This window comes from Corylus avellana, chromosome ca5 (genome assembly GCF_901000735.1).
Source record: "Corylus avellana chromosome ca5, CavTom2PMs-1.0".
NCBI lineage: Eukaryota > Viridiplantae > Streptophyta > Magnoliopsida > Fagales > Betulaceae > Corylus > Corylus avellana.
In genome coordinates, this window is record NC_081545.1 from 36132697 (window position 1) to 36237708 (window position 105012).

The 105012-nt window shown below is 37.1% G+C and overlaps 20 protein-coding genes across 26 annotated transcripts in view; 9 read left to right on the forward strand and 11 right to left on the reverse strand.

The window, feature by feature from the left end:
• The first annotated feature begins 654 nt into the window (after nucleotides 1-654).
• Nucleotides 655-3430, forward strand: LOC132181197 (uncharacterized). The gene is made up of 6 exons (XM_059594308.1): nucleotides 655-956; nucleotides 2045-2143; nucleotides 2226-2334; nucleotides 2417-2488; nucleotides 2616-2621; nucleotides 3057-3430. Exons 1-6 carry the CDS (start codon nucleotides 781-783, stop codon nucleotides 3174-3176), a joined length of 582 nt encoding a protein of 193 aa, XP_059450291.1. The 5' UTR covers nucleotides 655-780; the 3' UTR covers nucleotides 3177-3430.
• A 522-nt stretch (nucleotides 3431-3952) lies between these two features.
• Nucleotides 3953-6093, reverse strand: LOC132181517 (GEM-like protein 5). Its single transcript, XM_059594769.1, has 3 exons — nucleotides 5569-6093; nucleotides 5209-5483; nucleotides 3953-4577 (listed from the first exon to the last, which is right to left on the reverse strand). Exons 1-3 carry the CDS (start codon nucleotides 5987-5989, stop codon nucleotides 4368-4370), a joined length of 906 nt encoding a protein of 301 aa, XP_059450752.1. The 5' UTR covers nucleotides 5990-6093; the 3' UTR covers nucleotides 3953-4367.
• Nucleotides 6094-7940: 1847 nt separating this feature from the next.
• Nucleotides 7941-9582, forward strand: LOC132182379 (protein CYSTEINE-RICH TRANSMEMBRANE MODULE 13). The gene is made up of 3 exons (XM_059595609.1): nucleotides 7941-8047; nucleotides 8162-8414; nucleotides 9263-9582. Exons 1-3 carry the CDS (start codon nucleotides 8005-8007, stop codon nucleotides 9315-9317), a joined length of 351 nt encoding a protein of 116 aa, XP_059451592.1. The 5' UTR covers nucleotides 7941-8004; the 3' UTR covers nucleotides 9318-9582.
• A 1072-nt stretch (nucleotides 9583-10654) lies between these two features.
• Nucleotides 10655-14247, reverse strand: LOC132180787 (protein AUXIN SIGNALING F-BOX 2-like). Its single transcript, XM_059593732.1, has 3 exons — nucleotides 13288-14247; nucleotides 11725-12220; nucleotides 10655-11645 (listed from the first exon to the last, which is right to left on the reverse strand). The coding sequence occupies exons 1-3, from the start codon at nucleotides 13737-13739 to the stop codon at nucleotides 10875-10877; spliced, it is 1719 nt and encodes a 572-aa protein (XP_059449715.1). The 5' UTR covers nucleotides 13740-14247; the 3' UTR covers nucleotides 10655-10874.
• Nucleotides 14248-25996: 11749 nt separating this feature from the next.
• LOC132182515 (uncharacterized) lies at nucleotides 25997-26876 on the reverse strand. The gene has a single exon (XM_059595782.1). It carries the CDS (start codon nucleotides 26775-26777, stop codon nucleotides 26187-26189), a length of 591 nt encoding a protein of 196 aa, XP_059451765.1. The 5' UTR covers nucleotides 26778-26876; the 3' UTR covers nucleotides 25997-26186.
• Nucleotides 26877-28383: 1507 nt separating this feature from the next.
• LOC132180309 (long chain base biosynthesis protein 2a-like) lies at nucleotides 28384-33333 on the forward strand. 2 transcript variants are annotated; one of them, XM_059593090.1, is made up of 12 exons: nucleotides 28385-28694; nucleotides 28765-28830; nucleotides 29399-29487; nucleotides 29646-29791; nucleotides 29883-30007; nucleotides 30102-30195; nucleotides 30585-30748; nucleotides 30869-31030; nucleotides 31698-31824; nucleotides 31942-32108; nucleotides 32210-32317; nucleotides 32964-33333. In XM_059593090.1, the coding sequence occupies exons 1-12, from the start codon at nucleotides 28569-28571 to the stop codon at nucleotides 33057-33059; spliced, it is 1470 nt and encodes a 489-aa protein (XP_059449073.1). In that variant the 5' UTR covers nucleotides 28385-28568; the 3' UTR covers nucleotides 33060-33333. The 2 variants fall into 2 exon arrangements, with proteins under 2 accessions (XP_059449074.1, XP_059449073.1); XM_059593091.1 differs by lacking the exon at nucleotides 30869-31030 and having other exon boundaries at nucleotides 28384-28694.
• A 2262-nt stretch (nucleotides 33334-35595) lies between these two features.
• On the forward strand, nucleotides 35596-38641 carry LOC132180311 (B3 domain-containing transcription factor FUS3). Its single transcript, XM_059593094.1, has 6 exons — nucleotides 35596-36123; nucleotides 37129-37218; nucleotides 37419-37519; nucleotides 37837-37883; nucleotides 37969-38045; nucleotides 38139-38641. The coding sequence occupies exons 1-6, from the start codon at nucleotides 35815-35817 to the stop codon at nucleotides 38436-38438; spliced, it is 924 nt and encodes a 307-aa protein (XP_059449077.1). The 5' UTR covers nucleotides 35596-35814; the 3' UTR covers nucleotides 38439-38641.
• An 895-nt stretch (nucleotides 38642-39536) lies between these two features.
• On the forward strand, nucleotides 39537-45590 carry LOC132180310 (V-type proton ATPase subunit C). 2 transcript variants are annotated; one of them, XM_059593093.1, is made up of 13 exons: nucleotides 39537-39718; nucleotides 40145-40196; nucleotides 41020-41270; nucleotides 41413-41481; nucleotides 41696-41823; nucleotides 41932-42031; nucleotides 43151-43218; nucleotides 43325-43466; nucleotides 43717-43833; nucleotides 44058-44183; nucleotides 44423-44486; nucleotides 44591-44670; nucleotides 45170-45258. In XM_059593093.1, the coding sequence occupies exons 2-12, from the start codon at nucleotides 40184-40186 to the stop codon at nucleotides 44620-44622; spliced, it is 1110 nt and encodes a 369-aa protein (XP_059449076.1). In that variant the 5' UTR covers nucleotides 39537-39718; nucleotides 40145-40183; the 3' UTR covers nucleotides 44623-44670; nucleotides 45170-45258. The 2 variants fall into 2 exon arrangements, with proteins under 2 accessions (XP_059449076.1, XP_059449075.1); XM_059593092.1 differs by having other exon boundaries at nucleotides 39542-39718; nucleotides 44423-44506; nucleotides 45170-45590.
• A 1102-nt stretch (nucleotides 45591-46692) lies between these two features.
• Nucleotides 46693-49946, reverse strand: LOC132182286 (mitochondrial phosphate carrier protein 3, mitochondrial). Its single transcript, XM_059595484.1, has 6 exons — nucleotides 49493-49946; nucleotides 48077-48438; nucleotides 47944-47987; nucleotides 47389-47603; nucleotides 47179-47303; nucleotides 46693-47088 (listed from the first exon to the last, which is right to left on the reverse strand). Exons 1-6 carry the CDS (start codon nucleotides 49811-49813, stop codon nucleotides 47025-47027), a joined length of 1131 nt encoding a protein of 376 aa, XP_059451467.1. The 5' UTR covers nucleotides 49814-49946; the 3' UTR covers nucleotides 46693-47024.
• A 1084-nt stretch (nucleotides 49947-51030) lies between these two features.
• Nucleotides 51031-53765, reverse strand: LOC132183018 (pentatricopeptide repeat-containing protein At3g26782, mitochondrial). Its single transcript, XM_059596406.1, has 2 exons — nucleotides 52787-53765; nucleotides 51031-52631 (listed from the first exon to the last, which is right to left on the reverse strand). Exons 1-2 carry the CDS (start codon nucleotides 53729-53731, stop codon nucleotides 51588-51590), a joined length of 1989 nt encoding a protein of 662 aa, XP_059452389.1. The 5' UTR covers nucleotides 53732-53765; the 3' UTR covers nucleotides 51031-51587.
• A 2593-nt stretch (nucleotides 53766-56358) lies between these two features.
• On the reverse strand, nucleotides 56359-60420 carry LOC132183021 (uncharacterized). Its single transcript, XM_059596411.1, has 2 exons — nucleotides 59448-60420; nucleotides 56359-57256 (listed from the first exon to the last, which is right to left on the reverse strand). The coding sequence occupies exons 1-2, from the start codon at nucleotides 59997-59999 to the stop codon at nucleotides 56561-56563; spliced, it is 1248 nt and encodes a 415-aa protein (XP_059452394.1). The 5' UTR covers nucleotides 60000-60420; the 3' UTR covers nucleotides 56359-56560.
• Nucleotides 60421-65132: 4712 nt separating this feature from the next.
• LOC132183024 (secoisolariciresinol dehydrogenase-like) lies at nucleotides 65133-68366 on the forward strand. Of its 2 annotated transcripts, none has more exons than XM_059596413.1 (3): nucleotides 65133-65407; nucleotides 65519-65596; nucleotides 67250-68366. In XM_059596413.1, the coding sequence occupies exons 1-3, from the start codon at nucleotides 65388-65390 to the stop codon at nucleotides 68055-68057; spliced, it is 906 nt and encodes a 301-aa protein (XP_059452396.1). In that variant the 5' UTR covers nucleotides 65133-65387; the 3' UTR covers nucleotides 68058-68366. The 2 variants fall into 2 exon arrangements, with proteins under 2 accessions (XP_059452396.1, XP_059452397.1); XM_059596414.1 differs by having other exon boundaries at nucleotides 67253-68366.
• Nucleotides 68367-68712: 346 nt separating this feature from the next.
• Nucleotides 68713-70229, reverse strand: LOC132183023 (agamous-like MADS-box protein AGL92). The gene has a single exon (XM_059596412.1). It carries the CDS (start codon nucleotides 69829-69831, stop codon nucleotides 68917-68919), a length of 915 nt encoding a protein of 304 aa, XP_059452395.1. The 5' UTR covers nucleotides 69832-70229; the 3' UTR covers nucleotides 68713-68916.
• A 6639-nt stretch (nucleotides 70230-76868) lies between these two features.
• LOC132183020 (transcription factor ICE1) lies at nucleotides 76869-81410 on the forward strand. The gene is made up of 4 exons (XM_059596410.1): nucleotides 76869-78282; nucleotides 78779-79003; nucleotides 79886-80056; nucleotides 81024-81410. The coding sequence occupies exons 1-4, from the start codon at nucleotides 77113-77115 to the stop codon at nucleotides 81105-81107; spliced, it is 1650 nt and encodes a 549-aa protein (XP_059452393.1). The 5' UTR covers nucleotides 76869-77112; the 3' UTR covers nucleotides 81108-81410.
• Nucleotides 81411-83665: 2255 nt separating this feature from the next.
• LOC132183019 (aspartokinase 2, chloroplastic) lies at nucleotides 83666-89364 on the forward strand. Of its 3 annotated transcripts, none has more exons than XM_059596408.1 (13): nucleotides 83666-83839; nucleotides 84040-84596; nucleotides 84687-84810; nucleotides 86146-86300; nucleotides 86491-86640; nucleotides 86774-86869; nucleotides 87277-87393; nucleotides 87798-87917; nucleotides 87996-88088; nucleotides 88172-88294; nucleotides 88539-88655; nucleotides 88911-88973; nucleotides 89109-89364. In XM_059596408.1, exons 2-13 carry the CDS (start codon nucleotides 84192-84194, stop codon nucleotides 89196-89198), a joined length of 1653 nt encoding a protein of 550 aa, XP_059452391.1. In that variant the 5' UTR covers nucleotides 83666-83839; nucleotides 84040-84191; the 3' UTR covers nucleotides 89199-89364. The 3 variants fall into 3 exon arrangements, with proteins under 3 accessions (XP_059452391.1, XP_059452390.1, XP_059452392.1); XM_059596407.1 differs by having other exon boundaries at nucleotides 84052-84596; XM_059596409.1 differs by having other exon boundaries at nucleotides 84052-84596; nucleotides 88172-88288.
• Nucleotides 89365-91492: 2128 nt separating this feature from the next.
• On the forward strand, nucleotides 91493-92356 carry LOC132183025 (protein PXR1-like). The gene has a single exon (XM_059596416.1). The coding sequence runs from the start codon at nucleotides 91612-91614 to the stop codon at nucleotides 92179-92181; it is 570 nt and encodes a 189-aa protein (XP_059452399.1). The 5' UTR covers nucleotides 91493-91611; the 3' UTR covers nucleotides 92182-92356.
• A 20-nt stretch (nucleotides 92357-92376) lies between these two features.
• Nucleotides 92377-95339, reverse strand: LOC132183017 (putative pentatricopeptide repeat-containing protein At2g01510). Of its 2 annotated transcripts, XM_059596405.1 has the most exons (2): nucleotides 94586-95339; nucleotides 92377-94456 (listed from the first exon to the last, which is right to left on the reverse strand). In XM_059596405.1, the coding sequence occupies exons 1-2, from the start codon at nucleotides 95100-95102 to the stop codon at nucleotides 92649-92651; spliced, it is 2325 nt and encodes a 774-aa protein (XP_059452388.1). In that variant the 5' UTR covers nucleotides 95103-95339; the 3' UTR covers nucleotides 92377-92648. The 2 variants fall into 2 exon arrangements, with proteins under 2 accessions (XP_059452388.1, XP_059452387.1); XM_059596404.1 differs by having other exon boundaries at nucleotides 92377-95339.
• Nucleotides 95340-95844: 505 nt separating this feature from the next.
• Nucleotides 95845-96814, reverse strand: LOC132181142 (light-regulated protein 1, chloroplastic). Its single transcript, XM_059594228.1, has 3 exons — nucleotides 96531-96814; nucleotides 96143-96301; nucleotides 95845-96056 (listed from the first exon to the last, which is right to left on the reverse strand). The coding sequence occupies exons 1-3, from the start codon at nucleotides 96719-96721 to the stop codon at nucleotides 95981-95983; spliced, it is 426 nt and encodes a 141-aa protein (XP_059450211.1). The 5' UTR covers nucleotides 96722-96814; the 3' UTR covers nucleotides 95845-95980.
• An 832-nt stretch (nucleotides 96815-97646) lies between these two features.
• Nucleotides 97647-101992, reverse strand: LOC132181141 (sialyltransferase-like protein 1). Its single transcript, XM_059594227.1, has 11 exons — nucleotides 101710-101992; nucleotides 101521-101597; nucleotides 100966-101052; nucleotides 100802-100879; nucleotides 100634-100725; nucleotides 100329-100530; nucleotides 99883-99973; nucleotides 99424-99482; nucleotides 98865-99013; nucleotides 98543-98624; nucleotides 97647-98426 (listed from the first exon to the last, which is right to left on the reverse strand). The coding sequence occupies exons 1-11, from the start codon at nucleotides 101834-101836 to the stop codon at nucleotides 98034-98036; spliced, it is 1437 nt and encodes a 478-aa protein (XP_059450210.1). The 5' UTR covers nucleotides 101837-101992; the 3' UTR covers nucleotides 97647-98033.
• Nucleotides 101993-102578: 586 nt separating this feature from the next.
• Nucleotides 102579-105012, reverse strand: part of LOC132181143 (uncharacterized) — a 6488-nt gene continuing 4054 nt past the window's right edge. Inside the window, exons 6-9 of the mRNA XM_059594229.1 lie at nucleotides 104304-104408; nucleotides 103687-103804; nucleotides 103124-103291; nucleotides 102579-102910 (exon numbers count right to left, since the gene is read on the reverse strand). Of these exons, the coding sequence (XP_059450212.1) occupies nucleotides 102756-102910; nucleotides 103124-103291; nucleotides 103687-103804; nucleotides 104304-104408 (546 nt within the window). The 3' untranslated portion in view covers nucleotides 102579-102755. The remainder of the gene's footprint in view (nucleotides 102911-103123; nucleotides 103292-103686; nucleotides 103805-104303; nucleotides 104409-105012) is intronic.

Sequence of the window (105012 nt, forward strand, 5' to 3'; positions counted from 1 at the left end):
CGAAAGTAAATAAACAACTTTCAGTGAAATGACCTGAGCATTAGAAGAATCTTTATAATTTGAAAATATGAAGCATTATTCTGACATACGAGATGATATTGAGAAAAGAGATTCGACGGCATAAGAAAACAAGTATATATATATATCCTAAAATTAAGCTTTTATCTCTATTAAAATTAGGCGGACCTCTCATCCATATATTGACCCAATAAAAAATATCGATTCCCAAGCAATTTGGAGCAGAAAAAAAGGTTTATATGGACGGTGGACTAAAGTGTATGACCACAAGGGAGATATGAGTAATTTTGAAAATATGACCAGGATCCGCATATTTTAGGTGGGCCTGATGGGAAAATTCGTTAGAAAGCATATATCTTACCCAAGTTTGACAGGGCTTGGGCCTATGCCTCTAAGCTGGGCAAAGCATTCTTCTTACCTAATCAAATAGAATGTCACATTATTTAAATAATGTTCATTTAAAATAAATAGTACAAATTGTGACAACATTCTTTTTTTTTTTTTAAAAAAAAAAGGATAGTTTTGGAGTGATTATTTGGCACCAAAAATGGGTGGTCAGGCCGCCTATAAAGGGTACTTCAGCTGAACAAAGTCTTTATAAAAGTGACACTAGGCCCCAATTAAGGCCCAGTCGTGGTAGGTGTAGCTATACTTAAAACACTGCCCTGGCCGAAACAAATATTTACAAAAAGTCTCCGTCTTCTACCCGGAACCCCCAGCAAGCTCCTGAATTCCCAATCGTATCCCCCAACCCATCCAACGATGGCTCGGCCAGCCCTGATCTTGGGTGCGGTGGCTCTGTTGCTGGTCTCGTGCGCGCTAGGCAGCGCAGTCGACATGCCCTTCATCTTGGCTCACAAGAAGGCCTCGCTCACGAGGCTCAAGTCCGGCGCCGAACGCGTCTCCGTCTCCATCGACATTTACAACCAAGGATCCTCGTACGTTTATTCCCAATCGATTTTACAGTCTCCGATTCAATTTTTAAATCTATTCAGATCTGGAGTTTTTGTGTGTGTTTTCTATGTATAGATCCAAAGTATATGTTTGCATGCGTTGTTTGATTGGTCTTATAATGGAATTGGTCGTTGAAAATTATCGATCTGATTGTGTTTATTTATTTATTTATTTTTGTTTCGTTTGGTTGCTTAGAAAATGAATCCAAGCAGAGAAATGGAATTTAAAATTTGAATCCTAATGATTTTCATGGTCGTATGAAATAAGAGGATACATCGTGATTGAGTTTTTATCTTGTTCCTTGTTCTCCTTCAATTTGATTAAGCGCCATTACCAATGAGCTCAACGAGTGAGAGGGAGCTGATTGTTTGGTGGAACCGAGTTGTAGTGCATGGGTGACATGTAGGGGAAGCGTGGGGATTGTGTTGTAGCCTGTGTTAATTGGTTGGTTGTGGAGGCATGGAGTAGAAGCTTATCGTTAGGAATTAGAATATGAAAGGATGTATCGGTGCTCATCCTGGAAGAGCGGCCTCGTCTTGCTTGCTTCTGGCGAAGCTTCTAGCACTAGATAATAGGCATTCTTGTATGGTAAGTATGCTACTTATTAGGCCGACCATTACATAGGAGCGATAGCCAAGCCAAGCCATAAAAAGGCGAGCAGCCCTTATAGCAATAGCAAACGGTGTAAGGTTGTGAGAATCAAACTCTTTTTTGTGATGCTTAATGAACTTCCCGAATTTTTCTTTTATGGGCAAGTGCACAATTTGATGGAAAGTTGGTTAATGGATGGAATTAAAGTGGTGAGATGTTGCAAGGATTCAGTTTAAATTCCACACACCCCACGGGGGGAGGAAAAAAAGAAGGAATTATAGGATTACCATCATTTGTTCTGGAATTCTTTTTGAATTTACATGCATCCAGTTTGAATTTTTGTGTCCTTTCCTACGATGTATTAACTGATAACTTGCATGTTGTGTACTTCTAGAAGTGTCTTCTGATTTATATGTTGTGTCCTTATATTAACTTCTTCAGCTATAAATCATTGTTTTTTTTTTTTTCTATTTGTTTCCAGCACCGCATATGATGTAAGTCTTACGGACGATAGCTGGTCTCAAGATGTGTTTGATGTTGTCAGTGGTAACACTTCAATATCATGGGAAAGGCTTGATGCGTAAGTGAAGCCTTTAGTAATGGCATTTTCTGTATATATATATATAATTTCATTTGGTAAATTCCAATTATGTGGTTTGCAGTAGCGGTCTTCTAACCCACTCTTTTGAGTTGGAGGCCAAAGTAAAAGGATTGTTCTATGCTTCCCCAGCTGTCATTACATTCCGCATTCCCACAAAGGCTGCTCTTCAGGTCTGCATCTGCAACATTGTTCAATTTTTTTTTTTTTTTGGGGGGGGGGGGTTTTTGATTTTCTGACTATTACTTATTTTAGGAAGCATACTCGACTCCAATCTTGCCTTTAGATGTCCTCGCAGATAGACCTCCTGAGAAGAAGTTTCTGTGGGTAAGTTTCTCCTGTAAATATCAGTTACATTCAGCTTTCTGATTTTGGAAAACCTTTGCCCTTGTTAACTAACACATTCCTTTGTTTTTGCCGGTATTTATATACACTTGGGGCTACATTTTTGCAGGCTAAGGTACGAATCATTCCTTTTATTGTCCCAACTGTCTAGATTTTGATAGTTACTTGGACATGCATCTGAATGTTCTAAAGTGAAATGCATTATTTATTGTGTGATGGGTCTGCATGTGGTGGGTATCTTGCCCCCATATCGAGCATTATAACCTTCCTTGACTATCATGGATGACGCAGACACTATGCTAACCTACAAGGAACTTTAGAGGTTAAGGAATTAGTGTGTTGATCAAAATGTGGGTGACTGATGCACTTTACCCATGTGTCCTGTTTTAGGATGTGTCTGCATCCGGTCCTGTCCTGTTTGCGTAGAACAGGACACAAGCAGCGGAACCTCCCTCGCATTACTTGCATTAGTCTTCTTTGGACTTGCAGAATTTGCTAGAATTTACATTACTTTTTTCTCACACACAAATTTCAAAATTTTCACTTGCAGAGGTTGCTGGCAAAATATGGGTCTCTAATTTCTGTGATATCCATTATCGTCCTGTTTGTGTACCTGGTCAGCACTCCATCGAAATCCGGTGGTGCCAAAGGAAGCAAGAAGAAGCGCTAAATGAGAGGTTACATTTTTATGGAATAGCTCTTGAGACTGGGGAATGCCCCTCTGTTGCCATTTTGTTTTTGTTTTTTTGCCTTTCTTTTCCTTTTCCTTCTTTTTGCCCGAGTTAGGACGTTTGTTGGGAACTTCTTAATGAACTAGAATGTGCAACATATAACTAATGCAGACTAGTATTTAACTTTTTCACAAGGACCACAGATGCCTAGCGATCATGGTCCGTAGGTTTTTGTTTTGTTTTGTTTATCATCTCTGCCTGATTTCCATTTGGCATGCTCAATTTCACCAGGACTACGTTCTAGCTAGCACCCTCTGCTTACAAATACTATAATCATGTTCCATAGTATAAGCAAAATAGCGGCACAGCCAAAGGGAGTTGGATTTTACCAAATTGTTACTTTATTTATGACCAATAATGACAACTCTGGTTTTTTTCTCTTTCGCGTCCGACAAGGATCCTCTTCCCTCTCTATTTCTTTTATGGTCAAGATAGTATTTTGTTGCATTACCATATCATTAAATGATGTGACTACATAAATTACCAAGTGACATCATATTATACCGTTAGATAGAATATGATAAAACGTTAACCATGATTCTTTTAGAAGAGAAATGTTAGATAATATAATTTTATTCAACAATATTGACATGACACTTCAAACCAACTATTGTATCTTTCTGTTATTTAACAAGAACTAGTCCAATGGTTAATTAAGAGCATTACATTAGGATTGTTGGATAAATGTTGAATAAAATTATAGTATCTAGCATTACTCAATTTAAAAATGGAGGTAAGCTTATTCCTTTGAGGTTGTAGTTCGGATTCAATGCATTCAGAGAAGAATTTGACAGCTAGAACCGCATGGTTCTTGGTGACACCAAAAAGGTGGTGGACTTTGAAGCACTTCAGATGACTTCTGCTGAAAATTCTTCTCAATAGTCTTATATAGATGGCTAACTGTCCAGCATAGGATATTTTTATCGAAAAAGAAATAAACCATGAAAATGGAGGCGTATCCTTATTGAAAAAATATTACAATCTATAGAATCAATGATTCAATGCTAGTATATTAAAGGAAAAAAAAAAATGTAGTACAAGAGAAAGAAAATCTTCCACGCTAGAGAAACAAAAAGGTTCGCGGCTTTGAAGAAAATTGAAGAATCCTGCAATACTAGTCGACTCTTCGGTTATGCAACTACTGGGTTTACTGCTATCCCAGGTGCAACAAAGCTGGAGATACTTTCTGAGAGATGTCTAGATGCTTTATCATAATTAACAAAGCCCATAAACCAAAAATCATGTCCATCAATCGTAACTATCTGGATGTACTTTTCTGCTGGAGTTTCCCTCATGATTACAGGATTGATGGTGCCAATCTTGCCCAAAGGTACCATAACCTGTTCCACAAGCCAGTCATCAATATATGTGGAAGAATGACGAATGGCAATTAACAATTTTTTTTTTGTCTAGTTACAAAATTAAGGATTCATTCCGTGCAATACATTCTCCTCTTGCATTGCAATGAGATAATTCATGTGAGAGGTTGTTCGAACTCTATCTGTTCAAACAAGTGATTCAGCACATTAAGCAAAGTGAAACTCAAACTGTCCAACACATCGCCAAGCAAGTAAAGCCCCACATCCTCTCACATATGGCAATGCAAAGTAGCCTATTGTACTTAGGAGCAGCAATTTGTATTCACGTATTAGGTTTGAGTCATATCAAGGCATAAGTATAAGATTATATAAGCTAATCATATTCCGAACCATTTAATTAAACATATCAAACCCCTAACCTTAACACGCTAATTTTGTGTTTGGTTTATCTTGAGTTTACGAGTCATGCAAAAATTTGTAACCCTAAATGTTTGTATGTCGGGTTTGAGTCATGTCAACACATAAGTATAAAATTAGACATGTTAACTATAATTTGACCCATTTGATTAAATGAGTCACACCTCGATCCTAATCTGCTAATTTTATATCGGGGTCGTTGATCGTCTAAAAAATAATGAAAATGAAAAGTTACCTTGTAGTAGCTCCAAGTCTCCTGGCCAGAAGGGGCAGTGAATGATAAGGGGCGGTCGCTGCAGAAAGCAACATGAGCATTGGAGAGGTAGAGAGTTCCGGCAACTGGTCCGGTTGCGGTTGAAAGGTAACATGCGAAGGTCTTCTTCAGCTTCTCGTTGGGATAGGTAGTGAATGTCTGCTTGTATAAAGCCTCAAACCCACCTCCTGTGATTGCCTTGGCCGTCAGGTTCATCTTCCCCCATGCAGCCTCAGATACAGACGAGTTAGTTCTCACTGCAGACAATCAACAATGTTATGGGAAATCATAAAGAGGATCAATTAAATTTATAAATCAAGCGTATATAAGAATTGAACATACGGTTGTGCCAGATGTTGTTGGCCATGGTTTCAGCCTTGTTGCCCCAAGAGTTGAATTTGTGGAGAATGGATTCCATCGGACTGTTGCTTGGCTTATCAACAGGATTGACCTGGAGGTAAGGGTGATGGTAGTCTTGTTGACCTTGATCGCCGGCGGCTGCACCAAATAGAGCCGCTTTCTTGTTGTCCGGATGGCTTGTGGGAACAGCAGGCTGCCCCATGATATGAGTCCCCGGCCATTTCTCGCCGCTGTCAATATTGTACGGAGGTGGAGACGAGGATGATGACGGAGCAAGCTCCTCATGAGATTGCTTTTCTTGTTTGTTGGGAGACGAGGAAAATGGTGATGCCATTGGTGATTCTTTGGGGGAGGATAAGGAGGGGTACAGAGGTGGTGATTCTTGGTTGCTGCTGCTCTTCATCTTTTGCGGGAATTTCTTGGTGCGAGTTTTTAGGGGGGGGTATTCTTGGTATTCAGCATTTGGATCAGACCGTCGTTTAATTTATAGGAGTTCTTCGGCGTGTGATGACTCATGGGGTTTTTCTAGAAGAGAAGATAATGTATAGTAAGATATCTTCGCTAAGAAAAGGAAGGAGCATATATAATTATATACGGCATGCGAAAGCGAAACGTTTGACTTGACCAATGAGCAACTCGGTTGCTTAACCGTGTTTTTCTCATAAAAGTCATTTTAGTAAGGCATACAGCAAGCCAGATGAAGGAGCTGGAACACCTAGGATTTCCAAGAATATTATAACATTTTTTTTCTTATATATATCACTCATCTGGTACTTCATTATATAACAATTATATGATATTATATACATTAGATCTATCCGTATAGATATCTGTCATCTTCATTCAAAAAGTCATATGCTTTGAAAAAAACTTGTACTACGTATTGATTAATCAAAAAGAAGAATCTATTTCAACCAATGTGTCTTAGGGTGGACAATTAGCTAGACCAGCAGGTGGGCACCTATAGCAAAACTAATTGCAAAAGGAGGGGAAATGAGCCACGTTAAAATTACTTTATGAGGAGGTTTGTTTGATATCTAAAAAATTGCTTAGGAACAGTGAATGTTAGGCCAAAAGGAGAAAAGTTTGGGTAGAGCCCGATCCAAGTGTTAGCTTGTTATTTTATGATTATATTGAATGTTATTAGGCTGTTCAAATTTATAGAGATTTAAACAACATAAGAGAAGAGAGTATCGAGCCCGCCTACCTCCATATACAACCTAAAATGTGGGATCTGCAACCTCCCTCCCTCTCTTTTAGGTTGCTAAATTTTTTTGTACAATTCAAGGAACCTAATACCAGGAGATGTGAATTCATAATGGACAATCAGCTCATGACTTGCTCCAATTGCAAATTGGTTTAGATTTGGGCTGTTGAAGTCTAGACAAGAAAATTAGACCAAAAAAATAATAATAATAACACTGGGCCCTCCTCTGGCTCACAGGCCCAAGGCCCACACACTAATGTCTCACAATCACTCAGATATTTTCGTGTTACGACGTAAATGTGCTCAGGCTGGCAATCGAAACAATTCTTAGGAAAGAGCGGACCGATTTATAAGAAAGGAAAATATTATTTAACATTTTCAAGTATTATTTTTTAGCATTATTTCTTTTTCTTTTTTTTTTGTTAAAAAAGCAAATGAACGGTGAATGTGTCATGTAAATAAGAATGTTGAAAGATTGACATTTTGAGAATACTAATTAATTAGCCGTATTTAAAATTATGTAAATTTATATTATGATGTGGCAGTAAGATGTAACACCGTTATGTCAACTAAAAAAAAAGTATTTATGCAAAATGAAAGAATTTATACTTTGCTCCACAAGGATGACCATATAGTCATCTTTAACCACTATCAACTGACCACTTTCTCACTCTCACATAACCTCAAGGGTGGCCACTCCGGCCGAGAACTTGCGGTCGACAATCAAATTTCTTAGAGTTAATGGTCGACCAATAGATTGAGAAAAAACTAATTGATGTGACATTGCAATGTGATTCTACCATAGGTAATAATTTGTGTTTGTATATTAATTGTGTTGAGGTATAAATATAAGACTATATAAATCAATCATAATCTAATTTATTTTATTAAACCAGTCATACTCATTAACCAAAACTTACAAATTTCATGTTAGGTTCGTGAATTCTGTAAAAAAAATTGTCAATCTTAAATGTTGTGTATCTTAAAGTTAATGCGTCAAATGTTGTGCGTAAAACTATACAAGGCCATGTATTTAATTAAACATGACAAAATTCTTTTAAGTTAACGTGTTAAACTAAGCACGCAAGGAAAGTGCGCAAAGCCCTTGTTCCGTGTAGATTTTATTACCACGAAATAACCAAAGGAAATAAATCATCGAAGCTCCTATAAAATTGTCGACCAAAAAATCCCCCCTTCTCTTGAGCCCGAAAATGAGTTACCAGAAAGCTCCCCAAGAACCCTACCCTCCCCCAGGTATATCCCATCACCTCCTTAATTTTGTGTATTTCAGTTCTTTTGACTTGAGTATTAGTCAATTCGTGTGAGTAATTTTTATATTGGTTGAAATCTATGTAACATGTAATGCAGGGTATGGATCTCCATATCCACCACCACAGGGGTACCCATCAGCGCCACCGTACGAAGGGTACCCGCCACCACCGCCACCTGGGTATCCGGGGTACCCTCCGCCGGCGCAGCAGGGTCCGCTGTACGAAGGGTACCAAGGGTACTTCGCACAAGGGTATCCGCCACCGCCACCACCCCAGCAATACCAGCACTACCACTACGAGCATCACCGTTACGACGATCAGACCGGTTGTGCCTCTTTCTTACAAGGCTGGTACGCCCCTTTGCTATCTCTCCCAATTGGGTTTTTCCATTTATGTTGATTTCTCTTACATGGGATTTGTGAGGAGATATTATCAGAAACTGAAAGACATGGGAATCTTTGAGGAATTGGAGTGAATTTGAATATATATGGCAAGTTTTCATGTCTAATGAACAACCTTGTTGGTGAGATAAACACGAAGATGTTAAATTCATGTGGGATTTTGTAATTGGGAAAATGAACAATGGTAGACACTCGAATTGTGTAGAAGCAATAATTTTTTTTTTTCCTTCAATTGGGACAAGATGACCAAGATTCTTCAATTTTTTGTAACCTCATGTATGGATGTTTGTTTGTCATGTGCAAGCATTGGAAATGGGTGTAAAACTGAAATTAGATTGTGAGATCGATTGTAGAGATATTTCAAAACTGTGAGGAATAACAACCCAGAAGTGTATTATTAGCTAAACCATAAACTGGTGCCTGATGAAACTTTTATATAGGATTTCTTTTTCTTTCTTTTTTTTCTTCATGAAAAGTGACTAAAAAGTGCCACAGGAAAAGAAGATTAATGGGTTAATGGAGTGTCTATCTGGTTTTGAAAGATTATTGCCAGTTACAATTCCAGCAAAATTACAACCATTCATATTCCTCCACCTGAATATGTGGTAAATCGGTAGTCATACCATACTTGTCCACTTGGATCATTGACATGAAGAGGCTTGATATTCTTCAATGCTTTTTATTTCTGCTTGTGAATTGCTGCTATACACATCTTTTGGAAAGATGTTAAAGCTTAATATTTATAGAAATTATGGTGTTTCATCTACAAATGAGTTTTTTTTGTTCTGCACGTGCAGTTTGGCTGCGCTTTGCTGCTGCTGTGTGTTGGAGGAGTGCTGCTTTTTTCTTTGATGACACAACAAATAAGTTATTTCTTAAGTTGGCTTGCACTTTGTTGTTGCTGAACCAATTGTTGGATTCTACATAATCTGTGTGGGGGATCTGGTAATTCTTTTTTCTTTATGCCTCTTATCTGGGTTTTAAGAGGTTCTATGATGTGGTTTCATCGGGTTCTATGCCCGTGTAATTTTATTTTATTACCTGGAATCTGTAAACAGGTGCTATCACAAGTAATATGGTTCTGATTCTAGTGTGATTACATATTCTTCTGATGTTTTATGTGAGCTTCAGTTATACTCCATTTAATCAGGTCTTCAATGCTTCTTTTGCATGTAATGCCTTTTATTATCTCCCTGGTCATATGGTTTGTAGTTTACCTCTCAAATAACTTGCTGCAAATTCACTGTTGGATGATTACTTGTTAATTTTCAGTAGCACATTCGAGCTAAAGAATCATCTTTTCAAGTTGAAAGAGTATTTAGGAAGTAACCACATTCTCAGGCACAAAGTTCTTCGTGTCCTCCCCCTTCTCTCTCTCTCTCTTCCCCTCTCTCATTTGTCCATATGAACTAAAGACTCTTGCTGCTAGAAATAGTCACAATTTCATATCCCTCTGGCATCTTTCTTCCTTTGTCATCTCTCCGCTGCAGCTGTATTTGCTCTCTTTATCAGAAACTCGGGACCTTTATCATGGAGGGAGGTTATTATTCTGCAGACGGGTGCCACTCTAACCTGGCAAAGAAAGAAGAAAAGACAGAAGGGCCCATACCATCCTCTCGACACAGCATGATAGGTTTTGCATTCAACTTCCCTCTAGCAATTGGCAAATAGTCTGCGATGTAAAACTAAAGCTGACTACCGTAATGTTTCCTTGACTAAATATATAGCTCTGGTTCTTTTAGCTTCACTTTCTTGACCAGAGGAATAGGAGCAAAGCTCTTCAAGCTGCTTGGAACTGTTTCCCTAACATGTGAGTTTTGAAGCCTAGCCAAAAAGCCTAATGAAAATGTTGTGTTTCAGAAACAATGAACGAAAACGAAGTCGTTATCAGCCATAAACCAAAGTTCTTTGACGTTTACAAGACACAATCAGAACCCAATGTATGACATTTAATGCTTGCAATTTTTAAAGTGACTTGCAAATTCGATATAAATTTAGTAATTAAATTGAGTTATAATTTATTTATATAATCTTATACTTATGTTTTAATACAATTTAAACTCATCACACAATAAAAATAAAATTTTACTAACAATACTTTTATTTATTGCATCTAATGAACGCCATTAAATGAGCAAAACCTATTAGATCCTCTCCATTTCCTAATTCCATGTGGCCAGAGATGGGAATTAAATTTGCCAACACTAACACAAATCTATTTATAATAAAGAAGTTACAAATAGCAAGTCTCTTCTTGTAAATAAAACAATAACAGAACACTAAACTCACCAAGGTGCTAGAATCCATTTATCAGAAGGTCTAAATAAAGTACAACTAGTTGATAAAAAAAAAAAGAGAGAAAAGAAAAGAAAATAAATGGCACAACCTAAAAAGACAGCCACAATGGACCTACAAAGTCCACACAAATTCAGGTGCATCTTTCCTTCGCCCGACCAGGGTTCGATAGAGGTACATCTTATCTACTCTTTCTCCATCCTCAGGCCCAACATCCATCTGATCATGTTCATTTATTATCTCCACATTAAGCCTTGCCATCTTCTTCGCAAGTATCTTGCAGCCTCCAAGGGTAACTTCACAGGACGACATCCAAAGGGATCGCATTGTTTCATACTTTCCCACGTCCGTTAGAAGTGCTGCGTTACCAAAGGGGCAATCCCTGATCTCAAGCTTGCGAAGCTTCTTGCAACCATTCAATACGTAGAGCATTCCCTTGTCACTGTCCCCAGCAAATGCAATCGAAAGCATTTCAAGCTGCTCAGCATACATTCCAATGTAAAGGAAAACCTGGTCAGTTAGAAGTCCCGCCATTGACAATCGCCGGAGCTGCTTGCATGACCGGACAATTGCCCCGAAGCCTTCATCTAATGGCTGCATGGTAATGGCATCGGGTTTTGTAGGATCGAGGATGCACAACCTGAAGCGGATAAAATTCGGACAGTTCTTGGCTACAGTTTCAAGAGCAGCATTCGTCATCTGCTGGCAGAAATACAGCAATGAATGAAGCTTTGGGCAACCACTGGATATAGCAACCAGGCCATTTTCTGTTACGGCAGCATGGCCAACCCCAAAGGGATCAGATGGGAAAACCCTCAATTCCTGCAACTCTTTACAAGTGGAAGCTACAACTTCTAGTCCCTTGTCTCCAATACAATCCAGTATCTGCAAGTAATTATGAGAACTGATGTCAGTCATTGATATAAAAGAAAAGATTAAATTGGACGAGGTTTAAAGATCTTACCCATAGGCGCTGAAGTTTCACACACTGGCGAATCAGCTTTACGAGATCAGAACCATGAATCCCAGCAGCATAGCTCAGGTTCAAGGTGGTCAGGTTCAAGCAAATAGGGTAAATGGATGGCAGGCAACGAGGAGCAACCTCCAAAAACCCTGATAAATTCCTAATTGATTTACAGTTCAGAATGGTAGCCTTCAGTTTATTGTAGGTCTCAGAATCAGGCTCATGGACAAAAGACCCTGTCCCTAAATCCACTAATTGAGGTGCTCGCATCAATATCTTTTGGAGCACCTCAAGAGGCACTGCACGGTTTAACTTCAAGCTCTTGAGATTAGGAGATCTTGCCACAAGTCTCTCAAGAGCTGCTAAATTAATTTCTCCTTTGAGGCATGCAAAATTCAGGGAGGTAAGTGAAGTGCAGCTCTCAGGAAAGTAACTAAGCCAGTGGCCACAAAGATCATCAATTTCATTCTCTTGAAGGTCCAACTCCCTAAGAAACCTGGATAAGAAACAGGACGATATAGGAAGTTAAAAGACAGTACTTTCTCAACCAACTCTCAACATAACCATTTATCTCATGCTCTATGTTATCATCAAGTCTATGTAACCTGCCTCTCATTGTCACCAGATTAGAGACAACAAATTCGGTCTCTCAGGAAAGTGCTGATAAATGAATGGTCCGGAGAAATGTCTCTTGGGATGATTTTTTGGTTTTGAGACTTCCATTGAAATATGTTCTCAAGTCTTGATGATCACACCAAGGGAGAGAAACACAATGATAACATAAAACAAAGATTTGTCTATCAATAATATTCAAGTCAACACTAGATCCAAGCAGAAAATACATGTAATGATGGATAAATTAGAAAGAGACCAGCTCAGTTAACCGTTTCCAGAAAGGACTCCCACCCATATGCATAGAAAAGTCCAAGCCGTTGTTTAATAATATATTACAAAGACGGAACACAGACTTCAATAGCTTTGAGATGAAGGAGACAAAGCTGAAACACCCAGACTTCAAATATCACAAATAACACAGCCAAAACATTCTATAACTCTTCAAACAACCCCTAGCCATATAACATTATCCATCAACTACGTAACAAGGTAACCATAAAAATAAACTCTACAAAACAAGAAACAACGTCCCGGATAACAAAGAAAAGATTCCCGTTCAGTCCAATAATAGGACTTTCAAGGCACAACGGACAAAGTAATATACAAAATCAGTAAGTGTCCTTGTAACTAGAGACAGTCAAAGAATCCCATTTATAACAATTCGAAATCCACACCCAAGTTAAAAAAAAAAAAAAAAAATTAGCAATAAGTAGAAAAAACTAGGCCAAATCACCAAAATAATACGCCAAAGACAACTTCAAAAAACAAAGTAAAATATAAAATCAGCAAGTATCCTTGTAACAAGAGACGGTCAAAGAACCCCATTTATAAAAATTCGAAATTCACATACCCAAGTCAAAAAAGCAAAAATAGAAAAAGCTAAAAGTCAAATCGCCAAAATAATACGCCGAAGAAAACTTGAGAAAACAAAACTTCAATCTTTCTTACCTACAGTTAGCAGCTATCGCTGCAAGGCCATCGGTGGTGAACCCTTCACAGCTAACAAGAACCAAAGACTTAAAATTCACGAAGGACTGCGAAAGAAGCTCGAGGCTCTCATCCGAAACCAGCATCCTCTTCAGCCTAAGCTCCTCCAACCCAATCCGACTCTTCGCAAAGGCTTCGATCCAAGGCTGTACATAGGCCCCCCAATCATGCGGCACCAGGTTGAAGTCAGCGAAATGAGGCTTCCCCTTCAAAGTCAGCGACTTGAGCCCCGGAAACCTCATGATCACTCTCTCGGGACTGATTGCATAGCAGTTTCCTATGAACACTCTCTCTCTACTGAATCTCTCTACTCTGTACCACAATTTGCACACCAGAGACACCGCGTTGCGGTCCCTGTGCGACGTTACGAAATCGAACACGTGCTCTAAAACCTCGTCCGGAAAATAATTCATCCTTGTTTAGCATCCAATCCAAAACCCAGAATTTTCCCGGAAAAAAAAATTACAAGTTTCCAGGAAAATAATAAAACAACTTCCCGGGAAAAAAAAAATGAAGGGATTTAGGTAGATCTTGCTGCAAATGAGCTGAGATCTACATGAAAGAGGCCAGATCTGAAGTGGGTAAAAAGAGAAATCTCTCACATAGCTTAGATCTGCAGAGAGAGAGAGAGAGAGAGAAAGAGAGGATAGGAAAAGAACTCAAATTTTCTCGAGAAAAAAAGTGGGAGAGAAAGGGAAAGAAAATGTTTTCTCAGTGATCATCTTTGAAATCAAATAAGCGATGATTACAGCAACATGAAAAAGAAAGAGAAACCGAAAAAACGTTGTAAAACAGATCAAAATTCAAAGATCTCAGAATCTGAAATTCCCATAAATAGAAATTTGTGATTCTGAAAACCCAGAGATAGAACCCAAACCCTCCTCTTACTCTCCCTCTCCCACTCTCTCTCGCTCCGCACACAGTCCCAAAAACTCACAAAGACCCTCGTGTTAAAGCTTAACTCAGAGTCAGAGGAACCACACAGAAAGCTTGAGCTAACTAACCATGGTTACTGATTTAACCCCGAGTACTTAATCGGGGTTTCCTTGGGGTTCCAGATCCAACGTCCAGTATTGACTCTATGGGAAACTAAGGGGAATCTCGACGGTCGAGTGGGTGAACATGCATGTGTCCTTATCACTGGTTTCGAAGACACCCCTCTCTGCCAAAGTCTTACTAAAGAGGTCAGTAATGGTCTGTCAGATAAATGACACTGGTTTTCAGCTGAAATTACCGAAAGTGCCAACTGAATAAGATTGCCTTATCCCTCTTTCTTCCGACTCTCGCGAGTACAAAAAACTCGCGGCATTTGACTGAGACATTTCCATGTGAGGTATCTAAATGCCCTATGCTGACAGCTGTTTGCCAATAAGAGCGAGTACACCCTATTTATTACTCTCGAGTTAAAACGTTTTTGGTAATAAAACATTGTTTGTCAGATTTTTTTTTTTTTTTCCCCCTTGTGGGATATGTGAATCGTGGCTCTTTTTAATGATTAGAAAATTTTGGGTAAGATAAGTTTTTCTTCCGATTAGCTTGGGAAGAAATTCCCTTCCATCATTTATTAAACTATATATCTTTTTTTTTTTTTTTTTTTTTCTTTTTGTTTTTTTAAGAGGAGTTACCTACACTTCCATCTTACTCTTGCTAGCTCTTTACCACTAAATGTGTTAGTAACACGTCATAAAAAAAAAAAAAAAAAAAAAAAAAGCCACCCATTTTCTGCTTGTTGGTACTCACTACCACCACACAAGAGTAGTAAGAGCGTCACCAGAAAAATAGGTAAATCTTTTATAATAGTTAAATTTAATTATTATTAGCATTTTTTTTTCTTTAGTAAAATAGTTATTTTGTAATTTTTTCTTTTAGTATGAATAGTAAATATGTTGATTAGCCTATTTATTATTTACACTATAAACTTTGTTTGTTATTATTTTTCTCTTTCCTTTATTTCTTTTAGTTCTCCCTTCTCTTTCTTTCACACTCTTTCTCACACAAAATAGTATTTAAAAAAAAAAAATAAAGCATAGAATAGAAAATATATTGGAGTCTGTATAAAAAAAAATGAGTAGCTAAACTAAAAAATTTGTACTTTTTCAATAGGTTATTTTGCCTAAGATGCTCTAAAACCACCAAATTAACACTAAATCTACTAAATTCATGCTAATTGACAACCATATTCGAGATATTCGAGATATTTAGTGGTTACGATTATTATGTCATTAAGTGCATTTTCATAACTTTCGTAACGCCTTTAAATGTTTGGAGGGTGGTCGGTTAGTCAGGCTACACAAATTTGTGTTGAACAAATATAGCAGAATCATGTCGAATGTCATATTAATAAATATTTAAGAGACTGATAGTACAATATCATACTATCATGTGAGAAAGTGTAGAAGATTAAGAGTGGTAATAGTAGGAGTGTCTATACTCTATGACATTTTTTTTATTTTTTGAATATCATTTCTACACAAATTTTTTTTAAAATGTATGGATCAATGTTAATATACAAGATATTGTCCTATAGCTATTAAAGAAAAAAACAAAAAGAGGAGGAGGCAAGGAAAAATGATTTCGACAAAATCTAAGACTGCTTTGAATGCATTCATAAAACCAAGTGTGAGAGTTACGGAATCATAAAGATGTTTTGTGGTACTCCATAAATGATGGATTCAGTATGTTATGGTGCACCGTACGATGCTCCTACAGTCCCACGTAATCGGTTGCATCACTCTCTGCTTTGCTCCTGCTCTCCTAATCAATCATGGCCGTACAGTTGGATGGAACACTTGCCTGATTGGCCAAAGAGGCTCACAGTCTCTGTGATGGGGAGGTTTGGAATAATGCACCAATGATGCTCGAATAGTTCGGTATGTTTATGTATGCTCAATGCTGTAATGGTTAGGATCCGCTTAACAGCTTTATATCCATCGAATCTCATGATGTTGCTTGCGTTTTTCAGATAACTCCAGTTTTGATTGGCTTCATCACTGATAAGTGACGCACATCTTATGCATACATATACACATCAAGAACTTTCACTTGGATTTGATTAGATTCCTAATTAGAATACCTCTCTCTGTCAGATTTCGCCCGTACTTAATTCAACCATAGACGATGCGAAATTCAGAGAACTCAACTTCTTTAAAGCAGATATGCAAGTCTTGCAAATTAGTGTCTGAATTACTAACAATTCAAAACGTCTAAGAGAAGAGAATCGTCTTCTCTCCTCGTTTAAGAAAACTCGAATTGTCTTTCAAATTTATTAGGTAAACAAACAAACGCCAAAATATACTTAACTTCGTGAGGTAGAACCTTTCAAAATCCCCCATTATATGCTATGAAAATTTGTCCTTTTTCTTATAGATAAACATAATGGATTTTGTATTTGAAATGTAACGGAACAACTAAGGTTAGTAATGTCGTTGTTTCCAACAACATTTTCACGAATCATAATAGTTTAAAATGACACGAATCTGGATAAAAATATAAAACTATTATGATTTTTATTTTTATTTTAAATTTCATATGTTGAAAAAATTTGAACTGAAATGGGAAAATACAGGAAGAAGAAAATGAAATCCAAGTTAATTAGTAAAGAATAGCATCATTCTTGAGTAACAAAAACTATTAAAAATGGGTCTTGGGCCTAACTCAACCTAAAAGCTAGCTTAAGAATTGAGGTTTCCCCTCACCTTATAAATGTTCAATCTCCTTAATAACCAGGCAATGTGGGACTTCCAACACGCCCCCTCACGTGTGGCGGGAGGACATCCAAGCCAACACGTGCGATAATGGGTGACGGTGGGCTACAGTCAATTAGCCTAGGCTCTGATCCTATATTAGAAATGGGTCTTGGACCTAACTCAACCTAAAAGCTAGCTAAAGAGTAGAAATTTTTCCTCACCTTATAAATGGTCAATCTCTTTAATACCCAGATAACGCGGGACTTCCAACAAAAACATCATATATTTTTTAAATGCTAAAAAATATTTTAAAAAAATGGTATTAAATTAAAAGAACAAAAAAGTAAGCAAATAACGAAGTGGGGCCTAACAACTTTTGCCCCTGATGTAACTAGTTGCACAAAAATCTCAAATTTCTGAGGCCAGAACGAAACCCTAAAAAGAAAATAATAATAATAATAATATAAAACTTTCAAATCTTTATTTTAGTCGGTTGGTCAACCTCATCTGATCACCTTCATTCACGATTGTCACTTAAATTCTTAAGAATCTATTGATAGAAATTTGGTGCTACCTGCTAGCTATATATATCTACAAGTACTTTCCTGAGATTTTTCTTTTATTATTATTTTTCTGAGTATTAGTGCATAGCCCACAAGGCAAAACGAATCCGGATGGCTAAAGATTATGGGTACTTTTAATCCCAAGTCCTAACACATTTAGTTTTAATTATAATCGCATTTAAGCTGAATTCAAGAGAAGTTTGGCTTGGATTTAATCTCAATTAAAATTTAACTTATTAAAATTAGGATACATGTCACAATCCTAACCAGTCTAATTTTAATTAGAATTGAACCCAAAAGTAAATTACCAACAACATTACCTACATCTACATGCATGTATATATGTATATAATGGACTCGATGTACTTAATTATATTCTCTTTTTCTTTTTCATTTTTTTTTTCTTTTTTTCTATTCATGGGCATTCAATTTTCTCATAAACCTGAATATCATTTGAGAAAATAACAAAAAGATAAAAAGAAAAAGAGAGATGTGGGTTGACAAGTATTGCTGCCGTATAAAATGATTATAGCCAATATATATATACCCATTAGTTTTAGAGTTTATCTTTGGGTTGCGTCATTCCTAATCATGGATCACTTTGACTCAATGTCATACGTTCATTTATCCACCATTTCCTCCAATAATATCTTGAACCAATGGCACCAATTCTCTCAACTTGTTGCTCCATCTCTCTACAGCTTATTTGCCAGTCAAAAATGTCAAATAAACAGTAATTTTGGCACTGTTTTTTTCCGTTGAAATTCATAATTAGTAACATCGTACATCGACAACAATTTGTTTATGGATGATCGATCAGTTCACTTATTTTTATCAAACTAATTAATTGTTTAAATTATTAATTATATAATAAACAACAAAATTATTAGAAAATCCGTCCTGATCCAATAACTTCAAAGTCCTTTGCATGTGCATGATCCATGATCATTGCAGCATAATTAATGTTATTTGTTCTTCGTCCTTTTGAATCAACCCCATGGATGACGCCCAAATTACGCCGTAGATTTAAATAGTTATGTAATTATGGACCAGTGCGCCTTCATATAACTAGCAATTATAGATTTGGATGTACAAATGCTTGCCCCCACCTGCCCTCAACACCCATGAGTAATTATGCTTGTCTCCATCCTTATCTTCAACTTTGTTATTAATTATTACCCTTTTCAATTAAAATTAAAATAAATAGCTGAGATTTTCTCATCCTAAAATAGACACTGTCTCTCTCTCTCTCTCTATATATATATATATATATATATATTTGCCACTAATCTCTAAATCCCGTTTTGTTTGAGCTATGATAAAGCAAGAGCCATTGAAGACTGTGTTTGGCCGCCAGCAGCATTTTTAGATAAAATGACTCTGTTAAAAAAAAAAAAAAAAAAAAAAAGCTTGTGGGGGTGGTCTCCAGACAGAAAGGAGCATCATTCTCTGATCCGGTCTAGGCCAAAATCAGATTAGTCTGATGAGCCAAAAGAAAGAACAAAAGAATTGAAGCATATATATATATATATATATTATATAATGGTGTAGGTTGTAGGCTGGTGGAGAAATGGGCAATAGCTATAGAGATGTTTTGGACATTTCTGAGGTGTGAGGATGAGATGAATAGGGTTTTCTCACCTAGGCGTGTTCTCTGGGATTCCCTTGACTCACTCAACTGACAATGTTAGGCTTATATGAAATATTTTGTCATTTTCTTTACTTCTTCTATCCATCAATTATTCCAAATCAGTGTCCCCACTTTCCTGCTAATTTCTCCACCTATATGCATCAACTTTTTTTTTTTCTTCTTCTTTTCCCTGTGGGGAAGAAAAATTTGGTGCCAAAATAACTAAAAAAGAAAATAAAAGGATTGATTGAGTGGAGCATTAGGATTACCGTTAAATCACCACTTAGTTACTATTTTAAGAAGACTATCTTTCTCATGTGTTAGCTTAAACTTTTTCGTAATACATAAAATATTTAACTGGAATAGACAATGATTTGCAGAGTCGATATTCAAATTTAGAATATTTTGTTTTGATACATGTTAAATCGCCACTTATTTCAAAAGCTTAAGCTGATAAAAATAAACGAATTTATTCATTTAATTACTATTTTAACAACTATAATGATTGAACTCTCACCAAAAGAAGTAAGATTCTCTACTATAGCGGTTACTTTAATTGCAATGTAATTCAAACGATTCATAGAGAGAAGGTTGCAAAATCTACCTATTCGGAACAGCTTTTTAAAGTGCAAGGATCTATCTGTTTAACTCCACTCCAATTGTAAAGATCCAATCCCTGGAAAAAATTAGGAACCAGTCAACCCCGACAGCCATGTTTTGTGGCATTGGCTAAAAGCATAACATTCAATCAACTTCAGTTCAGAAAGTGTAAAACCTCCTCTGGATAAGAGCCTTCTCTACCAAACGTTAATGGCGAAGGCATATATCATCAAAGTTCTTTAAAAAGGGGATAGGGATGTTGAAAGAAATGACATTTTTTTCTTTTCTTTTGGCATAGTTTGTCTTTGTTTTGAGCAGAACCATACAAAAATGTCATCAAGTTTGTGGCCTATACAGAAACCTTTTCCTACATTATCATTTCGAGGAGGAATGCTATATATTTATTTTTTTAATTTTATTATTATGTCATTGAAATGACGTGACCGTGTGAACATGTCAACAAAAAAAAAAAAAAAAAGGTGATAGTGTCTATTTATTCTTATATCGGTTTTATTAAAAGATAAATAAAAATTCAAAGACCGACAAACACAGTCACATAAGTCTAGTATATATGAAAGTGAAATGAAAGATAAATATTTATAATTACTCCCACTTCGGCTAAGCTTTTTGCAAGCTTAATAACATTTTATGCTAACCAATTACTTGGTAAATTTCAAGGGATGTTCACAAGAGTGGAAGCTTTAAATTTTTAATGGAGATAAGCTTTGTGTTTGGCCTCGAACTGTCCGAAAATGGAAACAAGTTTGTGGATTCCCATGTCCTTTGAGAAACCTTTACAATACAAAACTCAATAATTTACTTACTTAGGTTTTGCCATCTATGAGAATGTAATAAACTATGCTTGGTTTGTCAATGTTTTTTATTGAAAAAGTGTTTGGATATAATATAAATATAAAAATAATTTGGAGTGTTTTGTATTTTTGGTTGTTTGTTAATATTTCTATCTTAAAAAGAGAAAAAAAAAATGTTATCAAACAAAGCCACGTAATACATAAATAAAAGCTCTTGGTGAGGCAATCACTGATATTTATTTTATGTATTAAATATAAGTGTTAAGAATATTACAGCTTTTATTTCAAAAAATTTATAAATTGACGTGACAACTTATATAATACTTATCACATCCATCATTAGATAAACGAGTCAAACATTTTTTTTCTTTAAATAGAGTTAAAGAAACACGGAATGCTTACCCTATGTAAGTTAAGTTTTCATAGACCTGCCCTTTTCTACAATGGCGGCAATCTATTGTAGACTAAACCATCCCCCACCTAATTCTGCCAATCTGCAAGATTTTCTTTGACCTTTTAATGCTCATTTTTCAAAAGACATAATTGTTTTAAAAAAATTACATCAGAGGAATTTCTTTTTCTTTTAATTGGGAAATATTTTCTTCATTTTCTTCACCATCTCTCTCTAAACTAGCAAACTTATATTGTTTGTAAAATTGTCTAACCTACGTGGACCGTTCCAAGAGGAGCATCCATAGGCATGTGATGGTGGGGTAGTCTTTTATGACTTGTTTTTCTTTGGTAGCAGATATATGAATCCGTATTATTCAATGCCACAACGTGGTTCACAACTCATGGGAGCTGTAGATGAGCCATGCCGATAGAGCCGTTTTACCACCTTTCAACCGGAATCAGCATCGGCCTGGCTGGGTCTAAATGCCCTATTGGACCCCAATTGAGGGGGGTCCAATAGGGCAAACTTCAAACTGCTCAGAACATCTACACCCCCCGACTCCTGACTCCTATCTCTCATTCTTTGCTTGAATTCCATTTTAGGTATTGAAGCGTTGATGGCTAATAGGCCAAGGCTCGGCTTATAGCAATTAGCTGAGGTGGGATTTGTTGGGGGCCATACATTCCTTGTGTTGAACAACTTAATAGTATTTAGCAAGAATGTAGCTATTAATTTATTTAAATACGCATTACATGTGAATAAGAATGCTTTGGATTAAAATAAGGGTGTGGAAAGTGTTTCTAGGCTGGCAAATTTTGTTGGTATTAGGCTAACACCCCCACAATCAACAACAAAATACGTAATAAGCAATGACGTTGCTATAAGCATGACAAAAATGATCCAATAAGAGGATCCTAATTCGCATTCGAAAGAGAGTGGTTAGCTCAAAAGAGTGGAAACCAAATATATAATTATGGCTCCACTTGCATATAATTACAAGGAGAAGAACATAATTGAAAGTGAGAGGCAGAAGAAAAGAAATTCTTTAAACAAAGGTCATCATCATCTCCATCTTCATCTGCCCCTTCAATCATTAACTAGAATCAAGACCATGTGAAGTGCCTCAAGTTTTGAAAAATATGAAAGATTATCTATCTAACCACCATAAGCAACTTTTTGATTATAAGTCCAAAACGACTCCCAATTATCAGTAATTAACAATTTCAATTTTCATGAATTGGACTTTTGGGGCGATCAATAAATTATTAATTATAGCTTCAAATTGTGTCATGTTGTTGTGTACATAAGATACAAGTTGAGGTGTTAAGCATTCTCAATTGCTGATGCGACACATCTCCCATCGCGTCCTGTGTGTACGCTACATTAGACATAAACCTAAACTTATCAATTATAAAGAAAAACAAAAAAATAAAATAAAATAAAATAAAATTTAGTCCCTTTGGGTTTTCTTGCAATTTCAATTTCAACAATTAGGTTCTCGGTCTTTGTTTTTTTTTTTTTTGTCTGATTTGAAATTAGATGGGTACACCCAAATATTGAGCAGCATGCGGCAGGGCATCATAACGCATGGAGCGAGGTGCACCGTGGTCCTTTGCTATGAGGCCTATGATTGATGATCAAAGTCATGGAAGTTGGAAGAGAGGGAGACGAACCATAAGAGGATGTGCCCAAAATTTGGTCCCAAAATTACTGGTAGTCCTAATCCAAAGTCACCAAAGGACAATCGGCCGTGGTCTGCAAAGAAGAAGGCCAGGAGAAAGGAAAACGAGAGGTGGTGCGAAGGAGGAGGCCAAAGGACCACTAAGTGGTCTCTTGATGTCATCTTCTCTTTGTTTCTTTGAAAAAGTAGGATGAGCAAAAGGCAATCCCCACAATAGGAAAATCCATGGTGCTCATGTCAGCTGGTCCAGCCTCAGAATTGGGACTGTACATGATTAGAAATCAACCCAACACATTACACATGTTACATTGTATGCATGTATGTTATATATGTATGTATGAATGCATGTATCTCCTTTTGTTTTTTAATGAAGTTTCGACCATGATAGTGCTCTAGCACTGAATTGGTTGAGACTTGAGAGATGAAAAAAAGTACCTTCATAGGGTTTAAATTTTGGGACTGTGAGAGGCCACAGTTGGGGAGAAATTTGGAGAAGAAAGATCGAACATCAAGTGGGGAACAATAGAACATCATGTCAGCTGTTTCAGATCTTTGTCGACGTCAACGATGTGATGGGTCCTTATGGGTCCAATGGTTTGTAAAGTTAACAAACCTTGGGCCTCCTCTGACATCTTGGATGTTTCTAGGTCTCGGTAGCTGTAGTGGGCTCCAAATGAGTTTGCACCACCAACTAGGACTAGGCCCAATTCAGAAAAATGAAATTATCTGAGAGCAAATATTGATTTCGTGTTTTCGGCCCCAATTTGTAATATAGTGTTTATTACAAATTCTTCAAAAAAAAAAAAAAAAAAAAAAAAATTGATGCAGGATTATAGTAAAAGTTAGTTACTCAACCATTTTCTTTTATTAAAATCCAAACAATGACCTCAGCAAGCCATGCAAAAAGCGAAATCTGATAAATCATTTAACAGTATTGAGCTCGTATGAATAACTTACTTTTATTTTTAGCGTTTTATACACATTCACATAAGGCTTCTTGGGATTTATCTGATGATAATGGTATTTACATAATTCTGTGTAATATTGTTTTATGTTCATTGATAACAAAAGAAGCTAAAACACTAAAGCATTTTTTAAAGTTCTTGTGACGGTGGATCACCCAACATAATTGCATTTATCTCCTAATAATCGCATAATACACTTGCAATAGTCACTATTGAGAATCATAGATAATTGATCGTGACTGGATAAATTGATATAGGCATAAGCACTAACATGCTCTCAGACAGGGCCCTTCATCTCAATCATACTGCTAATAAGTGATTATCACTGCCCTTAAGAACATGGCATGTTTTAAGCTGGAGCATTCTAACAAAGAAACAGTAAAATATAGTTAGTACCAGGTTACATTGATCCCAACATTTTTAGCATTTGCAAATACTTGTCATAGGTCACATGCAAAACAGAACTGACAATCCAAAGGCCCCCCTTCACCTTGGGTGGGGAAATGTATTTCTTCTGTTAGGTATACAAAACTCACCCTTGTCTGACTTATGGGAGGGAGGAGCATTGGCATATTGGGAAATGTTGGGAGGAGCAGGAAATGCATTAGATTAAATAACTTCTCGATTAGGTGCTTCATTTTCACGAGTTTTTTTGCAGTTGAATATCAAAATCCAAGGAATCTGACTAGGCACATAAAAAATCTTCAATTAACAAGAATTACTACCATACTTATGAAACATGGTCTTGAGTTTCTGACATATGACTAAACAATGGCACCATAATCCCCATTCTAGAGTACCAAAGGGTGGCATAAAGGGGGGTTTGAAATGATTGGTTGGAAACAAGGAAATCAACGGTCAAGGCGTGTGAATATTGAAGCACTCAATGTCTTTAAAGCAAAGAACCCAAATATATATATATATTTTCTCGAGGAGGTCATCATACAAATCTCCGGTTACTGACAATTTAGCCATGGAGTATCAACGCAATTTCAACTACCAACACCAGAGAGCATAGCAACGTCTAATGTTGGTTGGGCTCTATCAAGCATGTAGAATTTCTTTTTCTTTTCTCCAGTAATGATATCTAATCCAAAGACAGCAACCCATTTTCTGTTTTTGTAGCTAATCCTAAACTACTATCCGGAGTTACAAATATCTCATAACACAAAAAATATCATTATCAATATCAACATCCAACAGAACTTGGACCTAGTAACATAAGTGCTACACCAGGTGTTTAAGTCCAAAAAGTTAATACCATAAGCAACTAATTTTTCCACTTTCTACCAAAAACATGGGAAAGTCGCAGTAGTTTTGCAAGAATAAACTCCCAGTGAGAGCTCAATCATGTACAGAAATACTGGCTAATTACTAGCTCTGTCTTGCAACTTCTGTACAAACTAGATCAGTTTCTCAACAAAAACCCATTTTCTCTTTGTGGTAAGCAACAACCACAAGTCTCTACTGTCCTGACATCCTACAATAAATAAGTGATTGCACTTTTCCCCGAAAAAAAAGAAGTGATCGCACTGCCAACAAACATTGGACCTTCGAGAATTTGATGAGTCAAAGAAGAAGAAACAGTAGTTCGTTGTTGATATGATCTAGCAACAGAAAGCACAATAGCACATTAAACTCCAATTTCACAATCCTATGAAGTTAAATAAGCAAGATGCACTCATTGACAAATTGGAGCAAATCTAGCTTCTAGGAATCATGCCAAGGTAACAACTCCGGGTCAGGTAATAGAAAGTTATGATTTTTCGTCCGATCAAGGTGGGCATAATAAAATGACAATATGAATCCAACCAACACTATATATTCCTCTCTTGGGATGAGACCTCTACTTTCCATGTGAAGATGTCATCACAAAGTTAGGAAATACATTCGTATATATGCTCAGGGCCCAAATGAACAGGGATTCCTTCCTTAAACAAGGTATTTAATGTGTGAAGTTAGGATGCTCTTGCCCTCAGTGTTAGTCCTCAACTACCTGGAGCATTAGGCTTTACTCTAGATATGCTTCGATTGCCCGAAGAAGCTTCATTATCACCTAATATTTGAAGTTTTTGGCTATAAATTCTATGTTTTAACACTGAAAATTTTAATTGCTCGGCACAATTATTTTATGGTACTACTCCATTACCAGCCCAGATCACTAGCATAGTAGCTTCTGCCTCCACATTTTTCACAGAAGCAATCCAGACGTTATTGGTGTTAAATCCAGATATGATTTAACCATGCCATTCCCGACACTCTCTTCAGCTATTGATTGGCAAAGAATCCAATCACTACGGAAGAAGCAAGCACACAGACGCAATTCCAGATCAAGTGAATAACCAAAGCACAAACATAGTATGAAAATATGCAAAAAAAATTCAAATGCTAGAGGTAAATTCGGGATCATCGATTTCTAGAAAGAAACGAAAACCATTGCCACATTTAGCCTTGGTTACAACATAAACTCAACAGTCCAACCCTCACATTTTAGCTAAATTTTTTTCACTAACCTTCCTTTCCTCAAGCTTACGCATCGCTGTCGTCGCTATCATCGTCATTGTTGGCGAGATCGTTAGCAATGTAAACCCCAGGCTGAACCGTCCGCCTCCGAGTCCTTGACGGTAGAATGTTATCCAAATCGACCTCCGCTAGTGGATCGTCTGATAAATCGCTTTCACCGCCTGATACATCACTACCGTTATCGCTATCATCGTCATCTTCTTCTTCTGCTATTAATTTGCCTTTGCCCTTCACATCCTTCACAATCCCCTTTCCCTTTCGGTCCGCCTCAGCTTCCCCGTTACCATTCTCACCATCTTCGTCTTCGTCTTCGTCTTCATCTTCATAGTCCTCCTCGTCCTCGTCCTCCTCGTCCTCGGCTTCGGCGAGCGAATCGGCCTCGAATTTACCGTCTTTCTCTTCGGCTACTGAAGAATTGTGTTCGGAAGCGTCTAGACTTTGTTTTTTCTCTTGGGAAACCAAGGAATCGTTGTTGGCGTCGTCGAGAGCTTCTAGTTTCTGAGCTTTCTTAGGGTTGTCTTCATTGTCTTCGCGACAGAGATCGGGTTTGCGCTTCGAGTGCAATGTGGTTTCTTCTTGGTGCTGGGTTTCCGCCATGAGTTTGCGCCTCACAACTTTCGTTCTCAGGGTTCGATTCGGGCTCTCCAATCGGGCGGGTTAGGGTTTAGGGTATGTTTTTGGTGGACGAGCAGAATATCGGTTATTTAGAAAAAGAATTTTGAATAGTGCTACAATAAGTAATCTTTTGTTTCCTAACCACCCGTTAACCACTAACCGCACTAACTGTTTTAGATTTTTGTCCACGTCAACAATGTGGCTTTTGTGTTTAAATGTTTTAGATATTTATAAAAATTTATAAATGATATCGTATTTAGTATAATATTATTGTATTATCATAGAAACAACATGGTTTTGATTTTTTTTTTCTTTTAAAAAGCAGTTATTATAATTACTAACCGCCTAGGCGGTTATGGTTAGAAGTTTTAGCCAATAATGGCAACCGCATTTTTACCCATCATTTTTTTTTTGTGTTCTTCTATATGTAATATATAGCTTTTAAAATAAATATTATTATTAAATTTTCATCTAAATTTTATTAAGCGATAATTATCAATAAATATTTTTAATGAAATAATTACAAATTTATAACATTAATCTTTATGGTTTTCACAATGACTTATTTTTATTTAGATGAATAAAATAAATCATTTTAAATATCAATTATCACGTAACAAGTATCAACTATTACACTACTGGTATGAATTTTATTTGAGTCGGTCCATTGGATAATATCACAAATCAAGGTATTCGCCAATTCGAATTGACCTATTATTGATTATGGTCGATATTTTAACAATCCAAACAATGTTATTGATCATAAAACTCCATTAAACAAGCTACACCGATTGGTGGATGGATGGAAATCAACTTGCAAGTTTGTTGGGCAATTAGATAAGAGTAAGAGTAATGCTACTTGTACAAAGAACTATCACATTAACCAAAAAATAAAAAAAATCATAAATTCGCTTATTGTTGGTGTCCCATCAACCACCATCGGGAAGGAGAAAGATCTCTTCATTTAATTTGAAATGGAGAAGAGTATATTTCTTATCCAAGAAAATTATAAATGGTCTCGACTACCAAATTTCTCTTGATGTAAAAGTTTGGTGGGACCGTGGGTGACTGACCATCCCCGTGGTTAGCCATCTTGAATATATATATATATATATTAGTTTTGGACTTGCTTGGTAACATTACTCTTCAAAAATGAACAAAACAAAATAAAAATAAAAAATAAAAATTCACTTAACTCTTATAGATTTTCACGCATTTTGAAACTATTTTTCTAAAGTTCAAAAATTCTTAATTTAGAGTATCGAACTTTTAATTTTTTGCGATGTCCTTATCAATTTGCAAAAAAAACTACACCTTAATCTTTGCAAAATTTTTTTAAAAATATGGGTAGTTTCAAAATTTTAAAAATATATAACGAAAAATCCTAACGGATATGAAACATTACAAAAAATTGAAATTTCAACACCCTAAATTAAAAAATTTTGAACTCCAAAAGGTAATTTCAAAATGCTTAAAAAATACATGTGAAACTTAAAAAAAAAAAGAAAAAAGAAAAAAAAAAAGGACTTCTTCAAAATATCCGGCGGAAAGTCCCGCTAAATTCCGCGAGGTCGGGCCCGGCCATGGGTCCTAAACTCCTACTCCAAGGAGGTAGACATCAAACTGATCATAGTCGTAACAGAAGATAACGTCAATCAAACACAAATCCCCTCGCTCTTCCTCTCTCACCCTCCGGGAGAGTTGGGCTCTCTGAACCTGAATGCGCTGACCCGTTTGGGTTTTCGTAGAGAAGACAATCGAGGTTGGTTCAAAATGATTGCGATTCCCTACTTAACCTTGTTAACCACCTACTTCAGCTACGGTTTGCTCTTTGTTTTCGGCCACATCAGAGATCTCTTCCGGAATATAACCGGCTGGTTCAGCTCTAACAACCTTCAGGTGCGCCTATTATTTTCTTCAATAGCCGGCTCGTTGTGATTATGTTATTTATATTACTTTTTTGAAGCAGGGTTATGCTCCAATTTGCTTAGGACAAGAGGATTTCTATCTACGCCGGTTATATTTTCGAATTCAGGTATTTTTAGTGTCTTTCTTATGCAATTGGTGATTTATGCAATGCTCTGTCCTCCATAGACTAAATATCTCTGGTTTTTGGTACACACTTTTATGGGATTCTAAGTATAAATTCTCATATTCACAGTGATATTGACTTACGTGCATGAGTGTTAAATTCCCACTTGTTTTAAAATCGTAAGCCGTTAGGAATTGATGAATTCAATCATTTAATTAATAATCAAATACTCTATCTCACATGTTGTTGAACATTTAATTGAAGTGAGAGGTGTATGATAGAAATAAAATTTGAACTCAGAACCTTTACTTTGATGGGAAATGAAAATTTTAACCATTTAATTGATTTTCTAACAGGTCTTTGGTATGTTAGTTTGATGCACTTTGTTGGACAGATAAACATGTAGGTAGTCTATAAGTAAGCCTTGATATAACACAATGAAACACCACCTTAATCCAAAAACTTAACTTATGGTTTGGGTGGAACAATGTTTATGTTAACAACTTTCTTTTGTTGTGATTAGTCATGGGATTCGATCATAAGTGAAACTTTAAAATCTTCCTCCTTGCAGGACTGTTTCGCGCGACCGATATCAAGTGCTCCTGGTGCTTGGTTTGATGTGATTGAACGTTACTCCAATGACAATAACAAGACCCTAAAGTAAGTTCTCCCTTTTGAATTAAAGGCTTGAAGCCTTATTTTATTGCGAGTAAATAGTTTTTTTGTAGTTCAGAAATATATAGAGAGAGCTTTTGGTCATTTTGTTTTGATAAAGCCGTTGCATCGAAGATCTCAGTAGCTGATTTCTCCTGATGCAGACGAACCACAAAGATAAGTAGATGCCTTAACTTGGGATCATACAGCTACCTTGGCTTTTCTGCATCGGATGAATACTGCACACCACGGGTAGTTGAGTCATTGAAGAAATATTCGCCAAGCACCTGTAGTAGCCGGGTAGATGGAGGTGGGTGATTATCTTAGAAGATTCTGTTTGTCCTTTTTCCTTTTTGGGTACTTGTCCATGAGCATGTTCTCTAATGCGGTTTTGCCATTAGGCACTACTGTATTGCATAATCAATTGGAGGAGTATGTTGCAAACTTTGTTGGAAAACCAGCTGCAATAGTTTTTGGCATGGGGTTTGTAACAAACTCTGCTATCATTCCAGCTTTGATTGGGAAGGTATGTGCAGTTAATCAATAAGAGAACTTTGTAAATATTTTATTTTTATTTTTCTTGCAGGTGATTTTGAACTGGTTACAATTTTCATTTACAGGGAGGTTTGATCATCAGTGATTCTTTGAACCATAGCTCCATCATCAATGGTGCACGAGGATCTGGAGCTACAGTTCGTGTTTTCCAGCACAATTGTAAGTATATATATTGTATGGTGTGGGATTTATGAATGACTAAGGTGTGAGTTGTCACTTCCAGATAATAGCATTTCAAATGGTGGCAATATCAGCTTTATCCACAAAGAAAAGTAGGAGCGATAAGATAGCTTGATATTTGATTGCAAAAGGATGAATTTAGAATGCAATGTAACTGACTCTTAATGTCAGTAGTATATTTGTGTCTTAATTCACCCCCAAAGCGCAGACACACCATTCAGCTACTGGGTTACTAGGTCTCTGACTTATATGTATATTATATATTATCAGTGGTGCTTCTTTTAGATGCAAATTATACTCCCAGAAAATGCAGGTTGGACTGTTGGAGCATTTTAACTCATGTTTCTCCTTCACCAACTTGCTTGCAGCTCCTTCTCACTTGGAGGAAGTTTTGAGAGAGCAAATTGCCGACGGACAGCCACGGACTCATAGACCTTGGAAGAAGATAATTGTCATTGTTGAGGGGATCTACAGTATGGAAGGGGAGCTGTGCAAACTTCCTGAGATTATAACAATCTGCAAAAAATACAAGGTTGTGCAAGATGTTAGTTTTAATATATATACTTAACGTTTATTGATTCTTAAGTATTCATAATGACGTTAGTTTTATTTTTTTTTTTGTCATTCTTATAGTCTTTCTACTGCATCATAGGCCTATGCATATTTGGATGAGGCCCACAGCATTGGAGCAGTAGGGAAAACAGGAAGAGGTGTTTGTGAGCTATTGGGTGTGGAACCTGCTGATGTAGATATAATGATGGGCACTTTTACCAAATCATTTGGATCATGTGGTGGCTACATTGCAGGATCCAAGGTTGCTTTGCACCATTTTCAAATATATGTCTAAATTTGGTGAACAGAGTGGGTCACAATGTTGATGGTTCATTTTTACTGTCATTTGCAGATGGTTCATTTTTGTCCCTAGCCTCCTTATTGATTTATATAAATCTAGGTCAGCTGATGAGTTGAGAGCCTTGGTACTCATATTATATATGGGACTTCTACTAAAAGTGTAGTGGATCTTGATGATCTTTTTACCAATATGGCTGGCTGGCACTTTTTGGATGATAAAGATACTTGTTTGGGTGTTTCAATTTTTGCATGAGGAACCCCTGTATGATATGATGTATGTATAAGTGACAACAAATTCAATGAGCATTGTCAAGCATAATGAAGGTCGAGTAGTTGTGGTCCTCGTGGAGTTTTGTTTGTGTTCTTGATCATAAATTCTACTAAAATTCTGAGATTGCTCTCTAGGTACTCTGTTATTATATTTATACTATGGTTTAGCTTTTCTTGAGTTGTAGAGCAGGCTTCAAGGGATAAGCGGTTGTTATGTTTAATGGCATTCAAAATTTTGGTGTTTAAATATCGACTCTATCTAATTGTTTTCCTTTGGAAGTGTCAATATATAGTTGCATTAGGCAAAATTTTGAAATCTGAGTTGCATTTGATGTTGTTGAAACTTATATTTTCTTCAGGAGCTTATTCAATACTTGAAATACACTTGCCCTGCTCATCTTTACGCAACCTCAATGTCACCACCGGCTGCAGAACAAATTATATCTGCCATAAAGGTTCTTCTTGGAGAGGATGGGACTAGTAGAGGTTAGAATAGAGCTCTTTCTTGTTAAACTTTGTTTTAACTTTTACTGCGTGTACTCTCCCTTAAGTTCCCAAAGCCTACTCTTGGCTACAATTTAATGAGCTCTTGTTTCCTTGCAGGTGCCAAAAAACTTGCTCAGATACGGGAGAATAGCAACTTTTTCAGGTCAGAACTGCTGAAAATGGGTTTTGAGGTTCTTGGGGATTATGACTCTCCAATAATGCCAATTATGCTTTACAACCCAGCGAAAATTCCCGCCTTCTCACGAGAGTGCCTCAAGCAGAATGTGAGTTCATCCATCCATCCATCCAGGATATGCTTCACGATTACCGTTTTTTTATTATCAATTTAAGCAATGAATATAAATATTAAATGATGCTGTTGCAGGTGGCTGTAGTGATGGTGTCATTTCCAGCAACCCCACTACTCTTGGCAAGGGTTCGTATATGCATATCTGCTTCCCATACTAAGGAAGACCTGGTTAAAGCCTTGGAGGTAAATTCTTATATAAGGTTTTCCTTTAAGGTTATTTCAGTGTTTATTCTTGTCAATTTCTCATTTCCTAGGTGTGTCATTTTCATACATATAAGATAGTTGCAAATGCATCTTTTCCATTTGAGAGAGACAAGAGAGCAGTTACAAGGATATGTGGCATAAGCCTCGTCATATTTCTTTATTGGAAGCTCCTAATACATTGGACAAATTCTATTGTTTAAGAGATTGACTATGAACTTTCCTGGAAAGCTAAGAAAGTTTCTAGAAATGCTAACTTTAGAGCACATTGTTTGACTAAATTGACCGTTTCTCACCTAATGTTTGGAAGCATTTTCATAAGATCAACTATTCTCTCTTCCATTCGGATCAAGAGTGGAAAAGATTCTCTCTTGTAACCTTTTCCCTCTTTCAATTTGAAAACAAAAAAAAACAAAAAATACAAAAATCAGCTAAACCTTATTTAGCCACTCTGGGAGCAACTATTCATGGCCATTATGGAGAAACCTTTTACGAATGAGATACATTAGTTACATTTATATATGAAAAATCTAGATCTGAAGATATAATGCAAGGTCTTCCAAAAGTGTGGTGATGTTTTTGTATTTTTGTCTATTAACGTTTTTGTTGAGACTGTTTTCTTTTCCAGGTTATCAGTCAGGTTGGTGATCTGGTGGGTATAAAATACTTCCCTGCCGAACCAGGGAACCAGCAGCAAGAGGAGAAGATGCTGAAGCTGGACTGACAGAAATCTTTTAGCTTCGATTGTCAGTTAGAAGTAGCAAGGATAAAGGTTGGGGAAACTTGACTATGAAAAATGATGTTGTTGCTTGGTATATATTTTAGTTTTCTTTCAATCTAACTTCTGGCATCGCCTGGGCACTGTGTAATTTGTTGCATTCGCTGTCATATATGACTGCACGCCAAGAGATCCTCTTTGTTCATATTTACAAGAGTAAATTGAGCCTCATGTCCTGGCAGGGCTTTTTATATATATATATATCTTTCTGTTTAAATTATGGAAAAAAGTTCATAATGTCTCTCAATACTATTGATTTGGTACCATGATGTCTCTATTTTTTACTATGTCACGCTGATACGCTGTGAGCTTCTCTAAGCCTTCTCTCTAATTTGGTTATGAGCTGGTTCCTAGACATTTCCTTAATTCCCTTCCAATTGCTCTGTGTTGAACATATTTCCTGTCGTGCTTTTAATGAATACACACTTTTTTTTTTTTTTTCTTTTTTCTTTTTTTTAAAAAAAGAACAATGTTTGGAGTAATACCATTTTTACTATACTTTTCTTATAGGTTGTTGTAACAATTTATAATTAGTAAAATAATTAAGAGTCTACGGTCAAGATTTAATGTTATTGAATCTAAGGGTGTAAATGATGCTACATCATTTAAATTTTTTGAATGACATGCTAGCATATTTATCACATGACTCATCTCCATTTCACTTAGAATTGAGTCAACCACGGCAAGTTAATTTTTTACTTAATCATTTAATTAAGTATTAAAAGTCAAACTTACCTTATCACCCCACTCTTCTTAAAGGATTGACATTCCTTCTCCTTATTAGGCAGTCTGAATTTCTATAAAATTTCTAAAAGAAAGGTGTTGTGGCCCTTGTGGCCTGTGGGATCCGCTTATCCCACCAGGTGGGCCACGCATTTTGGACTATTCACGTGAATCTTGCAACACCCTTTCTTAAGCAACAAAAATAAATAAATAATAACGCGCAAAAATTTGAACAACCCAGTAACGAGGAACCTTCGTCCTTTCTTAATTAGAGAGACAAACAAATGGAGACATCGTATGCATTCTTTATGAGAAGAGTCATTCTCCAACATCCATCGCAGAAAACAAAATAAAGAGACTGTGTACCAGGGCGTAAATTAAATTTGTCCAATATATATATATATATATATGATGATTGAAGATTTTCCGTAAGATGGTATTTATTAATTCTATGTGCTAAGTAGGTTACTGGACTTCAGTCTTCAGATTGTTAATTTGAACAATAATTAAAGGAATGAATTAGCTTAAATTCCTGTAATAATTAGTAATTTAATATAATATTTTTGTAAAGATTATGAATTCGACCTTGTCGATCTGTTTTAGTTTTTTTTTAGGGCACCTAAGCTAAATCCAACAATAAAATAAAATAGAAGTAGAATTCAATCGTTATTAAAAAAATTATATTTTTCCTTTTGTTTTGTTTAAATTGGCCGGTGTTATTAATGTAGGCATTTAACACATGGTTTTAATTGCTTGAAAGGAATAATTCATCTCCTCATCATATTATTTGCTAAGCAGCTTTGCATGTTTCCCACGTGGCTGTGCAAGCTTAGGTTGGAATTCATGAAATAGTGAGTTGAGTAAATAAAAACAAAAAGAAAAAAGAAAAAAACGAATGAAAAATTATAAGAATCCGTGCATCACCGCTCATACAGATAGATATAGTCTGCCAGAAAAAAGTCTACAAATCGGAGAACACAAAAGGCATCAATCAGGTCAAACCTCTGACCCATAATGTCCCGTTTCCATACAACGTAAACCAGCTGTAGTATGAACCAGTTGGGCAAAGACAAATAGCGGTTTTGCTTCTCCTCGATATCCTTCTCTCAAATTCAAAAAAACCACTCCTTCCAGTAGTACTGCTTTTAGAGAGAGAGAGAGAGAGAGAGACGCCATTGATTTCTGGCGCAAGGATTCAGAACTTTAGCAACACCTGGAGCTCCATCTGAAACACAACTTTGCTACGCCTCCACCGTCCATTCGTCAATCCTGTCTTAGCCATTTCCCAACCACCCCAATCCTCCTCCTCACTCCACTCCAATCCACGCTTTTCAACACTAACCATATATATAGCAATGACGCTAACCATAGTTCCTGCTTTCTGGTCTAGTTTCACTAAATATATTTATATTTATAAAGCAAAGAACAAAACAAAATATCTCGAAAGCAACCATGAATGCATATTGAACATTTGTCGCCCACGCCTCAGGCCCTGTAATCGCCATTACCATTACCTTAACCCTAGTTTGTGCTCTCTGGTCTAGTTTGTCATCTAAAAACCCATTACACAAAAATATATGAGCAAAGAAGAAAGGATGGGAAATCAATCATGAATCCACACTGCACATGTGTCACCCATGCCACTCCATTTAATCACAAATCACCAAAAGCTGTAACCCTGGTTGGTTTGTGTTTCCATTACCCATCGCTTAAGAATCTGTATTTATAGAATGAGAACAAAAGATGTAAAGAGCAAGGTGAATGCAGAATGCACAAATGTCACAAAAACCAGGCAGTTTAATCACCAAAAACCCTTGCTAAAAATAGCAAAAAAGCAAAAAAAAAAAAAAAAAAGCAAAAGCCCACCCATTCTCTCTTTACCACTCCCCACCCATTTCGTGATTGCCGAGCGTCCATCAGTCGATCTGCACAGATAGCCACAGTACACTCTCACAGAAACCCAAACCCTAGAGAGCTAATGATGATGGACCAACAAACGTCGGTTCATGAGAAACCCGAGGCCGCCTGTGGTTTGCTGGCAGGTGTAGAGGCTGAGCTTCGGCTTGTCACCGTGGAGGGGGACAACTCCACCCATCACGGGTCGGGTCGGATCGGAGATCAGACCCGTGACCTTGTAGCTGCTGTTACAGGTTTCAGTGTACTCCACAGGAAGAAAAGGATGCCAAGACAGAGGAGATCATCCACCATTCAACTTCTGTCTTGTGCTCCCTCCAGCTCGCACGTGCCACCATTCCCACTCCAATCCCTTCCTTCTCTCCCTGCTCGTGTAAGCTTCTTCTTTCTTTTTCTTTTTTTGCACCTTAAAATCTGTTTTTTACTTTTCTGATCACTAAATATGATTGTCTTGCTCAGGACATCGGAGCAGGTGAGTTTTTTTAGGTTAGTACCCTTTTTTTTTTCTTCGATTAGAATGTAATATTTCAATTAAACAGAGCCCCGATTTTTATAGATTTTAGAATCTAATATTCGATCGTTTTGATAATATTTGTAGATTTATTTCAAATTGACTTGCAGTCCTTTGAGTTTTATGAATTTTAGTTGCTGCATATATACCCACTTCGTACTATCAACTACTTTTCAGCCCCCATCTTTTGTCATGTTTTATATAGTCAGTTGAATCTTGTCTTTTTCTGTGCATTTAACATGGGGTGAAACTCTATAGCAAATTATTCAATGAGACTGAAATTTTTTTGCTTGGAGTTGACTGATCAGACAGACAATTATTTTGAAGTAGTCATCACCCGTCCCATATTTGGGTTGTATGATCTTTTGGTCATATGAGGGGGCAGTACGATGTTTGATGTGTATTGTTACAGTATTCTCGAGGTCGTTGTGTAGGAACGACATAGTTTCCTCGTTAGTCGGAAAGATTTTTGCCAAGTTTGGCTTATCTTCTGTCATTCAATATGGACGGTCGTCACAACATCGATCTCCAAATATAAAGTGAGTTTGATGTGATTTTGTGCTAAAAAGAGTGGGTTTTACTCTTGACAGCTCATATTCAATAACAAGAAATGTCTTGGAATGGAAATATTATAGAATTTTCTCCATTTATTAATTTAATGGTCCAAATTTAAATTTGGTGTATTTACCCATAAACATGATTTTTTTTTTCCCTAAAGTGCTACAATTGACTTAATATAAACCGTTATATCTAACATGATGCAAGCATTTAATTTCAATTTTATTATGCTATTGGCCTTACAACATTATCATTAATGCTTCTGCTTAGTAGTTCATTTAATTACTTCGAAATGATTATATGCTTTAGGAAATTGATCCGAGGAGGTTGAGATTCCTATTCCAAAAGGAGCTTAAGAACAGTGATGTAGGCTCCCTCAGGAGAATGGTACTACCAAAGGTTTGTATTTTTACTTCTTCTTTAATATTAATGCCATTGGAGTTTAGCACTTGGTGATATATAAGCTTAAAAGCATAGTCAGTCTCAGATAACCAACATACGCTTAGTGTAATCAATTGGTTTCATGTATACCGTTAGATGCTATAATATTTTTCATCCCGAAACCTAATAAATGCTATTATGGGAAACCTTAATTTCAGAAAGCAGCAGAGGCTCATCTCCCTGTCCTCGACTCCAAGGAAGGAATTCTGATTAACATGGACGACTTGGATGGCCTGCGTGTATGGAGTTTCAAGTACAGGTCCGAGTGCATCAGTATTTGTTGATATCGTAAAGCATAAGTTGTGAAAACATGCAACAATATCCTCATACTTGAATAACATAATATGGTGAAGTATCTTTGCCCTGCAACTTCTCACAATGCTAACATAAAAAACCCAAATACAAGAGAGGACGAGGATCCCCTGGATTGATCCCCTGCTCGAATTTCACCAAATTCGGGCAAAATATTTCAGGAGATCCCGATCCGATACGTGAAAAGTTTCCAATTTAAATGTGTTATACTACAAAGTGTCATTTTGGATGGAAAGTAATCGTCATTCTACATGTTCCAAGCAGGTATTGGCCCAATAACAACAGCCGAATGTATGTACTAGAGAATACTGGTATGCTCTGTAGCCTAGCCTCTCATGATTTTCTTGGTCCTGTCAAAACTTGAATCATCATCATTTTTGTATCTAATTTTCTCAGGGGATTTTGTGACTACGCATGGATTGCAGCTCGGAGACTTCATCATGATTTACCAAGACAACCAAAATCAGAACTACGTACGGCTGCAACAATTTACAGCTTCAGATCATACGTGAAAGAGTTTTTTTTTTTTTTTCCTGGTGTTTGATAATTATTGATATATTTTGCAGGTGATTCAGGCTAAAAAGGCTTCTGATCAAGATGTATTTACAGACATAACTAGGAATGCAGTAAATGACCTGTTTCTTCATGATTATGAGCCTACTAAACAAGGTTCCTTTTATGCGAATTATCCCACGGTGGATGATACGAGTATGTCGTTTATCTACGACAGTACCACAACCTTCTCAAACGACTCGCCGCTTGATTTTTTGGGGGGATCCTTGACAAACTACTCAAGAATCGGATCTTTGGAAGGCTTCGGATCTGGTGATCAAGAATTCTCTCTTGATGACTTCCCCTTCTATTGATATGAGTACTTCATACTGGTGGTGTCGTATTAACATTAAACAATGGGGAAGTATCTGCTGGAACCACCTGTAACAATGGGTTCAACCCCATTTTCCTATTTGAGGAAGCGGTGTACTTTTGGCATACTTGCATATATTTGTAATAAATAGTAGCAACTAGCAAGTGTAAAACTTTGACGTCTCCTAAGCTTCTTTAATTTTACTTGGACAGATCAGATCTCTCTAATAATTTTGTTAATTGAATTGTTAGCAATTTGAGCAGTAAATGTAAGAAAATTCTTATGAGATTCACTTACTCGAACAGGTCTTGAATAGGCCTATGGCCGCATCAAAACTTTCCCACATTTATTGTTCCAATTCAAACTGAGAATTTGAATATTCTTGCTGGGATAGTAAAATAACTTTTTGCAGTTTTGGGTTTTTTTGTTGCATTTAAAAAACACACCCACACAACACCCCCAACCCAGCATAGAAGGGAAAATGATTCTTTCCATTTCATTTGGAAAGCACTCATTTAGTGCATTTAATTAGGATGATAAATTTGTACAAAAAATTTATTTCCAAAAAAAAAAGACAATATTATCTTCTTAAATGTACTAAATAGATACTCTCCATTTTATTTGAAGTGGAAAAGATCTATTTTCGTATAGAACTGAGGATTCATTTCTACATAGAACTGATAGAAGCACGCATCTCACTTTCACTCTTTCAATGTTAATTATGTCCTCGGCTCCTAATTTCCTATACTAGGAAGAATTGTTGTTTTCATTTTTTTCTTAGAACGTTAATATTTTTTTTAAAAAAAAAAATCTCAAAATTAATTGAAACAATCACGTTAAGTAATTGTAAAATAAAATGTGGTTGATATGATATATAGCATTTTTAACATACATGAGCGTGTGAATGTGAAGGAACGATGGTGCAATTTTAAAAGTTGATAGGGCTTTTCTGTAAATAGATAAACTTGAAAGAAAAAAAAATTTGGGGTCGGCCGCGGGCCGCGTGTTGCCAAGAGAAGTGGGGGCGAGTGCGTCTTCCAGAGCACTTGCACCGTCTCAAACAAATAGAGAAAGTGGGGAAAAGAGTTGAGCGTAAATCACAGAGGAAGGAGGGGAAAAATTTTGAGAGAAGGAAGGGAAAGGAAAAGCTTAAGGGGAGATCGACAGAGGGGAATAAGGAAGAGAGTTTAAGAGAGAAAAGAAACAAAGAAACAGAGAGAAAGGAAGTTAGAGAGAATTATAAGGTCAGAGGGACCGAACTGAGAAGGAGATTACAGTGAGGTGAGAACTCTTAGCTTTGATTTTGTTTTCTATAGCACTTAACTTTAGGTTCTTGTTCATCAGCTTAAATTTCTGTTTGGTTGAAAAATTGTGGTTACATACAGAACAAAGGAGTAGGAAGGGAGGAAATGAACTAAAAGATAATGAAGTTTTGGAAGTGAGAGGTATTTTGTGTGCGATGCGCTGCGTTTGTGTGTGGCGGTGGAAGAGATTAAATAAAAAGAACAGTAAGATGTTGCGGGTAATTTCAATAGAAAGCACGTACATTTTTTCAATATATAGAAGCAAATACTTGGTGAAGGATATTTTATTTAATTTGGTAATGAACAACCTAGACTATAAGAGAGATTTCATTTTATACTAATTAATGGAAACTTAGGATGTTCAAAATTAAAGTTTCTAAATCAAGATGTTCATTGAATGTAGGACTTGCAGCAATCAAGTGGAAATGATTAACGTGAGCTAATGGACTCATCGGGTAAGTAAACTCATTTCGAAAGTAGATAAAAAAAAATAAAAAAAAAGAAAAAAGAAAAAAAGAGAAGCTTATTTTATGAGATTGTAAATGAAAATATAAATTTTCTTAATTAACACATGAAACGATATATAATAAATATTTTTAATGCGTGGTTATGTCAAAATTCAACTTGAGGCGATACAGCGTGATAATTCTTAATTTTGCAATTGCGAGACAACTTCATTAAAGAGAAAGATGAAGGACGATTTATTATGAACAAAATGTTATAGTTGTATTGTTAACGTAGAAAATTTCGGTAAGTAGAGAATAAAATTGGATTCGACTTAAATGACGTTAGATTATGTAAACCGCTTATATTAAGAAAACCTAACTTAGACTAAGAGATGGAAAGGATGATATTCCCAATTGTTTTCGGAAAAAAAGGAGAAGTGGCAACCTTAGAAAATGTTTTTTTCTTTAAAACACCATAAATTAAATCACTAAAATTATAACGTACAATGGAGTTTTTAACATCATAATCGTAACTAATATTTTTAAATAAAACTTTGAAATTATAACACTTTAGCATATATAACTCATTGACATATAAGGAACTAAAAATAGCGTGATTTTAAGAATAGACTTAATAAATCTAGAAAATATAAGTTCCCAAATTATTTCTCTTATGAATAAAAAAAAAAAAAAAACTTATAAATCCAAAAATAAATTATTCCAATATATATATATAATTTAAATTATTATTTTTTTTAAAAAAAAAAAACAGTTCACTAGGCCCAAAACACATGGAGCGAGCTCATTGCCTTTTGTATTCCGTGCTAAATAGGGCCCGCAGTAGAGTACAAAAACTTCCTGGGAGTTTTGCGAAGCTTCATCTCCGCCATTGCTAGACCTCTTTTATCTCTGTCTGTCTGTCTATCTGTCTCTGTAAAATTCAGAGCTCGAAACCGAAGCTTCAAATCAATGGCGACGAGATACTGGGTGGTCTCTCTTCCGGTTCAGAACTCCGCATCTTCTCTTTGGAACCGATTGCAAGAGCAAATCTCCAAGCATTCCTTCGACACTCCTCTCTACAGAGTATTCTGCCCACTCACTCGCGCGCGCGCACACACACACAATTTTCCTTTGCCAGATCCGTTTCTCTTTCTCTTTAATTTCATGCAATTACACTTTATTATTATGCTTTGATCCTTTATCAAATCAAGTTTAATTTTGGCAGTTCAATACTCCTAATCTCCGTGTTGGAACCCTAGACTCTCTCCTCTCTCTCAGCGATGATCTCCTAAAGGTAATTCCTCCAACATATCTAATTTCGGAAAAGAAAATGATAACGATCGTACAGTTTTTATTTATTTTTATTCATGTAAGGTACTCCATATTATTTAGAATTCAGATTTTGTAAATTTATCTCTACGGATTGTGTTGATTCATAGATTCTGTGATTTCTTCCACGTAATTTTGTGGCAATTGAATTTTGGAGTTATATTGATGGAAATGTGCAGTCAAACAGTTTTGTGGAAGGAGTGTCGCACAAGATCAGGCGTCAGATCGAGGAATTGGAGAGGGTATCGGGCGTGGAGAGCAACGCTCTAACCGTGGATGGAGTACCAGTTGATTCTTACCTCACTAGGTGAGTGGAATGGCAATATCTGTATAATCAATAAGTTACTTTTCTTGGGCTTAGATTTTTGGTGTTTTTGCAATTGTGAATGATCTGTGTGTCGATATAATGGTAAAGGTTTGTTTGGGATGAAGCCAAGTACCCAACTATGTCGCCTCTGAGGGAGATTGTTGATAGTATTCATGGTCAAGTGGCAAAGATTGAGGATGATCTCAAGGTAATTAACGTTAATGTCCGTCCAGTTGATTTGATATGTTGGTTATGGAAGCCTTGACTATTATGCGCATTTTTTCTATTTAGCTTATAATATGAGATTGCTGCCTGTTGTGAATCTCTTTATTGTGGGGAGTCTTCCTTAGCTGGATGAATTGCTTGTGTCATATTGTTGCTGTTGATGAATGAAGAGGACACGAATGAATAATAAGATAACCAAAAATAGGAAGGTTAGATGTCTATAAAGAAAGCCTAGAGAACTACAATTGTAAAACCAGGATATATTAGAGAATGGGGGGGCCTGTTGGAATCCCATATCTGACAATTAAGTTAAAAATCTTTCCCTCAAATCTTATTGGTGTGTAGGAGCTTTTATTCTTTTTAATATGTAAAATTTTTTGGGTCTGTTTTGTTGGTAAGTTATGTACCTTTTGGGTCTTGAACCAACAACCTCAGCTTCCTTTTGTTCTTATGGGGCCAGAAGTGACATTTATGTTAGAGCTCATTGCATTAGCCTTAGTGTATAGGATCTTGCTTATGTGGTTATGTTACTGTTAGGAAAGTTCAAGTGTTTGAGTGACCTGTTTTCTTCTGGCTATGAAATTTCTTCTTACTTGTGCACTCGATTATGCAAATGTAACTGATTAGTGCTAGGGCAGACTCCATCGTTGGAGGTTATGAACAAGGAGCATCAAGAGTGTCATCTCCTGACACCTCATGATAAGTTGAGTGGAGTACCTTGCTGGATGAATGTTTGTTTCTTGAAATAATAACGATTGATACGATGAGGATAGCGGTTTACTTGGATGTTCTCATGGTTGTATGGTCCGTGGAAATGTTTGGATATTGTTATGATATCATGAATATTATTTCACTAACATGGTTATATAAAATTTCTTTCTTGGCCATCTGGGTATGGTTGTTTAGATGCTCTGCTACTGTATTGATGTATTTATCACCTTCCGCAATTCAGCTTTCATCCCAGAATTCATCACTGAAAGGCTTGTTCCCCCACTTAGATTGTGTAGATATGTTATATTGCTTGGCAAAGAACTAAAGCTGGTGAATCACTTGTTTAAATTAAATTAAATTTTTTGGGTTAAAGCTTTGTCTCTTATTTTAGGTTCGTGTTGCTGAATACAGCAATGTGCGGAGTCAGCTTAATGCTATAAACCGTAAGCAAAGTGGGAGGTACAATTTTTTTTAATTGCTTTGTTCTTTTTATTTCCGGTTGTAGCATATACACACAATATTTTGTTCTGGCTTCTTTGCTGACCTACCTTTCTCAATATTTCAGCTTAGCTGTGCGGGATCTCTCAAATCTAGTGAAACCAGAGGATATAATTGCCTCAGAACATCTAGTGACTCTCCTCGCAGTTGTTCCAAAGTATTCACAGAAAGACTGGTTGGCCAGCTATGAGACTTTGACTAGCTATGTGGTGAGTGTTTTTTTAATTTTTTTCTTTTTCCTGGCTATGTATATCCAATTCCTGTTACAGCATTGATGATGTTGGTAGGGTGGTGATTTAGAACACTACCTTGCTGATCAAATGACACAGGTTCACTTTAATTGATCACCTTATCCATCATATATATTTTAAATCTCTGGAATAGTTATACTCGCATTGTTTTACCATTTGTTTATTTGGATATTACCTCAGTCTGATTAATCAAGCTAAACTCTTTCAGGTCCCCAGGTCCTCCAAGATGTTGTATGAGGATAATGAATATGCACTTTATACTGTGACACTCTTTCGTCGCGTTGCAGACAATTTTAGAACAAGTGCACGCGAAAGAGGTTTTCAAGTGAGTATGTTGTACAAGTTGCACACGCTTATTGATTAATGGTTGTTTCAACCATGAATCTCCCCTATTTAAGATTTATATCATGGCTTGCTAGTTTGAACTATTTGCAGATCAGAAATGCTAGAAAAATTTGTTGCAATTTTCCAATTTCTGCTCATTTCAGTGTTTGACATGGTGGAAGACATCTAATTGATTGTTTTTTGTTATTTTATCATGTGATTCAGATTCGTGATTTCGAATATAGTACAGAAGCACAAGAGAGTCGGAAGCAGGAGTTAGAAAAACTAATGCAAGACCAGGAAAGTTTGAGAAGTTCTCTTTTGCAGTGGTGCTATACCAGTTATGGGGAGGTATTTGTTTTATCCATGTTTAAAAAGCTTATTTATCCAACAATGTAGCCTACCAGCCTTTATTGGTCAAAATCTTCCAAATTGCTGCTTTTGAGTTACAGTTTTTTAGTGTTGCTGTTAGTCTATTACCATTGTTAGAACTGTTCATTGTTATTATGCTTGTTCTAATTATTTTTGTTTTGCTCTTTCACAGCAAGTATTATAATTTGCTTCATACTCAATAGGTTTCTTGCCTGTAGGTTTTCAGCTCCTGGATGCACTTTTGTGCTGTACGTGTTTTTGCAGAGAGCATTCTGAGATATGGTCTGCCACCATCTTTCTTGGTATATAGACTCTCTTGTTCGTTCATGGATTTCCAACTAAGCATTTGCTTTTTCACTGAGCATGGCTTGTTGAAATGATTTCAGGCATGTGTTTTAGCTCCGTCAGGAAAAAGTGAGAAGAAAGTACGCTCAATCCTTGAAGGGTTGTGTGACAGTGCAAACAGGCAAGTGTCCCTAAACCCTTGCCTATTTTTTTATGGCAGCGAATGAGTGAACTTCAATTATGTGGAAAAAAAAATACTGGGGTCAAGGTCGAAGTAGCCTCCTTAGCTACCTGGGGCAATGTGTAATTGGTGTAGATAAATGAACTCAAGGTACACTGTTTACTTAACTTACGAGACCGTTTTATGTGACATGGTCACCTAATTCAGTGGTCCTAGGAGGGATACACCACACTGTCTGGTCGATTAAAATATAGGAAGGTTGTGAAGAGGTTTAAAACATTTTGGAAATTTTTTGTTGAAAAATATTCATCACATTGTTCTGTTTTTTCTTTTGGGGTGAGATGAAGTTATACGGTGACTAAATACTTGGGATGAAGACTGAATGAAATTGTTGTATATCTGGAAATTTGGTGGTTCGTTTGTGCATCTTAATGAATTTTTTATTTATTTATTTTTTCTGTTAATCTGATTAACATTTCCTGATATTGTTTAAATGCAGCACATACTGGAAAACTGAAGATGAAGTTGGAGGAGCGATGGCTGGTCTGGGAGGTGATGCTGATGCCCATCCATACGTTTCCTTCACAATCAATCTCGTGTGATAAGTGCCGAGTCTGAGTTCCTTGTCTGTTACGAAGTCCTAGTCCGAGGATTCCTCTGGACAGCAATAATGATGGACAGGATTCAGTGATAGTGTATATTAGATTTAGTATCCTAATTCTTTGGTTGTTTAGATAGGATTTCAGCTTTGGGAGTTTAATCGAATGAGGGCGAAATCCGTGGGGAAGCTTTTGTCCACTGAAATTTGTATAAGATTTATCTTATTTTCAGTATTTTGCATTTGAAAAGCTTGAAAATAATGCTTTTGGTGTATTTCTATGATTATATGATATTAATGATTTAAAGATGCAATTTATTCTTGCCATGTGCTACTACTTTATTTGCCATTGAAATGTTATGTTATCCTTCGGTTCTGTTTTGGATCCGGATTTTCAACAATTTTTTGCAATCTATGGCAGAAAATCTGAGAACTCTTATGGGTCCGTTCCTGACTTCCTGTCCTGGAAGATTGGTCAAAAGGCCGACTTCCGCCAGGTTTTGCGCTAACAAACCCACGAAGCATAGGTCTCCTATGCAAACCCGAAAAACTTCGTTGTCAACCGAAGCAGAAGATTACTATTAAGATCATTATTTTTGATTCATCGATAGGCCAGACTTGAGCGAACGACCCTCCATGCACTAAATTAGTCTCAAGAGAATGAATGATTTGGTGTTTGAAATACAAGAACATTTTCTAATAAATATAGTAATTTGGACTTTGGAGGGACACAAGATCCTTTGCTTCCTTTTTCTTTTTCTTTTTTTTTTCCTCCCCCCTTCTAAAGATCATTCCGTTTCTCTATATTTTCATACTGAGAAAGTCTTTTTTTTTAATCTAAAAAAGGGAACGGGGAAAATACAAAGGAGGGACTTTTCCACTTTCCACTCGTTATTAGAATGGAGGAAAAAAGAGGGAGATTTTTGAATGTCTATACTTTCACATGAAGAATGTCTCCCTTTATTTTCGCATAGGGTAAATGAAAAGATGTCAAGGGCTTCCATGATCTATATGATGATGAGATGCCGAAAGGACTTCATACTTCCCAAATATCAAACAAAACCTCTTCAAATTGTTGATTTATTGCTAGAGATGGCTATGAAATTTTGAATCCAATAATATCACATTTGGAATGCCAATTAACAAGAAGGTCACCACGAGAATTTCAGTATAAGCCTTTAAACAAAAAGATGAATGGCCATCGGTCCCAGCCTCACCCCAATCTTGAAGTATCTTTTAGGGACTATGCCAATGCAAGAGCTTCAGACCGACATCAAGGCAACTAGCATATTTGGGTTCAAAGAACGTGAAATGCACATGTAAACGACAATGGAAAAAGATCAAGACTTGCAGAGCAACTCAAAACAAGAAAGCTCCAATAAGAAAATCAAACAGAAAGAACCAGATCGGTGAGATTTTGTAAAGACAAGAAAATATGTTTTTGCTTGTATGAATCGCATAACCCCCACCTGGCTATTATTCTTTTGACCATGCTTGTGGGGCACCATGATCCTCTAACATCATATTGCAAATTCAATATGGATCTAACTGTGAAGACACAACCAGAAGGATGAGACCAAAACCATCCTTCCCATAATAATTAGGAAAATTGGAAAGAGTTATAAATGCAAAAGAATACTCCCACTGGCTTTGAGAGCCATCCAAGCAGCGCTTGCAATCCTATGTTTATTTAATCCCTATAATTGTCTTCCTAAGTTCCACAAAATGACAAAACTTTCGCTGATGATCTGAAATTCTACGCCTTTGCAATCACTGTAGTAGCAGTGGCAGCAGCAGGTGTGACACCGCCAGTGGTTGGCCTGCAGAGAAAACCAAATCCCGTTTAGCAATTAAAGTCAATAATATAAAACCATATTTACGCAACTAAGCTTTGCAGGTGATGGACTTACAATCCCACAAAAACTTTGAAGGCATCATAGATTCCCCACTGAGCCCCAGTGAGAGTTCCAATCATGACAATACGGAGAGGAAGCCCACGCGTAAAGAGACCCAACACACCCATCTTCTTCACAGCCTGCAGAAACCAGGAGGCAAAGGGTCAAAGAGAGTGTGAAGGAATGAACAAGCACCTGGGAACAATGTTAAGGAGAACCACTCACATCACCAACAGTTGCCCCTTTAGCATTGTTGAGGAAAGAGACAAGATTGTCAGCGGGATGAGACACAATAGCGCAGAATACACCAGCCACATATCCACCAGCAAAACTCACACCGAGCTGCAGACTTTTGCTGCACTGGTCCTTCGGTGTGGGGATGGCATGCTTATAGATATTCTCCACAATGGTCTCAAAAGATGCAAATTTCATCATTGTATCTGCAAGAATGAACATAATGATTATCTGTAAGAAGGCATTAACAATAGCTTAATGTGGCAGTTTTCTCTTGCTATGTTCTCTTATCAAATCCCCAAAGGAAGTGCGAACAAATTATGTCACTTAATAAAAATGGAACCCCAAAACCAAGTTGGAGAGAGAATAAGCTGAGATGGTTACTTTAATGCATATAAGCACGTGGATCAGATTAACAACAGAACACCATCCTAACATCCAAGTGATTTTTTTTTTCTCTGGTGCTCCAAAATCATCACTAGTTTGCATTTTGTTTGTCAGAAACAGAGTATTATCAATCCAATTACTTTCCCAACCCCAACTTACATGGAATCTGACGTCCCCAGAGAGGAACTATTCCCTTGTACAACCTACAATAATTTGACAAATTGGTTAGAAATACATCCTCACATGCAAAGACATATTATTAGAAAAAACTGAACTATTTTGATATGCATACCCAAGAGCGCCTTCAGATTTGACAAACTTTGGAAGCCCATCTGAAAGACCTCTAGCAAAACCAGGCTGAGTTTGAACCCGGACTTTCACTGCCTCGAATGGGCAAAGTGCAATATCAGCAATGAACTCAGCAGATGCAGAACCAGCAAGATAGATCAAGGTCTTGTACTTCGTTGCATACTCGGGTCCAGCAATGTCAGAGTAGTATTTTTTAAAGAACTCATAGAATCCAAACTTGCATGCACCCTGAGCACTGTAACCAAGCAAGGTCGGCACCCAACCCCTGAAGAAGCCTCTGGCACCCTGCTCCTTTAGCAACACTCCAAATCCAGATGAGATGCTCTTGTACTTAGCAGGGTCAATCTGAAAACCAAAAATCTGAAGGTCAATCGATGCCCTTATATACAAGTGTGACACAACATATTAGACAACCACCTTTTTGATGGTTAAGAGAAAAACATAAGATTCTTCCAAGTTTTCCAACATATTCTTGATATGGAAACAACATAAAGTTATGTCAAATCCTCTAATTAAGTGCAGAAAATTTTGTAAATTCCAATGAACTGATATGAAAAACCAATATTAAGTTCCATAACGGAGTTCATTCCTGATATGTGATATTTGGGAATCAAATAAAGCATTAAGCATTTTCTTCATGTAATTACATTACCAACCATCAAAAGAAAAATAAGAAAGAGATGTCAGATTACAGTTGATACTAAGGTATATTCCTTAAGAAGCTGATGATATGACCTCAAGATACATGATTACGACCAAAAACCCAGGTATTGGAAGATTAGTACATTAGACGAAGAACGATCCTGACAATAGGCAAAATAGTTGAGCCACTTCACAAATGGAGTCCAGAGTGCAATATCAAAAACTTCTTGAACATGTGAGCCTTAATCGAGTATTGGCAGACGGAACAAATCATCCAAATTAATCGAGGTTCTAAAATATGAACTAAACTAAGAAAGAAAACATAAAAAAACTCAATTCTAAAGTCAGTCACAATCTCTAACAGGGAATTATAAGCTCAAAGAATCTAATTACAGATCTGAAAAGGTAACTATTCCAACATCGAGACTATTAAATCGAAGAAAAATCCAACAAAAAATTCAAGAAAAAGAACTTCAAATCTTCATAACATAAGAAATATATGATATTATAACTCTGAAAGACAAACGCCTTTGTGCAACAAAATCAGCGAAGTAATATTTAAAAATAGAAAATCCCTAGCTCAGCAGCAATCCATCCAAACAAACTCCATCAATCTCAGATCTACACAAAGACCAAGTCAATGTCATAGAACCCACACATACACATATATACAGATCTAATCCGGTAAGAAATGTAGGAAACATCATCAAATCGAAGGAAAAGCGAGGCGAATGTGACGGATCTAAAGGAATCGCACCTGCATATTGCATTTGACAAGGTCGAGAGGAGTGACGGCCGTGTGAGTGAGACCGCAGCTGAGGATCCCGCCGGCCGTGCAGGCGGCGTAGAAGGCCGGAGAGTACATCTCAATCTTCTTTCCGGGCTCGCTCGGGGCCGCAACGAAGACGTTGCTCCTCCTCGTCGGCGACGATCCTTCGAGAAGACTCGATGAGAGGCCTGCGCCGCTGCTTCTAGGTTTTGCGCCGAGCATCATTTTCTCGAGCGTCGTGGCGGAAGACGAGGAGTAGAGGAAGCTCGGGATCAGAGCTTGACGCGAGCTTTTTTCTGAGAGAGCCATCGCACAGAGAGGCGGAAGCGAAAAATGAAAGCTAGAGAGAAGAGAGTTTAGGTTCTCTTTCCCAAACTCTCGCTGCCAAAAGCTTCCACTGTTAGAACTACTTTCCTTTTATTGGTCCAAGTCCAACGATCAACCCTCTCTCTTTGCGTTATTTATACGAGACGTGCGTGGTGCGTGTGGGAGAAAATGACCATTTGATCAGGGTAAATTACGATTCTGACACTCTAGAGCAGAGGCGTACGGCTTACCCTTCGAACCAACTGAATTAGGATCCTCTCGGCTGGCACCAGATTGGTTTTATGAGTAATTATGTGGCTGGACGAGGTGATTTAATCTAATCGGTTACAAAAGAGACCAGCTTAGCGGACCGGCTGTGGCATAAGCATATTCGTTGACACATCTTTGGGAAAATCACTCAACTTGGGCGTCGCAATTGAAAACTTTAGTTTGGTTCTGCCTGTAATTGTCAAATTACCTGTTTGTTTCCTTGTGTATCTTCTTTTTCCCGAAAATAGTGAGACCCAAAGGAGAAATAAGTTCTGTTTGTCTGATTTATTATTTCCTAAGCACCATTGAGATTGACCAAGCAGATTTTGGAAACTCGTCTAATATATTCTTAAAGGATCTGATCCCCCTACAATTGTTTGCTCCTGCAATGGTATATGTAAGTCTGAAAGGTCCCGGATGAACCCCTTACCGAGCATAGGTCTTCTCACAATCTCTTGAGATCGTGGAAAATTATGATTCGGTCCAGAAATGGAACTAGACCTATTGGGATTGGATTGGGATGTTATGGGATACACCTCCAAATCTTAATGGAGAACCCTTAATGGAAATGTCAACAATATTTCAACATCCTAAAAGAATGCATTTTGACTTTTATAAAGAATATTGGTATGGTATGTTTTAAAAGCCTAATGAAATTGTCTCTTTGAAAACACATTTGTCCAATGAAGACCAGAAAGACTCCTTGTTTTTCATGTTCATGAAGCCCTGACAGTAATTCAATTTCAGTGGCTTCAAAGAATACTGTCAGGTCAGTCCTCTCTCTTTCTTTGTATGTGTGGAGAGAGAGCTTCAATGGGTGCAATGGTAGGTGTGCAACTGCAAAAACAAGTCAGCAGATGAATTGGTGTCAATTGAATCAAGTAACAAGAAATTATTAGATGGCACTTGAAAAAATCAGATGCAATCAAATGGATACGAGAACCACAGTATTCCCCAAAAATGCTTTGTCTTCTCCATTCTAGCAACTCTTGTGGTCAATACAAACAGAAGAACCAATCTTCCATATTAGTTCTGAAAGGCCTAGACCTGATTCTTCAGAGTGGTTCTTCCTCATTTTCCAATCCATCCATAAGCAATGCCTCTGTTGGAGATGTAGCACTAAAGCTTTGTGGGCTTTGTGAAATGTATTATGCCATCATGGTACTTATAGTTCATGATACTTCATGTCTAAAGAGTGACCTGTTGTATGCATAAAAAGCATGCCGTATCAAGCTTCCACAGCATATCCTCGTATGCGAACTGCTCCAGTGCCAGAAGTTGCATCTGGCCGAGACCTAAACACACCAGGAAAGATATGATGCAACCCCTTTGAATGAGCTCATAGAAAGACAACAGCCAGGAAAATCTCAACCTTACTACTGCCACTTTCTGATAGGCATCTAGGAAAATCCCAACCTCAAGTAAGGTTAGGCCCTGTTGATAATGACAAAAACGGGGCACCAGTCTGCACGAAGATTCTCAACTTTCTTATCAAATCTCATAAATATCACAAGTAATCCCCACATGTACACAAGCCGTTCCTGAAACGATGAAATCGCTTTGAATCTCTAACCACAATTTCTCGATTAGCTATCTTGGAAATCAACTTAATTACAGTATGACAGTCACCACAAACCCTAAGATTCTTAATGACCTGGATTGTTGTACCAGGAGCAGAATTCATGATTCCAAAGGCAACTGCCAGCTTCTCACTATGAACTCGAGGGTTCATTTCCTTCTCTTCCTCAGTAATGTCCTGAAAAACTGAAGTCGTATTGCGTACATAGCCAAATTCTTGCAGTTTCATGGTTAATTTTTCCAAATACTCATAAATCTTCTGATGTTCTGGATGCTCTCTGTCTCCAACCCAAAATACATGAACCCTACCATTTAGTTCAACCAAACTGAATCCAGGTGTTTTGACAATTTCATCGTTCTTCATAAGTATTTTCATCCTTTCAACATCTTCCCACCTTTCAGCATCAGCATATATGTTTAAAAGCACGACATAGTAACCATAATTAGCCGGGTCTAATTCAAACAATTTTCTAGCAGAAATCTCACCAAGCTCGACGTTTTTGTGAATTCTACAAGCCCCAAGAAGGGAACCCCAGACTACAGAGTCAGGCCGAACCTTCATCCCCTTGATTAAATCATAAGCCTCATTGAGATGACCGGCATCCCCAAGAAGATCAACCATGCAAGCGTAGTGCTCCACCCCAGGTTCTACACCAAATTCATGGTTCATGGAGGTGAACCAATGCCAGCCTTCTTTTAAAAGACCAGCATGGCTACAAGCAGCAAGAACTGAGACAAACGTGACGTAATTAGGTTTGACCCCAGCCCCAATCATTTTGTAGAAGACTTCAAGAGCTTCTGTGGCTTGGCCATGCATTCCATACCCAGCAACCATGGCAGTCCATGACTTCACATTCTTCTCCTTCATGCAATCAAATGCTTTCCTCGCCATTTCAACTCTCCCACACTTGCTATACATGTCAATAATAGAAGTACCCATAACCACATTCTCCTCCAAGCCCATCTTTATAACCTAATACAAAAAAATTTTAAAAAAAATAATGACAAAAAAGAAACATTTACACTCAGGAAAGAATCATTTTTTTTAAGTAAAAATCAAAACATGCCATATACAGAACAGAGGGGGTTAGGATCAAAATTTGAAGAGCTAGCAATAATGAAAAGTACCTGATCATGTATACATTGCCCCACTTGCAAAGCCCCCGATTTCGCACAGGCCAACAACACAGCCGATAAAGTCACTGCACTGTAACTGAGATCACCATTCTTTAACATCCCATTGAAAACGTCCAAAGCCTCTGCGGACAATCCATTTTGTGCATACATGACAATCATTGAATTCCAAGAAACCGTATCCTTCTCAGCCATCCCGTCAAACACCTTCTTAGACACACGCAGCTCGCCGCACTTGGCATACACATCTATCAAAGTATTGCCAACACCCAAATCCCCCTCAAAGCCCCTCTTCACTATAAACCCATGAATCCCCTCCGTAATTCCCTTCACGGATACACGAGAACATGCTGAAAGAACCGAGACCATAGCAACTGAATCAATTAAACCTTTCCCATCACCCCCTGCATCACTCTCCTCAATCAACAACTCTTTAAAAAGCGATAACGCCTCGTGGGCACTGTCATTTTGAACATAGCCAGTGATCAAGGACGTCCAAGTCACCACATTTCTGCGAGGAATTTCATCGAACAGTGCTCTTGCGTCACTCAACTCGCCACACTTAGCGTACATGTCAATGAGAGCCGAGGACACAAAGAGGTCCGACTCAAAGCCGAAGACCAAAGCTTGCTGGTGGGCTTGCTTGCCCGAACGAAGATCGAACAAAGCAGAGCAGGATTTGATGGCGCAGGGGAAAGAGGAACGGTCGGGTCTGAGAGAGAGTTTTCGCATGGACGAGAAGGCTCGGAGAGCTTCGACGGAGTCGCCGCCCCGAGCCAAATCGGCGATGACGGAGTTCCAGGAGGAGACATTGGTTTTGTCTACGTATTTGCTGAACCAGGTTGTGAGATTGTGGTTGGTTGAATAGCGGTGTCTGTAAATTTTCCAATACAGTAACGTGACCAAACGTGAAGGAGAGTGTTTGAAAACTTCATTCATTCGTTAAATGTCGCCCTTTTCGCTCCCCTTGATACTTTTCTCGTAATCATTTTGTGCTTTGGCTGCTATTTTATGAAGGCCCAAGGGGCAACAGGCAGGCAGGGACGTAACTACAAAAATATCCAAGTTTTCTTTTAAAAGTTTTTTATTAAGTTAAATATAAAATGTATTTTTAGAATTAAACATACTTTGACTCCTCTAATTAGAAATCTTAGTTCCAACCCTATAAGAAATATATAATAGATCTAATGTTCACCAAAAACTATAAAATGACAATAATTGTTGACGAGTCTTAATTTTCTAGATTCGGAGCAAGTGTAATGAAAGTTAGCGAGAGGAAACTCAAATCCTACATTATTTGGGCAAAGCTCGGACACGTGCCCAAATAGGGTGTAACTCAAATGTCCTCTCACATGAGCTTCCATCCCATTGCATATGCAATGACAGATCTGACAGTAACCAATCCACATTCTTTATTCTAAGTCTCTTTTTTATTATGCATAACCAGTACCATATGATTGATGAATGATGATTTGCTTATAATTTGGTTTTGAAACCAAGGAATATAAATATCGCATATAACCATACATTATGGTTTCCTTATAATTCTCAAGGGCATCACTTTACCATAAAAATGAATGCAAATTATTTCAAGCACAAAAAAAAAAAAAAGAAAAAAGAAAAAAAGGAAAATTAAAAGCTCTCTATCACCCAAAATACATAAAGTAATATGCTCAAACAACAACGCTAGAGATTAGTATTGTAATGAACAAACTAACAAGTCCAACACTACAAATGGTGATGCCACTGCGAAACCTAACTGAATTGGAGGACCTCTTCCCCACAAACTGGCCGGAGCTTGGCACTGGTGCAAATGCCTCTGAATTAGGAGGAGCCGCAGAGCTTAGAGGCCGCTGATCAGTCGGAGAAGGGAAAAATGAGGACATATTGGGTGCAGTTACATACGGTGTAACAGCTGGAGAAGCTGAAATTGTAGGCTCACAAGTTGAAATTCGACCGTGCAATATAGCAAAGAAGATGACCATAGATAAAGCAGCACATAATTTGGTGGGAGTAGCCATGGATAGCTGAGTACTTCAGCTAAAATTGCAAGATAAATATAGTGATAAGGATGTGGGTGAAATGCTGAAGAGTAAGTGCTAATGCTCTGTGCCTGTGATCTTTTTTTTGGTGAATGTCACGGGATACATAGTAGCAGGTTTAATTAATCATGCTGTCTTTTTCTTCAAAAACAAAAAAAAAAAAAAAAGTTCTGATGTCTTTTACTCTTATTTATAAGGACCAAGGGTCCGCATGTTTCAGCTCCCTCTCCTCGCCCATGTGAGCTGGCCATTATGAGGACCGAAGTGCCACCGATTTGTCAACTTCGTATTTGAGTGATTAGCTTGACAAAGTTAGATACCCCATCAAATGGAATCGTGAATCTTTTAAAAACCAGGGTCCAACCACCTTAAATGTGATGATGAGGTGTAATAACTCGGATTTAGGTCCTTCATATTTTAAATAAACCATTTAAATTCTTTCACATCATTTAAAAATATAAAAACTCTCACACTCTGTTACGTATTTATACCAGAACCATCTACGTAGCAAGCTTGATAATATCCTACGATCTCAATCCAAAAATTCTGGTTCCAAAAACATTTGAAATGAAAGATTTAGATCTCATGATTTAATGAATTGAACTTCTCCCAATCCCCCAACACAAGAGAATAATTGATTAGAAGTTGGACTCGGCTCAACTATTATGGTCTGCATAATACTATCTGAAACAGTGCTAAAGATTTTTTTTAATTTTTGGATCTAACATTGCTTAATTAAACTTCACATGTTGTGTGATATGTACTTTTGCCCATCTAATAAGCCTTCTTTTGTCCTCAATTTCCCCCCACTCATGGAGAATATTTTGTAACAGGTCATCTAGCCTTCTTAAACTACCGGTCAACCGTGCACAAGATGATGAGAAATAACACTACAAATTGAAAGACCAGGCAATCTCCAAACCAATTAGTACCAGATTAATTGTTATTTGAATCATAAACCAGTGTCTGGATAGCATAGGGAGTGTAGGCAATCTCCAAACCAAGTAACAGATTAATTGTTATTTGAATCTTAAACCAGTGTCTAGATAGCGTAGGGAGTGTAGCATCATCGTCTACTAAAATAAGTAATACATGAAACAATACCACGAGCAAGGTAACAATAATAAAACAAATGGTATTGGATCCCGATCACGTGTTATAAAAAAGTTCATATGAAAGTTTGCTCAAGCTCCTCCTATTTAAACAGGTGCCCAAACAGTCCAAGTCCTATTTATTCGGACTGCTCACACTTGTCCAAACAAGTGGGGCTCAAACAGGCTCTCAAAGGGCATCTATTTAAAAGAAGACATTTGGAGATGACATTCTTCCAACCAAAGATAATACAATACGCGTGCGTAGTAACATAGCTCCTGTAGTATTTCATAAATAAGAAAGAGATAAAAGTACGTCGAAGTTCTTAAATTTTGAAAAAGCTTATTTTTCTCCAAAAACACACGAAATTACATGATTTTTCACTCTATGATAACAACTCTTGATAAATGCTACAAATTAAAAGAATCACCCAGTACAACGACCCAACTACCAGAACAATTCTTTTTTCTATGGAGTTGAATCCGGAAATAAATATATTGAAGATTACAACAAGGTGTGCCAATTCATGTGAAATAATGCACCATACAAGTTCTATCCATGAATCACAATAATGCAAGAATTGGGTGATAATTACCACCTCTTAGAAACTTCCATGTGAGGCAAAATTCTCCAACTAAAGGAGCCTAAGATGAGCAGTATCATTCAATCTTTTTATCTGCCAACCTGTTTTCCATGAATGCTGCAACACCGACACCGAAGAATCTTCTATGCAAATCTTATGTGACATTATTGGGCTGCACCCAAGAAGGCCTGTGAGGACACACTTAATTGGAATCGAATGAGTGAACACACCAATACAAGAGGAGGTACAGGATGATGTTCTGCCCCCTAAATCTTGAATGGAACTTTGAGGAGATATCTCGTCCTCAGCCTCATGATCTCCAGTAGTCACAAATTGTAGCCTGCTCTTACCAGACTTCTTTCTTAAAAGCCCTTGCCGGTGCTTGTTATGCAAATCCCACTGAATTGGTGGGAGGGAAGGCCCATCTCGGTCATGAATGGAGTTGGTCAGAGCATGGGAATTGTGGTGGGAAAACCCTTGGCTCTCATTCTGATGGTTGGAGGGAAAATCTGATCTCAACTTTTCAGGCAGTCCCAGGACAGTCCCATTTAAGAACTGAACCATCCGGAATTCTACTTGCCTAAGTGATTCTCCAGATGGTGCAGAGAAATCAGGCTGCAATCTGTCAATGAGGCTCAAAGTTTCAGGTGTATATACTTCTGATCGGAGGCAGCCCTCCCAATGCCCCTGACTCATCTCCACTAATGCATCTGAGGGTTGTATCCGTTCCTCCCCAATATTCATTTCCTGCAAGATTTTTAATGGGTGTCTAAATTATTCAATTGAAGTCAAGATAGAGAGAATATTTTAACAACTAAAATTCTCCACATCACACAACAAATGTCCTAGTTTATCTCATTATTCAAGCTAAATCTATCAGAAAGTAGTACTTAGGAGATGCATTTTTTTCAAAATCATAAGCAAATAAGTGGAGAATAGAAATCACTCTAACAATGACTGTACTACTATATGGTAGATAGAGCCTAGACAGTTTCATCTGATTAGCAAGATCAACTAACTCAATGATACCTCAAACCCCAACTACTTGGAGTTGGCTTTATAAATCTTTCTATGCTCCATAACCTTTGCCATCTGTCTGCCATTGCCACTTTTACCCACATTCTCTTTTACCTTTCCCATGCCATTTCAGCATCTTCAACTTAAATTAATCCTTACTAGTTGCATGACCAAAAATCTCAGACATATTCCAACATATTCTGTCCAGGTTTCTCAACAAATGCATTGATTTAATGATTTATTTGTTCATGCCTCTTATTCATCTCAAACATCCTCGTTACAGCTACACATTACAACAAGTTGCTTCAATGCCTAGCATGAGAGACCATATATCACAACTAACTTTACAGCGTTATGGTCATCACTTCCTTGAATTTGATAGGTAATTATGATCACTCAATACTCCAAAAACTTCACTTCATCCATTCTGCTCCAATAGATCCAAACTAACATGACACACGTTTTTCCTATCAATTTCATCTTCCACCCTCAAATTTACCCCCAATTTGACTACAGTTCATTTTCTTCCATCATCTTAATCTTGCTTACTATGATATCCTTAGATTCTTAAGCATCTCAGCGTGTTTCTATCCTATAAATAGCATTGGCTTTAGCCTTTGAACATATTCAACAAATTGTCATAAAGAATTTCAATTAACAACTTATGATTTGCAAGGGGTATATATGATCAATTAATACTTTGAACCAATAAGAATCTTCATATGAATAAGCAATTCTTATCATTATTAACTAATCCTTCATCATGAACTCTTTGTGCTCTAACAGGTCCCTCTGTTCCAATTGATGCAAAACAAAAAAGGATATGTAGCGGTAATTATGTGGATGGAGATACAAGGTGCAAAGAATATAATTGTAGATGCTTCCTTTGATAATCTAGACAAACGTCACTTTACAATTTAACCACTCCTGCAAGTAGGGCCAAAGAGTTGATAGTTCTGTTCTTCATAGGACATACACCAGCAACTATGGAAAATATCAGGTGGCCCTCATTGATAGTATACAAACAACATATAACGTCATGGTATGGTGGCTTTATAAGAAGCATTGACTGGGGATGAGTTCAATATCAAGAGTGCACCAAGTGCTGCACAGGGAACTGTAAGCATATAACCTTAGACTGGTTATTCAATCATTAGAAGATCACTCCAGCAAACACATAGGCTTCTGAAAAACACAGTATTCAATAGGTCTTATATATTCTACCTATCAAAAAAACAAAAAATGGGTCTTATATATTCTATTGAACTCATCAAAGGCTTATTCCAACTAGTTGGCTCATCCATACAATCCAACTCCAACATTCCACTCCATCTAGTGGCATGCCTTAATGTTGAGACGCTTCTTAATAAGATCCAAATAGTTGCAATTAAATTGAAGAACTTCACATTACTAGCCGAGCAAAAAACATCTACCACCTCTCTCCCCTTCAACTTCTCCAACCACAAAATGATTCGAAAGAGAGAAACCCAGAGTTCAATACTTATCAAAGTTCAGTAATGGTTGGATGGATTACAAATACACAACTAGGAGGTTTAGCTGCATGTGCTGGAACTGACATATAAGCTGACCGAATGACCATTTTCAATAGACTAGAATATAATCAATGACAGCAAAAGACTCTTAGGAACTACTGTTCGATCAATTTCATACATCAAATAATTGAAGTCCATGCCTGAGTTATTGAGCAACAGCTTTTTGCTCATCACTCCCAGATGTATCACAACTTGTCTTGCTTACAATTTTCTACATTTCAAAAATTCTTTAAGCTTAAACTAACAAAGAAACTTCTCAGCAACCTTAACATTACCCATTTCGCAAAATCCAAAATAAAAGTGATAGTCATTGTAGAGTGCTTCAAAATCAAAGTTAATGCATAATTAAAGACCCAAATTGAAATTACCTGACAGATCGAAAGCGCCATTGAGCGTGCCCGGTTTAACGGCGAGGAGTAGACGGCGTTGAACCTCACCCGCTGAGAATTGAGAAGCACGGCCAAGGCCCTGGCCTGCCGTTTCCCGGTCGACGTCAAAGCGGCCTCGGGGCACCTCCCGGCGACCAAATCTGGACTGAGGTTGAGCTCGCACTCGCCGTGGCTGATCAGAAAGACCTCCAAGACCATCCGATCAACGTCGTCGACGATCGCATCCGACGTGGAGAACACCGAGGGAGGTGGCGGGAGAGGCGGGGGTGGGGCCAGGACGTTGTAGGGGTCCCACACCTTGATCGACGGCCCGAGCCGCGGGGTCCCGAGCGAGGAGAGCTGCGGAGATAGCGGGGATGCGGACGCGTGGCACGGCAGCATCTCAGGCTCTTGTTCTAGAACCTTCTTCACCAGGTGTTTCTCCATTTCTCGCCTACTGGGTTCGCCATTATCGTCCTCTTCTTCTTCTTCTTCTTCTTCTTCTTCGTCCTCGTCGTCTTCGACTGCTGATACGGACTGGGTGGAGCCCATTGGTGGAGGAGCTAAGAGCTATGTGTCAATGCACGAACAGCAGAGATCCCACCGGTACCGTCAAGTTTAGATCTTTATAGACGGTGTTGAAAGCGAAACGCATTGCTGTAGAGCATGCAAGATTCAGGGGTCTATTAAGATGGAGAATACAATGGATGAGAGTAGCTAGGGTTTGAGGAGGAGTGCGACAGTGATAGTGAGAGATGAAGAGAGCATGTGATGTGGGTTCACACAGTGGAAATGGAAGCGGTGAGAGTGTGAGTGAGAGACGAGAGATCTACAATGGGAAGTGGATCTGGTGGTGTTCTCGGAGTTGGGCTTCCTTGGGTCTTCGTGTGCGGTGCGGGTGTTTTGGTTGGATTGGACGACACAATCCTACGCCAACGGAAAACGATATTCTACACCAAATAAGTCCATTAAGATTTTTCTCTTCCTAATCAAAATAAGGAATTCTTGAGTAAGTTGCAACTACTCAATATTCATATATTAAAGTGAATAGAAATGAGAAAGCTACAATAAAAAAAATTTGTTTAAAAAAATTGTAATGGTTGACTTGGATTCAATTAATTTGGACATGTTGTAAAAGAGTTATAAATTTTGTATTATTTAATAAATTTTTAAATGATGATGTAACAATATATATATTATTATATATGTGAAATTTAATCTAGACCTTAAAACAGGTCCTTTTTCATTTTCAAGAGAATTCTCTTCCGATTACGTGGACATGGAGAATTCTCTTCCAATTTTGGTTGTAAATGATAATGAAGCAAAGCAATACGTAAGGATTCTCCGGTTCGCCTTCTTTGTACACTAAATTAAAAATGCTAACAATAGTTTTGATTCGAAATTATCTTCCGCATATTTAGCACTAGTTGTGTTATTCTCATTGTAGCTATGTATTTATTTTTTCCAGGCTTGAGAAGTTTCCGTCCCTTTTCTTTTCCAATTAAGTTATGGAAACAATGACTTTGTTTGTTTGTTAAAGAACAAAGCCTTTTTCTTTTCTCTTTTGTTTTATTTTTTAAAAACAAAATATTTAATACTGTTTTCACTTTTATTTCATAAGATAACAGTTTTTTAAACAAAAACAAACGTAATTGAACAATGTAATGTAATGTAATGATATTTTGAATTGCCAGCTTACTATAGTAATAGCCTAATAGGCATCAACAGTTCCGGTTTTACCCTTTAAAAGCTCTGGGCCCTGAATACTAGCTTCTGCATTTGGAATTTGGGCTCACTCCCATTTATTCTCCTAACCGACTATTTCTGTCAACGTCCAATACAGGTTTTGGACGTGCCACCTCATTGGGCTTCTATTGGATTTGTAAGCTGCAAGAGTACCTGGTTTTTGATGCTCAGCCTGGTTTCTAGCTCAACATTTCATGGACCATAACTACTTTTTTCATACATAAAATGATAAAATAAAGCAATCTCCAGACTTTGCTCATGCTTGTCTACTTCTTCAGGCCTCCAATTGGTGTCCCCTATTTACATTTTGAGGCTCATTGAGCTTGAGCTTGCTGGATCCTTCCGTTTTTCTTTAGCATTACTGTCTCCTTTACAGCACTCCTTGCCGCCTCATCAAAAGTATTTTTTTTAGTTATTTTAGTGAGACAATATAATCAAAATAACCTAAATATTCAGTCTCACTACTTTAACCAAACAAAGTAGTGAGGTAATTGTAAACAGTACTCACCAAATTTAAAAATTATTATTCACTCACCAATTGGTTAAACAAATATAATTTCTCTCTCTTCCTTTTTGCTTTTTGTTTCTCTCTTTTTTCTTTTTTATTTTTCTTTCCCAAAAAGTGTGATTAAACAAATATTATTAGTTTTTTTTTCTTCCGCCAAAAAGTGTGAGGGGGAACTCCCCATATGTTAATACTAGTTAAACATATGGTATTATGCATAATGAGTTTGCTAATTTGCAAAATGGGGTGAGAATAGAGAAAGAAAGATGAAGAAATACAGAGAGATAAATAAGACAAATATTCCTAAAATAGACCATTAGAAAAATACAAACATTTAAAAATATAAAAGTTAGAAAAAGAATAAACAAATCTTTAAAAAATAATATTTAAATAGAATAGTGAAAGTGGATTGTTAAAGTAGTGAGGTTAATGTAGGTGTTCTAAAAAGGTGAATTGTCAAAGATGAAAGTAATGCTAAATTATAATTATCTCATAATGTAGACGTGGCAGCTTCAATTCATTTTTAAATTATTTATTGATAAAAAAATAAATAAAATAAAGAGTTTGTTGGGACTACCACATCAACATTATAAAATAGTTATGAGATAGAAATGTGTTTCTATCATTACTCCAAGGATGACTATGATATACACATAATGAAATAAATATTTCTAAACCATCAATGTATTGTATCGATCTATTAATATAGTTCACATCTACCTATATCAAAACAAGTATTGTTAGGAGTATTACAACTTTTACAAACTAATGTGACAGTTTACCTTACCACTAAGCAAAGCAAGGTAACTTTACCTTCCCACTTAGTAGAGCAAGCTAACCCCACTTTCCATTAGCATAGTCTTGTAAAATATTGACCACATAATGGTGAGATACTTTAATGATTAAGAGCTTTAACAAAAATTAAAAAAAAAAAATCCGCCAAGGCCCAAGGGGGTTAGATTTATTAAAAGGCAACAAACAGCCAGCCTTTATAGGTTCATTGAGTTGTGTGAATGTTGTCTCCACAATTTCAGTAAGACAACTTTGTTATTCCTTTGATGACCCGTATCTGTCTTTTTGTATCTAATGCACATACGATTCCTATTTCTTAATGTGTCTCTTTTCATCTCCTACAAGACATCGGGCTCCTTCTTTTTTGTCGTTTTGGGTTTGTTTAGCTGTCGTTTACTTTACACCTGTGTAGACCTGTCCCCGGTTTTCTTCACATAACCGCAGACAAAATAGTGTATAGTGGAATATAAGATTGTTATTGTAAAACGAATCATTTGTTTGTCGTTTGGATCCTTTTGAAGTACAAGAAAGAGGAGAAAATGGAAGGGAAATTGTTAAAATACTTTTGAAACTTTTCAATAATTTTTTTTTTGTGTGTTTCTACCTTTCTTTCGGTGATCCACACAAAAGAGGTGAAATCTTGGGATGGGATAGATAAAGTGAGTGGAGAATCTTATATGCATTTTTCATAATCAGGCGGTGATATGCGATGATTAATGCTAAAGCAAAATGATTACAGCTTAGACCATCCAAGAATGGATTTCATGCCAAGAATGCATTAGATCATGTCACTCGATCATCTAATACTTATTTTTTTAAATGTTTACTCTGCATGTTTTTAGACTTATTGTTGGATTATTCAACCCCTTTTTTGTTTTTTATTATAATCTTTGTTTGATGTATATAAAAATAAAAAATAAAACCTAGAGACCTACCCTGGCTATCCGACCAACCGGAGTCGGAGCCCTCATCAAGTGGGGGTCCTCTCTCACATCCTTGTGTTATTAGCCGTGATACCTTATCTTTGGACAAAAATGAGAAAGAATCCGAATCCTAATCCACCCTGGATTACTCATCCATTAGCCATCCATGAGCAACTTTTGCTAAGAATAACGCAAAAAAAAGAAAGAAAGCAAAGAGTCCTAAGACGCAATAGACACTAGGGTAGTCTTTTAAAAAGTTTCCCTACTTTCCTTTAATTTTGTTCAATGGATGATAAAACAAATAAATGGTCGGTCCACCAAAATAACTTGCATGTGAATCCTTATCAAGTTGATGATATTCTCCATCGTTGACATGTACACTAATTTGGACAATATACATATCTACTGTGCTATACAGCTGGCTTGTGGGCTGTTGCAAGAAGCTTTCATCTGGGGATGATCTTGTCTCCGGATCGGGATCCCTGTAATTGGGGATTTTGAATAATTGTTTGTCCTGATTTTCAATATATATAAAAAAATAAAAAATAAAAAAAGCCCCACCAAATAAAATTGCAGATATTTATAATGCAAATAAAAAAAAAATGCTTAAGAATATATCCAATGAAATTTCACGAAAATTGTATGAGTGAATCATTCTTTGTTTAAAAGAGGCAAGGATTTGACTTTTGTGAATCATTAGGTTAGTAACGTAAAATAATAATAATAATAATAACAATTAAAAAACTTTATTTTGCTCACGCAATCCTATACATTCCTTATAAGCTACACCTTTTAATTTTGTCATCGTGTTTAGTTTGAACATGATTCTCTTCGTTTTAATTAAATTTTTTTTAAAAAAAATTGTAAATTGTCACATTGTGAATGTATTTTCATATAATTAAAATGGACTTATGTGTCCATTTGTTAATTTTTTCTTAGAAGATACTTTTTGTTTTCGTTTTTTAATATTTTGAAAGGTTTGTTAATATAACTGTTTTAGATGAGAATAACTTCTATAAGGAATTGACATAAATTAGTTATTTTGTGCCATCCAATAAAAAATGAACATATCAGCATATTGCACAAAATGAGATAAACAAAAAAAAAACATTGAATTTTTGACGGAGGAGAGGGCGGTGATAGTGTGGGCAATGAGGGGAGGCGGTGGGTCTCTAGGTTCTATAACGAATTCACGATTAAATGGGAAAAAATGAATTTTGTGAGAAGTAAAAATCCGGTGTTTTTATCTCTATCTAATTTTGTGCAATATGCTGATATGTTCATTTTTTATTCTATTGCACAAAATAGAAAAATTTATGCCACGTTTTTATAAAAATTATTCTCGTGTTAGATTTATAGGAAAGCACTACCAATATTGCTTCAACTCTTTTCTTTCACAATCATCAACATGGTAAAAACTTTTTCTTTTTTCTTTTTTCCCCTTTACCATTGTAGCAAGAAAAAAAAAATGTTAGGTGCTCTTCGTATGCTTATAATGTTATTCTAGTCATAGTAAATATTAATTTTTAAAATATGAGTGATAGAAGTAAAGCCCATATTTTTTTTTTTGTCTTTTAAAAAATAATATGTATGTAGGACTAAAAACCCACCAAAGGGCATTTAACTTTTTTTTTTTTTAAAAAAAAACATTATTTAACTTTCCTCACTGTTTCATTCGCAATGAATCAATGATCATTAAATAGGACAGGTCACAAATGCTCTAAGGCCATGTTCAAGTTACCCCTGTTTCTGCCCAGAAAAAAAGGCTCATCTCTCTCTCTCTCTGTCTCTCTCTCTCCTTTCTGTGTGCATGGAAATGCGTGTCTAATACAACTGCAAAAACGTTCTCTTCCTAACTCCTCCAATAAATACTTCCGTTTCGCATCCTTCACTTCAGTGCCGGTGCTTTTGAGATCCGGCGAAGTCTAACACTAAATATATATACAGTGCATCCATCGGATCTCTGCCGGCGATATGCTCAGATCATTAGCCAGGTCAGCACTGTTTAAAGCTCAAACTAGCTAGCTCTTGTTCCTACTTTTTCACCGTGTTTTTAATATATATATGTGAAAACTAAAGGGTGCTGTTGTTTGCCCTTTTCACAGAGAGTTCAAGTTTGTAGCTGATCATCATGGTTTGCTTTGTAAACGTCCGAGATTTTATTCTACCGGAGGCAGAGGAAGGTAAGCTCATTTACTACTCCAGTACCTCTGCTTTTTTTTTTTTTTTTCTTTTTTTTTTTTTTCTTGTTTAAAGAAGTGCAACATAATAAATCCACGTTGACCCTTTCATGGTTCTCGTAATGATCAGGAAAAATGAGAGAAAATTCCTGAAATGATTCAAATAACTCCTTTTAATCTTTCGTTGTACATTTGGACCAAGTGGGGTTTAAGGATTTTATTTTATTTTATTTTTGGCATAAACCAAATCTTTAAAATATCTCAAGAAATGATTGCTTAGGTTGAATATATGGATTAGCGCTGTAGACATGTTTTGTGAAATTGTTTTTAGTTAAAATGATATATCTAGCTAGCTCACCATTTACTATTATTATTATTTTTGTGAAATTGGTTATAATTGAAGCTTAAATGGGATATACTGGCCATTCTTAGCAACTTCAAGGAAAAGATAAAGCCATCATATACATCAGCCTCGTCAGCACGTATTTTTTCCCCTCAATTCTTGATTGTTAATTTACTTGTCATTCTCAATTGAAGTCGGCAATTTTAGTCCATTTTATTCATTTTCTTCGAAGCCTCGAGGATGTACACATGAAGTCATCACATACGTCCTATATATTTATACAATACACGGTTGTTGCAGTGTCCTGGAGCATCTTGGGATAAGTTTTTTTGTTATTAATATCATGTGAATATTGTCTTTGTCATTATTAAAGTCTTAATTAAATTATTAAATTTACGTCTCGTGTCAAATCCCTTAACCTTAAACTGATTGATATATAAGAAAGAGATACACTATAATATCATGTGAAGCACATGTAATATTGCAATAAATTAAACTAGAATTTTGATTGATTCTTACATATCTATCACCAAGTACAAGAAATGGTGCATGTCTAAGTTACTTAGCATGTTCTCTTGCCGTAGATGTTGCAACCCATCCATTTCTTTATTCCTTACGGAATTCAAAATTTGTTAAATCTTGTTATATTTTACGGATTCTGTAATGTATTGTTTAGTTCGTGTAAGAGATCTAGTACTAGAATTCCACCTGTTTGGGTAGAAAACCCGAACCCAACTACTTGTTGGTCATATTCAAACTCATATGAATTGGTTATAATGCATGTAATGAGAGCTTATTGCTCTGGATCCTCCATATTTTTCAACAAAAGGGTGCAAGAGGCTGTTTGCTTTCTAATTTCGTAATGATGATAGCTTATTGCTCTGGATATATCCTCCATATTTTTCAACAAAAGAGTGCAAGAGGCTGTTTGCTTTCTAATTTCTTCTACCGTCTCAAAATCAAAGCAAAGCAAGAATGGATTATGCTGTGCTGCCACATGCAAAATGCGAAAGTTTCAAAATTTTTACGGCATGCTTTATTGTCCAATTATGACAAATTTTCACTTTGCCTTTCACTTTTTTTTATGAGTGACTCATACATACGGTGTCTGGGTCCACAACAACATCATAAAACTCAATGAATAATTTCAAAGTTGATTGGACAACTCCTTTTCGTACCATCTTCATTTTGAACATTCATGGTTTTGCACACAAACAAAGGTAGCTGTTTCTCGAACGCCACGACTAGTCTAGATTTGTCTTCCATCTCTTGTGATTGATAGATATTATTATGTATTTGTTTTGCTCCGAAAGCAGGCTAGAAGGAAAAGTAGCTCTAATAACAGGGGCCGCAAGCGGGCTTGGAAAGGCCACGGCCCACGAATTCATCCAACATGGGGCCCAAGTAGTCATTGCTGATATTGATACTCAACTTGGCCCAAAAGTCGCCAATGACCTGGGCTCTGCAGCCCACTTTGTCGAATGTGATGTGGCCGTCGAGTCCCAAGTAGCGGAAGCTGTAAATGTTGCCGTGTCCCGCCATGGAAGACTTGACATAATGTACAATAATGCCGGAATAGTGGGGCCAACGATGCCACCGAGCATTGCGGACCTTGACCTAAACGAGTTTGACCGGGTCATGCAAGTCAACGTCCGAGGTGCAATGGCCGGGATAAAGCATGCAGCCCGAGTGATGGTACCAGTGGGCTCAGGCTCCATTCTATGTACGTCTAGCATAAGTGGGCTAATGGGTGGGCTTGGGTCGCATCCATACACAATATCCAAACATACAATAGTTGGGATTGTGAAGTCCGTGGCAAGCGAGCTATGCCGAAGTGGGGTCAGGATCAACTGCATTTCACCAGCGCCAATTCCTACGCCAATGGCTGTGGACCAAATAGGCAAATTCTACCCAGGTGCAGCAGAGGAGCAAGTGATTGGAATTGTGAATGGGCTTGGGGAGCTCATGGGGGCAAAGTGTGAAGATATCGATGTGGCCAGGGCTGCATTGTATTTGGCATCAGACGAGGCCAAGTATGTAACAGGACATAACCTGGTAGTGGATGGAGGGTTCACCTGCTTTAAAACTCTTGGCTTCCCCTCTCCCGATCAGATTGTCTAACATTGCAAAATCTTGTAATATTGTTGTCATTCTGGCGGTATGGCATGTCTTTGCTCTTTGTTTTTTTTCCTTCTTTGGAGCATATATTTGTATCGGCTTAATTTTGCTTCTTTGTGACTTTGGAGGACTTGATGTCTATTGCTCCATGATTGATTACATGAACTTTGTGAAATTTGGCGAGGTTTTAACTTTTAACAAGGGAGAGAAAAGAGAGAGAGGGGAAGAAAAGCAAATATTGTGAGTAGATGAAGCTTTATAGATTAAGAATGGGGTACAAAACTTAATAAACTATGTAAGCAATTTGTGTTTCGCGCCCGTTTTAAAATGTTAGAATTGCATACCCACTACCTACACAATTGATCTCGATGAATAGCGCACTTTAATTTTGGTTATGGGGATTGTTTGCAATTCGTTACCTGCTCAGACAAATAAATCTTATTGTGATCTCTCTCGTTAGCTGTTTAGATTGACTTCAATTTGGTGAGTGAATTACAGTCAATTTCATTCTTCCTAATCTACTCATTTTTCCTATCCATTTAGGGTTACGACTACAGATCAAGGCTGTCATATTGTAAGTTATGTTCCAGTATCTCTTGTGCATTGGAGCTTTCATTTACCACAATTGCAATTCTAGCAGTTCCATTCTATGTTCTTTTAAACTTTTTCTTTTTTACTTTCTAAATATTTTTTCTTGAATTCCACAACTTACTGATATTAAGATGTAGCGTTTTAAAAGAGATGAGCACCGACTAAAAAGAACCGAATACAAAGGAGTATATACATAAAGAGATAAAATGCTCAGGTTGGCTGTTACGGTTATGAAAACAAAAAATCATAACTTCCATCAGTATCACCATAGCTAGTGATTCATCTGTGAGGACTGCAATGGCTGCCTTGGCCACACTGCTGTAATTGGCAAAGCTTCATGAAGGGGCGTTGGGGGCCAGACCCCTGCTTGACCGGAAAAAAAGCTATCACCCAAATTGGTCTCCAGAATTCCTCCTGAAGGCCAAGAAGTAGTGCTAGAATTACTACTCCATCCACCTTCAGAGTAATCACCCAGTGGCCGACTATTATCTGTGCTGGCGATAGTAAAATCTGTTTGATCATCAGGGGCCATCAACATTGCCATGTAGGAAGAGTAATCAGTGACTGGTAAAAGAGCCAGCGATGGATGGTAGACATCATTGAAGCCAGGAAAGTCAGATCTTTCTTCATGTTTCATGTTAGAACTTTTGATCCCATCCAAATCATTGAAGTCAGGCAAATCAATGCTTAATGGGCTAAGTTCTTCGGCTCCTAATTCAAAATTCTGAACTGATTTTCCTTTTAGGAATCGGATTCTTTCCTCCACAGTCAGTATCTTGGAGTTCAAGTTTCTCATCAAAATTTGAAGTTCCTCCAGTGAAAGCTTGTGCAATTGATTGTCCAGAAAGTGCCATGGCTGCTGCTTCTCCTTCTTGTCCATGGTTTCCAAAATCCCTGAGAGATTTAGCTTCTGCAAACAACCGCTGCTACCTTCCTTGTACTTCATGATAACTGCTTCGGCCTTTTTCCTGTCTTCTGGCCACACATCGACCGTCCCATCAGGCCCAAAACAGACCACGCAGACTGGGATGCCACACAACACAGCGAGTTCCTCGGCTTTCTTCTTCAGAGTAGGAACTCTCTTCATGAATGTCTTTCTTCGTGAGTTCCCATCTTCAATGAATTCCCTGGCTCGCTTTTGTGGTTTTCTGGTTTGTTTCGACAGGTTTGGTTGTGACTTTTCCATGGTCTTGTCTCAGACAGAAAACGTTCAAACAAGAGTTTTTGTGAGAGTTACCAAAACTTTGAAAACGTTCAGACAAGAGTCCGTCCGAGGGAGAGTCCTATAAACTTGGGATTTATGCGGAGGAAAAGAAGGGTTCAGTTTTCCTGCTACCACTGGGACATAAGACTCCTCTTCCCTTGCGGTCGGCGGATTTCTCAACAATTGCTCCCTCCCTCTTCCTCGGTGGTATAGCTTGGGCTTCGTATTGGGCTTGCGTTTGGGATTCCCTCTGCCTCTAGCGGAAGTTCTGGTTTAACGGATGTGATGATGGGCCGTCTTCGCCGCTTAAGAACCAGCCCGAAACATCTGGGGAGAACAATTAAAATTAACGGAAATTTGACACTTTGGAGGCCGGCATATATACCTCAATGAGTATGATAGGTCACTCTGGGGCAAGTGTAGAACTCTTTTGCCCCAGACAATTCTGAGTTTGGGGCCCATTTAACCCAGCTGAATGGGTTCTACTTGCCCCAGACAGTTCTGAGTTTGGGGCCCATTTACCCCGGCTGAATGGGTTCTACTTTTACACCTGTTCTTGTCTGCATTGTGTGTGTGTATATATATATATATATATATGAAGTTATTTCTCCTTTTCTACCAACTTTTGAGATGCCAAACAATAATGTAAAATAATGTTGAATTAAGAACATTTTTTTTTTTTTTTTTAAAGAACACTCATTCAATCAAAAGAGATTACAACAGATTAATAAATACAACTTAATCTGAAATATTCAATTCAAACAGACCTGTAGCACTTCAATGAATTGGTAAGAAACCAGAAAAGTGAAAAGCATTAGTAAATACAGCCGATTAAAGTTGCGGCGCTCTATAATGGATAAAACCATCTGGAGTAATAAAACAAGTTTTTTGTGAAGATTTAGCAAAAAACAAACAGTAAAAAAATGGTTTTTTTTGCAGACACCGAGTCTGAGACCCAACTAATTGAGGTTATTATTAAAAACTCAATCTAGACATACCACTTACTCTAACACCTCAATAAATTATAAAAAGACCCAACAGGAAAAAAAAAAAAAAAAAAAATATGGTCGTTCCTTGTGAAATGAAATTCTACCTTACTATTAAAATTCAAATAATAATAGTTTTATTGTTTTTTTTGAAAAAAGAAAAAAAAAAAAAAACAGTAATAGTTTTAAAAGAACAACTACGAAAAGTCCAAAAGTGATATAGATTGAGGTGGGGGCGCCCTAGGACTGGGGGAACATCCTCTGGATTGGATGCTTAATTAGATTCCCTTTTGAGCTTCTTTTCATTTATTGTGACAGGGGCATAATTCACTACAGTCAGTATAAAAGTTAGCTCCCTCTATTTTATTTGGATCACGAGCGGTGCAACTTGCCAGATTTTAATGACCTTTACCTCTATATGCACTGAATTTTTATTTCTTTTTTTAGGAAATACATTTAATTTGGTATAGTTTTTTTTTTTTTTTTTTGCTTGGAGTTTGAGTTATATATATATATACCATAATTTCTTATAAATTGACACTAACAACATCAGTTGCACTTAATTAAATCTAATTATTATTAATTAATGTAGTAAATATTAGTGCCGTGACTGTATTATAATTAAAGTAGCTAGGACTAGAAATTTGTGGCCGGACAGTGAATCAAACATGAAATTAGTCTGTTAGGATTTAGGAGTCTGACCAATTTAATTAAATATGTCGAATTAGTTGATAATTTTTTACACGATCAGCGAACTCAACATAAAATTAGCGAATTAAGATTAAAAAATTTAACATGTTTAATTAAATAAATAAATCGGGTTAAAATTACCCTATATAATCTTATACATACAACCGACCCGACACATTCCGAACATTACACCCGAACACGAATTATCATACTTTTTTTTTTTATCAACGAATTATCATACCTATTTAAGCGCAAAAGCCACTCTTAAGAGATGCAAACGGCGTTTGCTCACAGAAGACACAGCCCATGGCTGGTGTGCGTCCTTTGGAGATAAATTCGAAAATGCAGATGGGATTCTTTTTTTCCAGTAAAGAGGGCTTTCAAACGTATAATGGCAATGGTCCCGCTGTTTGGTTTGGTCCCCTCCTTTGGTCATGACTCGTGGCTCGTCACCTTCCTTCTTGCTTCCCCTTTTTGTTTTTTGTTTTATCTTTCCGGTTCTCTCTCTCTCTGCTTCATATATATTCAACTTCCCAAAGCTTTTCTTGGTGTCTTCATTAATTTAAGTTGCTATATAATTAAGTTGATAGAGAAGCATGTTTGTAAAGCTTGGAACCTTTGAGAATTGTGATTGAGATAACCATGACCACGTGCTCATCCAATATCCAATTCACATGTCATAGCATGCCGCCAAGTTTTTACAGAGCAACCAAACGGCGGGTACAACCATGATTTTGGCCTTGCACGTTGTTCTAGTAGGACCCACGCTTTGATTTTTCTGTTCTTTGCCCTATTAGTTGCATGTGTGCCACGTGTGTATCAATTCATCAACACTAGTATCGCGTCACCGGACACAAAGAGGGAGCAAGCACACTCTTTTTAGTTCAACAATACTAGATAATAATGTTGATGAGGTAGGATATATTTATAGCATTATTTTGAGGTATAGAGTTGTCTACATTGATTTAATTAGTTTAATAAAAAAAAATTGGGGAACATTGTTAATTTGTTTACTTATGGTGCGAATGGGACTACGATTTTGCAAAAATAATTTGTATTTTTAAAAGATATCGCAAAACGTAATTTATAGAAGAAAAAAAATTGCGATTTCTATAAGCAAGTTAGGATGTTTATTTGAAAATGTGCAAATTTAAACCAAAATCACTACTTTCCATAACAAATATTTGACAAAAAAATATTTTTTAACGTGTTTTATCAAATGCCTTTGTGATTTTTAAAAATAACGATTTAAAAAGCGCTTATTGAAACCGCAATCATTAATTTCAATTTTTTTTACCTTACTAATAGAAAAGAATAAGTAAATCCTTGAGGAAAAATATTTAAATGAAAAAGTAAAAATTGATAGTTAAAATAGGTTAGAGAATGAGATGTATGTGTTTTGGATAAGTTGGGTAGCTAATAAAAAAATGTAATTTTTTTTTTTTAATTAAAATGAAGATGAAATTTGTTGATGTAAATACTCTAAGAGTGTTTTATGCATGAATTTGATTTAGGTAATGTAAAAAATAAAATAAAATAAATGGCAAGAAACAAAAATTTGGCGACGAAACCAGAGGCGGAGGAGCAGCCAGTTTGGTTTTGTTGAAGTTGGATTTTTCAAATATAAAATAATGCGTAATTATCACTTGTGGTCAGTTAAAGGTTTGCCATTCATAATGAAAAGCACTTGAAACCAACAGAAAGCTATGTTAGCTTATCAGATTTTGGTCTTAATTAATTGTATATATATCTTTTATCGTCTCAAGCTGCTTGGAGAATCTGTATGAAGGTCTAGAGAGAGAGAGAGAGAGAGAGAGAGAGAGGGAGAGAGGAGGGAGAAGGAGGGTAATCGTTGAAGAAGAGGGAATTGAAAAGTGGGATAGGAGTATGGAGTTTGATTGGGGAGTAGGTGCAGTGAATGGAGAGGAATCACGAGAAAACTTGGGGTTTTCTTCTCCAAAATTTATTCCAAAAGTCTTGCTTTGCAATTTTGCATTGCATTTGCATGCTGGGAATTGGCAATGACAAATGGAAATTCTCTTTCTCTGTGGAAGCCACGGCTGCTGATCCAGTCAATTCTTGCGCTATTCTAATTCATTTTGTGCCACAAGCAAATCTTTTTATCCCAAACCCCGAACAAAACTAAAAATATACATTCATTAAATAAAAAACTATAAAAAAGAAAACAAGGGAAAACTAATAAAATGAAAGTTTTGAGTAAGACTACTCTAGTGGAGGTAATTTGTGTTTGCCTTTTGGGTTTGGATTAATGTCTTGAAGGAGGCATGGGTGAACTTATAAATTTTTAGAATATGGGGGATGGAAATTTAATAAATAATAATATATTAATAATTTTGGGCAATAAAATTTTGATTTAAAAAGAATATGAAAGTATTTTCTTTTTTTTTATATATAAAAAAAATAGAACATTATGAGGCTTAGGAGACTCAAGCCTCCTAATAAAGTAAGAGTGATGTTATAAACTATATTTTCCTCTCACAATTATCCCATAATGCTGACCTAACAGTCCAACTAACTCTTGTATTTTGTTTTCTTGTTAATAATAACCAACCATTTATTTATTTATTTAATAAATATTGATCTAAGGGTTGATTGAGTCTGTCAGGTCAATTATGAGATAAAGATTTAGTTTATTGCTTTACTTCAAAATTCAACTTATTAAATTGATATGTGTTTTAAAAAAAAAAATGTAATTCTTACTTGATTTTAATATAACATGTGATTTTCATATGCATATCATAATTAAAAGCTCATATACTTAGTTTGAAAAAAATTCCCCCATTCTAATTTTTATCCAAGAGAAACAGATGGCCTAGCATGTCCACTAGATATGCTTTGAAGTAATCAATTCTTACATTTCACTTCTTGTCCGGTAGTTCTCGCTCTTAATTTGTCTCTCTCTCTCTCTCTCTCTCTCTCTTAAATCGGTGCTCGTCGGAAATCTCTCGAAAAGGCACTAAAATGAAATTATGTGAAAATGCATCGTCTATGTGATCTCATTTAAGAAAGGCTACATCTGCGAATGATCTGCCTCAACCTACCAATGCATGCATATCATATGCATTAGGAAAAATTTCACTTTAAACTCTTGAATTATCATGTAATTTAACATACTTTTGAACTTTGAAACCTTTCAATTTAAACTTCTAGACTTTCAATTGCAATCAATTTGAACCACTGCGTCAATTTTTAATTTTACAAAAAAGTGAAGGGTATAAACATCATTATATCAATTTTAACGTTTAAAATTTGACAGATGAATTCAAATTGATTGCAATTGAAAGTTCAGGAGTTCAAATTGAGATGTTACAAAGTTCAGGAGTATGTCAAATTGCGTAGTAGTTCAAGAGTTTAAAATGAAGTTTTCCCTACATATTATATATACATACACACGTATATGTATGTATGTATGCATGAATAACAAATTGCTTCTTTCTAATTTTGAGTACAAGCCCACTTATTTGGACAGGCCATGTGTTTGAATCTTTTACTTAGGACGTTGTTTGAACATCTGTTCAAGTAAGTAAAATCCAAACAAACTCTCACATCTCTTAAATTGTCTTAAAATTTCAAATTTTCTACCCTCTTGGCTCTTGAAAAATGCATGGTTTTATTATCTAAATTGAGAGCCTGTCGAGTTAAATCAATTTAAGATGTCACCATTCATTTTATTTTAAAAAAATATTTTGATATGACATAAAAATAACAATAATTTTAAATGTTTTACCAGTATTATTGTGTTTTAAATTATTTATTAATATTTTTATTTTAAAAAGAGAAAAATAATATATATTATCAAACTTGACTAAGAAAGAAACTTGTTTGCATTTCATTCATTTTGTAATACTCGAAGTATGATTTTATAAAATCCATTTATTATCATGTTGAACATTTTATGAAGGATGTTGATTTAAAAAGTCAACTCGAAAGACCATGTCGGCACGCCAGACATTAAAACACATAGGATTCGTTTAATAAACGATATTGTTTTGGTTTTGTTTTAATACTGTAGCAAAAAGTGATTGATGTGAATAAAAAAAAAAAGTAAGAATGGTTTTTTTTTTTTTAAAGTGAAAAAGTAAGAATATTTGGTACGAAAAAATGAAAAAATTTTGTTTTATAGTGATTTTTTTATTTGAATAGTAATAAAAAATTATTGATATGATGTAAAAGATAAGAGAATATTAAAAAAATAAAAAAATAAAATGAATAGTATAATGTCAAAACCATGTAAAAACGTTTATCAAACAAAGCCATAATATCGTTTTATCAACATTTTCTTTAGATTTTTGTTGGCACGATATTTCTTTCTTTCTCTTGTGATGTTCCTTTAATCTATTTTTATATTGTAAGTCGAAGTTAAATAAGAGCACTCTCTTTATTAATATGTTTTTTTAGATGAATTTTCTTTAAAAAAAAATTTTAATGTGACGTAAAGGTAATAATTTATTTGATTTCATTTTTTTTTTTTGTAAATACTTCATGTTTATGTTATTTATTAATATTTTGTTTTTAAAATAAAAAATAAAAATATTAACAAATGTAATTAGAATTTTTCAATTATACTTTTTCGCTCTTATTTTTGTTTATAGGCAAATATATATATATATATATTATAAAACAATTTCCAAAGACTCTACAATTGGGGATGTTTTATTAATGCGTTTTTTTTTTTTTACATTTATGCACAAGAGAAGGAAAGAAGGAGAGGAGATTCGATCTAGTTCACTTAATGAAACATAATTTCCAATCGATTGATATACCCCTTAGCGACTATTAATGTGTTTTAAGAAGTGTTTTTCGTTTTGAAAAATACCAGACATACAACTCTTTTAACCATTTGTTTACTAACTTTGATAAGTGTCAGCATTTGATTGGAAAGTATTAAACTTTATTTTTAGTGACTAATAACGGAGCTCTAATCTCATGCTAACATCCTTAAAAAAAAAAAAAAAAAAAAAAATCTCATGCTAACATGTGTAGCATTACTTGGAAAATGACTTTAGGTATGTGTTAGCATGTGATTTAAGATAATAAATTTTTTAATCGCTGAGATACTTGTTAAAAACTGTAAAATAATTGTATGTGTAGCATTAATCTTTTATTTTTAGTTGAGGAAAATGTTTTATGTGAAAATTATGAATATTTCTATGTTATTTATTAATATATATATATTTTTTTTAAAAAATAAAAGATAGGAAATAAAAAAATTTAACAAAACATAGGGAATTTATTTATTTCTTTTAATAGAGCAAAATGGGGCAAAAATGTTAAAACAACAAAAAAGTAGCAAGAAGTAGCAGCTAGCATAGGTCAGAGCAGACACATAGATAACCCACACAGACGGACAGCGCTCTCCGTTCATTTTTTTTTAAATATTTTTCAGTACCTTTGCATTGCATAACGTTCAAACCTCGAATCTCTCCTCTTTCTTCTCCAAAATGATTCTCTGAACTCTGATCCATAGAAAAAGCCACTGCTCTTTTCTCTCACTCACCCTACTCTTCAACCCCAACTCTCTCTCTCTCTCTCTCTCTCTCTCTCTCTCTCAAAGAAACGCAGAGGGATGCTACCGAGGGCTTCTGCAAACGGTATCGTTTGGATGGAAGGAGGAGGTGGAGGTGGAGGCGGGGAAGATGAAGAAGACGCAGCGTCGTGGACCAGAACCAACAATGAAGGCGAGCCCAGCAACTGCAAGGACGAGGACATGGGTCTTGGTGTTCCTCTCTCTTCCTACAAGTCCATGCTTGAAAATGACTGGTACATCAACAACAACGCTGCTCTGAACCCGCCTCGCCGGGACCTCCATAACCATCTCCATGGCCTCTCAAACCCACAAGATGTCAGAGACATTAGCTTCTGTTCCAATCCAAACGACGCCAATAGCCTTCTTTTGCAGCCCTTGGACTCGTCCTCTTCCTGCTCTCCATCACAGGCGTTCACCCTCGACCCCTCACAGTCACAGCCACCCTTCTTGCCCCACAAATCTTGCTTCTCTTCGCTCATAAACGCTGTTTGCACCAACCCTTTTGACAATGCCTTCGATTTGGGGCTTGATACTGGTCTTCTCTGTCCGTTCAACCCAGCTGTTTCCAACTCCCCTGCTTTGATGGGCTTCCCGGGTTTGAATTCTCATCCCCAGATTGGTGCTCCCGAGCTGGGTTCGGTCGGCGAGTTTCAACCAACTCGGTTGCTGCCGATAACCGATACGGCCGCCGGGCTGAGTGGCGGGTTTAGTCCAGCTGGTTTCGAGGGGTTCGATAACTCAGGGAGTTCTCTGTTACTAAACAGAGCAAAGGTTCTGCGACCTCTTGAGGTTTTCCCTCAAGTGGGTACGCAACCCACTCTGTTTCAGAAGCGAGCGGCTCTTCGGCAAGGCTCTGAAAACTCGGGGACTTTGCGGGTCTCGGGTGCGACATTCGGCGAAAATTCGGAGAATTTGGAGAGTAGGAGGAGGAAGAAGAACGAGGCAGGTGATGTGGAGGAAGCGAGCATCGACGTTTCGGGCTTGAATTACGATTCGGATGAGTTCATTGAGAATGGTATAGGTAAGGCGGAGGAGAGTGTTAAAAATGGTGGAAGCAACTCCAATGCGAACAGTGCTGTCACGGGTGGGGACCAGAAGGGAAAGAAGAAGGGACTGCCGGCTAAGAATCTGATGGCGGAGAGGCGGCGGAGGAAGAAGCTTAATGATAGGCTCTACATGCTTAGGTCTGTTGTACCCAAGATTAGCAAGGTATGAAGTAATTTCAGGGGGCTTAAATTTTTTGCCCTTTGCTTAATTTGAGTGTGTCGTTTTTTCATTTCCATTGTATGTGGTGGTTAGTAACCTTGTGAGTTTACTTTGTATTGGAAGACCATTGAGTGAGTGGCCTACAGAAGCCAGCATGTTGGGTTTAGATGCTCTATATATTTCTGAAATAGAATTTATGGACCAACGAATCGAACTAAAAGAGCTGTTCGTCCCTTATTATCCTCTCTCCAAAGAACTTTGAGAAATTTTAAGTTTTAGTTGATTTATGATCCATTCTATATTTAAGGACACTGAGAAGTTAGAATATTTATGTCAAATCCTACAATTGATCTTGATTTCTAAACATCTTGGACCGATGTCCATTTGGGAGTTTCTTTCTCACTGCATAATTTGGGTGCTTTGTTTTGGACTTTAATTAAGTTTGAGTCCTTCATCCGTTGGCCACAATATCTGATGATTATCCCGTATTTGTTCACAGATGGATAGAGCCTCAATACTTGGGGATGCCATCGATTACTTAAAGGAGCTTTTGCAAAGGATCAATGATCTACACAATGAACTGGAGTCATCCCCACCAGGATCTTTGCTGCCACCTTCTACAAGCTTTCACCCTTTGACACCAACTCTGCCTACCCTTCCTTGCCGTGTGAAGGAAGAACTTTGTCCCAGCTCCCTGCCAAGCCCTAAAAACCAACCTGCAAGGGTAAATTTCACCCATCTTAGTGCTCATTTGACATTTTCAGGTTTTTCATTAATTGCTTGATGCTTGTAAGTTTGGAAATGTGCTGCTATCTATCATCTTTATTTTCTCTGGAACTCTCACCTACCTAACAAGGACATGGATCCAAGTTGATTTTGAGATGTAAACATGAGTAAAGTACAAATGTTTATTGGTGTTCATATGGCTTTCTTACTTGCATCATATCAGTTTGACCAACATGGCAAAAAATCTTAGAAATGGAGTGTGCATGTTACATAGATTTGGACGCTTAACCAGTTCTGGTATTAGACCAGTAGGCATCACAATTTTTACCTGTGCTAATTTTTATGTGAAGTTGATTCTAGGAAGCTCTCTCTCTCTCTCTCTCTCTCTCTCTCTCTCTCCACATATCTATTTATCAATGTGTGTGTGTTCATATGGGTTTCTGTACGTACGTCTGTCCTAGGGCCAACAATTGCGGGGCCCAATGATTTGCTATCGGTTTACAATAAGATGTAAGCTCATCAACTTGTAATATGTGCTGCTGCTGCTGCATGGTCCTGTAGTGTGATGCCTTAAGTTTTATAGTGTATAGGACGAGTGGTTTTTTTTTTTTTTTTTCTTTATTTTTCTGCCCTTTAAACTAAAACTGGGATATATTAGTGAGTCCAAAGCCACTGTATATAAAGTCCATTTATTACAAATTTACAATCATTAAACCTTAATTGGGCATGATCCACAATAACATTCACTTATCTGAGACACACACTCTACTCCTTATGTGGCATATGGTCGAGTGTTCTCAAGTAATACCAAATCCATTGTTTTGTGGTAATCCAGGACATTGGTTTGAGCCGTACTTTGCTTGGTTTCTCTATGTTATAGGTGGAGGTAAGGGTAAGGGAAGGGAGAGCTGTCAACATACACATGTTTTGTGCCCGCAGACCAGGTCTCTTGCTTTCCACTATGAGGGCTCTGGACAACCTGGGGTTGGACATCCAGCAGGCTGTAATTAGCTGTTTCAATGGGTTTGCTTTGGATGTGTTCCGAGCTGAGGTATGCTTCTTCCTCTGATGCCAAAAGTGAGGCTTTCATTGGTTTTATAGAATTCACCTTTTGGTTATGAAGCATGAGAAAGATTCTGCGCTATTATATGTTCTGTTTTTGGTGCTTTGTACCTGTATCTTTTCATACTGCCAAAATCATCTACTATGGATTTGACTTCTTTATATATTGCTTTTGAATTTTGCAATACCGATTTTTAAATAGAAAATTATCTATGAGGAAGCAAGTAGAATACTTGTTCCACTATATGGGCTAGAACCGAAAGCATGTCCTTGGTACTGGAGCAAATTTCATATAAGATGTGAAAAAAAAAAAAAAAAACTGAAATTGAGAGTCCATGCTCCCTTGTCTCATTGTAGAGATGATAGTTCTTTCTGTCATTCCTGATTTTCATGCAGAGTACAACTGGTAGTCCACATGCATAGGTCTCAGGATCATGATGCAGATGGATGGGAGTGAAGCTAACTACCAAGAAAGATTATGTATGATAGAATTGTCATTGCTGAAAAGATGATATATTATTGGAAAAGAGAGCATGGAAGTCCCCTGATGGGTTTAATAAAGGCTTAGAAAAAGAAGTAAATTTGGCTGAATAAGTGAAGATTAAAAAAAAAATAGAAACAAAGATTTCAAATCTAGTGAGATCTGATTTTCTAGTCAGATTCTGTGATCTTTCTCTCTCAGACCACCATGCAAAGCAGGTTCTTGTTGAACAACTTCATATATAAAAAGATTACTGCAAGTAGTTACAAACTGGCTGGAGTAGGTTTGAAGGACCTTCCCTTGGTGAGGTTCCACGTTATTTCTAATTGCTGGCATCTTTATGCATGGTCCACTAGGCTTTTCCTTTTGTGATTTTGGCCCGACTTTTTTCTTCATCAATGTAGAGTGTTTTTCGATTACTTTTGCTGATTAATTGTCATGGAAAGTCTTAATTATTTTTCTCATTGTTGATCAGCAATGCAGGGAAGGCCAGGATGTATTGCCCGAGCAAATTAAAGCGGTACTTTTGGATTCGGCTGGCTTCCATGGTATGATGTAACTCGAGTGCTTTGTGAATGCAACCAATTAGAAATGGAGGAACTTAACTGTAGGTGCTGTACCTCGAGTAGTTTGTAAATGTATTTGCTGCTGATTCCCATTGCCAAAGTTGCGCACGGACCAAAGTCAAGTAGGCCAGCTAATGTTTGAAGCTTGATTTTGTAGCATTAGTGGATATTTTTTGTAATCGTGCTTCAAAGTATAGCGATCGAATTTGTTGTGTTTCTCATGTATCTTCAGCTTTGGGAGTAAATCTTTCCTTTTCTACTTGTTTTGTATGGAAAATAATTTGATTAGAATCTTACTGCACGTGTTTGATTATTGGGTTAATTCCATTTAACTCGCTTCAACAATCATTCATTTACACGCCGCTCCCACGGACTACCACCTGTCACACTCAATCACGTGACACATATACTATTTTTAATGTGAAATGATGAAAATGGATACTTATTTTTAATGTGAAATGATGAAAAGTATTTTTCGTTTAGAAACTAAATATACTTGAATACCCTTTGAGTTAATAAATTAGAAAAAAAAATTAAAAATAGAGAAGAAATCTCAAAAAAAAAGAAAGAAAAAAAAAAAAGAAAAAAAGAAAGAAAGGTGGTTAGCCACTCAGAGGGTGGTTGCACCCTGTTAATGATAACTTTTTTTACCCCTATATGGTTAGATGATTTTTAGTTTTCTATATTATTACCTTTTATATTCATGTATTTATTTATTTATATAGGTTCGAACTCTTAAAAAATTAAAAATAAATGTGAAGCTCAAAGACACTGAGAGAGCCTGCAGGGAACAAATCATCCCTGTAGAAAAATCACTTCACAGTGATGGGTTTGGGCACATTGATGTCATCCAAAATGTTCACTTCATAATGGGCCTTGTATTTCCCTTCCCAGCTGGGTCCGTTGCACTAACCCAAACACATGGCCTTTAGCTTCTTATTTTAAGCGGCGAATTGGGCTATATACAAACTGGTGCACAGGTGGGTTTGGAAAGTGTGTCACAACATATACCATGATTTTTTTTTCCTATTCAATATCAATGTGAGAGGGGGAAAGGGAAACATACAATGATGAGTCGTGCTATCCGACTGCCAAATTGAGGCAGACCAGCATCGTCCAACGACGAATAAATAAAAAAAATAAAATAAATAAAATGAAATTTTTCTTGTATTTTTTTTGTTAGCTAAATTTTTATGAGCTAATATTTAAGTTTTAATGCATCAAAACTTGTTTCTCGATTCAAAACAAAATTAAAGGTAAAATGTTAACTCTTTAGGAATGATATTACCCTAAAGGAAGAGATTCGATCATCTTAAATTTGGTGCTAATGCCTCAAACTTGGTGCTAATGTTTCAAATTCGGTAATCTATAATCTCTCTTGTAACCTCTTTTTTTTTTTCAATTAAAAAAAAAAAAAAAAAAAAGTAGACGCTTGGCTGACTCAATTTAGCAGCCAAAAATCTCTACTCTATAATGATATATCACAATTGATTTATTATTTAAACAGTAATAATAAAAATCTCTGGCAATAATATTGATAGTGATGGATGAACGATACGCTAACATACAATACTTTTTAACATATCGATAACAATGAAGATCAACAGTACTACAGTAGCAATAAGGATGCAGACGATGCATCTACAAAGAAAACAAAACATAGTGAAGTGTCGAATTGAATGGCCGAGACCATCTCTCTGTACTCTGTAGTGGACCACGCAACACCGGAGTCTACACGCACGACGCAGACGACACAGCCCACACAGGCGACAGAGAGGTCCACCTCGGATTCAACTCTGAAACTTTTCTTCAAAAGCCCAAGCAACGTTTCACATTCACTTGCCAATTTCGAATCGTCAACGCGCCTATATTTATTGACATTATTGTCACGCCCAACCCGCGACTATTCGTCACATAACTCTTTACCAGTTACCGCCGGTTGAATTACATTTCTTTTCTCTATTTCAATTTGAAATGTACACGTTTTTTTTTTTTTTTGGGTGTGTGTCAGATACATGTAACTGGAGAACCATGTGCTAGTCATTTTGTAGTTTTGACACGGGACACAAACTGGAGTGCCACGTGTTCTTAATAATTGATGCCGTAGATTTATTTATGTGTTGCATTACGTTTTCTATTGGTTATATTATTTTCTATCAATCTAAATAGCCGCCCAATATCTACTTATACAACACCCAAAAAGGTGTATTTATGTTTTGGGTACTAATCTTTCCATTTTATCATTTTATGTGTTTCATTGAAGAAAACCCGATTATGTTTTATATATACACACTTTTTTAAGTATTTAAAATTACTATTAAATTCAAATTTGAATTTAATAATAACTTATCTTAAATTTAATGATAATTTTTTAGTTAAAACTGATTTGAGAGTTTAAAAATAAAAAAAGTGTGTAGGATTTCTCTGGCTATTGACACGAAGAGCTGGATTGAATCTTGGCCATCAGTTTGAACACAAACCACGGGAGGGTTTCTGAGCAAAATAGACAAAAAGATGCAACTTTGCTACCATATAAATAGAAAAGAATACAACACGTTTTTGTGTGGCGTTCAAACGGTCCCTTAATGTACATGGAAGAGAGAGGCGCCGCCGGTTGTTGAGTTTGAGTCGCGTTTTCTCTTGCATTCCTTCGGAGCTTTGGACTCTAAAGCTCTGAAGGAATCTGAGTGCTTTACACATTCTTTATTCTTCGCTCGCTGTCAAGGTACCTTCGGATCTCTTGCTCCGTTTTTTAATTTTTTTTTCTTCTCTTTTTTAAGTTTTGGTTGCATTTCTCTTTCTATTGCAGTTCTTTTACTGTATAATGGACAATAACAAAGCGAAATGTAGACACATGTTGTTTTTTTGTGTGTAATTTTGTCGTTCCTTGATTCTGTGTTGTTTTTGAATGATTTGATTGAGTAGTGGAATGTGCAGATCGAGCGGTTGAATTTTGAAGCAAATTTTGGCGAACATCTTGGTCTCGTTTCAGATCTTTGAGAAAAATTTTCCAATAGGCAATTGAATTTTGCATCAATTCGTCGAAATAGCTTGGTAGATCCATTAGCTAATTAAGCATGGAGGCCGGATTGCAATTTGCTGGAGTTAAGACTTTGTGCCCGGTTTCATCGAGGAGATCTTCGTATTTCCGGCCTCTATGCCCAAAGCGGCTTCGTTTTGATACTTCTGTGGCTTCGGCATCCGGATTATCACATTCGAGTGTGAAGAGTAGTTGTAGAAGCAGAGTTTTGAAAGTGAGTTGCGAGGGAGTGAGTGTGGATGTCCTTGAAAGGAAGGAAACGGAGAATCAAGGTTTCGGCGAAGCAGAGAATCAAATGACATGTGTCATGAAATTCGGTGGCTCGTCAGTGGCCAACGCTGAGAGAATGAGAGAGGTAGCTGAGCTCATAATCGGCTTCCCGAATGAGAGGCCGGTGATTGTTTTATCGGCAATGGGAAAGACGACGAACAAACTTTTATTGGTATGCATTTAGTTTGTTGTTATGTATCCTTTTTGTCGAACTATTAAAGCAGAAGAATTTGTGATTGAATTGGTTTGTATTTTGTGTTAGGCTGGAGAAAAGGCGGTCGGCTGTGGCGTTTCTAACATATCGAGTATTGAGGAGTTGAGCTTTATAAAAGCACTGCATCTCAGGACTGTGGAAGAGCTTCGAATAGACAAGTCTACTATATCACGTGAGTTTCTTTCTTGCATGTAGGATCGATTGTTCTTGGTCAGAACTTATAGTTTCGAGTTGTATTGTAATAACCAAATCGGATTGTCATATGGCTGTGAATTTTTTCTTATAACTCATCGGGCTTTGGTTCTTCGTGTGATGCTTATGATTGGTTGCATTAAACTGTAGTTATGTCCTCCTTTGATGGATTTGATGTTAATGTCTAGAATGCTCGTGTCAAACTAGGAACTAGGAAGTTTTCGTTAGGATTGGTGCTGTGAAAAGGAAAGTATATTTAAAATATATAAGGATGTGACAGATTCTGCTGGCGTCAGTTTCTTAAGTATCTAATTTTTCGTTCATAAGCTGCTTCAATTAGAAAGAAAAAGAAAGAACAAAGAAATTAAGCTGAGTCAAACTTGGGTAGCAATGCCTTAGAACTCCTCTTCAAATAGGTTTGCTTTTTTATTTTATTTTTTTATTTTTTTTAAAGGCAGTTTCAAATTCATAAATATAGGTCCTCATACTTGGGAGCTCCATTATGCATTATGGTACCTTGATATTGAACCCCATATGCATATGAAGAACTATAGACCTTTATCCTTTGCATCAAAAGCGGGCATTATAAATTCTTGATGCACAATGTATGTGCTATTTTGTTTCTAGTGAGCAGCTCAAGCTTGGTTTATTTTAACCAATTAGTTGAACTTGTCTACTTGCTAATCAAGTTGAGATTCCCCTTCGCTTGGAAACCTTTAGAAATGTCAACTTGTCTTGGTTGGGTTGGGTTTGTTTGGTGTTATTTATGTAGTAATGTTGTGTTTTAGAAAGTTATCAGATGATCATGCGTAGTATCAATTCATCAAGTATCTTTTGGTTTAGGGGTTTATTTCAGTACACCAAAATTTCTAATGGATGGTTCTCTCCAATAATTAACGGTATATTGTTTTGCAAAAAGAAACCCATCCATGTCTGCAAAACTTGAACCAGGGTGGCAGAGAGTTCTGGCCATGCTAGATATTTCAACAAAACTCAAGAATGGAAAAGCCAGTCTTGTGATTGCTTTATCACATTCCTTCACTGATACAGATGGGTGGCCTTTTAATTAGCAATTGTCTCTGACGATGTGAATTGTTATCAACTTCTGGAAACTCTTGATACTATTGAGTTTCGTCATATTTTATACAATAGTTATATCACAATTGCTCGAAGCATCTCATTATCTTATTGTCAAGGAATAGGTTAAAGTACTTGTACCATCTGTATCCTCTATTTGTTGGATTCAGATGATTATCATTTATTCTTACTTGTCTCTATGGCTGACCTCCTGGTGTTCTGAAAAAAATATTTGCAGCACACCTAGAAGAATTGGAGCAGCTTCTCAAGGGAATTGCTATGATGAAAGAGCTGACTCTACGGACAAAAGATTATTTAGTTTCATTTGGGGAGTGCATGTCCACTAGGATCTTTGCAGCATATTTGAATAAAATTGGTGTAACAGCTCGCCAAGTATGTTGTTTCCTGATTACTTGTCTATTCCTTAATGTGATTAGTCTGTCAGTATTCTCAAATGACTGGTACATGAACTTAGTTAGTCCTTTGAAGAAAATGGTTAGACTTGGATTTGTGCTTTCAAGTACGTTGCTTAAAACCATTCTTGATAAGATCTATATATATCCCCCCTCCTCTTATTTTGCAGTATGATGCCTTTGAGATTGGTTTTATAACCACAGATGACTTCACAAATGCGGATATTTTGGAAGCAACTTATCCAGCTGTTGCAAAGAAGTTAATTGGTGATTGGGTTTATGAACCTGCAATACCAGTTGTTACTGGCTTCCTTGGAAAGGTATTTTTACTGGCTACCTGCTGTGTAGATTTTCTTATTCGAAGAACTTGAGAGTGTTAACTCCATTTAAACAAGAGTTTCCTGTTGTTAGGATTGACAATAGTGGTATCAAATTTTGTTTTCATGATTGTAGGGCTGGAGGACATGTGCAGTTACTACATTGGGTAGGGGTGGTAGTGATTTGACAGCCACAACCATTGGTAAAGCACTGGGGTTGCGAGAGATACAGGTCAGTTAAGGTTTACATCTTGGGGTGTTTGGGGTTTTTGGTGTTGGGTTTTCGCGGGTGCTTTCTCTTGTTTTCTTCTTTTTTTCCTGCTCTTTTTGTCCTTTTTGTATACTTCTTGTATGCTTGGGGGCCCCTACGTTTTTTTATAAAATATGCATATGCATGAGTGATGACCCCCAGGACTCAGCTTCAGATGTTAAAGGGATGGGTGGGGTGGAATTGGGAAAAGTATAAGGTTCATTTCTTACCTTGTAAAAAAAAAAACCTACTATCATGTGCATAGTCAAAGACATGGATGCTTTTTTTTAATGATATATATGTTAAATTTGAATGGGATTTTGGAATTTGTTTTCTCTTAATTTCCATATTTTCTTCACTATAAACAATTTTTTCTGAATCCTTTACAGGTGTGGAAGGATGTTGATGGTGTTTTAACATGTGATCCTAACATATATCCACGGGCAGAACCTGTGCCATATTTGACCTTTGACGAGGCTGCTGAACTTGCATATTTTGGTGCTCAGGTATCATTATTTTGCATCTGCTTGCCTATTTAAGTTGTGAAAGCTACTTTACCTTTACTTTGCTAGTTTGCTTGTTTGGCTGCTACTAGGCCAAACTCAGACCACCACATGGTCATGGTTTTATATTTTTGTATGGCAGCCTACATTCTGCCTGTATAGTGTTTTTTGTGGTTTTCTATATCATAGCACTTTTAGTATTCATGTAACATTAGGTTATTTTTGGCATTTCTTACCCTAATGCTCTATCTTATCAAATTTGCACTATATGTTCTGTAGCTAGGTTGTGTTCCTTGGACATCCAAAAGATGCTTGTAGCAAAATTTTACAATAGCAGAAACAATATGGCAAAGATAAGCATGCATGATTGTATATGAATTTTTTTAATATATATTTTTACTTTGCAGGTCCTGCATCCGCAGTCCATGAGACCAGCTAGGGAAGGTGATATTCCTGTTAGGGTTAAAAACTCTTACAACCCTAATGCTCCAGGTACTCTCATAACCAGGACAAGAGACATGAGTAAGGTTTGTAGCAGTTGAGAGTTGTTAAAGGTTATATGGAAGACTCCAACCGGCATTAATCCTCCCTTCGTCCACTTTCAGGCAGAACTTACTAGCATTGTTTTGAAACGGAATATAACTATGTTGGATATTGTTAGCACTAGAATGCTTGGTCAATTTGGCTTCCTTGCAAAGGTGAGAAATCTAATGATTGATGCTCTTTTCCTCCGTGGTGACTCAACATCCCGTTGAATTTTGCATGGTATATGTCCTTGCAGGTATTTTCAACATTTGAAGATTTGGGCATATCGGTGGATGTTGTGGCCACCAGTGAAGTCAGTATTTCCTTGACACTGGATCCGTCAAAGCTTTGGAGCAGAGAACTAATTCAGCAGGCAAGCGTATGATATCTTATTCCGTGTGTTATAATTTTTTGTATTAATTCACAAATTGTATTTGTACTTGCGTTTGGTTCCAACGGCTAATGGTTTTTCTTGTAAATCTCTGTTTGCTTCCATGAACTCAATCCACTATAACGTGCTGATCATTCTAAATGTTCCACTAGTATTTTATTATGCAGAGTGGTTTGCGTATGTTTTGCAACCGCATATTTTTTTTCATCTCATACCATTATTATCTGAGTAGGAACTCGACCATGTTGTGGAAGAACTTGAGAAGATTGCTGTTGTGAACCTCCTTCAGCACAGATCAATAATTTCTCTTATTGGAAATGTTCAGAAATCATCGCAGATACTAGAGAAGGTGCTGTATATGCTTTGCTCATTTGCTTAGAGAATATCCCTTCCAATTGTCCTTGAAACTTGTTAAGATGATTGCAAATTTTGTTTTTGTTTTTCTTCTAGTTTTGTACGACATTGTCTGGATTACCTTTTCTTTTCTTACTTGTGGTGAATATTCATCTCTTGGAGAGTTCTAAATTCTTGGAAGAAATTTTAGGGCATATTTTGAATAAGTTTAGTATTGACATTCAGTTACTGGGTGTGTACATTATGGCAGGCGTTTCGTGTTCTTCGAACAAATAAAGTCAATGTTCAGATGATCTCACAGGGTGCATCTAAGGTCTCTCCTACACAACTCTTTTGATTAAATTGTTATTTGCATGCATGAAGTCAATCCACAACTCTTTGCTGAATAGAACAAAAATTTGGTTATCTCTGTATGTCTGTCTCACTGATTACTATTTCCACTGGCCAGGTTAATATTTCGTTGGTTGTGAATGACAATGAAGCAGAGCAATGCGTGAGGGCTCTTCACTCGGAATTCTTTGAAAGCGATCTTCTCTAAACCAAATTGATGCCCATTTAGCACTAGCTGGTGATCTTCTCACTGTAACTCTATATTTATTTTTCCCAAGCTTGGGGAAGTCCAGTGTCCCTTTTCTAGTCCAATTAAAAGTTATCGTTGTCTCTTCAACAATGTAATCATATTTCGAATGCAAGCTTATAGCTTATCATGGTGTGTACTACTCTAGTTTTGTTTCTTTTATTGTTTACATTTGTGTTATTTGCCAGCTAGGAGATATCATTTAGCACGCGCCAACACTAGTTTAGTTCTGCCATTCACATGTCAAACACTCCTTCTAGCTATCAGATCACGCCACATCACTTGGCACTCTACAATGTGCCGCCACCTCAATTTCAACCCCCTCCTCTTTTTAGTCTTTCACCAGACACCATTAAAGTCTACACTGATACTGCCACGTATGCCCTATTCCCAGGCTTCATAAGACTTTGCCGCATAGCCATAGTTTTCTAGATTAACCCAGGTTTCCACCGGCACCAAGTGTTTCAACCCTAATTTATGTCTGTATTTGACTTCCTGCGCCGTTTGATATTTCTCTCTAGAACTCCCCATTTCTTCACCACATTTAACCGTTGCCCCACCACCTCCGCTGCTCCGCCTTTATTTCCACCATACCCATAATATTCCCCTTCTCTTCCCTAGTGTCAAGATCTCCGAGAACTAAAAGTACCAATATATTTGTAATAAATAAACAGTCCATAGTCTACACTGGTCGTGTTTGTTTCGAGAAAAAAATATTTACAAGGCGTAAATTAAGAACGGTTCCTATTAGTGTAAACTAGTTTTTACCGTACTCCAGGACAAGCAATTATGAGATGGATCCTTATGAGAACCACCTAGAACCACCTGAATGAGCAAGTCTTGGGCTATCTGAATTCGAGTAGGCAATTACGTTGAATCTACAATTTGAGTAGGCAATTCAATGTAATGCCTTTTATTCTTATACTTTCTTTCTCTACAACTCATCTTTTACCGTATAAGCCAAATGTTGAAAAATGTATTTTCCAACCACTTTTAAGGTTGTAAGCAACCCTGCTCTTTTTTTTGGAAGGGGATGCTCTTTTTGTTGTTTTGGCCATAAACAACCTTGCTCTTTTTTTGTCTTGGTCTTTTCTTAATTGTATTTCTGATATTAGTTTAGCTATTTTTTCCTTTCAAAGTTAGAATGCTTTAAAAGTGTCCAGATGTGTCAATTTTTGTGCACATGCTTTAGCTCAATGGGCCGCTTCCCATCTTGTTTTTGGAAGCATTTTCACGGGATCTCCTATTCTCTTTTTCTTGCGGATTAGAAGCGGGAAAGATCTTCCCTTGTAGCTCCTTTTCCCTCTTTTTATTAAAAAAACAAAAAACAAAAAAAAGGTTGTAAGCATATAATAAAAAATAGTTTTTTATTTTTTATTTTTTATTTTTTTAATTTTTGAAAAGTATTTTTGGTTGAAAACATTTTCTAACATGAATTGTTTTAAGCTAAAGCAAATAGGGCCTAACTAGACACGCACATACATAAATAAAGAATCAAAAGATGTATAATAAGAGTGCATTTTGCCACGCGATTTTTTTGAAGAGTCGATCGCGCGTTCGCTGGAAACCGAAAATGAAATTGGCGTTGGAAGCTCATCACGATGGGGGAGCAAGAAAAGGCCCAATAGAGGACGGTGGGCGGCAGAGCACGCGGAGGAGATCGGCGGCGCACTCAAATGGACGGAGAAGTTTGAATGAAACCCCAAGAGCATCACCCACAAAGTGTACCTAAACAAGCACAAAAAACAACAAAAGCAAATACATAAAGAAACAAAAACAACTAGGGAACAAAGGAGGGGGAAGAGGTGGAGAGGAAGGGAAAGGAAATAACAATTGCCCAAAAAGTTAGGGGCATCAGGTAAATAGGCTAGTTCGCTAAGCGAGAGAGGGCGATGGGAGGGAAGGGGGGAGGTAGAAAAGGGAGAGGGGAGGAGGGCCGGAGGGGGAGAACCAGGGGAGAACAAAGGTTCTCCCCTTCTGATGACTGCTAAGATGAAACCCTAACAAAGAGGGGTGAGGGCTAAAGAGAGAGAACTCGTCTAACACTTTCGAGGATTTTTAAATATTTCCCTGATATGTCATAGAACTGCTAAACCAATAAGAAGAGCTGATGCTTATTGCTTCAATATTTAATTGCGGGTTAGAGAAAATATTTTCCTTTTTCTTTATTTCCTTGGCTACCCCTATTTTCTTGAAAAGCATTATGGATGTGCTAAAGGTAAAACTAGCACAAAATAATAAATGTGTCAACCACGGTCTACGGACCTGACCTCACCCGGCGCAATATCACCAGCCCATTTTGCCAAAGCAATATATAAATAGAAAAGCCTTCCCACCGCCTCATTCTGCAAACGAAAACCCCTAAAACCCAGTCATGGCGTGCACAATCGATTTTCGGTGCCTCGACGAGGGCTTCGGAGGCAAGACCTACAAGCGGAAGCGAGAGGAATCCCAGAATCTGATCAATGAAGCTGCGGCCCCCATGGAGGTAGAAGAGGAGGCGGATACGTGTCCACCTGCGGCGAAGAGATGGGCGGTTGCGTCGGCGGAGAACCCGGACAAGCCTAGCTATAACGTGGTGATATCCGGGACAGTCTCCGGCCGGAAGTGGAAGCAGGCGAGGAAGCAGAGAGCGTCGGCATCGAAGGTGAGCCTGAAGGGCACGAACTTCGAGGAAAGGGACAAGCAGAAGGAGATAAAGAAGGCGTACAAGGAGAGAATAACGGAGCTGAAGGAGGCGATAAGGCAGAACAAGGTGGAGAAGAGGAAGAAGAGGCAGGAGAGGGAGAAGAAGAAGAAGGAGAACATTCTGAGGTCCGGAACCAAACTCCAGAAGATCACCAATCCCAAGACATTGAAGAAGATCGCCAAATCCAAGCAGAGGAAGCTCCTCAAGGTTGTTCCCGACGATATACTCAACAAGAGCAAGAGCAAGAACCAGTAGTCACTTTTTTTAAGCTTAATTATGATTTTGTTTGAAAATCTTGCATTTGCTCTTCTCTTGTGATGAACGAAGAACTCGACCAAATATTATGCTAATACGTACGGAGATGAAAGGCTCAATCTTTATATGCAAATCTGGGAAGGAATCAAAAACAAAATAAACATTGAATATTCAATTCATAATTAGAAGCCAATATGGAGAAAAATCACTGTAATAAATGAATTTTGGAAGGAAGAAGACGCACTGTCAAATGTTGTCGAGAACAGAAAAAAACTCCCTGATGTGAATAATTTAGTCTACATGACGAATCCACCTCAAGCATGTAAGTAGTCTCGTGCTAATGCAACGTGAAGGACGTTTTTTCTTCATAACAATTCTAATCTTGGTGCTTCAAGCAGAGAATGGGTTCTGTAATCGTTGGCCCGTTTTACAGGAAAATAATTCTTCCTTTTTGGGTGTTTACAAAGTCACCAATAGTCCTCACAGGAGCAAAACCCCCCTCTAAAATGATGGAACCTGCTTGAATCCCTGACTGTAATCTCCCTTGCAACAATCTTTGAAATCAGCTTGATTGCAGCATGACAGTCTGTACAAGCTCGTAGATTCTTCATCACCAGTATGGGCGACCCTTCTGGTGTGCTGATCAGAGCAAATGCAATTGCTAAGCGTTCACTGTGGCTTTTGAGAGACTCTATTTTGATCTCCTCATCCACATTGTGGAGTACACAGCTTGTGTCAGGCTTGTATCCTTCCTTCTCCATCTGCTTCACCAGCATATCAATCTTTCTCATGATCTCCCCCATCTGTGGGTGGGACTTGTCATTCGCTGAGAATACATGAATCTTATGTTTGATTTCAACCCAGCTATAAGCAGGGGCCTTTTTAACTCCTCGCTCCCTCATTGCCTTCTTCACCATCCCAACACTATCCCACTGACCTGCTGCTGCATAGATATTGGACATGTTAACATAAGGAGCAGCATCCTTGAGGTCTGCCATATTGAAAAGTTGGGCTGCTGCTTTCTTAGCCAATTCTTGATTTTTATGAATTCTACAAGAATTAAGAACTGATGACCACATAATCTCATCAGGCTCGAATGGCATTTCCGCCATCAACTTCTCCGCTTCATCAAACTGTCCACTCCGACACAACACATCAACTATTGACGCATAGTGTAATCCTCTGGGAGCAAGTTTGTAAACTTGAGTCATGGATTTGAAGTATTGTAATGCTTCATCAACGAGCCCACAGTGGCTGCAAGCAGTTAAGACACTCAGGAAGCTAACGGAATCCGGTTGGAAACCTGACTGGATCATCTGATCAAATGACTTAAGAGTGCCTTCACCATCTCCATTTTGTGCGTAAGCTGAGATCAGGGCATTCCAAGTGACTGGGTTCCTATCAGGCATTTCTTGGAAACTTTGAAGTGCATCTTTTAAGGAACCGCTTTTGGCATACATATCTACGACTGCACTTCCACAATATACATTTGATAGAAATCCTGATCTAACTACAAATGAGTGTAACTGTTTCCCTAGTGAGAGTGAAGCTAAATTTGCTGAAGCACTCAAGATGCTTGCAAAAGTGGCCTGGTCAGCACTTACATTGTTTCTATGCATCTCATTGAACAGTTTTAGGCCTTCTTCATGTAGTCCCTTCTGAACATAACCTGAGATCATGGCAGTCCATGGAACTGTGCTTTTGTGGGCTAAATTTGCAAATATCTTTTTGGCTTCCTCAAATCTATCACATTTGGCATACATGTCAACTAAAGAATTTCCAACCTGAACTTCTGAATCTGCTGTTAACACAATAGTCTGGGAATGAATTTGTCGACCCATTTCCAAGTCCGAAGTATTGGCTGCTATGCTCAACAAGGTTGCAAAAGGGAATTGCCTCCGATCAAATCGAGTAAACTGTAATTCCCGGAAAAGACCAAGAGACTCTTTCGGTTGCCCATCCCATGCATAACTGGTGATGATTACATTGTATGAAACACAATCCAACTCTGGCATCTCGTCAAAGAGTTTCCTTGCCTCAAGCACACGACCATGCTTCGAGTAGAAATCAAGCAAAGCATTCCCCACAAACACATTCCAAACATTGTTGGTCTTCACCACAAAAGCATGAACTTGCTGCCCAAGTACTATGTCGTCTAACCCAATAACCGCACATAGAACCGCGGCAAAAGTAAAATCTGAAGGCTTGAAGCCAAAATGTTGCATCTCCATAAAGAGCTTTATTGCGTCTTCATTCAACCCATCTCTTGAGAACCCTGTTATCAATGCATTCAAAGTGACAGAATCTCTCTCAGACATTTCCTGAAAGAGTTGACAAGCAAAATCTAAGCGATATATTTTGCAGTAAGCATCAACCAAGGAATTGCAAACCATGAGAGTCGAACCATGTCCCCATTTGATGATTTGGGCATGAACTTGAACTACTTCATTTGCGGTCTCCGAGTCGCTACATCCGGATAGGAGAGTAGCAAAGGTCACATAATCCGGCTCCGTCCCCCACCTACACATCTCAGAAAAAATCTTAAATGCTTCTCGAAATTGATTACACTTCGAGTATCCACCAATTAAGATTGTCCATGTCACTGCTGTACGTTCAACCATTCCATCAAACAACTCTCTAGCATAAGAAAGGTTGCCTGATTTCACATAACCTGAAATCATCATGTTTGTTGAGAATGTATTTTTATGAGGCATTTGATCAAACACCTCACGCGCTTGGGACAATTCACCTCTTTCTAGAATATTCTTGACCAGGAAATTAGAACGGCATGTTTCCGGATTGAAACCCGTCTTAATAATACGGGCATCGATAAAATTTTCAACATTTACAGGCGGATTTGGAGGTGGACACACTCTTAAAGAAGCAAGGGCTTGAAGTGCGTTTGTTCTATATGGTTTCATAGAAAGAAGTTTAAGCTAGACCACCAGACCCCCGCGAAGGAACCCGACCCAATTCTCGGGCCTAGTATGTAGTCCCCTATCAAGCGGGGCCTGGTGGTTGGGTCTTCTTCTAGAAGCAACCAAAACCACCCGACCAACAGAGATGGGTCTTCTTGTTCTCAAAATCAGGCGGTTCTGTTTTCGAGGGGTTTGCGGTGTTGGGGATATTAATGATATGTTTTTAAGGGAAACGTATTTGTTATTGGACGGCTTTTTGTCCCAAAAAAAAAAAGAAAAAAAAAGTAGAGAATTATATGGATTAATTTTACATTTTTTCCTAATTTTTGTAAGAAGAGAGATATATACAGAGAGTTGCTGAGTGGATAAAGTAGGTTCATTGGTTGGATATGTTTTTTCCTTTCACTTAATTCATCATTAGACACCTCACACGAGTCTTGTTTTTTTGCTTACCATTCTCCAGCTGCGTGAATCAAAGACTACTGTAATATGAGTTTATTCCAAATCTCGGCTTAATATATTTAAGTCGGCGGTGTTATAGTTAAATCGCTGAGAAATAAAAGCCACTTTCTACTTTCTAGGCCTATGGCAATTGGCAAGTCCACAACTTGTTGAGAAGAAGCATTTACTGGGGACTTCAATCCTGAAAACTTCCCCCACACAATCTCTATGAGGACAAGTTGTTCTTGCCACATCAAAGCGATTTGATCATATTTTCCCTTTGAAATTGTTGGAACAAAGAGTCTGTAGAGTAATATAGCTTTGAGTTTAAGTATATTATTGAGGAATTTATGCAGTTACACAGCGCAAGTAGAAGCATATATATTCAAATCTACAAGTTGATCAGAAGATCCTTCTATATTTCTAAACAAAGCTTTCCTCTAGTAGACTCCATTCTGATACTCGGGGTCGCAGAATTCTCCTCCAAGATCATCACAAGCCTCGCCTTGGAAAACCCTGCAAAACATAGATACAATTAGTACATAAGTCAAGCCATTGCAGTTGGCATGAATCCTACATTTGGTCTTGAAATATTATATTACGTCTTTGCATCATTGTACTCGAGATATTCTCTCTCAACATTCTCAGAAGCATTTCTTTCTGTGCCGTTTCTGGGCTCTGGTTGGATCCTTACTTCAGGGTATATGTCTGCCAAGCAGGCATCCCCACCTACAGTTTCGCAGGCTTCTGCAGGAAATACACTGAAGAAAAGAAAAGGAGTTGGATATCATCATCTCTACATGTGACACTGACATCAAACACTAAACTAACTGAGATCAACAACTTTCAACTACTAAGCAGGAAACTACACTATTGATTTCTCACATTTTGCTTGTAATAGACTGAAAAAAGTTTTTTTTTTTTTTTTTTTTCCAAAGCTGGAGAGGGGGAAGATTGAAAAAAGTTAGATGAAAGGTGATAAGAACTTACGAGGTTGCAGAACTGTAATCAACTGTGGTAGTATCATGGGGCACGGGCCGGCCAACGGCAGTTGCTTTGATTGGGGTAAAGCGGGCAGCAAGTGAGCCGGTTAACCTGGGAGGAAAACTGGTGAGTGGGGTAAAGTTCTTGGAGGGTGTCAAAGGGAGAAGAGCCGGAGCAATGCTTAGAGCTGCCTGCATTTTGAGGGGTGTGATGTAATATGGGCTTGAATTTGAAGCGTCGCAAGGGACTAAGTTCTACATATAAAGGATATGTTGGCCTCCACGGTGCAAGATTCTTGCGACTTCGGATAAGGTTACTTCACTTGGTTCACTTTGGGACCATCTAAGAAAAGATATGGATAAGCTTTAGCCTGTTCACATGAATCACATCATGTTGGAGATATTTGTTGATCTCTTGGACTTTTTCTATGATCATGGAAAATATCTTACTTGTCTTGCCTAGTCTATGCACATGTAATGTAATGTAATTTTCATGATGACATTGTCACATTTGTTTTGTGTGTTTTTATTTTTTATTTTTTTGTCAACCTTTCCTTTTCCCGGAGTTGAATAGGACAAAAAAAAATCACAGATAAGATAAACATCATTATAATTAGTCGTTTGAATTGCATACAATTTGAGTAATTCTATAGAGAGGAGGTTGCATGGTTTACCTGCCCAAGCAAGTGGCCCCGCACTCCGAGCTGCATGAAACAAATGAGCCATGCAGCCCCATCTCTTGTAAGACTGTCCTAATTGCATGCAATTTGATCAACCCAATTATAAGGGATCTTGATCCTAGATATTGAGATCTAAAACTAACTGCCAAGAGCGTCTTGAAAGGAAAAAACGTATGCAAAGTTATATCTAACCTCTGAAATGATTTGGCCTATGCCAATATTCAGAGAGTGATTAAATCCATTTCATGGCTGAAAATATTTGTGCGAGAGGCATCATTACACCAAAATAAGCACGTTTACAAAGCAAGATACAAAGTACTAGCTTGAGATAGCCACCATAATAAGAAAAGAATACAAGTTTCAGAGACAACAATAATGATCAACCAACCCGTGTCATAATTTCTTTTTTTTTTTTTTTTGACATACTACTATACCTTCTACCAGACAAATTTCTACCTGTAGTGACATGTATTTAAGCCCAACTGAAAGAGCAAACCGAAAACCTATAATCACATCTGTCTCTTCATAAACTCAACTCTTAAAATCCATACAGGAATCTCCATGAGGTAAGAAGCATCCAATCAGTGAAACGGCACATAATGTCCATCTCATTTGCAAGAGCAGGAGCTGAGATCCCACATTGCCACTGCTGCCGATAACATTTGTCGAGAGTAAATGATAGATGCATTCAAAGGTGTGATTAAAGCAAGTCATGAGAAAACTGTAAGTTAACCCAATCCTTGTCCAAGAATATTGGGGTACCCAGTTAGGCCTTGCTCTCGACCAACCGACGTGCATGACTACAAAGAATGACCAATAGAAGGCAGCGATTATACCTCAGATTTTAAAGAATGCCTCACACATACTAGATCATCCAGTTTATTGCCATCCATTTTGTATAAGGAGACACCTTGCATTTGTATATATTGATCCTGGGCTTCCTTCCTTAAACTCTCAAAAGGCATGACTTCCCATTTACTGTAATTTGAATATTTCCTGACATCACTCATGTCTGGAGATCCTGAGACACTTCCATTGCTGTCAGGGTCCACGTTGCCCCACACCTTACAACTACCAAACTGACTCAAATCATCCACCTGACCAGCTTGACTCCTCTTTAAACGCAAGGCCGCAGCGTGAGCCCTGCTTATCATATCTCGACTAGGCACATCTGACCAGTCTTGCTTCCTCCTGGATCTCATGGGAGAATGGATCCTAATAACCTGACAGTCATAAACCCTAGTCACTTGGAGATAATAATTGGTGCGTCTGGGCTTGTTCTTTCAGAGGGGAAAGGGAAAGAAAGAAGTAAAAGGAGAAAGGGAGAGTATATCCTTACACCAAGGCATTCTAGAAGCTGGTAGTATGCTCTCCCTTGAAGTGGGTTGTGCCCCTTCCTAGGTGTAGAGAAGTACCGCGTCCTATCAGAAAGATTATGAAATATATGAGCAAAAGTGAAAGGATAGCAACATACGGGATTGCAAGTAGATAAGGAAACCTGCAGCTCATGAGATCCTGATATGTTCAAAGGAATCAATGTAGCCAGAATAAAAGGCAATGGCCAAAAACAATAACAATAAGTTGAGATACTGATGCAAACACCAAGAAAATAAGCAGGTTTTCAATTGATGATGAACACAGAAAATCGGAATTGAGCTGACCATTCAGTATAACCAGGATCAACAGTAAAACCATATATGTTAACAATGTCACACATGGAGAGGGCTAGTTCTATAGATTTCATTCCAGTTCCTTTGGCACCTCGACGCAGCACAATACCTTGGAAGAGATAAACAGGATTTGGAATACTCTGCAACAAAAGCAATCCAAAATGTTAACAGCGTCTTTAAAGGAGACTTCCAATTAGTGGTTCAGTGTGTAACAAGTGTCCAACAACACCAAAACAAGAACTATGACAATGTAACATGTCAAGGAACTTTATGGAAACAAAATAGTACACACTTTCATCCCAGCAGTTAGGTATTTAGCATAGCAAACTGAAAGAATGTTCTAGCACAGAGGTAGCACAGGTTACACAAATTACAAAACACAGAAGCGTAATTCGATCATGCACTCATCTAATCAATGACTCATGGCCTCTTTCTTCGGGTATGCTATAAGTATAGCCAATGTTAAATCTTACTAGCTTATACACATATAGCACTGAACCACCTCCAAGAGATTAAGGAATGTAACAGCCTTCTGAGAGAAAATTTTCACCTTAATCATTGCATTGAAGTCTCTGTGCGTCACGCTTTTAATTATAAGTACCTCACTAGCTGCAGGAGAAAACATTTGTAAGTCACGATACTCTGAGTCATGCACCAACAGACTTCAGTAACTTTACTAAATAGGGAACCAAAATTAAAGACATATAATATATGACTTGTAGATTTGCAGTGAAAAGATTGAGCAATGATAAGAGATTTTCTGTAGAAGTTGGATGAAGGATAGTCGGAGCTAAGAATCTAGATATTCAAATATATCATAATACATTAATAACCAGCTACAAACAATAACAATGGACAAGACGACACGACAGACTACCATGCCAATGTCGTAAGGCAAGTGCAACACAGCTCTTGTTCCCAAAACATGTTAGAAATAAGAAAGAAAAATAAAGGAGAAATTGCACTGCATAGCATTATTTGTTACGCAACATATAAAAAATTAACTTACTAGATCCATTTAAAATGGGAACCATGTTGCGTGCAGCACCCCTCACTACAAGTCGGAAATCCCTCTTCAAACCAACATACTTGGCATATTTCTATACAACATAAAAAACAAGATGAGTAATCTCAAAAACAACTTAAGTGCGACTATCACCTACATTATTATGCTCAAAATCATTTTGGTGACACTGAAAAAAGGAAAGGAGGAAGTATCATAATTGGTGCTCATTGGTGACTCAGACATACCTATGAAAGGATAAGTGAGTAATAGATACTATGTATAGCAAAGTGCTTTCTGAAAAGAAACAAAAAAATGATCCATTTTATCCAAAATCGTTATTTGTTTCTGTCGCGCTAACAGACTCAGCCTTGCCAAGTAACCACCTAATAAAATATGACTAGAATGTGAGCAGAAACCTCACATCCATTGATGAGAGGAAAAAAAATCACCTCGTTAACAGGAGCCTCATTGTCCCGTATAACAGCATCATGACCATCAATCTCTTTCCCAAACTGTGTCTTTAAGAGATCTCCTGAGTTTCCAACAACTGCACATGTGCGGAACTGCCGGGGATGGAAAGGGGGTTTTGCTGGTAAAATCATATTGAGGTGTTCCTCACATAGGGTGCGATTATAACATTTATCTGCTCCCCTGCAACCAAGGAAACAAAGGCATTAAAAAGACTTGATATTCTGACAAACTAAATAAGAAATGACACAAATAAACCAGAACATGTGATTGTTCAGAACCATACAATTGTGCTATCCTTTTCGCTGCATAGTCTAGCCACCCATCAGGCCGAGCATCTAGATACTCTCTTGTCAACACCGTAGTCATGTTACGATACTGTATCCCAAAATCATCAGTACCTATACTCTCCTCAACAAAATAATTACCTAGATAAATAGGGATAATATCTGACCTGTTCCCACAATAGAATCGCCTCACAAACATCATATGTGTACTCCAAGGGCTCATATACCTTAAACTGTGCATTGTACTGCAATTATTATAACTAAAACTATCAGCACTCAGCTGCTTATAGCAAAATGCTTCATAAAGAGTGCAAGCAAGAGAGAGACAGACCCAGGTGCTGTTGGTGCCTTCGGGGAATTTAAGAATCAATTTGCAGTGGTCGATAACGTGTGCAGTGAGTCCAAGCCCCTTGTTTGCCTACAACCAATTCCAAGCTTAGTACAGAATTAACATATATGGGCATAAAACATACAGAAATAACTAAAATAATAAAAAATTGCACTTCTTTCCTCAAAATTTTTGATTTCACCCGGTAATTCTTTTATCAAATCAGTAGGCATAAAACAAAATATAAACACAAGAAAGTAATAAGCCAACTCCGCTCCAGATCAAAATATATCAAGTTCTCATACGAATCATACTCAACTTGGCCAGTTGAAACTGAGACAATCCGACTACACCAAAAACATGAACTTTACTTGCCTAAATCTAATCGATCAGCTATAGTTTATACGACAAGGTAGTTCATAAAAAGAAACCCATGTATCAAAATAGAAGATACAAACAGATGAGAGCATACTTAAGCACGGCTAGTTAAACCCCAAAAGGAATCAGTAACAAAATGGAAACTTCTAAAGAAAAATGTGGGAAGGAAATGATGCCCACCACGCATTGCTGAATACCGGACTGAAATTCTGATAAAACCCGAACTTCTTCTCTGTTGAGATCTGATTTCTGATCACCTGGAAAATCACATTACCAATTTCGGAAAATTAACAAAAGAAGAAGAAGAAAGAAATAGAAAATGTCCAAGCTTGGGATTGCAGAGTAAACGTGATGAAAAGTGAGAAAAACCTGTGAAGAAAGAGGATTGGATTGCAAAAACGAGAAGAGAGAAAATAACAGCAGCGCACACCAGATGGAGAAGTGTCGGTCGTCTGTTGTTGCCGTTGTTCGAGGATGATGCCTTGTGGGCTCTCATCGAGAATAACCAGAAACGCGCGCACACTCAATGGAGGGAGGGAGGGCGTGTGAGAGAGAGAGATTATTTAGCAATGAGAATCTAGCAAGAGGCTTTCTTTTTTCTGTTTTCGGCAAGATGCAAACGACGCCGTCATTTTTATGTGCTAGCCTCGCTCGCTCTCTCTCTCTCTCTCTCTCAGTTTTCTTTTTCTTAATCTCCATTTATATCAAAAAGTTAAATTACTAAAAAAAATAAAAAAAAATTTTATTTTTTAATATATACTGAAATTTTCAGCTTATTAAAAATAGGATACCTCCTCGGATATTGGGACACTTGTTTCAACCTTGGCAAAGATAAGAAGGAAAAACCGCTTCAATAATCGGCTACTCAAAAGTTATGTAATTCTATTATTTGGATTGAAATAAAAAATTTAGAAATATACGAAATGAGTAAAACTTAAAAAGCAACAAAATTTAATAACCGATAATAAAATTATTCCCAATCGTCAGTTGCCTGAAAAATTCTAGGCAATTTGAGGGTGAGAGAAGTTTCTCATTGGTTTCCTTGCCCTTCCTTCATACACCTCGCATAGAAACATGTGCTTAGGTCGATGTCCATGAGATAAAGAGTGTCTATCATGAGTTTCGAATGTTGTACTTACAACGTAAACTGCATCAGATTTGGCCTTATGTGCTCCTACGTTAAGTTGCTTTAATTAATTTTTGTCCAATTATATTGGGGTTGCAGGGAACGACTGTACTTTTCGGATCAAACATAGCACCTTTCTTTAAGCAATATACGAGTGCTGGAAATTACAAGGTATAGGATTCAATACTCCTTTCGATAATATCCTTTTGACATCAAAGGTTAACCAAGGGTCATAAACAGAACCATTTTTACTAACAAAAAGAAGTTTTCAGAGTCTGCATCTAAGTAATCAATAGCGCCGACCTCCTGCCGTCGACAAAAGCACTCGACTCGGTTTCTTCCCCTTCTTCCCCACCTCATTCATCTTGGGTGCATCCAAGGTTTCAACAGATTTTGCTCTGGACATTATGTTAGCAAATGAAGGCGTCCCTGCAGTCTTCAATCCTACAAGACAAAACGCTTCGCAAATCAGAGCACGGAACATGTTCCAGAAACAGATTTCTAACAGCACAACTAGAAAATACAAGAAGCTAGTTTATTATTATACCAATGATCCATCCTTTCAACTAGATAAGTTATGAAGACAAGTGATTGCATAACTTTCAAATCTCAAGCATAAGCACATCCTAGTTGCATTAGGGAAAATACCATTTATACCAGAAGGATTAGCTGTCACTCCATTGTCCAGCACAGAATTGGGTTCTTGAATTTTCAAAGATGGAGAATCGTGCGCAGCAGCAAAACCAAGCCTTGTAACATTTGAGAACAGTTTCCTCTCCCCAACAAGTGGAGGGCTCGATGATGTCACGGATGAACTTCCCAAAGCTATACAAGGTGAAGATGAGAATAATAAAGAAGTGAACAATTGAATATTATGTACACTGCACTCATAGAGGGGGAAAAAGTAATGCTGCAGCTTAACACAGCCACCAGGAACCCCAGTTGAAATTTACATCCACAAAGCACAAACTTTCTAATTTGTGGGAAGGTCATGAAGATGGACATTAACATACCAATCTTGCAAGATTTTCCTATAGAACCAGTAGGAAAAATATGCTTTCAGGCAAGATAGAGTTTCAGATTCCCAGGGAAAAAAAATGTTTACAGAAACTTATAGTAAACCCCAAAATTTGTGTAATTCTTTAAAGAAAAAATATTCACTCTTTTCATCACCCGTAGTATAGTCTGCATATTTTCTAACCAACAATTAACCAGATTACCTTCAAAGTCATCCATGGAAAATGTGGGCGAGTCATCATGAGAGGACTGTCCAAAACTGGGAATTATGGACATGGTATATGCATCGGCAACTTCAGACTTAACTTTCTCCTTTCGTTCCTAGAAATGCAACAATATATAATTTTAAAAGCATGGACCAAGTCATGTTAAACTGCTAAAAATTTCTTGAAAGATAAACTAAACCAACAACACAACAATGCTACAGATTTTCTCTCAAGGTTTCATGTGTGCACAAGAAAGAGGCAAGCACAACACAGTAGAGATTGAGAACAAAGATACCAAATCCTTGCACCATCATAAACTACAAGGTGCATGAAAACTAAATATGCTGTCCTAAATTCCAGAGATGACCCTAAAATAACGGAACAACACACTTGTGAGGTTTCCTTTGATAAATTGACCACCTATACGTTTTACATTGACCTACACTAAGCTCCTTACCTTATGACTTTTCATGTTAAAAAAATTAATATATCTAGAATATTAGCAGGGTAAATGGCTGTATAATGGAAATGTATTCATTTAGTCTAGCATAGAATAAAAAAGAGTTTGATTAAGTACAAAAAACATAAGCATGACACAGAAAAAGATATAAAACCTTCTTGGCAAGTTGTTTCCTCTGCTTTTCACGCTTCTTTATTTCATCCATGAATGGGTACAGTGCATCTGGAGGTAGCATCTCACTCAGATCAATTTCACAAAGCTGGGAGAAGAAAAAAAAAAAAGAGAGAGAAAAGAAAAGAAATAAGGTGGCTAACAACAGAAATAAGCAAATAAAATGAATATTTAAAATAATAATAATAAAAAGGTACCTGAAATGTTGTTGTTAAGGAAAAATGACTTAGGTACCGATAGCGCCTCCTAATGGCCTCTGACTGAGTGACCGTCTCCAACTGTAAAATCCTTCCACTTATTCTGCAATTAAAAACTTGAGTCAAAAAGCCACCTATATAGACAAAAGTAAGCAAAAATAGTTTAGACTTCAGCGACATCATATTGTAATTTCTAACTATTTTCAGCTTAATATGCCCATGAAGAAATCCTTACAAATTGCTTTCCTATGTAGTATACCAGTTTGTTGTATTTCATCGTGAGCTCCATCAAGGACAGTGGGACAGATACTTTATAGGTCCGTATACAACAATAGGAGTTTTAAATTAAGGGTCGATAGAATACAATAGGACCTCACTTTGCAAATGCAAATAAAACTACAAAATTTCATTTAGTGCTTCTTTCCAAACACACTTTCTATTTTATTTTATTTTTCTCTTTGGGTGATTTTTGTGGGTTTTTTTTTTTTTTTTTTT

Coding starts and splice junctions, on each gene's coding strand:
- LOC132183017 (XM_059596404.1), bottom strand. CDS start 95,102: ATGAAACCATATAGAACAAACGCACTTCAAGCCCTTGCTTCTTTAAGA.
- LOC132181197 (XM_059594308.1), top strand. CDS start 781: ATGGCTCGGCCAGCCCTGATCTTGGGTGCGGTGGCTCTGTTGCTGGTC. Junction 957..2,044: donor ATTTACAACCAAGGATCCTC/GTACGTTTATTC, acceptor ATTTGTTTCCAG/CACCGCATATGATGTAAGTC. Junction 2,335..2,416: donor CCACAAAGGCTGCTCTTCAG/GTCTGCATCTGC, acceptor TACTTATTTTAG/GAAGCATACTCGACTCCAAT.
- LOC132180309 (XM_059593090.1), top strand. CDS start 28,569: ATGATTGCGATTCCCTACTTAACCTTGTTAACCACCTACTTCAGCTAC. Junction 30,749..30,868: donor CAATCTGCAAAAAATACAAG/GTTGTGCAAGAT, acceptor ACTGCATCATAG/GCCTATGCATATTTGGATGA. Junction 31,825..31,941: donor AGAGGATGGGACTAGTAGAG/GTTAGAATAGAG, acceptor GTTTCCTTGCAG/GTGCCAAAAAACTTGCTCAG.
- LOC132181142 (XM_059594228.1), bottom strand. CDS start 96,721: ATGCAGGCAGCTCTAAGCATTGCTCCGGCTCTTCTCCCTTTGACACCC. Junction 96,302..96,530: donor GATTACAGTTCTGCAACCTC/GTAAGTTCTTAT, acceptor TCTTTTCTTCAG/TGTATTTCCTGCAGAAGCCT. Junction 96,057..96,142: donor GAGTACAATGATGCAAAGAC/GTAATATAATAT, acceptor TATGTTTTGCAG/GGTTTTCCAAGGCGAGGCTT.
- LOC132182515 (XM_059595782.1), bottom strand. CDS start 26,777: ATGGCGGAAACCCAGCACCAAGAAGAAACCACATTGCACTCGAAGCGC.
- LOC132183019 (XM_059596408.1), top strand. CDS start 84,192: ATGGAGGCCGGATTGCAATTTGCTGGAGTTAAGACTTTGTGCCCGGTT. Junction 84,811..86,145: donor AGACAAGTCTACTATATCAC/GTGAGTTTCTTT, acceptor AAATATTTGCAG/CACACCTAGAAGAATTGGAG. Junction 87,918..87,995: donor GGACAAGAGACATGAGTAAG/GTTTGTAGCAGT, acceptor GTCCACTTTCAG/GCAGAACTTACTAGCATTGT.
- LOC132182286 (XM_059595484.1), bottom strand. CDS start 49,813: ATGGCTCTCTCAGAAAAAAGCTCGCGTCAAGCTCTGATCCCGAGCTTC. Junction 47,988..48,076: donor AAATCTGAAGGCGCTCTTGG/GTATGCATATCA, acceptor AAATTATTGTAG/GTTGTACAAGGGAATAGTTC. Junction 47,604..47,943: donor CTGGGGACGTCAGATTCCAT/GTAAGTTGGGGT, acceptor TCATTCTTGCAG/ATACAATGATGAAATTTGCA.
- LOC132183025 (XM_059596416.1), top strand. CDS start 91,612: ATGGCGTGCACAATCGATTTTCGGTGCCTCGACGAGGGCTTCGGAGGC.
- LOC132181141 (XM_059594227.1), bottom strand. CDS start 101,836: ATGAGAGCCCACAAGGCATCATCCTCGAACAACGGCAACAACAGACGA. Junction 100,531..100,633: donor GCGAAAAGGATAGCACAATT/GTATGGTTCTGA, acceptor CCTTGGTTGCAG/GGGAGCAGATAAATGTTATA. Junction 98,625..98,864: donor GATCCTGGTTATACTGAATG/GTCAGCTCAATT, acceptor TCTTTCTGATAG/GACGCGGTACTTCTCTACAC.
- LOC132180310 (XM_059593092.1), top strand. Junction 44,507..44,590: donor GTCTGCCACCATCTTTCTTG/GTATATAGACTC, acceptor AAATGATTTCAG/GCATGTGTTTTAGCTCCGTC. Junction 44,671..45,169: donor TTGTGTGACAGTGCAAACAG/GCAAGTGTCCCT, acceptor GTTTAAATGCAG/CACATACTGGAAAACTGAAG.
- LOC132183023 (XM_059596412.1), bottom strand. CDS start 69,831: ATGGAAAAGTCACAACCAAACCTGTCGAAACAAACCAGAAAACCACAA.
- LOC132182379 (XM_059595609.1), top strand. CDS start 8,005: ATGAGTTACCAGAAAGCTCCCCAAGAACCCTACCCTCCCCCAG. Junction 8,048..8,161: donor AGAACCCTACCCTCCCCCAG/GTATATCCCATC, acceptor CATGTAATGCAG/GGTATGGATCTCCATATCCA. Junction 8,415..9,262: donor GCCTCTTTCTTACAAGGCTG/GTACGCCCCTTT, acceptor CTGCACGTGCAG/TTTGGCTGCGCTTTGCTGCT.
- LOC132183018 (XM_059596406.1), bottom strand. CDS start 53,731: ATGAATGAAGTTTTCAAACACTCTCCTTCACGTTTGGTCACGTTACTG. Junction 52,632..52,786: donor GGCAATGTATACATGATCAG/GTACTTTTCATT, acceptor TTTTTGTATTAG/GTTATAAAGATGGGCTTGGA.
- LOC132183020 (XM_059596410.1), top strand. CDS start 77,113: ATGCTACCGAGGGCTTCTGCAAACGGTATCGTTTGGATGGAAGGAGGA. Junction 78,283..78,778: donor TTGTACCCAAGATTAGCAAG/GTATGAAGTAAT, acceptor ATTTGTTCACAG/ATGGATAGAGCCTCAATACT. Junction 80,057..81,023: donor TGGATGTGTTCCGAGCTGAG/GTATGCTTCTTC, acceptor ATTGTTGATCAG/CAATGCAGGGAAGGCCAGGA.
- LOC132183021 (XM_059596411.1), bottom strand. CDS start 59,999: ATGGGCTCCACCCAGTCCGTATCAGCAGTCGAAGACGACGAGGACGAA. Junction 57,257..59,447: donor TGGCGCTTTCGATCTGTCAG/GTAATTTCAATT, acceptor AAAATCTTGCAG/GAAATGAATATTGGGGAGGA.
- LOC132180787 (XM_059593732.1), bottom strand. CDS start 13,739: ATGAATTATTTTCCGGACGAGGTTTTAGAGCACGTGTTCGATTTCGTA. Junction 12,221..13,287: donor GCGATAGCTGCTAACTGTAG/GTAAGAAAGATT, acceptor TTTCTTATCCAG/GTTTCTTAGGGAGTTGGACC. Junction 11,646..11,724: donor TGAAACTTCAGCGCCTATGG/GTAAGATCTTTA, acceptor AATTACTTGCAG/ATACTGGATTGTATTGGAGA.
- LOC132180311 (XM_059593094.1), top strand. CDS start 35,815: ATGATGATGGACCAACAAACGTCGGTTCATGAGAAACCCGAGGCCGCC. Junction 37,520..37,836: donor GTATGGAGTTTCAAGTACAG/GTCCGAGTGCAT, acceptor TGTTCCAAGCAG/GTATTGGCCCAATAACAACA. Junction 38,046..38,138: donor ACAACCAAAATCAGAACTAC/GTACGGCTGCAA, acceptor TATATTTTGCAG/GTGATTCAGGCTAAAAAGGC.
- LOC132181517 (XM_059594769.1), bottom strand. CDS start 5,989: ATGAAGAGCAGCAGCAACCAAGAATCACCACCTCTGTACCCCTCCTTA. Junction 5,484..5,568: donor CAACAACATCTGGCACAACC/GTATGTTCAATT, acceptor GATTGTCTGCAG/TGAGAACTAACTCGTCTGTA. Junction 4,578..5,208: donor AGACTTGGAGCTACTACAAG/GTAACTTTTCAT, acceptor CTTGTGGAACAG/GTTATGGTACCTTTGGGCAA.
- LOC132183024 (XM_059596413.1), top strand. CDS start 65,388: ATGCTCAGATCATTAGCCAG. Junction 65,408..65,518: donor ATGCTCAGATCATTAGCCAG/GTCAGCACTGTT, acceptor CCCTTTTCACAG/AGAGTTCAAGTTTGTAGCTG. Junction 65,597..67,249: donor TCTACCGGAGGCAGAGGAAG/GTAAGCTCATTT, acceptor TTGCTCCGAAAG/CAGGCTAGAAGGAAAAGTAG.